This window comes from Cynocephalus volans, chromosome 6 (assembly GCF_027409185.1).
Source record: "Cynocephalus volans isolate mCynVol1 chromosome 6, mCynVol1.pri, whole genome shotgun sequence".
Classification (NCBI taxonomy): domain Eukaryota; kingdom Metazoa; phylum Chordata; class Mammalia; order Dermoptera; family Cynocephalidae; genus Cynocephalus; species Cynocephalus volans.
This window is the reverse complement of record NC_084465.1, coordinates 8,010,842-8,155,020: the sequence shown is the minus strand read 5'-3', so window position 1 is coordinate 8,155,020 and position 144,179 is coordinate 8,010,842. Positions and strand designations below refer to the sequence as shown.

General features: G+C 42.9%; 3 protein-coding genes and 1 pseudogene across 3 annotated transcripts; 1 reads left to right on the top strand and 3 right to left on the bottom strand.

Moving 5' to 3' along the window:
- Positions 1-16,089: 16,089 nt before the first annotated feature.
- Positions 16,090-20,444, bottom strand: LOC134380804 (GTPase IMAP family member 7-like). The gene is made up of 2 exons (XM_063100959.1): positions 20,376-20,444; positions 16,090-17,105 (listed from the first exon to the last, which is right to left on the bottom strand). The coding sequence occupies exon 2, from the start codon at positions 17,062-17,064 to the stop codon at positions 16,180-16,182; it is 885 nt and encodes a 294-aa protein (XP_062957029.1). The 5' UTR covers positions 17,065-17,105; positions 20,376-20,444; the 3' UTR covers positions 16,090-16,179.
- A 3,168-nt stretch (positions 20,445-23,612) lies between these two features.
- On the top strand, positions 23,613-44,191 carry LOC134380822 (GTPase IMAP family member 5-like; annotated as a pseudogene).
- Positions 44,192-46,714: 2,523 nt separating this feature from the next.
- On the bottom strand, positions 46,715-53,509 carry LOC134380532 (GTPase IMAP family member 5-like). Its single transcript, XM_063100514.1, has 3 exons — positions 53,319-53,509; positions 48,770-48,818; positions 46,715-47,751 (listed from the first exon to the last, which is right to left on the bottom strand). Exons 2-3 carry the CDS (start codon positions 48,810-48,812, stop codon positions 46,871-46,873), a joined length of 924 nt encoding a protein of 307 aa, XP_062956584.1. The 5' UTR covers positions 48,813-48,818; positions 53,319-53,509; the 3' UTR covers positions 46,715-46,870.
- A 36,867-nt stretch (positions 53,510-90,376) lies between these two features.
- Positions 90,377-91,354, bottom strand: LOC134380821 (GTPase IMAP family member 2-like). The gene has a single exon (XM_063100980.1). It carries the CDS (start codon positions 91,352-91,354, stop codon positions 90,377-90,379), a length of 978 nt encoding a protein of 325 aa, XP_062957050.1.
- Positions 91,355-144,179: the final 52,825 nt, after the last annotated feature.

Below are 144,179 nucleotides of genomic sequence, written 5' to 3'. Positions count from 1 at the left end.
TTATGAGTTGGACATTATAACAGAGTTTGTATTTTTGATTTTCATTTATTTATTGTATTGACAATGTTTTTTGCCTGACACAAGATTTTTTTTCTTTTTTCTTTTTTAATGCAGTCAAATTTATCAATTTTATTGTTTATTGCATCTGTGTTTTGGGTTAAATTTAGGAAAGTTTCACTCACCCGAATGTTTTGAAAGAATTCATCTCTGTTTTCTTCTACTAGTATATGGTTTCATTTCTTACAGTTAAATCTCAAACTCATCTGGCATATTTTGTAGTTGGGGATGAGGGATAAATTCAAACCAATTTTATTTTTTACATTAATTAATTAATTTAAGTGACAAATAAAAATTGTCTGTATATATATATCATGTACAACACGATGTTTTCAACTATGTTCACATTATGGAACAGCAAGATTAAGATAATTAACATATGCATTACCTCACATACTTATTTTTTGTGCTTAGAGCACCTAAAATCTACTCTACAGTGATTTTCAGGAATACAGCATATTGTTATTAACTATAGTCACCATGTTGTACAATAGATACCTTGAACATATTCCTCCCGTCAGCTAGTATTTTGTGTCCCTTCACGAACATCGCCCCAAGTCTCCCCGCTCCCATCCCCTGGTTACCACCACTCTACTCTCCACTTCTATGAGAGCAGCTTTTTTAGATGCTACGTATAATTAAGACCATGCAGTATCTGTCTGTCTGTGCCTGGCTTATTTAACATAACACAGGGTCCTTCAGGTTTATCTATGTCACCACGAATGACAGGATTGCCTTCTTTTTAAGACTGAACAGTATTTCACTGTTTGTATATGTACCACATTTTCCTATGGTGATTTTTTTTTATTTGCATTAACAAACACTTCAAATACCAAGAGAAAGTTAGATAAAGATACCAGGATTTTAATGAGGAAGTGTTTTCCCATTAAGTAAGTTGCTGGCTTTGGGGATGAGTAGATTAGACAGACAGAAAAATAGAAACGTTTTTAATTCCCTCATGGTCATTAGTCTCTTTTTTTTTAATGTCTTTACTGTGGTCAATATTGATAAGCTGTATTTGCCTTCAAGAAATATATGTAATTTAAAATTTAGACATTAGCTGATCTATTTTCTCACTCAGTGCAAAATTATCCTCTAAACTACTGATCCAGATGACCATCAAACTCACTTCAAACACTTTATGTAACTATACACCGTAAGGGGAAAAATATTTTTTCCAATATGCGTATCTTTAAAATAATGTCATCAAATTTATCTTCCTTTTTTTTTCTTCAGTGCAGCTTGAGAACATACAATTTACACTGCTCTGAATAGCGGATACAACTTTAAAGACAGTGTTCACATCTCCCACCAAATGATCTTTTTCCTTGCATGGTGAGCCCCGCAGTGGTCAGCTGCGTGTAATGAGATGTAGAGCTCTGCTGCCTCCTCCACCGCAGTCATAGGCTTCTGTGCGTGTCCACATTGTTGATGCCGTCTAATGAGTGCTCCTACGTAGGACAGGATGCTAATGACTTCCGCAGGGATTCCTCAGAGTTGACATCCTGTAAACGAAGTTGGATTTGCTCTAGAACAAAACATATATCACGCAAATGGAAAAATACTAAAATAAGCAGGTTCTAAAATGGTAAAGGCCACTTTCACCCCAGAAAAATAAGCAGGAAATACAATGGAAACCGAAATAATGAGTAGAAGATACCAGAGGGAGTATTTTAAGTGAGATTAAACTTCACAAGCTTAGAAAACTTGGAATGATTTATATTTTCAGGAGGGTAAGAAATAAAAAAAGGAAGTGCTGGGAATGGTTTCCAGTTTATCTAAATTGATATTTTCTCTCCCTTCGATACCCAGTTAAGGCGCCTAAATTGGAGAGGCTTGTCACGTGATCACGGCTGAGTATGAGGCCGGTGCCCTGAGGATAGTTCTGATAGGAAACTGGAAGTGGGAAAAGAGCGACAGCAAACACCACCCTTGGGAAGACAACCTTTGAGACTAGAGTTGCTCCCCACGCTGCTGCCAAGACTTGTCAAAGAGCACCCCGGCAATGGAACGGGAGAGACCTGCTCGTTGTTGACACCCCAGACATCCTTAACTGACATGAAGGCCTGGCCACCACCTATAAGGAAACCAGCTGTTGTGCCTTCTACTCCCTCCCAGGACCTCATGCCACCGTCACGGTTGTGCACCTGGGCTGCTGCACGGAGGATGGTAGGGAAACCATGGCTGTGACCGAGGCTGTCTTTGGGAGGCCAGCCATGGAGCACATGATTGTCTTGTTCACTCGCAAAGAAGAGCTGGAGGCCCAGGGCCTAGAGGACTTTATAGCCAATGTGGGTGTGAACCTACCAAACATCACCAGGGAGTGTGGGGGCCGGGCTGCACCTTCAGCGACAGAGCAGGGGAGGCTGAGAAGGAAGATCAGGTGCAGGAGCTGGTGGAGCTGGTAGACAAGATGGTGCGGAGTAATGGAGAGACCTACTTTTCCAGTGCTGTACACAGAGGCACAGAGGAAAGGCTGGAAAAAGAGACAGAGGTCTTGAGAAGAAAGGGCACTGATCAATTAGAAAATGAAATTAGAACAGTGGAAGAGGAGGATGCTCAGATGTGCAAGTAGAGTATGCAGGAAAAGGAGGAAAACATAAAATCGATGAAGACGACATGTGAGGAAAAAATAAGGAAATTAAGACAAGAGGCTGAGAAGAGTATATTTAGCCGAATTGTCAGTGAAATTAAGAAGGTGCTTTTAAGTGTGTGGCATGTGCTCTGGGAGTAACAGATGTTTGGTTATTCTTTCTTCATTTACTGTGACTGTTAAGCTTCTCTCCAGCTCACTCCCACCCTTCTCTCTGCCTGTCCCACCCCACAAACACCAGCAAACTTCAGAAATCACAAACTTGCCATGTTTGGGCCGTAATTCAATGTACGTGCTGTAAAGCCTCAAATGTGAGAAATTTCAAGCTGAAATGCATCCTCCGTTGTTGGCACTGCCTGTGGAGCCCATGGCCCCTTAGGAGCATTTTGTGACTGTCACTGACCCATGGGCTCCTCCAGCAGCTTGTCTGGGCTCACGCAGATCTGCAAGTTGACCTGGTCTCTTGCTGTTCCCCTCTACCCTTACCTGCTGCTGTTACAGTTCCCCTGCCTGTAAATCACAACAGCTTCCAGCCAGCAGTTTTCCTTCTTGCCCTGCAGATCCCGTCCACCCTCCCCTGCCTTCTCCTGCCCCATGAGGCTGACCCAAAGGGTCCACTCCAAGGGTGTTCCATGTCCCCTGTTCAGCTCCTGGACCCCTCCCTGCCTGGTCACATGGGCTACCAGCTCCTCTCTACCAAAGCCCAGCCCCAGGAGTCAGGGTTTCCCAGATCTGCAGGGTACATGGGGATGTGCTTTAGTGTATGTGAAGGACACTTTTCCTGCCAAGCCCATGGCCTGCCTGTGGCAAAACTTTTGCTTCTGTCCAGAAATCACTATTTGACCTAAGAATGGATTTTATTTTTCAAAAGCACCCCAATCTTGTGCTTAGGATAAACAGACAAGTTATGACACAGCCATAAAATAAAGAGACTGATTTTCTTTCAGGACTCCTAGCTCCAAAGGCCATGCCAGGGGAAGAGTTCCAAGTATGTTCTTAGAAGAAGACAGAGTCTTAGAATGTAGGCCTCAGCTCAAAGGGGGCAATTTGAGTGATAACTGGACAAAAAAGATTGTGTTCAAATAAAACAACTGTTTGTGGAATACAGACGCAGGGTCTCTGGGACACACTTTGGGAAACAGCAAGAAGGAATTCCTTCCCGTGGGAATAATAATGCTATTGCTTTCCTTGAGGTCTGGATTCTTGATTGTCAAAATCACAAAATGATTTTAAATGAGAAGAAAACAGGCAATTTGGGGGCATCAACATCTGAGTGTGCAGGGGTCAGGGGAGGCAAGAATGGGGGGGACATTAGTTCTTTACAAACGACACTGACATGGGCCTTACAGGACTTTTACCTAAGGTGTCCTCCCTTCAGCATTTTCTGGAAAGGCTCAGGGCTGGGGGGTGTGTAGGAAAGAGGCAAGGGGGAGGAAGAAGGGTGATTCAATCTGACCTTCCCCAGGCCACCAAAAGGCCCCACACCTCAACAGCCACACCCCAGCATTCTGCCCCACCCCCAATATGACCAACTACCTGGTTTCCTCCTACCACCTTCCCTTAGTCCTTGATTTCTGTCCCCTTCTTTGTGGGCCCTTACATGCATTACTGCCTTATTCTTTCCTTTATTTATGTCATGAGGGTGAGGTATGTCCCTCCCACTTGATGAGAGCATGTCTTGTCAACACCGTAGCACAGAGCCAAGCTCATGGAAGGTGCACCATGAGGAACTGTGCGACAGAAGGAGGTGCAGGGGGATGAAGGGAAGGGAGGAAGGGGATAGAAGGCACGAGACGCTCCCATCCCATGTGTGAGAAGTAAGGGCCCGCTTCATGCTGACTGCCATGGGGCGCAGCGGGCTCCTGCAGCCTCTGTGTGTGTGTGACGCCCTGACCTCAGTGTCCTTCTTGACCTATTGACTCACTGACTACTTGCACATCTGAGGGCCAGAATGGTAAAGTGCGGAGGACAGGTCTCCAGTGGGGCCTGTCCCCCGGGGCTGCCCACACTGCCCCTGCCTCTACCCCTTGCCCCAAGGTCTACTCAAGACCCTTCCCTTGGCCTCGGTCACCTCTGCTCTCACTGCCTCATTCCCCAGGGCTTCTCAGGGCCACTTCTCTCTTTGTCCCCGACATCCAGGTTTTCTGAGCAAAGCCTCAGATGCTCAGGTCCAGGCCACCCTCCCTTCCAGAACCCCCTCTTTCTTAGAAGAGCCTCCTTGGGTGTGCTGAGGGGACACCAGCACGTTCCTTCCCCTTTCCTGTAGGAACCAGGACACAACAAGGGAGCTCGTGAACTCTGAGCCTTCGGCGGGAGAGGGGAGGTGGGCTCTGACATCGGGAGCAACAGCGCAGAGGGGAGGATGAAAGATAAACTGGACGTTCTGGACAGTTCTCCCAAGGGCTGTTGCTGGCCACAGGCCGTAGGCGGGAGTTCTCACCACCGAGCCCTGGGTCAGAGGCGACAACGTCCAATTCACTGATAAATTCCATGCCTTCCTTTTTCTAAAAAAATATGTGTTACGTAATTTTTGTCAGATTTTCTTTGGTCCTCTGGGGACCACAAATCGTCATATTGTCATATTGGAGCAGCTGGAGAGGATGATGATAAATGCCGTCAAAGGCGTCACCACAGTCTTTGTCATCTCCCTGCTCTCCTCCTCCATGAAGCAATTTATACTTTTAAAAATATTATCTCCATTACATTAATAGTTCCTCCAACACCCCCCTGGTATAAACCAAATACACTTTAATGTTTCTGTTTATAATAGAAGGTGACAAAGAAGGGGTGTGTGAAAGTCCCACAGTTAGTTATGAAGATGACATGTTCTTAGTTCTTCAGGAAGAAACAACTATTGCTCTAAATAGTATATGCAACGAGACATCCTAAAGCCAGGAAACAAAATAACATTGATAGCCTGGGAACCAGCATCAAAACAAGTTGAAAATTGTTTTGAAAATTCTAGAATGATAATTTTTCCAAATATAAATTCTAAAAGAATAGACCAGAGGCATTCTAAGTAGGATAATTTCAGTAGAAAATGACCAGAGCTTTTAGTTGAGCTTAAATTCAAAATGACTAAAATGTCCCTGTGTTGCAAAACAAACCCCCCCCCCCCCCCCCCCCCCACACACACATCCACACACATGCACAGAGCCCCTTTAACTCAGGCTTTTTAATAGAAGTCCAGGATTCATCAGGAAATAATATTCCAAGTTTGCTTCAAGTTGCCCAGACAACACAGGGAAGCATTGAGCTGATTGCAGGGACTAGACTTCGGAAGGGATCGACAATCTGGAGTGTTCAGCAGACCATACAAAGAACACTGGGGAAGTGTGTAAACTGTGCAGAAAACAGCTGGTGAACTGAATAAGCCTCAAGCAAAAGATACTCGGCAATTATGCAGCTGTGAGGAAATTTGCTGACTGTGGATAAGCAAAGCAGGACACAGAAACACAGGTACATGTTTCAGGAGGCTGATTTCTTTGCCATAAAGGGATACGTAAAGAAGATGTCCAGAACGGATGTGGGTTCCACGAGCAATAGAAGCCTCCTGAGTGAACAGAGACCTTATGACATGTGAACATCTTCCCCATGACGCGTGACCGTCTTCACCGTGGGTAAAGAGAGGCTGTTGCTCAGGAGAACAGTGTAAATGAGAGTTACTGTGCTTTCCCATTCTGCTGCTTCAGAATTCTGGTTTCAGTCTAACAGCAGGTCGTCTACAGCATTAAAGCAACTTAGCAACTTCCGGCTGCGATTGAAAGCCATGTTTTTGAATCTGTCTCCTCCACCCACAAAAGTATCACCTTCGGGAATCTGCTCCGGTGCTTGCATTTGTAACTCTTAGGAATGACTCTTTTAGGGTTTTATTAATTGTGACTCCAAAAACCTCTGGTTCAGCACAGCTGAAGTGATTTACCAGTGTGTGGAGGCATGGCTATGGGACGGGACATGGGTCTGAGGGGACAGAAATGGGCTGAGGGGGTGAGTGTCCACGGGGAGCTGGTGTGGACCACTGTGCCAGCAGAGACACGAGAGCCGTCTCTCCTCATGTGCCTCAGGAGTCCTCGTAAAGGCCAGGCCCTCCAGCCAACCTTGACACATAGGGCTGGGGGTCAAGGACTGAGATGCTGATGGGGAAAATGTGCAGAGCAGCCCCACCTGACTACAGGACACAGGTTGTCTGCAGGCCTCTGGGAATTCAGCCTTCCTGTCTTCCAGGGTAGTTGCCCAGTTCTATTTTTTTTTTTTTTTTTTTTAAATTTTATTTTGTCGATATACATTGTAGCTGATTATTGCTCCCCATCACCAAAACCTCCCTCCCTTCTCCCTCCCCCCTCCCCCCCAACAATGTCCTTTCTGTTTGCTTGTTGTATCAACTTCAAATAATTGTGGTTGTTATATCTTCTTCCCCCCCCCCCCCGGTTTGTGTGTGTGTATGTGTGTGTGTGAATTTATATATTAATTTTTAGCTCCCTCCAATAAGTGAGAACATGTGGTATTTCTCTTTCTGTGCCTGACTTGTTTCACTTAATATAATTCTCTCAAGGTCCATCCATGTTGTTGCAAATGGCTGAGTAGTTTTTATAGCTGAGTAGTATTCCATTGTGTAGATGTACCACATTTTCCGTATCCACTCATCTGATGATGGGCATTTGGCCTGGTTCCAATTCTTGGCTATTGTAAAGAGTGCTGTGATGAACATTGGGGAACAGGTATACCTTCGACTTGATGATTTCCATTCCTCTGGGTATATTCCCAACAGTGGGATAGCTGGGTCGTATGGCAGATCTATCTGCAATTGTTTGAGGAATCTCCATACCATTTTCCATAGAGGCTGCACCATTTTGCAGTCCCACCAACAATGTATGAGAGTTCCTTTTTCTCCACAACCTCGCCAGCATTTATCGTTCAGAATCTTTTGGATTTTAGCCATCCTATGTGGGGTGAGATGGTATCTCAATATGGTTTTGATTTGCATTTCCCGGATGCTGAGTGATGTTGAGCATTTTTTTATATGTCTGTTGGCCATTTGGATATCTTCCTTAGAGAAATGCCTACTTAGCTCTTTTGCCCATTTTTTAATTGGGTTGCTTGTTTTCTTCTTGTAAAGTTGTTTGAGTTCCTTATATATTCTGGATATTAATCCTTTGTCAGATGTATATTTTGCAAATATTTTCTCCCACTCTGTTGGTTGTCTTTTAACTCTTTTAATTGTTTCTTTTGCTGTGCAGAAGCTTTTTAGTTAGATATAATCACATTTGTTTATTTTTCCTTTGGTTGCCCGTGCTTTTGAGGTCATATTCATGAAGTCTGTGTCCAGTCCTATTTCCTGAAGTGTTTCTCCTATGTTTTCTTTAGGAAGTTTTATTGTTTCAGGGTGTATATTTAAATCCTTAATCCATTTTGAGTTGATTTTAGTATACGGTGAGAGGTATGGATCTAGTTTCATTCTCCTGCATATGGATATCCAGTTATCCCAGCACCATTTGCTGAAGAGGCAGTCCCTTCCCCAGTGAATAGGCTTGGTGCCTTTGTCAAAGATCAGATGGCAGTAAGTGTGTGTGGGGTGATTTCTGGATTCTCTATTCTTTTCCATTGATCAGTGTGTCTGTTTTTATGCCAGTACCATACTGTTTTGGTTATTATAGCTTTGTAGTATAGCTTAAAGTCAGGTAGTGTTATGCCTCCAGCTTTATTATTTTGCTCAGCATTGCTTTGGCTATGCGTGGTCTTTTATTATTCCATATAAATGACTGGATAGTTTTTTCCATTTTTGAGAAAAATGTCTTTGGAATTTTGATGGGGATTGCATTGAATTTGTATATCACTTTGGGTAGTATGGACATTTTCACTATGTTGATTTTTCCAATCCAAGAGCATGGGATATCTTTCCATCTTCTTGTATCCTCTCTAATTTCTCTCAGCAGTGGTTTGTAGTTCTCATTATAGAGATTTTTCACCTCCTTGGTTAACTCAATTCCTATGTATTTTATTTTTTTGGTGGCTATTGTAAATGGGCAGGCTTTCTTGATTTCTCGTTCTGCATGTTCACTATTGGAGAAAAGAAATTGTACTGATTTTTGTGTGTTGATTTTGTATGCTGCTACTGTGCTGAAATCATTTATCCATTCCAAGAGTTTTTTTGTAGAGGTTTTAGGCTGTTCGATATATAGGATCATGTCATCTGCAAACAGGGACAGTTTGACTTCATCTTTTCCAATCTGGATGCCCTTTATTTCCTTCTCTTCTCTGATTGCTCTGGCTACTACTTCCAACACTATGTTGAATAGGAGTGGTGAGAGTAGGCATCCTTGTCTAGTTCCTGTTCTTAAAGGAAAAGCTTTCAGCTTTTCCCCATTCAGGATGATATTGGCAGTGGGTTTGGCATATATGGCTTTAATGATGTTGAGATACTTTCCCTCTATACCTAACTTATAGAGAGTCTTTGTCATGAATGAGTGCTGAACTTTATCAAATGCTTTTTCAGCATCTATAGAGATGATCATATGGTCCTTGTGTTTGAGTTTATTAATATGGTGTATCACATTTATTGATTTGCGTATGTTGAACCAACCTTGCATCCCTGGGATGAATCCTACTTAATCGTGATGAATAATTTTTCGTATGTGTTGCTGTATTCTGTTTGCTAGTATTTTAGTGAGGATTTTTGCATCTATAGTCATCAAGGATATCGGCCTGTAGTTTTCTTTTTTGGTTATATCTTTACCTGGTTTTGGTATCAGGATGATGTTTGCTTCATAGAATGAGTTTGGGAGATTTGCCTCCATTTCAATCTTTTGGAATAGTTTGTAAAGAATCAGTGTCAATTCCTCTTTGAATGTTTGGTAAAATACTTCTGTGAATCCATCTGGTCCTGGGCTTTTCTTTGTTGGGAGCCTTCTGATAACAGCTTCAATCTCCTTTATTGTTATTGGTCTGTTCAAATTTTCTACGTCTTCATGGTTCATTTTTGGGAGCTTGTGTGTGTCCAGAAATTTATCCATTTCCTCCAGATTTTCAAATTTGTTGGCGTTTAGTTGTTTATAGTAGTCTCGAATGATTCCTTGTATTTCAGATGAATTAGTTCTAATATCGCCTTTTTCATTTCTAATTTTTGTTTTTTGAGTCTTCTCACTTCTTTTTTTGTTAGCCATGCAAATGGTTTGTCAATTTTATTTATCTTTTCAAAAAGCCAACTTTTTGATTCGTTGATCTTTTGAATTGTTTTTTGGTTTTCCATTTCATTCAGTTCTGCTCTGATCTAAATGATTTCTTTCTGTCTGCTAACTTTAGGTTTGGATTGTTCTTGTTTTTCTAGTTCTTTAAGGTGAAGTGTTAGGTTGTTCACTTGCCATCTTTCCATTCTTCTGAAGTGAGCGTTTAATGCAATAAATTTCCCCCTCAATACTGCTTTTGCAGTATCCCACAGCTTTTGGTTTGATGTATCATTGTTTTCATTAGTTTCAGAAAATTTTTTGATTTCCTGCTTGATTTCTTCTTGGACCCATATGTCATTAAGTAGAATGCTGTTTAATTTCCATGTGTTTGTATAGTTTCCAGAGTTTCGTTTTAATTAATTTCTAGTTTTAATCCATTGTGGTCTGAGAAGATACATGGGATAATTCCAATTTTTTTGAATTTATTGAGACTTGATTTGTGACCTAATATGTGATCTATCCTGGAGAATGATCCATATGCTGATGAGAAGAATGAATATTCTGAGGTTGTTGGGTGGAATGTTCTGTAGATATCTGCCAATTCCAATTGGTCTAGAGTCTTGTTTAGATCTTGTGTTTCTCTACTGATTCTTTACCTAGATGATCTGTCTAATATTGTCAGTGGGGTGTTCAGGTCCCTGGCTATTACGGTATTAGTGTCTATTTCCTTCTTTAGGTCTAATAGAGTTTGTTTTATAAATCTGGCTGCTCCAACATTGGGTGCGTACATATTTATGATTGTTATGTCTTCTTGATGGATCAGTCCTTTTATCATTAGGTTGTGTCCCTCATTGTCTCTTTTGATGGGTTTTAGTTTAAAGTCTATTTTGTCAGATATAAGAATAGCTACTCCAGCTCATTTTTCTTTTCTGTTTGCATGGTAAATCTTTTTCCATCCTTTCACTCTTAGTCTGTGTGAATCTTTATGGGTGAGGTGGGTCTCTGGTAGGCAGCATAAAGTTCGGTCCTCCTTTTTGATCCAGTCAGCCAGTCTGTGTCTTTTGATTGGGGAATTTAAACCTTTTACATTAAGAGTTGTTATTGAAAGGTGTTGATTTATTCCTAGCATTTTATTGGTTATTTGGTTGTCTTAGGTGTCTTTTGTTCCTTGCTTTCTGATTTACTGTTTGTTTTCTGTGTTTGTTGGTTCCTTAGGTTGTAGATGGTATTTTTGTTTGCTTGTTTTCTCTTCATGAATGCCATTTTTATTATACTGGTGGGTGTTGTTTTTTCTTGGGTTTTTATGGCAGTGGTAGTTATTTTTCAGGAACCAAACCCAGTACTCCTTTGAGGATTTCTTGTAAGGGTGGTCGTGTGGTGGTGAACTCCCACAGTTTTTGTTTGTCTGAGAAATATACTATTTGCCCTTCATTTCGGAAGGATAGCCTTGCAGGGTAGAGTATTCTTGCCTGGCAATCTTTGTCTTTTAGTATTTTGAAAATATCATCCCATTCCTTTGTAGCTTTTAGGGTTTGTGATGAGAAGTCTGATGTTAGCCTGATTGGGGCTCCCTTATAGGTGATTTGACACTTCTCTCTTGCAGCTTTTAAGATTCTCTCTTTGTCTCTGAGTTTTGCCAATTTGACTATGACATGTCTTGGAGAAGGCCTTTTTGGGTTGAATACGTTTGGAGATCGTTGAGCTTCCTGGATCTGAAGATCTGTGACTTTTCCTATACCTGGGAAGTTTTCTGCCACTATTTTGTTGAATATGTTTTCAATGGAATCTCCATATTCCTCCCCTTCTGGAATACCCATGACTCGGATATTTGAGCGCTTAAGGTTGTCTGATATCTCTCTCAGATTTTCTTCACTGTCCTTGATTCTTTTTTCTTTCTTTTTGTCTGCTTGTGTTATTTCAAACAGCCCATCTTCAAGTTCAGAGGTTCTCTCTTCAACTTCAAGAAGCCTGCTGGTTCAACTCTCCGTGGTGTTTTTTATTTTGCTGAATAACTTCTTCAGTTCAGCAAGTTCTGCTACAGTTTTTTTCAGGACATTGATTTCCTTGTACCTTTCCTCTTTCAGATCCTTTATACTTTTCCTCATTTCATCATGATGTCTAGCTGTGTTTTCTTGTATCTCATTCAGTTTCCTTAGAATTATCACTCGAAATTCCTTGTCAGTCATTTCAAGGGCTTCTTGTTCTATAGGATCTAGAGTTTGAGATTTATTAACTTTTGGTGGTGTACTTTCTTGATTTTTTGTATTTCTGGTATCTTTTTTTATGTTTATTCATTGTGGCAGGGGGTTTCACAGTCCACCAGTTTGAGACTAATGACTAACTAGGATGTTGCTGTGGTTGCCAATTTCGTATGGCTACCTCTGTAACTGCTCAGTTGGCCTCTAGTGCCTTGTGTGTGTGGTTGCCTCAGGTCTTCGGCTTCTCCGGGGAGCCACCTTTCTGGTCAGCTTGGACTCTGCTGGGTGGGCTGGTGGATCACGTACCACAGGGTGTGTGATCTCTGTTGAGCTTTCACTTCCTGTGCAGGACTTCTCCCTGTTCCGTGTGCTCTGGCCCAGGCTGTTGGATCATTCAGTGGTGACCCCACAGGGTGTGTGGTTTCTGTTGAGTCTCCGCCTCCCTGGCTGCACATCTCCCCACTCTGTGCACACTCTGCTGGGCTGGGACATGTCTTCTGCAACCCTTGTCTATCAGCTGGGCCTTCAAGACTCTGCTCAGCACCGCCTCACCAAGGAAGTCTACCAGGTTTCTGGTAGGCACAGATGACCAGTCGCTCTGGGTGCCTTTTTAACACTGTGTAGATCTTTCTCGGGATTTGTTCACCTTTGTATCCCCCCGGCATAGACCGAATCTAGTGCCCACCTGCCTCCAGCTCTCCGGCAGGTTCAAGCGGACCTGGGAACCCTCCTACCACACTATTCCCAACCAGAAATTGGTTAGGCTTTTTTCCAAACTGAGGGCCACAGAGATGGTATCTGCCTCCCAGTAACAGGAAGCTTACCAGGGCCGGAGTCCAGGGTGTGGTGGAGTGACAGTCAGCCCGCCCATACATCCTTGCCCTCCCGATACTGGCCCAGGACACCCCACGCCACCAGCCCCACCAGAGAACCGTGGAGGGAGTGGGAGGGGAGGCCGGTCTGCAGGCTCCGGAAAGCCCTGTGCCAGGGCAATGAAGTGGGAAGGCTTAGTGACGGTCGAGCCGGGTGGAGCTGCCAGCACCTGGGAAAATGGAGGCAGCCCCAGGGCGGTGAGTGAACCGGTGATGCAGGCGGGAGCCGGGTGGGTGTCAGCCCCCCAAACAGGGCTGGGCCACGGGTCACTCACAGGGCTGTGACAGGTTGGGCGCTCACTCTCTGCCTCTGGTTTGTCGCCTTCCCCGTTCTTGGCCGCTGCCGCCTCGGGCTGTTCAGTCGGGGCGCGGCTCAGGTGCACCCAGGAATCTTCTTTAATGTTGGCCTGAAACCTCGAATCCTGACTAGGGCAGCTGGCCACCTTCAGCACGGCCCTGGCCTCTGGGATCCTGTCTGCATCTACAGCAGCCCTGGCGCCTTGTTCCCTGTTTCGAGACTCGCTTTTGCAGCTAAGAAAGAGTTCTTTTCCTGCTCCACACTTCAAAGCTGTTGCCTGTAAATGAGGCAGCTTCTCCTGCCAGGGGCAAAGTGGCGGTCAGCCCCCACGACCGGCCAGCAGCAGCGGTCCTCCCTTAAGAGCCCAATTTATAGCTCTTCTGTCAGAAGTACAGGAGGCCTGGACTTGTTATTGGTATCGGCCGTGAGGACAGTCTTGTGGGAGTGGGATCTGATGCTAAATCCAGGTAGATAGTGTGAGAATTGGATTGAATGGTCAGACACCTACCTAGTGTTGGAGAATTGTTTGGGGTAGGCTAGTCTGGAGCCTGAGGCCATGGAGCCAGCTTGGCACAGGGATGGTCCTGGAGCATGTGTCTATAAGGGAGGCCCAAGAGCCTGGAGCTGTAGAGGGAGATCTGGCGATGGGATGGGCCTGGGGCCTGGGGCCTCAGCAGTCAACTTTAACTAAACTAACCCAAGAAAAAAAGAGAGAAGATTCAAATAATATTATAAATGAAAGAGAAGTCATTACAACTGATACCAAAGGTATACAAAGAATCGTAAGAGACTGCTGTGAACAATTACAGGCCAATAAATTGGATAGCTTAAAGTATCAACTGAAGTTAAGGCTGTCAAGGCAGAAATAATTTTGTAAAGTTTACTGGGAGCCAAATGTGAGGATAGACCCAGAATACGCCATCCAACAGTGTCAGATGTTCCCCATGGAAGTCTATTACAAATAACAAAGCCTTTATAGACAGAAAAGGCTGAAGAAAGAAGAAACAAAGAACAAAAAGCAGGTTGGTCATTTCAAAGTTCTCTCCTTTGTGTAAGAATTAAAGCAGAGGAAACTTTATTATCCTATTTATTGAAGATTTAAATTGGCCTGTTTGGGAAATTGGCTCGTATCTCTTTTTCCTGATTTCTCAGAAGGTCAGACCACAATCTACCTGATGTGGAACTTAGCAGGGGTGACTCCATTTTGACTTTTGTTCTGGTCTTTGGGGGACTAGTGCAGGGAACTTAGTCCAAAACAACGGCCTCCCATCATTTTTGTTTAACAGAAGAAAATAAATTCCTATTCATATACAACCTACCAAGACTGAATCATCAAAAACTGAAAATCTGAACAGATCAATAATGAGTAAGGAATTTGAATTCACAATCAAAAACCCCCTCCTAACAAAGGGGAAAAAAAAGCCCAAGACCTGAAGCCTTCACTGGCGAATTATAACAAACATTTAAAGAATAATTAATGCCAATCCCTCTTAAACTCTCTCAAAAAATTGAAGAAGAGAGAACACTCCAAAACTCATTTTATGAAACCAGCATTACCCTGATACAAAAACCAGAGAAGAACACTTCTTTTCACTCTTTCCTATTTTTTTCTTCTTTCCAATTTTTCCCTTTTGGATGAGAATGTCTGTCTTATGCTTGTCCCATCATTGTATTTTGAATGCATATAACATATTTTACTTCACTGGTTCACTCTGTAGAGCAATTTGCCTCAGAATGAATTATACCTTGAGTCTCACCCATGTCTGATTCAGATGATATTTAGATGAGACTTTGGACTTAGATTTTAAAATTGATGCTGGAACAAGTTAAATCTTTTTGGGCTCCTGGGATGGAAGGAATGTATTTTTCAAGTGAGAAGGACACGAATTTTGGGGTGCCAGGAGCAGAACGAAATGGTCTGAATGTTTATGTTCTACCAAAATTCATATGTTGAAACGCTCATCCTCAAGGTGATGGTATTAGGAGGCAGTGGGGCCTCAGGGAGGCAATTAGGTCATGGGAGCAGAGCCCTCATAAATGAGATTAGTACCCTTGTAAAAGAGGCCTGAGAGAGACCGCTTGTTCCTTCACCATTTGGGGTTTGAGTGAGAAGACGGCTGTCTAGGAGGAAGTGGGCCCTCACCAGATACTGACTCTGTGGGTGCCTTGAACTTCCCAACCTCCAGAACTGTGAGAAATATATTTCTGTTGTTTATAAGCCAGACAGTTTATAGTATTTTGCTATAACAGCCCAACGGTAATGATATGAATATCTTAAAGAGATATCTGTGCTCCCATATTCATTGCAGCATTTTTCACAATATTCAAAATATGGAAATAATCCAATGGATTATTAATATTCCATTAATAATCATGGAATGTTATTCAGCCTTAAAAAAGAAGGAAATTCTCTCTTCTGCAAAAATATGGATGAACTAGGAGGACATTATGCTAAGTGAAAAAAGCCAGGCACAGAAACACAAACACTGCATAATCTCTCTTATATGTGGAATCTTAAAAGACTAGAAGGCAGTGGCCAAGGGCTAGAAGGTGGGGGAAATAGGGAGATATTGGTCAAAGGGTACAAAGTTGCAGTTGTGTAAAATAAATAGTTTCTAGATATCTAATGTACGGCATGGTGACTATAGCTAATAATACTGAATTGTATTTTTGAAGTTTTCTAAGAGACTAGATCTTCCTCCCCACACAAAAGTTCATGTACTGGAAAAGGGTCGATCTTACGTGTTCTCACAGTACCCCACCCCCCCAAAGTAACTGTGGAGTAATGGATATGTTAATTCCCTTGATTTAACCATTTCACAATATATACATATATGAAAACATCACACCTTACACTTTAAATATACACAATATTTATTTGTCAATTACACTTTAAAATCAGGGGTAGGAGAGGATAATGCCGTAGCCATCTTTGGAAAATATACACCACTACATTAACAAAATCACAGTAGATTAAGAAGAAAGAATAAAATTTATATTACTTGAAAAAGAAATCCCATATTTTTGAAAGCATGTTCCTAATCCTGCATAAAATATATTTAAATGTAATGCTCTCAGCTCCTTCCCCTATACTTCTTATTTTTTCATCATATTTCATCTTTATCAATTTTATTCTTGCCTCCTTTTCTTCCTCTGATTTATGAGCATATTCCTTTTCTACTAGTTTAATTTCCTCATTTAACTGGTCAGTGTAGGTTTTCTTCAAGATCTCTTTCTCTTGTTTCAGCCTTTCCTTTACGTCCCTGTAAATGGCATCAGAAAAGTATGTCCCTCCGTTGATCCGCACCATCTTGTCTATCAGCTCCACCAGCTCCTGCACCTGATCTTCCTTCTCAGCCTCCCCTGCTCTGTTGTTGAAGGCACAGCAGCGGCCCCCACACTCCCTGATGATGCTTTTCAGGTTCACACTGGCATTGGCTATAAAGTCCTCTAGGCTCTGGTCCTCCAGCTCTTCTTTGCGAGTGAACAAGATGATCAGGTACTGCATGGCTGGTTTCCCAAAGAGAGACTTGATCAATGCAATGGTCTTCTGCTCCTCGTCCGTGTAGGGACCCAGCTGGAGAACCACGACAATGGCGTGAGGTCCTGGGCAGGAGAAGAGGATGCACCGGCTGATTTCTTCGCAGGTGGCTGTCAGGCTATCCCTGGTGTCAAAGAACCCTGGGGTGTCAACAACGAGCAGGTCTCTCCCCTTCCATTCCCGGGATGCTGTTTGACAGGCCTTCGTAACAGCGTGGGCAGCAACTCTAGAATCAAAGGCTTCCTTCCCAAGGATGGTGTTTGCTGTTGCACTTTTTCCACTTCCAGTTTTCCCTACCAGAACGATCCTCAGAGAGTGGTCCTCAGAGGAAGAGTCAGCCATGATCACGTTCACAGGCTCTGCAGCTGAGGCACGTACACCGCCTTATGGAAGGGAGGGACAGAGAAAAAGGACAATGCAGGTGAGTGAGAGCCATCCCCAACACTATTTTCTTCTTTCTTTTTCTCCCTGTAAATTTGTGATATTCTCTTATCCATGCTGATCCCAGTAGAGACAGAAAGACGGAACAGTCCAAATACTATGGAACAAATAATAGAGAAAGTCATCAAGGAGTTTCCCCACAATAGAGTACCAGGTCCAGATAGTTTTGCAAGGAAATTCTATTAAACCTTTAACGAGCTGATAATCTCAATGCTACTTAAACTGTTCCTTACCATACAAAGAGAAGAAAAACTTTAAATTCTTCCTATGAAACGTCTATAATATTGATCCCAAAGCTAAGAAAGATTTCACCAATAAAGAAAGCTGCAACTGTCTTATTTGTGAATATTGACACAAAAATCCCAAATAAATTATCAGGCACTAATAAATAATACAGCACGATTGTGATTTATTTCAGAAATACTAGGATGAGTCAATATGAGAAAATTGATTGTTACAACACATCCCATTAGTAGATTAAGAAGAAAGTTACCTAGATGTAGAAAAGATATTTGACCAAATTTAACACTGGTTCATGTTTAAAGCATTTCATAAAGTATAAATTAATAGACATGCCTTTAACATGATTGTGTATACATATAAATTTTAAAATTTTTGTCATTTTTTTCCCTGGAGCTAAAAAAGTTGATTATAATGCTTATCTGGATGGGAAAAAAAAAAAAAAGCAAATTAACCTGCACGGTCTACAAAAAGAACAAGAGAAGACAACCAGAGAGTAAAACATTACAGTCTTTGTAATTAAAGCAGTATGATGTTGGTGGGTGAATAGAGAGACAGAACTATGAAAGAGAAAGAGAAAACTCAGAAATAAACCGTTGCTCATATTATACTTATTTGTACTCAATTCAATTATATTATGTTACATTTACATTCCATAAACCAGCATCTCATGTCAATAATAAAAAAAGGGCTGGCCTGTGGCTAGCTTGGGAGAGCCTGGTGCTGACAACACCAAGTCAAGGGTTGAGATCCCCTTACCAGTCATCTTTGGAAAAAAAATAGTAAAAAAAAATGGACAATTTTATAAGCGACATGAGGATAACCATATAACCATACAGAAAAAGATAAAATTGCATCTATTTTCTCAAACCATACAAATTCCAAATAGATTAGAAATTTAAATGTAAAAAATTAACCCATATAAATAATAAAAGAAACATGAATAAATTCTTTGTAACCTGGGAGTGGGGAAAATGTTTCTAAGACTTAAAGTAGTACAAAGAAAAGGCTGATAAATGTAATTATATAACAATCCAAAAAATGATGAAAAGCAAAAAATACTACAGACAAATTAAAACATAAATATCAAACTAGGGAAAATATTTTCTAAGTTATATCAAAGAGAATTCATTTTCCCATTATATGAAAAATATCCAAAAGGAGAGAAACAAAAGGCCAACAACGTGAGAAAAACTTGAATTGCTTCTCGGCCTTTTGGCTGAGATCAAGTGAAAGAAAATTGATCAAGAGATATGAAGAGACAGTTCAAAGAAGACAAGAAATGCAAATGCTCTTTGGATATATGAAAAAGATGTTCAAATTAACTCATTATGAAAAGTAAATTAAATACATACATAAAATAAAACAAAATAAAATTACACGGAGATACTATTTCTCAGCTATAGGTGTAGCAAACATCCATAAGTTTGCCAGCATTTGTGTTGGTAAAGGTATGGGGGAAACAGGTCGTCTCCTACGTGACTAGTGAGAATGGAAAAACAGCCGAACACCTAAGAGAGGTTAAAAATATCTTGCAAAATTATACATGCATTTGATCTTTGATTATCAATCTCAATTTTAGGATTTATCCCAAAGCTACACTGATAAAAATAGAGAAGGAGATATGCACGAGGCTATGTAATCAGCAATGTTCGTAATAGCAAAAGATCAAAAACACATCAAGTGCCCAACATTAAGGGACAGTTGAATAAACTAAGATATATTCACACAGTGAAGTGTTATCCAACTGTAGAAAGGAATGAGAAATATCTCTGTTTACCAGTATGGAGAGATCTCTGGGATATATCATTAAGAGAAAAAAGCAGAGTGGAGAAAATAATATATCGTTTACTACGATGATATAATAAAGAAGAATATGAGTTATATATAAATAATTTTTCATGTTATGTGAAAAAGCAATGGCAGGATAACCTGAAAATGAAATAAACAAAAAAGTTACTTAAATGGGATGGGAGGAACAAGGTAAAGGGAACAGAGATCGAAACTGGAAACTAAATTTCTCTGAATGTACTTTGTTTTTGTAGATTCGACTTGAAACTGTTTAAATAGTTCAAATAATTATAGAACAAAAATTATATTTAAGAACAACTGCAAAAATCAAAATGAAACAAATGAACCTAATTGTATTTTATGTGGTTGATGAACCACACAAAGAATTGGTCCAGGGGCTTGAAAAATGCAGTGATTTCACTGTCCATGCCTAGTGGGACATACCGAAAGGACAAAAAAAAAAAAAAAAAAGAAAAGAAAAGAAAAAACTGCCAAAAATCTCAGTCTTTTTCGGGAATCATATCATTAGTTTTGTGGGTGTGTGTACAGTTCTGAAGTCCATCTAAAAGGCATAAACAATGGTCAGCCCAGTAGCAATGAGTGCTCATGACGCCCAGATTGTGATCTTCAAATACCATTTCCCACCAAAGAAATTAAGGCTTTAGAAACAGAACATCTTTTAATAGCAGAAGGCAGGGGTGCTTTCAAAAATTATTAGGGTCCTATCAAAAGGACTTGGAAGCCACCTTGAAGAGGCTCCAACTGGACAAAGATGTGATGATTTGAGCATCAGTAAGAAAAACAATTCCAATGGATTGAAATATATCAAATATATTGAAATCCAGTTGTTCATAGCAACATCATCTTCTTAAAAGAAGTTAATTGCTCCTTTTGGAGTGTGCTAGGATTTGTCTTATCTTTCCTATATGTCATCTTTTAACTGTATCTCATGAAAATGAAAGAGTCGCTGAAAGGAAGTTTCTTTCTATAGGATTATTGCATCTAATAAATGAATAAAAATGGTAGAATTAGAACATCATCATTTAACACCCCTGAATGAAACAATGAATGCATTCTAGGTGATCATTACTGTCTACCAACACCACAAAAACAGAGAAAACTAAACATGGGCCTTCGGATGGAAGTTTACAAAATGAGGTATTCCCACCAAAAAGGCTCACCTTCTTTTGGAAGAGTGAATGAGTTCTTGAGTTTTCTCCGAGAAAGCTGTTTGAGCTGGTGCTTTTGCTTCCACTGTGAGGCAAAAGTATTTGCACCTCCAAGACCTCTGAATCAGGAAGCTGAGATTGGGTGGAGCCAGTGAAGAGACTGTTTGCCTTTAAAGAGACAGAAATATTGTCAACAATTTGGTGCGTGCGTCAGTTTTGCCAAGTTGAAACCTTTTTGTTTACATAAAATCTACTGAAAAACGTGTCCTGGCCTTGGTTTCCTACAATTGTGATAGAATAACAAATAGTAGAGCTTTTAAAAGTCCAGTTCACAATTCATTTTGAAAATTTCCAAACCGAAGTTAATTCTTTTGCATTGGGAGTTACTTAATGTTGTTAGGCTCTCGAATCACTGAGCACACTCAGGGAGGCCTATCAAGTTAATCAAAACTCTTGCTGCATCTTTGTAAATAATCAGACCATACATAATAATCAGTGTTCTAGGGATCAAGAATAATTGTTGCTGATTATGTATGATCACAAGGTGGCGAATGCTATTAAAATGATCTAAAATTAAGAAATAGGCAGAAGAGATTACTAGGTATTCTTTCTGTGTGGTGTTAAGCTTGGCTATCTGAGATATTTTACATTTATGTAAGGGCACGGAGGTAACTTGCAGATTTTTGTGTTATAGACGTGCAAATAATTTTCTGTCTGCCGGAACTTGTACCCCAAAATTACATTTTATCACTGTCTTAGGCCCTAACGAGTTTTGTGTCCAATCCCCAAAATCTTATCCCCTTTCAAATTACCCAATATTCTTGGGTATTATTGGTCTTTGAACCAATGATAATATCTTACTGTTTCCCTCATTAATCAATGAGGTGAGTAAAGTTTTGATACATATTTATTTTATATTTTCATAAGAGTCATGATTTTGCTTTTTTGAAAATTATACTCTAACAGGAAAGAGAGGCAGAAATAGCATGAGCAAAGCCTCGGTGGTGGAAATATGGGACATGGCCAGAAAACAGTCAACAATTTGGAATGGAGGAATCTGCTATGATCTGAACGTTTGTGCAGGTTCCCCACAACCCCCAAATTTATATGTTGAAACCTAATCCCCAATGTGATATTGACAGGAGGGGCCTTTGGGAAGTAATTTGGTTTTGAGGTTGGAATTCTCATGAATAGGATTAGTGCCCTTATAAAAGGGGCATAAAAGAGACCCTTCACCTCTTGCACTGTGTGAGGACACTGAGAAGGCACCATCTATGAACCAGAAAACAGGCCCTCACCAGACATCAAATCTGCCAGCACTTTGATCTTGGACTTTCCAGCCTCTGTAATGGTGAGAAATACATTTCTGTTGTGTATAAGGTACTCAACTTGTGGTATTTTGTTATAGCAGTCCAAACAGACTAACACAGGGTCATTACCAGCATTTACTGAGGGCCTACATTCCAGACATGGCCTTTATATTATTATTTTCATCATTACTTACAACAGTGTAAAATGGGTGTTAACAGAAACTATGACCAGAATTTGAGGTGGGAACATAAGGAACATGTTATTGGGCACTAAAGTAAAGGTGATCCTCATTCTAAACTGGCAGGGAAGTTGGCTGAATTATGTTCTACTATGTGGAGGAAAGTAGAACTGGTGAGTGATGAACTTGAATATTTAGCTGAGGTTGTTTCCAAGCAAATTGTGGAAGGTACAAACTAGTTTCTCCTTGCTGCTTATAGTAAAATGTGAGAGAAAAGAAACTGTGTTGATGCATATACAAGCCAAGGAATGCCTAGTATTACGAGAAAGTACTAGGTTCCAGGAAGAGGTAAGAAAGAATCCTTCCCTAGATCGATCCTTCAGAGAGAGCATGTCCTGCTGACACCTTGATTTTGGACTTCTAGCACTGTGAGACAATAAATTTCTGTGGTTTAAGCTACCCAGTTTGTGGTAATTTCTTATGGCAGCCCCAGGAATCTTATATGCTACCTTTTCTTTTTCAGCTCCACCTTTTCTCTTGTCTGCTCCTTGTTCCACCCTCTTTAACAATCTAATGATTTCCACTTCTGCATTATGCAATCTGAGCAGTGCAAATTTACTAGAATACATTTTTTCTCATTCCCTACCCACACATCTGGCCCAGAAGCACCACAAAATCCTTAGTGATGAGAGAAGAATTTGTGACTTTCTGAGAAGGTCATTTTAGCCACTGGCTGAGACCATTCCTCAGAAATATTTATTTCTTAGGTTTCTCTGACTTCATAGCTGCCTCCACCCCACTCCCCTTTGCTTTATCCTTTACTCAATCCCTTTACAGGAGCATTTGGCTTTTTTCATTAATTTATACAACACATACAAAAATCTTTCCTTTAAAGGGAGACAGAAAATTAAGAAGTCCTCACTGTAAATGAAGGCCTCCTGAACTTTTCAGTGGAGCAAGCAGACTTTTGGGACACTATGAACTACATAGATTATAAGACCACCTCTGCCTCAAAGCATGCCTCAATCTTACCAGAAAGACCCAGTCTCATACTTTTACAGAATATCCAATTTATATCAAAATAATTGTTTTATTATTTGTATTTTATTTTTTATTTTTATTTTTTTTCATCTCCCCTCCCCCAGGGAGAGCATTAATCCATTTGTGAGGGATCTGCCCCCATGACTCAATCAGTTTCCGACACTGTCACATTGGAGATCAAATTTCCACATGAGTTTTGGAGGGGACAACACATCTAAACTCCATCATTCCACCCCTAGCCCCCCAAAACTGATGTCACTCTCACATACAAAATACTATCCCAAAACTCTATCCCAACACTCCCAAAAGTCTTAGCTTGTTCTAGCACCAACTTATAAGTCCAAATTCCAAAGTCTCCTCTGAGACCAAAAGCAAAAGTCCTTCCAACTGTGAACCTGTAAAAGTGAAAACCAAATTTATCTACTGCTAAGATACAACGGTGGAACAGACATTGGGTACATGTTCTCATTCCAAAGGAAGGAATAGGCCAGAAGAAAGGAAAACCAGGTCCCAAACAAGTCTGAAACCCAGCAGGGCAGACATTATATCTTAAACTTCCAAAATAATATTCTTTGACTCCAAGTCCTGCATCCTGGGCACAATTGGGCATCTGGGCCCCCAAAGCATCAGGCAGCCTTGTTTTCACAGCTCTGCCAGGCACAGAACAGTGGGCCCCTCTGCTGCTTGTGGCTTTTCCAGGCCTACGATACACATTACCAATGGTCCGGAAGTTCTGGGGTCGTGGCAGCAGCCCCCCTGCCTTGGCTCTACTAGACATTTCTCTGTTGCGGGCTCTCTGTGGGGGCTCCGACCCCACTTTTCTACTCAGCAATGCTCTAGTAGATGACCTCTGTGGTGGATCTACCCCTGTGGTAGGTCTCTGCCTGGGCTTCCAGGCTTTTCCATACATCCTCTGGAATCTGGGTGGAGGCTGCCACACCTCCACTGCTCTCACATCCTGCCGGCCTGCAGATTTAACACAACATGGACACCACTGAGGTTTGGGGCCTTTACTCTCCAGGGCTGCTGCACAAACCACACTTGGGGCTGCTCCAGCCAGAGCAGCTGGGATGCAGGGAGCAGGAACCTGAGGGCAGCTGTGCCTCAGGTCTGTCCTCCAGGACAACTCAGTCCTTCTAGGCCTCAGGGCCTATGATGGGTGGGGCACCCTTCCAGGCTTCTCAAATGCCTTTGCCACCATAACTCAGAGTAGACTGTTGGAAGTAGCCTGCAGTGTCCTTAATGCTTTGCTGCTTGGAAATTTCTTCAGCCAGGTGCTCTGGTTCACAACTCTTAAGTCCCACCTTCCACAAAGTCCAAGGGCACGGACACAATGTGGCCAGATAGTCCCAGGCGGTCCTGCGCCCACCCCCGTTTCTTATGTGGGACGGTATCTGGTATCGGGAGAGTGTTGAAGAGTTCATTGAAGTCACCAAATATGAAACGGTTCCGCATGTGTGTGGGTGACCAGAGATAATGTCAGACAAGTAATGGCCTGAAATTATGAAGGAGCATTTTCTGAAATGCGCGGCAGTCGCTGGTGCATCTACAGGTGCTACAGGTGCATGTAAAAGATCCAACTACAGAAGGAAAAGACGGAGATGCCCCGCCCTGGAAGCTCAAATCTCTGTCCTTCCCTTTTTTTTTTTTTTTTCTAAAGGCAAGAAGATTCTGGTTCCCAAGGGAAAGCTGGTTTAACTCATGTAAGATAATAAATAATGTGTTCGCACAGGTTCGGAAGAGGACGCCCAGTCCCTGCAGGAGCCCAGGCTGAGGCTCATCCTGGTGGGGAAAACAGGCGCAGGGAAGAGCGCCACAGGGAACAGCGTCCTGGGACAGAGACGGTTCCTCTCCAGACTCAGGGACACGTCTGTGACCAGAACCTGCACCGTGGCCAGCGGGAGGTGGGCCAAGTGGCACGTGGAACTCATTGACACCCCGGACATTTTCAGCTCCGAAACCTCCAAGACAGACCCGGGGTGCGTGGAGAGAGGCCGCTGCTACCTGCTCTCCGCCCCCGGGTCCCACGCGCTGCTCCTGGTGACCCAGCTGGGCCGCTACACCGCGCAGGACCAGCAGGCGGTGAGGAAGGTGCAGGAGCTGTTCGGGGAGGGCATCCTGGAGCGGACGGTATTTCTTTATTTCTATTTCTGAGCGTAATGAGAACGCTTCAAGGGGAGTCAGTGTCTGTAAATCAGACAACTCCTAGTTAGGAGGTGCAGGCGCCAGGCGGCAGCCACGCTGGAGAGCCCCAGTCAGGACGAGGGGGAGAAAGGGAGTCGTGCACGGGCGCCCTAGGGTGCTGGCCAGCCCCAGGGGGGAAAGGTGGGGTCTGTGCTCATGCGCACCAATGCTGTGTCCTGCAAGTGTCGCAGGCTTAGGGTGGGTGTGGGCGTGGACAGAAAGGTTGAGGGCGGTGGTGGCCACTGCAGTGAGTTAGGCTCTGTGAAGGGTGATTGGGGAAAAATCCATTCGGAATTCGCACCTTCAGCTTCCTTAGCCCTGCTGGGCCCAGGGAGGGCCCCGAGGGAGGGATGCCTTCCTTTGATGAAGCCAGAGGGGGCACCAGGGAGGGGCTGGTGTTGGGGGAGGGGGCAGTGTCCTGGGTGGCAGCATATGCCCCTGTGCAAGTGGCCTGAGGGTTGCTTACAATGGGGCTGATGTTAGCCTGCTGGTCTTTACTTTTTACATTGTCTCATGTACTGTGTGTCCGCACGTGCCCTCCAATGTTTGTCTACTTATAGTTTCTGTCTCGTCTGTAAATGCAAATGTAGTTTTTTAAATAAACAAAAGTATTATGGTTTTTAAATTCTTTTGTGGACCTTAGCATGTGGATAGCTATAGCTGGGTCAAAGGCAGGCTTGACCTCTGTGAGTAAAATGCGCTATTTTGGGTATGGCTTGGGCTGGGGGAAGGGGCACAGCGGAGCGAGCAGATGCGCGGTGTGGCCCGCGGGCTTGTGTTTGAGAACCAGTACCTGTGTGCTTGCCCTGGAACTGTCCACAAGAGGGGTTCAGGTTTTTCTTGAAATGTACACGTTAATATTAATCTTTATAGTTTTCATGTATAATGAAATAATATGGATGAACACTTTGTAGATTAAATAACTTAAGAATATGTTACAGAAACCAAACATCTGAGAGGGAACTTTTTGTAATAAATACACCATATTATTGTGTGTTTACAGAGTTGGGGACTAGCAGAAATAGAAAGCAGGATATGATTAAATGTCAGATACATTTATTAAGTGCAATCAAAGACGTATTTGTTTTCTAAAACATTGCTACGTTCTAATCTCCAGGTCTAGAAAAAGGCAAGTGAGCTCATTATAGTAATAAAGTGTGAAAGACTCCTCATTTTCTTTTATCCTTTTAAATATCATTTAATATTACACATGTAATATAAGATTGATCATAAAACAAAAGGAACAGGAAACAGAAGCTGTAGAAATAGTAGTGTAACAATTATGCTAATCATTTACTGCTTAATATCATATGATATTACAAGTTAACGAGGTTTGACTTGTGTCTCGATGAACGTATCTGCTCAGGTCTCACTTTAGCTAAGATTCTACACGAGGTCTGGAAAGATACATATTTAGACCTCAGAGATCTAATTCTATTCTGAAGAAACATCTTTGTAAAATAAGATTGTAAATCTCCAAATAATGAAAAACTGCAAGACTTAGTTTAGAAGTACTTTTGCTCTGGAGAATTTGTGTCTTTTTAGTACATTACACAATACAAAAATGACTACGACACTTTTTTGTTATTTATATTACTGAGTTTTTCAAAATTTCATGGCAATGTTTTGACATTTGGCTATTCACAGAATTTTCCTAGACAGCTGCCATAATAGGATATGACTACACAAAGAATAGCACTAAATTCTCAATTATTTATCAGTTGGCTAGGAATGAGGAGACAAGTTTGGGTGCTTGATGATTATTAGTGCAAAAATATTGTAATGATAATGGCACATGTTTATATAAAATGCAAAGGGGGGACTAAATGACATCACCAATGTGATTCTCAAAATGTGCGATTGTCTTTGAATTTGAATCATATATTATTAGAGAACTTAAATAGTTTTCCCTTACAGTCAAAAACATTTCTTTAGAGATTTTCTTTTTCAGATACTTTGATTATGACCTTTTCATCTTTATATTCCCACCACACAACATGTAAGTGCCTGGCATGTAAAGTGGGATCACGAAATGTTTGGAAAATGAATGCTGAAATTGACTTTCCTGTATTCCTTTATACTAAGTTCCTAGTTACGAGACTTTGACAATTTTCTCATTTCTCTGCCATGAGTAACAGAAAATTCTGTCATGAAAGCATGTCATTGTATTAATGGTATTCTCCTGCTCTAAGAAAATCTACTTCCCTTCAAACCCTCAAAGTTACCATATTTCCAGGCTTTTCTGTGTATTTTATCCTTTTCTCCTACTATAGAAGAGCTGTATCCATGATTACACCCAGTAAAGTCTTCCTTTAGGCTGTGGCTTGAAGGACTACCACCCCCCCCCACCATAGCTCAAGGTTAGGTCCTTACCTCACTTATGTAATTTGGGTGATTTGATACCATAAATCAATTTTATGTTTAAATAGCAGCACAAAACAGCACCACCTTCTGTAGGAAATGTTTTCTTGCTAACTTTAACCAGGCACAGGATCAAAATAATATCCAGTATCTCAAAAATTGTATATCCATGTGAATAGATATTCATTTCAACATGTCTCCTTTCACCTCTTCACCTTTTATTTCCACTTCAAGAATAAAGTATCTGGATCATGTGCTGATGACGTTTCAGTTCATATTTCCATGCTATGGTGCCTGGCTCAGCTTTCATTTCACACAAAGAGGTTTATATCTGGCTTGCTTCTGAGAGCCAGTGTTGCCCATGATGAACTTTTGGAGCAGGAGGTTTCAAGCAATATGCACCTTCTTACATGTTCTTATACAATACTCAGCACCTAGCTCACATTATAGCCATGCCAGATACCACCGCCCCTTCTAGAAATTTGCCTATGGATTAAATTCCCCAGAAGAGGAATTCCTCTACATTTTGGGGGAAGCTAGACCAGGGCTATGACTCAAAGCCCTTTCTGTTCCTGGGAGTCTTCATCTAACAATGATAATGTTGGCCTTTTGTTATACAACTAGATTTGTGCATGCTTATTCTATCAAGAATGATTTTAGTGAGATTTTTGTTAATTTTTTCCTTACCTGTTTAGTTCTTTAAGCAGTTATCTCCCTATGTGATGGATGTTTTCTTATAATTGCTAGTTTGAGTCTTAATTGTCTTTGTACTTCACTTTTGCTCACATTATTTGCCTAATTCTTCTTCTTTTTTAAATATTTTCTTTTCCTCCTTAGAGTTCTCTTCACATACCATTAAGTTTGGGCACTTTGACTCCATTTTACTTCTAAAATAGAATTAGATTGTGCATATCCTCTTGATTTACTACATCTGAAGACTCCCAGAATCTTTTCTTCTTTAGGCTAAAAAGGACCCGAAAGTACTAACTTCTCAGATGTAAGCCATCCTTCCTGCAGACATGGAGTGGCTCACAATCCTGCATTAAAAATGAAGTCTGTTGGGAGAATGACCTAACACCTTGAGCCCCCAAGTTTCCTACAAACACTTCCTGCTCAATGCAATGCGGAGCACTAAAATAAGACCACATTCCCAAGGAAACATAATACAGTGAGAGAGCCAAGAGAAACAAAAAGCAATAAAAACAAAGACTTGAGATATTCAAATTATCAGATGCAGATATAAAATAAGCATGCTTACAATATCAAAAAAAAATTTTTTTGAACAATCTTGAAAACATCTCAGTGAAGAGGAAACCACAAAAAGTGGCATGACAGATTTGCAAGCATACCAAATAAAACTGTGAGAATTGACAGACAGAATGTGGCGGTTGTCAAACATGCCATCCACATCCTGTGCTGTGGAAGTTTAATTGGTAAGTGGCCTGCTGCTGCCCCTCTGGATCCATAGCCATGTTTGTGCCAAGGATATGCCTCACTGCAGACTTCTCGCAGCCAGTGGCATAGCACACTGGCATGGTGGGGTAGAGAGGCTCCTAACAGCAAGACATGAGATTCCTCTAACCTATGACTTGGCTCAAAGATTCTCCATCAGCTTAGCTGAATCTTTCCTGGAACTGCATTGCCCAAGACTCTTCCTAACCAAACCTCCTTCCACTCCACTCTCCCTCCACAGGTGTCAAACCATGTGGTCTGAAGGCTGTCCCTGCCTCCACCTGCTTCCTCTTCCATTTCATTTCTTGTACAACTAATCCAGAGCTGGTGTTTCCTTCTTGGCAAACCTGAAATAATATATGACTGAAATTCATAACTCAGTGGGTAGATTAACAGATTAGACAGCAGTGAAGAGAAAGTCAGGATAGAAGAAAATCTAGAATGCTGCCCATAGATACCAAACAGATAGACAATATGGAGAGAGAGTAAGAAACATAGAGTACACAGTGAGAAGTTTTATACTTTGATCTTCGACCTCAAAGGAGAAGAAAACAGGAGTTAAGGCAATATCTGAAAATGCATATGCGAATTTTCCAAAATAGATGAAATATACCAATCCACTACTTCAAGCAAAGCAACAGAGCAGAAAAAAAGACATTGCCTTTAAAGGGGTGCAAATTGAACTGACAAGTGACATCTAGAAAGAGGCAGAAAACTCTGTTCTGTACATCTAAGTACTTTTACAGACACAAGGAAAAGCTTGGATGCTGTGATAGTTAATTTTATGTGTCAACTTGACTGGGCTAAGGGATACCCAGATGGCTGGTAAACAACATTACTTCTGTGTGTGTGAGAGGGGTTTCCAGAAGAGATCAGCATGTGAATCAGCAAATCAAATGAGTGAAGAAGATTCACCCCCACCACTGTGGACAGACATCATGGGACCCATGGACGGCATGAAGAGAACACAAAGGCGGAGGAAGGACAAATTGACTTTCTCTTGTTGAGCGGGGCCATCATCTGTCTTCTCCTGTCCTTGGACATTGCAGCTCCTGGTCCTTGGGCCTTTGGACTTTTGGGCTTAAATCAATGACTTCCACCCCTCCTCTGCCCACTCCTTCCCACGACCCCACAGCACCTGGTTCTCTGGCCTTTGGCCTCAAACTGGGAGTTACACCATCAGATCCCCTGGCTCTCAGGCCTTCAGACTTGGGCTGAATTACACCATTGGGCTTGCTGGTTCTCCCGCTTGCAGACAGTATGTGGTGGGACTTCTTGGCCTTCATAATCACATAAGCCAATTCCCATAATAAATCTCCTATTATGTATCTCTCTATATAGACTTATTGTTTCTGGGTTTTTTTTTTTTTTTGGTTTTTCTGTGTTTTTTTGGAGAACACTGTCTAGTACAACTGCCATTGGGAGGATTGTTGGAAACACTGAGAAAGCGCAGGTACATGGGGTGTGCCTAAGACTGTGGTTATACAAGACCCACAGAGAATGTTGCCCTGCCCCACCATATGCCTGGAAAACACCAATTAACAAACCAACCAGCCTATTACAGAGGAAGGCCAAAGCCTGGAAACTCCCTCTGTGAAGTGAAATTGTGCAGAGATGACTGTAAACTGAGGGTGGATGAAACAAGAATACTGAGTAAAGCCCTGTGGCATTTCAGTCCCCACCCTAAATACCAGTCAACTCTAGAGAAATCCAAAGCCTAAGACGCACTGAAGGTAACCATGGTAACAACCCCAACCCAGCTCAACTCCTGATTGGATTGACCCAACCCCCACATTAACGGCCTGATGGAAGTAGAGGCATGCCCATTTCCAGGCATAAATACTACTTATCTCGGTCTCTCCTGCCCTACTAAACGTGATGTTTTCAATTTAATAAAATTCTTATTCAAAAAATTAGAAAAGCAAGAGAAAATAACCCATACCAAAATACAAAACAATCCACAGAATTGGACTCAGAAATGATTCAGAAGTTGGACAGAGATGTAAAATAATTATTACTAATATGTTAAAGGGTTAAGGGGAAATGTGGATAATGTGCATAAAAAGATGTGGGATTTCACTAGAGAGATGGGAATTATAAGATTCAATGTAAGTATGAGAAATAAAAGACGCTCTGTCAGAGATAAAATATTCCTTAGGGGTGCATCGGTAGACTTGACACATCTGAGGAAGGAATCGGTGAATTTGAAAACACCTTAATAGAAATTATCCAAAATGATGATTTAATGCATGTTAACAAATGACTAAGAGAGAGGAGATCAATTGTACACATCACAAAGGTATTATTGGATTTTGCAAAGATGAACATGTTGATTGCCCTGAATAGATCATCACACATTGTATACATGTATTGAGATATAACTCTGTAACACCATAAATATATACAATCAACATGTTTCAATTAAAATTTTTTTCTTTTTCTTTTTATTGTATTAATTTTATTTTTTTAGTTTTATTTTATTTTGTGAATATACAATGTGGTTGATTATTGTGGCTCATCATGGAAACCTCCCTCCCTCCACCATCTCCCCGCTCCCTCCCAACAAACTCCTTTCTGTTCACTTGTTGTATCAACTTCAAGGAATTTTGATTATTGTGTCTTCTTCCCTCCCTAAGAATTTTTTAAAAAGGAAAACATTACCTGTAATGGAGCTTAGGAATTCTATCAACATTTGGATTGACCAGATCTTGTGATTTTAAAAAAATAATAGAGATAATATATTTTATTCAAAGTAAAAAAAAATCTGAAATGAGCAATAGGAGACAAATAAATAAGAAAAGATAAAAAAAAATTAAAAAATTTTAAAAAACAGAGAAGAAGGGCCGGCCTGTGGGTCACTCGGAAGAGTGTGGTGCTGATAACACCAAGGCCATGGGTTCGGATCCCTATATAGGGATGGTTGGTTGCTCACTTGGGAGAACGTGGTGCTGACAACACCAAGTCAAGGGCTAAGATCCCCTTACCAGTCATCTTTTAAGAAAAAAAATTAAAAATTAAAAAAGTAAAAATAACAGAGAAAAGAAGAATATCCAGGAGGTACGAAACAATATTAATCAGTTTAACAAACATATCAAAAAAGAGAGAATGAGCAGAAGATATATTTGATGGGGTCCTTGCTGAGACTTTTCTAAACATAGTGAAAGGCACCAAAACAACAGATCCAAGAAGCACAGAGAGCCCCTAACAGGATAAATACAAAGCTAAGAAAAAATCTAGGCACTTCATATTTAAGCTGTCCAAAACCAAAAATGCAAACAAAACCTTAAAGATAACTAGGGGGGAAGGCATTATATGAGAAGAGTAAATATTAGAATTGCAGTTGATTTCTTGTCAGAAACTGTAATTGAGAAAACAATCGAATGGCATCTTTATATACTAAAATACAAAACTGGTAACCCAGAGTTCTATAAGGAGCAAGAATCTTTCAAATACAATGATGAATAAAGAATATCTGACTAACAGAAGCTGAAATAATTAATTGCGAGCTTACCTTCAATCAAGAAATTTTAAAAGAAGTTCTTCAGGCAGAAGGAATACATATGATACCAGACAGCAATTCTGATGTACACAAAGAAATGAAAAGCCTCGTAAGTCGCTTTTCAGGGTTTTGTAGGTAAAAATGAAGGTTAAATATAAAAGAAATTTTTCTTACATTTTATAGCTCTAACAGATAGTTAACTATCTCCAACAAAAATACTGATAATATATTAGGGAAGTTAAAACTTATGTAAAATTATATGTCAAAAATAACATAAAAGATGGGAGGACAAATTGCAAGTATACTATTATTGTAAGTTTCTTAAACTGTATGTGAAGCAGTGAGAGATTTTCATAGATAGACTGTGATAAATGCTCTAAAAATTCCCAAATAAAATGCAGAAATTTTCAGATTGGCTAAAACAGCAAGTCCAACCATACACTATCTGCAAGAAACCCACTTTAATTATAATGACTGTATTAGTTTTCTATGCCTGCAGAACAAATTCCCACAAACTTGGCAACTTAAAAATACACATATTTATTATCTCACAGTTTCCGTGGGTCTGGGATGGCTTAGCTGGGTCCTCTGCTCAGGGTTTCACAAAGCTACAGTCAAGGTATTGGCCGTGCTGCCATTTCCACCAGGGTCCTTTTCCAAGTTCCTCCAGACTGTTGACAGAATTCAGTTCCTTGCATTCTAGGACTGAGGTCCTGGACTCCCAGAGACTTCCCCCTCTCCATAGGAAGTTTGCAACATGGATGTTTGCTTTCTTCAAAGCCAGCATGAGAATCATGGCCACCCAGAATAATCTCCCTTTTGACTAAATCAAAACCAACTGATGAGGAATCTTCATCACATTTGCAAAGTCCCTTCACTTTTGCCGTGTAAAGTAATCATATCAGTGGCTTCTATTTTATCCACAGGTCTTCCCACCCTTGAGGGTAAGGGATTATCCAGAAAATAAACACTAGTGGAGGGAATCTTGTGGCCCACCTTGAAATTTTGCCTACTTGCAGAACAGGAATATTGTCAAGGATAAAAGTAAACATTACGTAATGATATATGTGTTATTTATCAGGGAAACATAACAATTCTAAAAGTGTTCGCACCAAAAATGTTTCAAAATACATGAAGCAAAACCTGAAAAAACCAAAAAAATTAATAGACAAACCCAAAATCATACTTGGATACTTTAAACCTTCTTTCTCAGTAATGAATAAAACATGGAAACAGAAAATGCATAAGAATACAGAAAGCACAAAATCAAATACATTTCCCTTAAGTTCAGGAAAAGGCCAGGATGTCCCTCCTGGCCACTCCAATTTAACATTGTAATAGAGATCCAGCCAGTGATGGGAGGAAAGGAAAAGAAATAAAAACCATGCAGATTGGAGAGGAAGTGATAAAACTGTTTTCATTTGCAGATGACATGATTTGCTATGTAGAAAATCCCAAAGAATCAAGGGAAAAAAATCCTCGAACTAAATCAGCTTAGGAAGCTCAGAAAATGGAAGGTCAACATGAAAAATCAATTCTATATTTCTGTACAATAGTGATGAACAACTGGAAATTGAAATTAAATCATTAGTACCATTTACTGTGCCATTTATATTATGAAATACTTTGGAATAAATCTAAGATTCTTATGCTGAAAACTACAAAACATTGGTGAGAAAAATCAAACAGGACTTTAATAAATGGAGAGATTCACCATGTTCATGGATCAGAAGGTTCAATATTACGAAGATGTCAATTCTCCCAAATTAATCTATTTATTCTGACAGGATTTGGGGGTAGATATTTACAAGCTGACTTTAAAATTGATATATATATAATAAACCATTTTGAAAAAGAAAAAGTTGGAGGAATCACACTTCTGATCAAAAGATTTACTATAAAGCTACAGTCATCGTGACAGTGAGGTACTGGTGAAGGTTAGACATACAGATCAATGAAACAGAACAGAGTCCAGAAAGAGACCCATACATGTGTGGTCAATTACTTTTTGAGAAGGTACCAAAGTAATTCAGTAAAAAGGATAGTCTTTCCAAGATATGCTGATGGAAAATTATATATCTATTTGGGGAAAAAAAAGAATCTTGACTCATATCTCACACCATATATTAAAATTAACTAAAGTGATCTTCTTAAAACCACTTCTTTCCTCTAGACCTTAGTCTCCTTATCTGTAAAAGGGGGTGAAAAAGAAAAAGAACTAGTCTAGATGATCGCTGGGACCCTTCACGTTCTTGTCTTTCACTTCTGCAAGACTCATTTCTTCACTGCACTGAACTTTCCAATGGCTGATGTGCCTGTGCAAGTCTCCACAAGGCTGATGGCAGCAGAGGCAGTGGGTTTTGTAGAAAAGCCACAGGAGGCCATGGCCCATTATACGACGTCTCATGTTGTCACTAAACTATTTCTAACACCTTTTATGCAAACCAACCCCATTTGCCATCTCAGCTGAGGAATCGTTTTGCATCTACGTTTTACCTTTGCCCGGTGCTGCCTTTTCTGTTCTCCAAAGAGGCTGATAGGCAGCCATGGTGGGCCTGCCTCAGGTTCCCAGGACAGAGAAGCATCCCCAGGACAGGAACCCCCATGGCCCGATCTTGCCAGAGACCATGGGGCAACAGGGAGCTCTGTTTGGGTTCAAATCTGACAGAATCTCCCGACTGTATATAAACCCTGCTGGTTCAGGAGGGGAGGATCCAGAGCTTGGGGTGGGATAGGTTAAAAGATGGCATGCACCCTAAGAGGCATGGTCATGTCCTACAGAGGTGTCTGTTGGGAATTCCAGGGCCCCATGATGTCCAATGTTAATAGTAGTTTCATACAGAAGGAAAACAAGACCCAGAAAGTACTACTTGATGTATTAGACTTTTTTCTTCGAAAGTAGAGCTTCCCAGTTTTTTCATGTCAAGGTCCACGTGGTAGTGTTTGTCATAGCACAGCGTGTAAACAGATGAGGTCGCCCTCAGCCAGGGGCTACTGACATGGAGAACTGAGGTGGCCAGGAACAGATAAAGACCTACTTTCAGCCGTGACTGATCATGCTTCTACTATTCAAAGAGCCCTGGTAGAGAAGGAAATGGAACACAGGAGGCTGGCAGGTGGGAGGGGAATTATTAGTCACTCTCTCTGTGCAGGCCGAAAGGGGGGTAACCTTAGTGTCAAACGGAAAGATAGTGCCATTTCCTAGGTGTCCCAAGTTTCCTTGGAACTTCATGGATTGTTGTAAATCTGAACTGAAGAATATAGAGAGGTCTAGTCTAGTCTAGAACATTCTGTACTTTCTTATCTGGATATGGGCAAGTTTCTGCAATTCTGCATTCTGAAACTAGCCTACTAACTAAGATTGATCTTCTAGCGCTAACTATAACTACAAAGGCGGTAATGATGGAATAATTAGAGCACTTAAGTAGTGTATTTATTAATTTATTCAATAAATCTTTTTGAGCACTTTCTAGTGCTTCTTTCTAGCGAGAACCTGATTTAAAGATAGCCACAGACCTCAAAAAAGCCATCATGAAACCTCATTTTCATCAGGGACCAGTTGACACATTTCATTATTGACTCTCTTGAGCCACAGGAAGACCCCAGGAACTGATTAGGACTCTTAGAGAACAGGAGAGCTCAAAGCAAAAAAAGAAAAAGAAAAAAAGAATTCATCCTTAGCTGGGGTGTCAGGAGCACATAAATAGAATGTTTGCAAATCACATCAAACTAAGGGTGAAGAAGGGAAGGAATTTCAGAAAGTTGCTGCCAGTCCATACAGGCCTGGACAAGCTATGTGTGACAATGGTGCTGTCAAGTGCTCTTACTTGAGTACTAGTTATGGTTTATGCAGTGGGTTGCATCTCCCTGGCTCACCATAACAAGGTGAGGTCTCTATGTTTGTAATTTCTTAGCTGGTCACCTGTGATGTGAACCACATTCTGGTTTAATGTTTATTTAATAATAATACTGTTTCCTTTCTCTTCTACCTTTGTGGAGAGGTTTTCTAGGTTGGTGGGAGATTGTTTGACATTGTTTTCCCCATCAAGTTGTAGACTATTGTTCTGATGGGACACTAAGTCTGGCTTCAAACACCAACAGAAAGGAATGTGGGGGCCTCTGGGGCATGGCCGGCCTCTGCCTGAGTCTCTGTTGTTTTCTTGATCTCATCTTGTGACATAATTGTTTTATGGTCTCTGCTCTAGCCTTAAATGTGCAGTCAGTTGAAAAACAGAGGTGCTGTCACCCTGGTCCCAATCTCAGCCCCAATAAACTGACACATAAACTCCACAACATCCCTCTGGGGCTAGATCTGTCACATGGCAGAGAAGGGGCAACCAGCACAAGTGGTGTCTTGAGCCCAGAGTCACGTACTGAGAGGGGCTTGTCCAGGCCTCTATGGACCGGCAGTGCCTTTCTGTCCCTGGTTAGCAGGAACATTGTAGAAGCTGAGCCAGTGAGAAGGGGCCCAGGGGTGTCAGAGGAGCAGGTGCTCCTGCCACGGGATCTGAGGAGCAGCTAGTGCCCCCCAAACTTTCCAGTCATGAGGGGTCATTTCTGAACTCAGGTAGTGGGAGAGGTCTGTCCTTCCCTTCATGGCCTCTGCCTGCAAACACTGCTTACTCTAAACAGCTGTGGGAAGGAAATAGGAGGGTGCATAAGCCCAGGACAGGCTCTGACAGGAAGCAGCCCAGTAAGGACGCAGCACAGCCCGTGCCCTTGTCTGGTTTTCAGGGTCCTCTTTACAATGAGTTTCCAGCTGACCAGGAGGGTGGAGGTGGTCCCAGTCTGCAGGGGACGGGGAGCACTGTCCACAATTTTCTTCTCCTGCTGCTGAGCCCTGGAACACTCGGCCTGAACAAGTGGCCCCTCCTTAACTGCATCTTCTCAGCCTCCCCCGCCTGCCCAGTGAGCTGCCTCCCCCAGCACAGACCAGGCAGGGTCCCCTCACTGTGCCACTTAGCCTTCCTGAGAGAGGACCAGCCCACCAGAGCCAGCTGACGAGGAGGAAAGAGCCCAAAAGCTGCTCCTGGTAAGGAGAATCGGGTTTATGATCAGTGACTTTGGGGGTTGGAAGGACCACAGTGTAGTCATAGCTGCTCATTTCTCATGTGACCGTACACAAGTTACCCTAGTGCTGGGCTTCTGGTCAGCAAAACAGAGCAGTAACTGAGTGTCACTGGCAACAGCAAGTGCATTCTAGTGGAGCACAGCCTTAAAAATCCTGCACCCATGCCCTTTCCCTGGGCGGTGGGCTTCTCTATCTCGCTGCCAGGTACTTAACCCATCTGAGCTTCATGAAACACTCAAGGAACAAAGCTGGACAAATCCTGTTATCCTGTTGGACAGGTAAGTAAACAGTGGGTGATAGACCTCCTCAAGCCTCCCTAGTGAGGTAGGGACATGCTTCTGAATTTTACCATCCTAACTTCTCCAGCCCACCCCAGCTCTATTTCCACTGGAGCTGGGATGCACTCTCCTGTCCTGTCCATGGATATCAGAACTCGAAAGTCTCCAGCTTTTAGATTCCAAGACTTCCATCAGCAGCACTCTGGGGCCTTTGGCTTCAGACTGAAAACAACAGAGGGGTCTGGGAGTGGAGGATGGGTTCTTGGGGCTCCAATGGGCAAAGGGGGACCACTATTTTCCCACTAACCTGAATCTCATGTTCCAAACAAGACTCCTCAGTGCACGTTGTCTTATGACTTTGATCTTCTGAAAACCACCCTATTTTCCCCCAAATACTTCACACGCAGACTCACGTTCAGGGCACATGGGAACAATGCCTTTGTCAGTGAAGCCCCATCTGAGATGTGTCATGGAATCCCAATGACCAAACTGCAAAACATGTGACTCTGATACCTAGAGATAGGGACTAGGCAACATGGGCTAAGAAGATCCTTATGAACAAGAAAGCCTAGAACACTCTTATCTTTCCAAAAGAGTATGAAAGAGCCTGTTTCTCACAATTTGATAAGTAAAGTATCACCAAGACAAAACCAGGTTCATACAATTTCCAGACTAGGATGTACATTATGTTAATTGCTTCAACCTCCTGCCTAAGCGAGACCCTCCTAGAGTCCCTGTCAGAAGCTGGCTCTATCTTGCCTACACACTGCCTGCCAGTCCCTCATGACCCCTGGTCCCATTCTGGAGAAGATTTGTAGAATTTTTCCTTTGGAGAAGAAATCTACCTCCATTCTCAATTCCCCCACTTTCGCCTGCCCTGCAGATCAACACGTATCACATTTCTTCGGGTATTCAATGTGTCCCCCGGTGTTTTCCTAGGCTTTATTCAGTCCCTTTGATTTCTTGACTGAGACTCATTTTAGCATCTCCATTTTTATCCTTTCTGACTCACCTCTGGACACTTTGTCATCTGCCAAAAAATCCATTCCTCAATGGGACATAAGTCTCTCCTTGCGGCCTGATCCGCTCAGAATTTGGTTCAGGGGAACTGTTTCTGCTGTACTTGAGGTAACGTAACTGAGTTTGACTGGCTTCTGTGACAGCCACACTGCTCCATTTGGGTCCCACTGAGAATCAAGTTGGGTAAAAACACCAGATTGTTGTAAACTGAAATACTTCAATTCAGAGCAACTTCTGTCCCCTGTAATTTTACCTTTGTATCATCTTTTTCAGTTTTGTGCTTTTTGCTTGTTTTTTTGAGAATGTTCACTGAAGATTTTGTAACACAATTCTCTGTGTTGGTTTTAAGGCAGGCTTTCAGTCTGTTGACTTCAATTTGTGTCCTGACCATGGGACGGCAGCATTATATGTGATGTTCCAAAAGGCTTCTGGATTTATTTGGGATAATCTCCCCCTCCACAGTGAAATCAAGGAGAATGCACAGGAAAAATGAGCCATTTGTGGGTTTTATATACATGGCAGATGTGTGACCTTGGGTATTTGAGGTTATTTGAGGTTTAGTTTTCTAATATTTTAATAGAAATTTTAATATCAGTCTTGATCACATCACAGGGAATTTAGGAGGATGATTCAAATAATAGAAATAAACAAAATAAGTCACACAGAAAGATAAATACTGTGCATTCTCACTCTTGCACACGCTAAAACAGTTGATCTCATGGAAGTAGGCAGTAGAATTGTGGCTCCTAGAAGCTGGGAGGGGGCGGAGGGATAGGGAGAGGTTAGTTAAAAATGGTTAAACGGGTGCACAATTACAATTAGATAGAAGGAATAAGTCCCAGTGTTCTATAGCACTGTATGCTGACTATAGTCAACAACAATTTATTGTATGATTTCAAAAAGCTAGAAGATTTTGAATATTCTCAACATAAAGAAATAACAAATGTTTGAGGTGAAGATACGGTAATGACCTTGATTTGATCATTACACATTGTGTGCACATACCCAGATATCACACCATACTCCATATACATGTACAGCTATTATGTGTCAACTGATCATAATAAATTATGATTTTTTTAAAGTGGACATGAAAGAACTTTGAAAACTATAAACAGCTGTACAGAGGATTATGGTGAAGTTCACCCTCATCACCACACGGTCATTGACCTCTTTCCTACATCAATACATTGACTCCAAGCCTCAGAAGATGTCATCTAAAGTAGAAAAGATGTTAGATTATTTGGGCACTTTTAGCAAAGGCCAGGGTGCAATTTTCCAGAGACCAGAACGGTGTGTGGGAGGTGGTGATGCGGAGAATGATGCTCATCTCTGGGCGTAAGGAAAAGAAAGCAGGGAGGGACGGAGCGGGGTGGAGAGGGGAAGGCAGGGGGCAGGAGAGGAGAGGCAGGAAGCTGTCTTAATACATTCCCATAATGTGGATGGGAATGGATGCTTTCCCCTCAGAAGGCCCAGAAAACTTACTGAATGAATAGAAAATATACAAAAGAGAGAAATGACAGAAGCAACCTGAATAGCAAATACACATGAAAACTGTTCTGAATTTGATGGTAATCAGTCAAACTTAAGTTGAAACCAACTACAACATCCTCACTTTTGCCCATAATGGGAACAAAAAATGAGAAGTGGAATATCACCACCTGCCTGTGAAGGTTTTGGGAATTGTCATATATGTGGCTAGTGTGAAGATGACTTAGCACAGCCCCCTTGGGGTCTTATTTGGCAAATATCTAGTCAGGTGCGAATTGTGTATCCTGGATAAATTGCTGCACTTGTGCACAAAGAGATATGTATGAGGATGACTTTGCAGCGTTGTTCATGGTAGCAAGCAGATATTTTGGAACAGCTCAAATGTTTGGTAGTAAAGAATTGGAAACAATACTACATAAATAATTCCACTTATGTAAAAGTTTAAAATATAAAAACAGTACTACATATTATCTATAGGCACATACGTACGTAAAAGTGTAAATACACAAATAGAAATGATACATTTAAACCTCAGAATATTGGTTGCCTCTAAAGGGCAGAAGGAGAGGAAGACTGACTGGGAAAAAAAAGATGTGAACTACATCCGTAGTGTTTAAATATTTTCAATCAAACAGAATAGCGACAGTAAAAAGGCCAAAGCACTCGCATTTGTTAATTGCAAATGATGAGGTTTTTTTTATTATTCTGGGTATTTCTTCACTTAAAAAGTTCATGTCATTCCTACAGCATCTTCCAAACTGAATAAATACAATGCAGTGTGGGAGTGTGTCTTCATTCTGCAGAAGTTGCATATCACATGCTTGCCTTTGCGAACACCAACAAGAATGACACAACTTCATGCCTCATTTAAATGAAACATTTATGCCAGTCCAAGTGCCAATTTCTGGTTAAATATGCTGGGATACAAAAATGGTACCTACTGGGAGACCGAGACCTCACAGCCAACCAGGAAAGACATACAGTTAAAAACTGAGCAGGAAATGGTTTTATTCTGACTTTGTCCTGCAGGTTGGTTCTTTCAGTCACCACACCACCTGCTCTCCAGCGCCCGCGCCCAGGTGTTTAGGTGCCCGTGTCCGTCATCTGCCACTGCTTCCTCTCACCTCAGGCCTTGAAGGAGTCCTGGATCCCAATTCCATCCTCCCATTGGAAAGCACGTTGTACTTTCTCTTTGCCATTGGAACGTCCATCTGACACAAAGAGTTTCTGGGAAATTCCCAGTACTTCACACAAAACAATGTTATCTACAGCAGAGCAAAATCTGTTGTCTGTTCTGGCAAGTTCGTTTACTTTGGTTCCCATAAAAAAAATTAATGACGTCCCACTCCTCGTTCTGTAGAAGAATGATTTCTTCATTTCACACCTTTCATGTTGAGGGGAGACAGTCAGCTGATTTTTTTCAAAACGTTTCCTGCTTCACTGTATGCTGAGGGGAAAAAAGCAGCAATGTATCCTGTTAGCATGACTCAGCATCTCCTGGTTTGCTTAAAGGTATTTACAGGCATTTGAAAGTGAAGTATGAGTTAGAAAATTAGCAATGGAAATGGATCATCTAAGGACAATTATTCTTAGTTATCCGAATTGAGGTGTTCTCGGGACCAACCAGCTTTGGTCATATGGCCACTTGCTCTTTACTCCTTTCCTGTTTTTATTCCAGAAGAGAATGGAAGGGTTCCAGAAGCGCGGATATGGAACTATGGCTGAAGGTAAGAAAGCCTCAAAGTTCTCAAGAGCTCTGGACACTTGGGAGAGAGTGACCAGTTTCCCCTTACCTGTCCCCCAGCTCAAAGGCAGTGACAGAAACCCAGATATTTTAAACTGAAGAAGAAAAAGGCAACTATCATTTGTTCTTTACCTTCCCAGCCCTCTTGTGCCTGGCCACACTTCTGTCATCACCTGCTTGTGCGCACACACACGCACGAGCACACACATGTGCAACACACGCGCACGCACACACTCACGACAGTACAATGTACTTCCCCACACAGGGTGTGTGGAGAATGTGGAAAGAAAACTTCAAGTCAGAGGCTGGAGGGTCTGGAACCAAATTGTGAATGTTTTTTCTCTTTCCTTGTCTGCTGTCAGGTGAAAAAAAGGAAAAGTTTCCCATAGAGATTTAGTAATTGTGTTCACTATGAAACACCCCAGAATACTTAAGAAAAGGATGGACCAACACATGGTAAAAAGAACAAAATGATAGATTGTTAGAAGCCTAAAATGCACTTGAAATTCATTCAGTTCATAAGAACTCTGGAAATGGCCAGATTCTCACTCCCTTCATGCTTTGAAGATTTCAGGCCTTGCTCAGTGTCACCCTCTCCAACACCACTTTTGTTCCAATTTCCTGTGCTTCAATCAGCCCAATAGATGCTCTTTCCAATACACGTGCTTCTAATGGTCTTATCTCCCATCCATCTTCAGTCTTCACCCTAGGGTTATCTCCCACACTCTGTCCTAACATTAACTTTGACCTTTCATCCTCTCGACTTCAAGCATCCCACTCCCCACGCAAAGAATGCAGACCCGAGGACATTCAGCTGGCCCTTGGTGAGGGGTCACCTTAGCTCTGCCATAGGAGGCCTCCTTTCCCCTCAAGGTTCGGATGAACGTGCTGAGCAGGTCTATGCAAGAGTGCCTGGGGATGTGTGAGTGAACGAGAAGTGGGCATATTTTCTCATTTGTGACTCCTCATCCCCTGCCTCCTTCTAATCTCACAGCATTTATTCAGCAGCCAGTTCTCCAGGGGACAGGCCTAAGCGCCATCCAGGGAAAAGCACAGGGAGCACTTTTCGTTCAGAAAACCTGTATTTGCCCTGATCCAGATGAAATGCTGGGTGCATCTCCTTAGTGTAGCAGCTCTGACCCCTGGCTGTGGGCCCAAGCATGGGCTTCCAATGCGGGTGTCCTACAATCAAGAACTGCTTAAAGTTGTGTGCCAAACTGTGTATGCATTTAAATACACCTGTTTTCCAGGGATTGAAGGTTTATAGCATTCATGAAATACCCGTGAACTGGAGGAAATATCCATGACCTAGAAGTCTTAAGAATCATTAATTTAGTAAGACACAATAACTTCTACTTTTTATAGGTGGAGTGAAAGTTAACCATTCTGCAGCATCGCCCTCATTGAGGATCCTCCTGGTGGGCAAAACAGGCAGTGGGAAAAGTGCCACCGGGAACAGCATCCTTGGCCAGCCAGTGTTTGAGTCCTAGACAAAGTCCCAGGCCGTGACCAGGAGATGCCAGGGGGAGATAGGCATGTGGGCTGGGAGGAACATTCTGGTGGTCGACACGCCCGCCCTCTTTGAGTCAAAGGCCCACACCCAAGAGATGTACAAGGACATAGGGGACTGCTACCTGCTCTCCGCCCCAGGGCCCCACGTGGTGCTCCTGGTGACCCAGCTGGGGTGTTTCACGGCCCAGGACGTGGTGGTGGTGAGGAGGGTGAAGGAGGTCTTTGGGGTAGGGGTCATGAGACACATGGTCATCCTCTTCACACACAAGGAAGACCTAGTGGGTGAGTCCTTGAATGAGTATGTGGCGAACACGGACAACCAGAGCCTGAAGGGCCTGGTGCAGGAGTGCAGGAGGAGGTGCTGCGCCTTCAGCAACCGGGCGGATGGGGAGCAGCGTCGGGAACAGTTGGTGACGCTCATGGCCGTGGTCGAGAGGCTGGACAGGGAGCACGAGGGCGGCTTCTACAGCAACGACCTCTTCCTGGAGGCCCAGCTGCTACAGTGACGCGGGGCCTGTGAGGAGGACTCCAGGCTGTACCTGGCCAAGGTGAGCGGATAGCTGCACAAGCAGGAGCGGGAGCTCGAGGAGGCGGACAGGCCCTGGGCGGTCGCGGCGCTCCTCAGACTCCGAGACTGCGTGGTCTTGCACTATCAGATTTGTGGTGTTGTCTTCTGGTGCAGCTGACGTTTCCTTTTCATTTTTCTGTCCATCTTTTATCATTTTTAATTCCTTGTATTTAAGAGCATTTTCTTAAGTATCAGCTCATGGTTTCCTTGTTGTAAGTATCAGCAATTCACGAATGGATTCTCATGGTGTGCAGGGGTCACTTCTTGCTGTCTGTGAAGTCCCCATTTCCCCTTTCTCCTGTGGCGTCTGGTTTGATTCAGGCCTCCCACAGGGAGCTGTGTGCCTGCCTCAGCTCCGGGGATACCCTTCTGTTCCCTTTGCCAGTGACTGGTTCATAGGGGGCCTGAGAGCCAGTGCTTACCAATGAGAAGTGAGCAGAGGTCTGCGGAGGTGGAGCCGGAGGGTTTCTCCTGTCCTAGGAGAGAGCCACAGAAAGACCCAGTCTCTCTTCTTCCTCTGGGCATTGCTGGGTCTGGGTGTGGAGTCTGGAACTTCAGCAGCCACCTCCTACTAACCTAAGGCTGACGGCAACACAGAGAGATGAAACAAACCCGAGCTCCCGAACCACCCAACGCTGAGGCCTACCCTGTCTCTGCCTTTCCAACTGGGTCAGCTGATGCATTTCCTAATTGTTTAAGCCATTTGAGGTTTGGGTCTCTTTTACCTGTATTTGCAAGCACTTGAACTAATGAAGATTCTCCATATTCCTTTTTAAATCTGTCAGAACTTCCCTGTCCTCGTGCTTTCTTTTGAGCAACTGACATCCAGCATAAGTGAATAGGTTTGTCTTCTGTTATGTCTAGCATTTGGAAGAACCTCCCTCTCCTACATTGTGGGCGTTCACTGAACTCTGAATAAAGCAAAACACATTTAGTTGGGTTATTTTGAGGAATGGGATTGGAGAGAGCAGAGGAAATGGGATCGCCTCTTGGAGGGCTTTCCCTGCACCTGCTTCACCGACCTTCAGGTGGCCCAGGAGAAACAGAGTCCACACTGGAAAGCTCTCCAAAGAATCGCTCTGGTGAACACTCGTGCGTGAGAAAGGTTTGCAAAACTCTTCTTCCTTTTTTACTGTAAAATGTCCTTGGGTTGACTCTCTAGCTCTATTGCCCTGGAAGTCGACAAGGGGGGATGTCACCTGGGTACCAGGCAACACTTTTCGTGGTGAAAGTGACCTCTCGTGGGTGGACTGAGTGTGGACAGGGAGGCCTGGAAACGAGCCATCCACACGTCGGGAGGGAGACCACTGTCCTGCAGCACTGCTCCCCAATACTTTCTTGGCACTAAGTTTATACCTGATCAGAATTCCTTCCCTGGAGGAAGGAGGAGGCCACCCATTGTTGATTGGACCGATGCCCCGGAGGGCTTCGAGGTTGGCACATCCAGATCCAAAGTCTTTGCCTTCCTCTGTTTAACCCACTCTCCCTCTGAAAGGCCTCAGTGGTGGAGACAGTGCATTTCAGAGGGTCGCCCAAGACAGAGCCTGTCCCCGCCACGATGCCGCTGTCACTGACCATTGGGTGGGCCCACCTGCTCAGTGGCTCCCGAATCTGTCCTCTCCTTTCCATCCCCATTGCTATGGTTACAGCTGGGCTCCTGAGTGCTGGCATGGAATTCATTTCCTCTAAATGTTTCCTGTCTCCAGGCCTATACTTGTATAATCCGTCTACACATTGCTGCCACATGATCTTCCCAAGATATACCGACCTGCTCAAAAGCCTCCAGTGGCCTCCTGCTAGGTAACAGGCAACCTTGAAGCCTCCAGGACAGGCCCAAGGCCCCCGCCTCTGCCCCACCCCCTCCCTCCCTGCATTCCTGCTCAACCATGAACACCTCAAGTGACTTCCCCCAGAGGCCAGCGTGTTCCTCATCATCTCCAGCGTCGCCCTATCCAGGAAGCCTGTGCACAGCCTGCTGTGGCCTCCTTTTTGTTGACTTCACTTCCAAAAGGAAGCTTCTCTTACACCCCCATTTTTATAGGTCTTCATCCTCCCACCCCACAGTAACCCTGGGGGTGCAGGAGGCTGGTGCTATTCCTCTTACATTCCTGGAGCTGAGCGCAGCCCCGACACATACTACCCAGGTAAGCAGTGTCTGTGGAGCTGAACTGCATTAAGTCGAGGAAGGGACAGACCCACATAGGTTGGAGCACTTTGGGAACACTGCGTGAAGGAGGTGGTCCTTGGTCTGAAAGTGCAGAGGTCCTCAGCATTCCAGGGTTGGGGGAGCTGATACATAACACTCCCTGCCCAGAACCCCCAGGTGATTCAACAGACTGTCCTTATCTCCTCTTAGGGGTGGGATGGGGCATCATCTTTTACAGCCCATGATGATATCAGGGTACATTTATGAATAAAATGAGGAATTCTGCTACCAGCTTTTCGAATAGCACGTTTCTCTTCTTGACACCACAATTGTAGAAAGTAGGGCCCGGGCCGAGACCCTCTCATAGTGTCCAAGTCACCCACATTGCTTCGCCCAAGTCTCAGATATTTCCGGACAGGTCCCAGCTAGATTATTACTTACCCTCACAATATATAACAAAACAAAAAAGACAAATATTTTATCTCTTTGGGTTTTATTCACATAAAAGTGCTTGCAGGAAAACGGATGACATATCTGATGCAAGGAAGAAAATCAGAGTGAAATTACGTGACATGCACAGTGCCCTGCACACTACACAGAGACGGTGGCTCTGGATAATCAAAGCTGGCCGTAGAAATCACCTGAAAATGCTTATTGCCCATAAGTCATACACGAGTTAATTAAAACAGCAAGAAGAATCGAAGCACAGATAATAAGAGAGGAAGACATTATGATGTGAGAGGCCATGTAGTCTCGGAGTCTGAGGAGCGCCCTGACCACCCAGGGCCTGTCCGTCTCCTTCAGCACTCGCTCCTGCTTGTGCAGCTGTCCCCTCACCTTGGCCAGGTACAGCCTGGAGTCCTCCTCACAGGCCCCGCGTCGCTGCAGCTGCTGGGCCTCCAGGAAGAGGTCGTTGCTGTAGAAGCCGCCCTCGTGCTCCATGTCCAGCCTCTCGACCACGGCCATGAGCGTCGCCAACTGTTCCCGCCGCTGCTCCTCACCTGCCCGGTTGTTGAAGGCGCAGCACCTCCTCCCGCACTCCTGCACCAGGCCCTTCAGGCTCTGGTTGTCCGTGTTCGCCACATACTCACCCAAGGACTCGCCCACTAGGTCTTCCTTGTGGGTGAAGAGGATGACCATGTGTCTCATGACCCCTACCCCAAAGACCTCCTTCACCCTCCTCACCACTGCCACATCCTGGGCCGTGAAACGCCCCAGCTGGGTCACCAGGAGCACCACGTGGGGCCCTGGGGCGGAGAGCAGGTAGCAGTCCCCGATGTCCTTGTACATCTCTTGGGTGTGGGCCTTTGACTCAAACATGGGGGGCGTGTCGACCACCAGGATGTTCCTCTCACCCCACATGCCTGTCTCCCCCTGGCATCTCCTGGTCACGGCCTGGGCCTTTGTCTTGGACTCAAACACTGGCTGGCCAAGGATGCTGTTCCCGGTGGCACTTTTCCCACTGCCTGTTTTGCCCACCAGGAGGATCCTCAATGAGGGCGATGCTGCAGAATGGTTAACTTTCACTCCACCTATAAAAAATAGAAGTTATTGTGTCTTACTAAATTAATGATTCTTAAGACTTCTAGGTCATGGATATTTCCTCCAGTTCACGGGTATTTCATGAATGCTATAAAACTTCAATCCCTGGAAAACAGGCGTATTTAAATGCATACACAGTTTGGCACACAACTTTAAGCAGTTCTTGATTGTAGGACACCCCCATTGGAAGCCCATGCTTGGACCCACAGGCAGGCGTCAGAGCTGCTACACTAAGGAGATGCACCCGGCATTTCATCTGGATCAGGGCAAATACAGGTTTTCTGAACGAAAAGTGCTCCCTGTGCTTTTCCCTGGATGGCGCTTAGGCCTGTCCCCTGGAGAACTGGCTGCTGAATTAATGCTGTGAGATTAGAAGGAGGCAGGGGATGAGGAGTCACAAATGAGAAAATATGCCCACTTCTCGTTCACTCACACATCCCCAGGCACTCTTGCATAGACCTGCTCAGCACGTTCATCCGAACCTTGAGGGGAAAGGAGGCCTCCTATGGCAGAGCTAAGGTGACCCCTCACCAAGGGCCAGCTGAATGTCCTCGGGTCTGCATTCTTTGCGTGGGGAGTGGGATGCTTGAAGTCGAGAGAATGAAAGGTCAAAGTTAATGTTAGGACAGAGTGTGGGAGATGACTCTAGGGTGAAGACTGAAGATGGATGGGAGATAAGACCATTAGAAGCACGTGTATTGGAAAGGGCATCTATTGGGCTGATTGAAGCACAGGAAATTGGAACAAAAGTGGTGTTGGAGAGGGTGACACTGAGCAAGGCCTGAAATCTTCAAAGCATGAAGGGAGTGAGAATCTGGCCATTTCCAGGGTTCTTATGAACTGAATGAATTTCAAGTGCATTTTAGGCTTCTAACAATCTATCATTTTGTTCTTTTTACCATGTGTTGGTCCATCCTTTTCTTAAGTATTCTGGGGTGTTTCATAGCGAACACAATTACTAAATCTCTACTGGGAACTTTTCCTTTTTTCAGGTAACAGCTTTCTTACCTTCAGCCATAGATCCATATCCGCTCTTCTGGAACCCTTCCATTCTCTTCTGGAATAAAAACAGGAAAGTCGTAAAGAGCAAGTGTCCATATGACCAGAGCTGATAGGTCCCAAGAACACCTCATTTCGGATAACTAAGAATAATTGTCCTTAGATGAGCCATTTCCATTCCTAATTTTCTAACTCATACTTCACTTTCAAATGCCTGTAAATACCTTTAAGCCAACCAGGAGACGCTAGGTCATGCTAACAGAATACATTGCTGCTTTATTCCCCTCAGCATACAGTGAAGCAGGAAACATTTTAAAAAAAATCAGTTGACTGTCTCCCCCCAACATGAAAGGTGTGAAATGAAGAAATCATTCTTCTACAGAACGAGGAGTGGGACGTCATTAATTTTTTTTATGGGAACCAAAGTAAACGAACTTGCCAGAACAGACAACAGATTTTGCTCTGCTGTAGATAACATTGTTTTGTGTGAAGTACTGGGAATTTCCCAGAAACTCTTTGTGTCAGATGGACGTTCCAATGGCAAAGAGAAAGTACAACGTGCTTTCCAATGGGAGGGTGGAATTGGGATCCAGGACTCCTTCAAGGCCTGAGGTGAGAGGAAGCATTGGCAGAGGACGGACACGGGCACCTTCCCATCTGGGCGGATGCTGGAGAGCAGGTGGTGTAGTGACTGAAAGAATCAACCTGCAGGACAAGGTCAGAATAAAACCATTTCCTGCTCAGTTTTTAACCGTTTGTCTTTCCTGGTTGGCTGTGAGGTCTCGGTCTCCCAGTAGGTACCATTTTTGTATCCCAGCATATTTAACCAGAAATTGGCACTTGGACTGGCATAAATGTTTCATTTAAATGAGGCATGAAGTTGTGTCATTCTTTTTGGTGTTCGCAAAGGCAAGCATGTGATATGCAACTTCTGCAGAATGAAGACACACTCCCACACTGCATTGTATTTATTCAGTTTGGAAGATGCTGTAGGAATGACATGAACTTTCAAGTGAAGAAATACCCAGAATAATAAAACAAAAACTCATCATTTGCAATTAACAAATGCAAGTGTTTTGGCATTTTTACTGTCGCTAATCTGTTTGATTGAAAATATTTAAACACTACGGATGTAGTTCACATCTTTTTTTTCCCAGTCAGTCTTCCTCTCCTTCTGCCCTTTAGAGGCAACCAATATTCTGAGGTTTTAATGTATCATTTCTATTTGTGTATTTACACTTTTACGTACGTATGTGCCTATAGATAATATGTAGTACTGTTTTTATATTTTGAACTTTTACATAAGTGGCATTATTTATGTAATATTGTTTCCAATTCTTTACTACCAAACATTTAAGCTGTTCCAAAATATCTGCTTGCTACCACGAACAACGCTGCAAAGTCATCCTCATACATACCGCTTTGTGCACAAGTGCAGCAATTTATCCAGGATACACATTTCTCACCTGACTAGATATTTGCCAAATAAGACCCCAAGGGGGCTATGCTAAGTCATCTTCACACTAGCCACATATATGACAATTCTCAAAACCTTCACAGGCAGGTGGTGATATTCCTTTTCTCATTTTTTGTTCCCATTATGGGCAAAAGTGAGGATGTCGTAGTTGGTTTCAACTTAAGTTTGACTGATTACCAACAAATCCAAAACAGTTTTCATGTGTATTTGCTATTCAGGTTGCTTCTGTCATTTCTCTCTTTTGTCTATTTTCTATTCATTCAGTAAGTTTTCTGGGCCTTCTGAGGGGAAAGCATCCATTTCCACATTATGGGAATGTATTAAGACAGCTTCCTGCCTCTCCTCTCCTGCCCCCTGCCTTCCCCTCTCCACCCCGCTTCGTCCCTCCCTGCTTTCTTTTCCTTATGCCCAGAGATGAGCATCATTCTCCGCATCACCACCTCCCACACACCGTTCTGGTCTCTGGAAAATTGCACCCTGGCCTTTGCTAAAAGTGCCCAAATAATCTAACATCTTTTCTACTTTAGATGACATCTTCTGAGGCTTGGAGTCAACGTATTGATGTAGGAAAGAGGTCAATGACCGTGTGATGATGTTGGTGAACTTCACCATAATCCTCTGTACAGCTGTTTATAGTTTTCAAAGTTCTTTCATGGGCACTTTAAATAAATCATAATTTATTATGATCAGTTGACACATAATAGCTGTACATGTATATGGAGTATGGTGTGATATCTGGGTATATGCACACAATGTGTAATGATCAAATCAAGGTCATTACCATATCTTCACCTCAAACATTTGTCATTTCTTTATGTTGAGAATATTCAAAATCTTCTAGCTTTTTGAAATCATACGATAAATTGTTGTTGACTATAGTCAGCATACAGTGCTATAGAACACTGGGACTTATTCCTTCTACCTAACTGTAATTTTGCACCCATTTAACCATTTTTAACCAACCTCTCCCTATGCCCCCTCCCACCCCCTTCCCAGCTTCTAGGAACCACAGTTCTACTGCCTACTTCCATGAGATCAACTGTTTTAGCTTCTGCATGAGTGAGAACACGCAGTATCTATCTTTCTGTGTGACTTATTTTGTTTACATCCATTATTTGAAACGTTCTCTTAAATTCCCTGTGATGTGATTAAGACTGATATTAAAATTTCTATTAAAATATTAGAAAACTAAACCTCAAATAACCTACCCAAGGCCACACATCTGCCATGAGGCTAAAACCCACAAATGGCTCATTTTTCCTGTGCATTCTCCTTGATTTCACTGTGGAGGGGGAGATTATCCCAAATAAATCCAGAAGCCTTTTGGAACATCACATATAATGCTGCCGTCTCATGGTCAGGACACAAATTGAAGTCAACAGACTGAAAGCCTGCCTTAAAACCAACACAGAGAATTGTATTGCAAAATCTTCAGTGAACATTCTCAAAAAACAAGCAAAAAGCACAAAACTGAAAAAGATGATTAAAAGATAAAATTACAGGGGACAGAAGTTGCTCTGAATTGAAGTATTTCAGTTTACAACAATCTGGTGTTTTTACCCAACTTGATTCTCAGTGGGACCCAAATGGAGCAGTGTGGCTGTCACAGAAGCCAGTCAAACTCAGTTATGTTACCTCAAGTACAGCAGAAACAGTTCCCCTGAACCAAATTCTGAGCGGATCAGGCCGCAAGGAGAGACTTATGTCCCATTGAGGAATGGATTTTTTGGCAGATGACAAAGTGTCCAGAGGTGAGTCAGAAAGGATAAAAATAGAGATGCTAAAATGTGTCTCAGACAAGAAATCAAAGGGATTGAATAAAGCCTAGGAAAACACCGGGGGACACATTGAATACCCGAAGGAATGTGATACGTGTTGATCTGCAGGGCAGGCGACAGTGGGGGAATTGCGAATGGAGGCAGATTTCTACTGCAAAGGAAAAATTCTACAAATCTTCTCCAGAATGGGACCGGGGGTCATGAGGGACTGGCAGGCAGTGTGTAGGCAAGATAGAGCCAGCTTCTGACAGGGACAGTAGGAGGGTCTCGCTTAGGCAGGAGGTTGAAGCAATTAACATAATGTACATCCTAGTCTGGAAATTGTATGAACCTGGTTTTGTCTTGGTGATACTTTACTTATCAAATTGTGAGAAACAGGCTCTTTCATACTCTTTTGGAAAGATAAGAGTGTTCTAGGCTCTCTTGTTCATGAGGATCTTCTTAGCTCATCTTGCCCTAGTCCCTATATCCAGGTGTCAGAGTCATATGTTTTGCAGTTTGGTCATTGGGATTCCATGACACATCTCAGATGGGGCTTCACTGACAAAGGCATTGTTCCCATGTGCCCTGAACGTGAGTCTGCGTGTGAAGTATTTGGGGGAAAATAGGGTGGTTTTCAGAAGATCAAAGTCATAAGACAACGTGCACTGAGGAGTCTTGTTTGGAACATGAGATTCAGGTTAGTGGGAAAATAGTGGTCCCCCTTTGCCCATTGGAGCCCCAAGAACCCATCCTCCACCCCCAGACCCCTCTGTTGTTTTCAGTCTGAAGCCAAAGGCCCCAGAGTGCTGCTGATGGAAGTCTTGGAATCTAAAAGCTGGAGACTTTCGAGTTCTGATATCCATGGACAGGACAGGAGAGTGCATCCCAGCTCCAGTGGAAATAGAGCTGGGGTGGGCTCGAGAATTTAGGATGGTAAAATTCAGAAGCATGAACCTACCTCGCTTGGGAGGCTTGAGGAGGTCTGTCACCCTCTGTTTATTTACCTGTCCGACAGGATAACAGGATTAGTCCAGCTTTGTTCCTTGAGTGTTTTATGAAGATCAGATGGGTTAAGTAACTGGCAGCGAGAAAGAGAAGCCCACCGCCCTGGGAAAGGGCATGGGTGCAGGATTTTTAAGGCTGTGTTCCATTAGAATGCACTTGCTGTTGCCAGTGACACTCAGCTACTGCTCTGTTTTGCTGACCAGAAGCCCAGCACTAGGGTAACTTGTGTATGGTCACATGAGAAATGAGCAGCTATGACTACACTGTGGTCCTTCCAACCCCCAAAGTCACTGATCATACACCCGATTCTCCTTACCAGGAGTGGCTGTTGGGCTCTGTCCTCCTCGTCAGCTGGCTCTGGTGGGCTGGTCCTCTCTCAGGAAGGCGAAGTGGCACAGCGAGGGGACCCTGCCTGGTCTGTGCTGTGGAGGCGGCTCGCTGAGCAGGTGGGGGAGGCTGAGAAGATGCAGTTAAGGAGGGGCCACTTGTTCAGGCCGAGTATTCCAGGGCTCAGCAGCAGGAGAAGAAGATTGTGGGCAGCGCTCCCTCTCCCCTGCAGACTGGGACCGCCTCCACCCTCCTGGTCAGCTGGAAACTCATTGTAAAGAGGACCCTGAAAACCAGACGAGGGCAGGGGCTGTGCTGCGTCCTTAATGGGCTGCTTCCTGTCAGAGCCTACACCGGGCTTATGCACCCTCCTATTTCCTTCCCACAACTGTTTAGAGTAAGCAGTGTTTGCAGGCAGAGGCCATGAAGGGAAGGACAGACCTCTCCCACTACCTGAGTTCAGAAATGTCCCCTTGTGACTGGAAAGTTCAAGGGGCCCTAGCTGCTCCTCAGATACCGTGTGGCAGGAGCACCTGCTCCTCTGACACCCCTGGGCCCCTTCTCACTGGCTCAGCTTCTAGAATGTTCCTGCTAACCAGGGACAGAAAGGCACTGCTTGTCCATAGAGGCCTCGACGAGCCCCTCTCAGTACGTGACTCTGGGCTCAAGACACCACATGTGGTGGCTGCCCCTTCTCTGCCATGTGACAGATCCAGCCCCAGAGGGATGTTGTGGAGTTTATATGTCAATTTATTGGGGCTGAGATTGGGACCAGGATGACAGCACCTCTGTTTTTCAACTGACTGCACATTTAAGGCTAGAGCAGAGACCATAAAACAATTATGTCATAAGATGAGATCAAGAAAACAACAGAGACTCAGGCAGAGGCCGGCCATGTCTCAGAGACCCCCACATTCCTTTCTGTTGGCATTTGAAGCCAGATTTAGGGTCCCATCACAATTGTCTACTACTTGATGTGGAAAACAATGTCAAACAATCTCCCACCAACCTAGAAAACCTCTCCACAAAAGTAGAAGAGAAAGAAAACAGATTTATTATTAAATAAACATTAAACCAGAATGTGGTTCACATCATAGGTAACCCGCTAAGAGATTGCACAGAGAGAGACCTCACCTTGTTATGGTGAGCCAGGGAGATGCTCCCAATGCATAAACCATAACTAATCCTCAAGTTAGAGGACTTGACAGCACTGTTGTCACACATAGTTCATCCTAACTACCTGGTACCATCTGTGTTAGCTAATTGCCTTTATCCAGAGGATAAATAAACTTCTCATATCATTATGAGAAGGTTTGGAACTTGGAGGAGGTGCATGAGGAAGTTAGGCTCCCACCTAATCTACGTTAGGCTCCTACTTTCCCCGGCAGACAGTAGGGCATTATCTTCCTTGAAGTTTACATTTCAAAGAGATGGCTACCTTGAGAAAACATTCCTAGGGAGTGGAACTGGCAAAAAGCCTGGAGAAGGATTTACATCTCAAAAGCACAGAGAAAGAATTCACATTTACAAGCTCTCAAAAGACAAAAAAAAAAAAAAAAAAAAAAAAAAAAAAGCTCTCAGAGGGACAGGTATAACTCTTTCCAAAAAAAAAAATTTTTTTTCCACCAGGAAGAATTAATGTTTTGTTTTGTTTTGTTTTCTTATTTTTGATTTTCATTCACCCTTACACTTCTGAATTTTCCAAGGACTTTCAACCTAGCAGAAATCATAATTTGTATGAGTTGCGCAGGGCAGGGCAGCAGAGTGGGTGGGGAAACTAAAGGCTGTGATCAGATCAGGATTTCAGTCATTAGGTAGGAACCAGGTACTCTCCCAGCAACAGCTAGAATCTCTCAACAACTCAACTGGCTGACATCAAAATCTTATTATAAACAGGTGTTTTAGTCCGTTTTGTGTTGCTATAACAGAAATACCTGAGACTGCGTAATTTGTAAAGGAAAGAGGTTTATTTGGCTCACGATTCTGAGACAGCTACATCTGGCACGGGCCTCAGGCTGTTCCTACTCATGGTGGAAAGTGGCAGCAGCCGGTGGGTACAAGCAGATCACATGGGGGGAGGAAGCAAGCGAGAGAGAGGAGATGCCAGGACCTATAAGCAACTGAGCTCTCGAGCTCTCGCGGGAACTAAAGAGGGAGAACTCACTCATTCATCACCCCTCCTCCAGGGAGAGCATTAATCCATTCATGAGGGATCCGCCCCCACGACTCAATCAGTTTCCAACACTGCCACATTGGGGACCAAATTTCCACATGAGTTTTGGCGGGGACAACACATCCAAACTCCATCAACAGGTGAGGGTCCACTGTTGCTAACCACTTAAAAAAATCAATTTAACAAACATAAATTCACTTCATTCTAGTGAAATCCTGATGTGGTTCACATCACAGGTGACCCACTAAGAGATTGCAAACACAGAGAGAGACCTCACCTTGTTATATAGCCAAGCAGATGCAACCCGCTGCATAAACCATACTAGTCCTCAAGTAAGAGCACTTGACAGCACCGTTGTCATATACAGCTTGTCCAGTTCTCTATGGATCGGCAGCGCCTTTTTGAAATTCCTTCCCTTCTTCCCCCTTAGTTTGATGTGATTTGCAAACATTCTATTTATGTGCTCCTGTCACCCCAGCTAAGGATGAATTCTTTTTTTCTTTTTCTTTCTTTTTTTTTTTTGCTTTGAGCTCTCCTGTTCTCTAAGAGTCCTAATCAGTTCCTGGGGTCTTCCTGTGGCTCAAGAGAGTCAATAATGAAATGTGTTAACTGGTCCCTGATAAAAATGAGGTTTCATGATGGCTTTTTTGAGGTCCGTGGCTATCTTTAAATCAGGTTCTTGCTAGAAAGTAGCACTAGAAAGTGCTCAGAAAGACTTATTGAATAAATTAATAAAACACACTACTTAAGTGCTCTAATTATTCCATCATTACCCCCTTTGTAGTTATAGTTAGCGCTAGAAGATCAATCTTAGTTAGTAGGCTAGTTTCAGAATGCAGAATTGCAGAAACTTGCCCATATCCAGATAAGAAAGTACAATATGTTCTAGACTAGACTAGACTGCCCTCTTTTCCACACCCTCTCTACATTCTTCAGTTCAGATTTGCAACAAACCATGAGGATCCAAGGAAACCTAGGACACCTAGGAAATGGCCCTATCTTTCTGTTTGACACTAAGGTTGCCCCCCTTTCAGCCTGCACAGAGAGAGTGACTAATAATTCCCCTCCCACCTGCCAGCCTCCTGTGTTCCATTTCCTTCTCTACCAGGGCTCTTTGAATAGTAGAAGCATGATTGGTCACGGCTGAATGTAGGTCTTTATCTGTTCCTGGCCACCTCAGTTCTCCATGTCTGTAGCCCCTGGCTGAGGGCGACCTCATCTGTTTACACGCTGTGCTGTGACAAACACTACCACGTGGACCTTGACATGAAAAAATTGGGAAGCTCTACTTTTGAAAAAAATGTCTAATCCATCAAGTAGTACTTTCTGGGTCTTGTTTTCCTTCTGTATAAAAATACTATTAACATTGGACATCATGGGGCCCTGGAATTCGCAACACACACCTCTGTAGGACATGACCACGCCTCTTGGGGTGCATGCCATCTTTTAACCTATCCCACCCCAAGCTCTGGATCCTCCCCTCCTGAACCAGCAGGTTTTACATACAGTCGGGAGATTCTGTCAGATTTGACCCAAAACAGAGCTCCCTGTTGCCCCATAGTCTCTGGCAAGATCGGGCCACGGGGGTTCCTGTCCTGGGGATGCTTCTCTGTCCTGGGAACCTGAGGCAGGCCCACCATGGCTGCCTATCAGCCTCTTCAGAGAACAGAAAGCGCAGCACTGGGCAAAGATAAAATGTAGTTGCAAAACCATTCTTCAGCTGAGACGGCAAATGGGGTTGGTTGGCATAAAAGGTGTTAGAAATAGTTTAGTGACAACATGAGATGTTGTACACTGGGCCATGACTTCCTGTGGCTTTTCAACAAAACCCTCAGCCTCTGCTGCCATCAGCCTTGTGGAGACTTGCACAGGCACATCAGCCATTGGAAAGTTCAGTGCAGTGAAGAAATGAATCTTGCGGAAGTGAGAGACAAGAACGTGAAGGGTGTCAGGGATCATCTAGACTAGTTCTTTTTCTTTTGCACCCCCTTTTACAGATAAGGAGACTAAGGTCTAGAGGAAAGAAGTGGTTTTAAGAAGATTACTTTACTTAATTTTAGTATATGATGTGAGATATGAGTCAAGATTCTTTTTTTTTTTTCCAAATAGATGTATAATTTTCCATCAGCATATCTTGGAAAGACTATCGTTTTTACTGAATTACTTTGGTACCTTCTCAAAAAGTAATTGATCACACATGTATGGGTCTCTTTCTGGACTCTATTCTGTTTCATTGATCTGTATGTCTAACCTTCACCAGTACCTCACTGTTATGATGACTGTAGCTTTATAGTAAATCTTGTGATCGGAATTGTGATTCCTCCAACTTTTTCTTTTTCAAAATGCTTTATTATATATATATCAATTTTAAAGTCAGCTTGTAAATATCTACCCCCAAATCCTGTCAGAATAAATAGATTAATTTGGGGAGAATTGACATCTTCGTAATATTGAAACTTCTGATCCATGAACATGGTGAATCTCTCCATTTATTAAAGTCCTGTTTGATTTTTCTCACCAATGTTTTGTAGTTTTCAGCATAAAAATCTTAGATTTATTCCAAAGTATTTCATGATATAAATGGCACAGTAAATGGTACTAATGATTTAATTTCAATTCCCAGCTGTTCATCACTATTATACAGAAATATAGAATTGATTTTTCATGTTGACCTTATATTTTCTGAGCTTCCTTAACTAATTTAATTCTAGGATTTTTTTTTCTTGATTCTTCGGGATTTTTTACATAGAAAATCATGTCATCTGCAAATGAAAACAGTTTTATCACTTCCTCTCCAATCTGCATGCTTTTTATTTCTTTTCCTTTCCTCCTGTCACTGGCTGGATCTCTATCACAATGTTAAATTGGAGTGGCCAGGAGGGACATCCAGGCCTTTTCCTGAACTTAAAGGAAACGTATTTGATTTTGTGCTTTCTGTTTTCTTATGGATTTTCTGTTTACATGTTTTATTCACTACTGAGAAAGAAGGTTTAAAGTATCCAAGTATGATTTTGGATTAGTCTATTAATTTCTTTTGTTTGTTCAGGTTTTTCTTCATGAATTTTGAAGCTTTTTTTGGTGCAAACATTTTTAGAATTGCTATTCTTCAGTGATAAATTAACACATTTATCATTATGTAATGTTTACTTTTACCCTTGACAATATTCCTGTTCTGTAGACTACAGATCTACAGTACATTAATGTAGCCTCTACAGCTTTCTTTTCTTTTCTTTTCTTTTTTTAAAGATGACCGGATATGGGGATCATAACACTTGATTTGGTGTTGTCAGCACCACACTCTCCTGAGTGAGCCACGGGCTGGCCCTACAGCTTTCTTTTGATTAGTGTTTTCATGATAATTCTCTCCTCATTCTTTTACTTTTAACCTATCTATATAGTACTGGTCAGCAAAATTTCAAGGTGGGCCACAAGATTCCCTCCACTAGTGTTTATTTTCTCAATAATCCCTTACCCTCAAGGGTGGGAAGACCTGTGGATAAGATAGAAGCCACTGATATGACTACTTTACATGGCAAAAGTGAAGGGACTTTGCAAATGTGATGAAGATTCCTCATCAGTTGGTTTTGAGTTGGTCAAAAGGAAGATTATTCTGGGTGGCCATGATTCTCATGCTGGCATTGAAGAAAGCAAACATCCATGTTGCAAACTGTCTATGGAGAGGGGGAAGTCTCTGGGAGTCTAGGACCTCAGTCCTAGAATGCAAGGAACTGAATTCTGTCAACAGTCTGGAGGAACTTGGAAAAGGACCCTGGTGGAAATGGCAGCATGGCCAATACCTTGACTGTAGCTTTGTGAAACCCTGAGCAGAGGATCCAGCTAAGCCATCCCTGACCCACAGAAACTGTGAGATAATAAATATGTGTATTTTTAAGTTGCCAAGTTTGTGGGAATTTGTTCTGCAGGCATAGAAAACTAATATAGTCATTATAATTAAAGCGGGTTTCTTGCAGATAGTGTATGGTTGGACTTGCTGTTTTAGCCAATCTGAAAATTTCTGCATTTTATTTGGGAATTTTTAGAGCATTTATCACAGTCTATCTATGAAAATCTCTCACTGCTTCACATACAGTTTAAGAAACTTACAATAATAGTATACTTGCAATTTGTCCTTCCATCTTTTGTGTTAGTTTTGGTATAGACTTTTACAAAAGTTATAACTTCCCTAATATATTATCAGTGTTTTTGTTGTAGATAGTTAACTATCTGTTAGAGCTATAAAATGTAGGAAAAATTTCTTTTATATTTAACCTTCATTTTTGCCACTTACGGGGCTTTTCATTTCTTTGTGTACATAGAATTTCTGTCTGGTATCATATGTATTCCTTCTGCCTGAAGAACTTCTTTTAAAATTTCTTGTAGTGAAGGTAAGCTCGCAATTAATTATTTCAGCTTCTGTTAGTCAGATATTCTTTATTCATCATTGTATTTGAAAGATTCTTGCTCCTTATAGAACTCTGGGTTACCAGTTTTGTATTTTAGTATATAAAGATGCCATTCGATTGTTTTCTGGATTATAGTTTCTGACAAGAAATCAGCAGCAATTCTAATATTTATTCTTCTCCTATAATGCCTTCCCCCCTATTTATCTTTAAGGTTCTTGTTTTTATTTTTGGTTTTGGACAGCTTAAATATGAAGTGCCTAGATTTTTTCTTAGTTTTGTATTTATCCTGTTAGGGGCTCTCTGTTCTGCTTGGATCTGTTGATTTGGTGTCTTTTACTATCTTTAGAAAAGTCTCAGCAGTGACCCCTTCAAATATATCCTCTGCTCATTCTCTCTTTTATGATATGTATTGAAAGGACGAGTCAACACCAGTTGACGATCCACCGGAGAGAGCTCGTTTATTAGGCGGCACACACACATATATATAGGGCTTTTAGGGAAGGCTGATCTTAAAATACAATCCCTACTTAGCATACCGCATGGGGCTTGGGGTGAGCTGATTGGTGTGCAATTTGCTCCGGAGGGAAGGAGAATACTGAAGAGAAGGACAACTAGTGCCATGATGGGGTGTGGCCGAGAAGGACTTATGTGATCAGTGTGTGATCCCTTGGGGCATTTGGGTTCTTACATTCCTCAGTGTGATCCACTGGGGCATTTGGGTCCCTACATTCCTCCCTTTTTCTTGTTTTAGGAAAGGGGACGTTGAAGTCATCTAGCTACTTCCTGCTGAACTGGGGCGTTGTGAGGGCGGCAAAGGGAGGAAGGTACATAAATACCCATTATGAAACCCCAAAGGAGGGTGGAGAAACAAGTAATTTCAAAAGGGGAAAAGTCCATAAACGTTCTTTAAAGCCACAAGTCGAATATGCACGGTTCCATTGTTCGTAGTTGGAGACTGGAGGGAGCAGCCAGGCGTTGGTGGGAAGGAAGTATAGGAATGCGTTCCCTCTGTAAGGTGGTGTCTCTTCAGCATCGGCTGAGGCGCTCACGAGATGAGGCGGGAGGTTCTTGGGTACCTAGAAGCTGGTAGTTTCTAAGCAAAAGCTGGTTAAAGGCCTGATTAGAGATTTTTCCCACTTGGGTTTGAAGAAACCTAATGATGCAGGGCAAGAAAAGGCAGGTTATGAAGATAATGATTAGAGGTCCCCAAATTGGCCAAATCCAAGTTAGGATAGGGTTTAAGATAAAAGAAGAAGAGGGGTTAGAACTGGATGTGGTTCATAGGATGGAAGCTAAGTCGGTGAGTTTGATGATGTTTGTTTCTACTAGACCGGATTCATTGACATAATAACAGCATTCTTCCCCAAGGAAGATGCAAGTACCTCCTTTTTCTGCAGTGAGGAGGTCTAGTGCTTACGGTTTTGGAGGGTGACCTGAGCTAAAGAGGTAATTTGTATCTGCAGTGAGGAAAGAGATTCGGCAGTGGAGGTCAGAGCCCCTTCAAGTTTAGCATTGATGTCTTCGACCGCCCATAAACTGTGTCCTAAGGCTCCTCCTGACAGGCCGGCTATGACCGCTGATGCTGTTAGGGAAATACCAACCATGATCTACAGGAAGGCGGCCCTTTTGTGCCTTGAGGGCGGATGAAGAAGATGGAACAGTTCTGAACTTGTGTACAGAGTGAGTTGAGGGACGATGGTGACAAGAAGGCATGGGGCAGTAAGATTAGGCAGTATGGAGGTAGAGAGGGTTCCATTGCATCAGAAGAAAGAGCCTGGTGGGGCAACGGTGTGGTTTTAAATGGTTGAGGAAGGGAAGCATTTAAGGGGACGGCTGCCAGGAGCGGTCACATGAGAGAAAACAATTTCTGGGAGAGAGCGAGAAAGATGAGTGTTTCAGAAATGATCTGTTGCCAGGTGTAACTGGGTGACCCTGGGGAGCTAGCAGAGGGGCCTGAAAGCTCTGTAGGTGAAATGAAAAGAACAGGAGAAGGCCAAGGAGAAGGTTCATGTCTCCGGAATTGGGGGTAAGGTTGAGGTCGGGATAGGCAGAGTTTGAAAGGGTCAGTAGGATGAGGGATACACTTAAAAGAATGGTGTGTTAAGTTCTTTTGCAGCTTGTTATTGGAGTTTTCGGTGGCCGAGGGCGGATCCTGAGTCCATGGAGTAACATGATTACCTGGCAGGGCAAGTTTAGCAGCAGTTGGAGTGCAAAGGATGACAGGACATGGGCCTTCCCATTTAGGGGTTAGGGGGGTTTTGGGTTCCGGGGAAGTGTAGAATCCGAGTGAAAGGTTATTTTTGGAAAGTGACGGATCTGGAAGTAGCCAGTCCTGGTACTTCCATAATTTTGTGCCAAGGTGGGAGAGCAAGGGTAAGGCCATGGCGGGTGGTATGGGTCCTTCAGTTGTGGTGATCCCCGGGGGTAGGAGGAGCCTACCATACATGACTTCAAAAGGGGAAAGATTGGAGGGCTTTTTTGGGAGAGCTCTGGTCTTGAGTAGAGCGAGAGGTAGAAGACGGACCCAATCAAGCTGTAATTCCAGAGACAATTTAGTTAGTATGGTTCTCTCTACCTTTCCAGATGCCCGAGGTTGGTAAGGGCAATGTAGGTGCCAGGGGAGAGAGAGTGACTGGGAGAGTTTTTGTATTATCTGGGTGGTAAATTCAGGTCCATTGTCAGATTGAATGGAAGTGGGCATCCCAAATCATGGGATGATTTGGGAAAGGAGAGTCTGGGCTATGGTGGAGGCCTTTTTATTGGATGTTGGGAATGCCTCTACCCATCCTGAAAAGGTATCAACAAACACCAAGAGGTATTTGAGGCACCAGACAGAAGGCATGTGTGTAAAATCGACTTGCCAGTTGGCCGGAGGATTGAAACCTCTGGGCTGGTGGGAAGGGTATGGCCCAGGTTTGAGAGGGTTGTTTGGATTGGTACGCTGGCAGATTGTGCATGAGGAGGAAATTTTTGCAAGAGGGCTTTGTCAGATCGGGTGATTGAGAAGAAGGCTTGTAAAAACTGGGATAAAGCTTGGGGGCTAGAGTGAAACAGATCATGGTGTTACCCTTGGTGTTAAGCAGACCACGTTCTTTCCATATGGCGGCATGAGAAAGAAGTATATGATTTGGAGTCAGTGTATAAGTGAAGAGTTCTTCCTTCAGCTAGAACGCAGGCTCGCGTGGTGGCGATAAGTTCGGCCTGCTGGTTGGTAGTACCCTTGGGTAAAGGTTGGGCCTCTATAACCGAATCAAGGGAGACTATGGCATACCCTGCGTAATGAGTGTTTCCTTCCTTGAATGAGGACCCATCCGTGAACCATGTGAGATCAGCGTGAGATAGGGGCCCCTCAGTGATGGAAGAGCGGTAAGGTATAAAATTTTGAAGGCTTTCTATGCAGCTGTGCAAAAAGGTGTTGGGGGAATCTGGTATAGGCAGTAGGGTGGCCGGATTTAGGGGTGGGCAGATAGTGAAGGATAGGGCAGGATTTTCCAGAAACGAGGATAGGAGGGTTAGGATTCTGGAAGGTGGGAGGGACTGGAGAGCCTTATAGGTAAGGAGGTCTTTTAGGAACGGTGAGAGGTGCCCCAAATGTTAATTTGGATGCCTCTGTATGCAGTAACTGCCCCGCTGCCAGCGCTCTTAAACAGGGTGCCCAGCCTTGTACAGTGGGGTCCAATTGTTTTGATAGGTATGCTACGGGGGCAAAGGAGGGGCCATAATTCTGTCCTAGAACGCCCAGAGCTTGTCCCGTATTTTCATGAACATAGAGGAAAAAGGGTTTAGTTAGATCAGGGAGATGAAGTGCAGGGGCTGTTAGAAGGGCCTGTAGTGACGGGAATGGGGGTCAGTCCATGTGAAGGCAAAAATGTCTTGAGTATCGGTTTACAGCGAGTATGGGAGTATTGAAAGGGGAGCGAGTGGGACGGAGATACCCCTTTTTTAATAGGTCCTGAATGATGGGGCTTAACCTGAGGAGGGCTGCTGTGGTTAATGGATACTGAGCCTGACAAATATATTTGGAGGGGTCTTTTAGTTTTATGTGTACAGGGGAACACTGGGCCAAAGCGGGGCTGGCAGTGTCCCAAACTGTGGGGTTAACAGGGTGCATTAGGATGGGTAAGGACTTCTTTAGGGGTGGAATTAGTAGGATCTTGGGCTTGAACTAGCGCTAGGAGGAAAGAAATGGGGGAAGAGGAAGAGGACAGGGGCAAAGTAATGGAGCATGACTAGAAAGGAATGGGAGAAAATGGATTGAGTGCCTTGAAGGCAGCAGTTTAAAAGAAGGGTTTTTTGGGGAAAGATTTGCTTACCTCCTACCCCGACTATAGGAGAGCTGCTGGACGTGGTGGGGCCTTTATATTCCCTTAAGACCGAAAAGGTGGCTCCAGTGTCCAGGAGGAAAGATATTGGGTGGCCGTCCACAACCATGGATACCCTGGGCTCTTGCTTTGTTATAGAGATGGTTGGGAAGGGCCCAAGGCTCCTTCAGTCCTCCTCAGTGAGGCCCACCATAGGTGGTGTCCATGGTTCGGGGGACTGTGGGGCAGTTGGTCCCTCACCCCTTCGGGCAAGGGGGCAATCAGAACCCCAATGTCCCTTCTTTTTGCATTTTGGACAAGGAGTGGTGGGTGGCCTGGGGGTGGGGCAAGCCTTTGCCCAATGCCCTTCCTTTCCACATTTAAAGCAGGCTCCAGGTAGAGGCTTAGAGGTGGAGGCTGTGGGAGGGCACCCAAGGGGTTTGATAAGCTGGGCCAACATCTGGAAGTTGGCATGGTCGGCCTTTTGTTTTTGACATTCTTTTTCCTCGTCCTGCTTATGAAAAACCTTGAAGGGCACTGACAGGATTTCATTCTGAGGCGTTGCAGGACCCTGCTCTAATTTTTTAAGTTTAGTTTTAATGTCGGGGTAGGATTGTGCCAGGAAATAGGTCATAAGGACATGCCGGCCGTCTAAGTTAGTGTATTGTTGAAAGGTCTGAGTTAATCTATTGAGGAACTCGGAGGGAGTTTCCTCCTTTTTTTGGACAATTTCTTGAATTTTTTGGAAATTGACGACCTTGTGAGCCGATTTTTTGAGGCCAATTATTAAGCAAGAGGCAAAACGGTCTTGAGCCTGGATTCCCTGGGCTGTGTTATAATCCCAATTAGGTTCCTGTTCTGGGACTGCTTGGGTGCCTGGTGGGTGATTCGGATTGGTACGATGGGTGTCAGTGGCATGGGTTTGGGTTGTATCCCAGACCCTGTGGTGTTCCTCGGGGAGGAGGATATTGGCTAGAAGCATGAATATGTCATGATGTGTGAGGCTGTAGGCCTGCAGGATCCATTGGAATTCTTTAATGAAGGTGGTAGGGTCGGTAGAGAAAGAGCCTAGTCTTTTTTCTAATTCTGTAAGGCCAGCTAGGGAAAAGGGAACATGGACCCCAACTACTCCTTCAGCCCCAGCTACCTCACGTAGTGGGGCGATTGTGAAAGGGGCAGGGGGTGGTCCATGGGAACGGGTGAAAGTGGGGCTTAGTGGGTCAGGAGTAGGTGAGGGTAAAGACGGGGGAGTGGGTGGCGCAAGAGGTGCAGAAGGTGACGCGGATGATGGGGGAGGAGGAGCGGACGCTGGAGGCACTGGGGGAGGAGGAAGTCGGTAGGGTGGGGGTTCATCAGCAGGGTCGAAGGTGGAAGAATCGAGGGGTGACTGTGAAGAGGGTTTACAGGCTAAAAGGCCTTGAGAGGGAGCACAGGAGGAGCAGAGGGCGGGGTTCTGACCCAAGAGGTGAATAGCCTCGATGGAGGGGATCTCCTTCCATTTTTTTAGGCGCTGGCAGTAGTTAAAGAGGTCTTGTAGAATGTTAGGATCTAGTGTGCCCTCAGGGGGCCATGTGTTTTGATTATCTAAAGGATAATAAGGCCAATCTTGTGTACAGAATTTGGTGAGGAGTTTGGTCTCAATATCCGGCCTGAGGGAAAGGTTGGTGAGGTTTTTCAGAAAGCAATGAAGTGGAGAGTCCCCTAGGGAGGAGGAGGAAGCGCCCATTCTGGTCACTTAATGGGAATTTAGACAGAAATCGGACAGGGATTTAGGACAGATCCTTCGGCCGGTTGGGAAAGGCGGGATCCTAAAGGGTGTCCCCAGTAGGTCACGTCAGTCCCGGCAGGTTCAGGTATGAACCAGGAGGAGAGAAGGGAGGTGTGGGCCGTCACTCATACCTCCACTTCTCTAGGGCAAAATCCCGGTGCCTGAAGGAACCTAGCACCAGGATTTTCTGGTTGGATCCCGGACCTGGGAAGTGGAGAGAAGACAGTGGTGGACAGGAGGGTGAAAGAGAGAAGGAGAGAACAGAATGGGGCTTTTAACCTCCAAAAATAAAAGTAAAAGTTTACCGGGGCTTTGGAACCTGTTATAGTTTGGGAATTTATGGTGGTTGTGAAGACCGTGGTGGGGTGGGGTATGGGCGTTAGGAGCCACCGGACGATCTAGACTCCCTGTGGTAGCCTGAAAAAGGGCTGGTGCCCTTTAGGAAAGGGGGCTTACCTAATGATGAGCCGGTGGTGAGTGGAAGGAGTCAGCGCCGAAAAGAATGGACGAGGGTGGACCGTCAATGGTGAGCGGTGGAAGGGAGGCCGGTCCTGGTGGGATGGAGTTCCCGAGGGGCGACTTGGAAAGTGCTGCCACTGCGATTCAAAAGTGTTACAGCTCAAGAGAAGCTCTGTCCCGGGTTTTGGCACCAAATGAAAGGACGAGTCAACACCAGTTGACGATCCACCGGAGAGAGCTCGTTTATTAGGCAGCACACACACATATATGTAGGGCTTTTAGGGAAAGCTGATCTTAAAATACAATCCCTACTTAGCATACCGCATGGGGCTTGGGGTGAGCTGATTGGTGTGCGATTCGCGCCGGAGGGAAGGAGAGTTACAGAAGAGAAGGGCAACCAGTGCCATGATGGGGTGTGGCCGAGAAGGACTTATGTGATCAGGGTGTGATCCCTTGGGGCATTTGGGTTCTTACATTCCTTGGTGTGATCCCTTGTGGCTTTTGGGTTCTTACATGTATGTTAAACTGCTTAATATTGTTTCATAGCTCCTGGATATTTTTCTCTTCTCTGTTATTTTTATATTTAAATTTTTAAATTTTTATCTTAAAAGATGACCAGTAAGGGGATCTTAACCCTTGACTTGGTGTCATCAGCACCACACTCTCCCATGGGAGCCATGGGCCATCCCTTCTTCTCCATTATTTTTTAATCTTTTCTTATTTATTTCTCTCCTATTGTTCATTTCAGATTTTCTTTTTTTACTTTGAATAAAAAATATCATCTCTATTATTTTTTTTTAAATCACATGATCTGGTCAATCCAAATGTTGATAAGACTCATAAGCTCCATTACAGGTGATTTTTTCATTTTTTAAATTTTTTGAATTGAAACATGTTGATTGTATATATTTATGGTGTTACAGAGTTATATCTCAATACATGTATACAATGCGTGATGATCTGTTCAGGGTAATCAACATGTTCATCTTTGCAAATTCTAATAATTTCTTTCTGATGTGCACAATTGATCTCCTCTCTCTTAGTCATTTGTTTACATGCATTAAATCATCATTTTGGATAATTTCTATTAAGGTGTTTTCATATTCACCAATTCCTTCCTCAGATGTGTCAAGTCTACCGAGGCACCCCTAAGGAATATTTTATCTCTGACAGAGCGTCTTTTATTTCTCATACTTACATTGACTCTTATAATTTCCATCTCTCTAGTGAAATCCCACATCTTTTTATGCACATTATCCACATTTCCCCTCAACCCTTTAACATATTAGTAATAATTATTTTACATCTCTGTCCAACTTCTGCATCATTTCTGAGTCTAATTCTGTGGATTGTTTTCTGTTTTGGTATGGGTTATTTTTTCTTGCTTTTCTAATTTTTTGAATTAGAATTTTATTAAATTGTAAACATCACGTGTAGTAAGAGACTGGGACAAGTAATATTTATGCCTGCAAATGGGCATGCCTCTACTTCCATCAGGCCGTTAATGTGGGGTTTGGGTCAACCTAGTCAGGAGTTGAGCTGGGTTGGGGTTGTTACCATGGTTACCCTCAGTGCATCTTAGGCTTTGGATTTCTCTAGAGTTGACTGGTATTTAGGGTGGGGACTGAAATGCCACAGGGCTTTACTCAGTATTCTTATTTCGTCCACCCTCAGTTTGCAGTCATCTCTGCACAATTTCACTTCACAGAGGGTCTTTCCAGGCTTTGGCCTTCCTCTGTAATAGGCTGGTTGGTTTGTTAATTGGTGTTTTCCAGGCATATGGTGGGGCAGGGCAACGTTCTCTGTTGTCTTGTATTATCTCAGTCTTAGGCACTCCCGTGTACCTGGGCTTTCTCAGTGTTTCCAAGAGTCCTCCCAATGGCAGTTGTACTAGACAGTGTTCTCCAAAAAAAACACAGAAAATCCAAAAAAACCCCAGAAACAATAGTATATATAGAGAAATATGTAAGAGGAGATTTATTATGGGAATTGACTTACATGATTATGAAGGTGAAGAAGTCCCACTACATACTGTCTGCAAGCTGGAGAACCAGAAAGCCCAAAGGTGTAATTCAGCCCAAGTCTGAAGGCCTGAGAACCAGGGGAACTGATGATGTAACTCCCAGAGTGAGGCCAAAGGCCAGAGAACCAGGTGCTGCGGGGCCGTGGGAAGGAGTGGGCAGAGCAGGGGTGGAAGTCATTGATTTAAGCCCCAAAATCCAAAGGCCCAAGGACAAGGAGCTCCAATGTCCAAGGCCAGGAGAAGACAGATGATGGCCCCGCTCAACAAGAGAAAGTCAATTTGTCCTTCTTCTGCTTTTGTGTTCTCTTCATGCCGTCCATGGGTCCCACGATGTCTGTCCACAGTGGTGAGGGTGAATCTTCTTCACTCATTTGATTTGCTGATTTACATGCTGATCTCTTCTGGAAAAACCCTCTCACACACACAGAAATAATGTTGTTTACCAGCCATCTGGGTATCCCTTAGCCCAGTCAAGCTGACACATAAAATTAATGATCACAGCATCCAAGCTTTTCCTTGTGTCTGTAGAAGTTCTTAGGTGTACAGAACAGAGTTATCTGCCTCTTTCTAGATGTCACTTGTCAGTTCAATTTGCACCCCTTTAAAGGTAATGTCTTTTTTTCTGCTCTGTTGCTTTGCTTGAAGTAGTGGATTGGTATATTTCATCTATTTTGGAAAATTCTCATATGCATTTTCAGATATTGCCTTAACTCCTGTTTTCTTCTCCTTTGAGGTCGAAGATCAAAGTATAAAACTTCTTACTGTGTACTCTATGTTTCTTTCTCTCTCTCCATATTGTCTATCTTTTTGGTATCTATGGGCAGCATTCTGGATTTTCATCTATCCTGACTTTCTCTTCACTGCTGTCTAATCTGTTAAATCTATCCACTGAGTTATGAATTTCAGTCATATATTATTTCAGGTTTGCCAAGAAGGAAACACCAGCTCTGGATTAGTTGTACAAGAAATGAAATGGAAGAGGAAGCAGGTGGAGGCAGGGACAGCCTTCAGACCACATGGTTTGACACCTGTGGAGGGAGAGTGGAGTGGAAGGAGGTTTGGTTAGGAAGAGTCTTGGGCAATGCAGTTCCAGGAAAGATTCAGCTAAGCTAAGGGAGAATCTTTGAGCCAAGTCATGGGTTAGAGGAATCTCATGTCTTGCTGGGAGGAGCCTCTCTACCCCACCATGCCAGTGTGCTATGCCACTGGCTGGGAGAAGTCTGCAGGAGGCATATCCTTGGCACAAACATGGCGATGGATCCAGAGGCGCAGCAGCAGGCCACTTACCAATTACGCTTCCACAGCCCAGGATGTGGATGGCATCCTTGACAACTGCCACATTCTGTCTGTCAATTCTAACAATTTTATTTGGTGTGCTTGCAAATCTGTCATGCCAGTTTTTGTGGTTTCCTCATCCCTGAGATGTTTTCAAGATTGTTCAAAAATTCTTTTCTTGATATTGTAAGCATGCTTATTTTATATCTACATCTGATAATTCGAATATCTCAAGTCTTTGTTTCTATTGCTTTTTGTTTCTCTTGGCTCTCTCATTGTATTATGTTTCCTTGGGAATGTGGACTTATTTTAGTGCTCGACATTGCATTGAGCAGGAAGTGTTTGTAGGAAACTTGGAGGCTCAAGGTGTTAGGTCATTTTCCCAACAGACTTCATTTTTAATGCAGGATTGTGAGCCACTCTTAGAGAAAGACCACTTTAATCAAGTCTAAGGACACTCACTCAAACTCCATGTCTGCAGGAAGCATGGCTTACATCTGAAAAGTTAGTACTTTCGGGTCCTTTTTAGCATATAGAAGAAAAGATATTCTGGGAGTCTTCAGATGTAGTAAATCAAGAGGATATGCACAATCTAACTCTATTTTAGAAGTAAAATGGAGTCAAAGTGCCCAAACTTAATGGTATGTGAAGAGTACTATAAGGAGGAAAAGAAAATATATGAAAAAAAAAAAGAAAAAGAAAAAGAATTAGGCCAATAACGTGCGCAAAAGTGAAGTACAAAGACAATTAAGACTCAAACTATCAATTATAAGAAAACATCCATCATATACGGAGATAACTGCTTAAAGAACGAAAAAGGTAAGGAAAAAATTAACAAAAATCTCACTAAAATCATTCTTAATAGCATAAGCAAGCAGAAATCTAGTTGTATAACCAAAGGCCAACATTATCATTGTTAGATGAAGACTCCCAGGAAAAAAAAGAGTTTTGAATCATAGCTTAGGTCTAGCTTCCCCCTAAATGTACCGGAATTCCTTTTCTGGGGAATTTAATCCATAGGCAAATTTCTACAAGGGGCAGTGGTATCTGGCAGGGCTATAATGTGAGCTCAGTGCTGAGTACTGTATAAGAACATGCAAGAAGGTGCACATGGCTTAAAACCTCCTGCTCCAAAAGTTCATCATGGGCAACACTGGCTCTCAGAAGCCAGCCAAATATAAACCTCTGTGTAAAATGAAAGCTGAGCCAGGCAGCATGGCATGGAAATATGAACTGAAACGTCATCAGCACATGATCCAGATATTTTATTCTTGAAGTGGGAATAAAAGGTGAAGAGGTGAAAGGAGACATGTTGAAATGAATATCTATTCACATGGATATACAATTTTTGAGATACTGGATATTATTTTGATCCTGTGCCTGGTTAAAGTTAGCAAGAAAACATTTCCTACAGAAGGTGGTGCTGTTTTGTGCTGCTATTTAAACATAAAATTGATTTATGGTATCAAATCACCCAAATTACATAAGTGAGGTCAGGACCTAACCTTGAGATATGGTGGGGGGTGGGGGGTGGTAGTCCTTCAAGCCACAGCCTAAAGGAAGACTTTACTGGGTGTAATCATGGATACAGCTCTTCTATAGTAGGAGAAAAGGATAAAATACACAGAAAAGGCTGGAAATATGGTAACTTTGAGGGTTTGAAGGGAAGTAGATTTTCTTAGAGCAGGAGAATACCATTAATACAATGACATGCTTTCATGACAGAATTTTCTGTTACTCATGGCAGAGAAATGAGAAAATTGTCAAAGTCTCGTAACTAGGAACTTAGTATAAAGGAGTACAGGAAAGTCAATTTCAGCATTCATTTTCCAAACATTTCGTGATCCCATTTTACATGCCAGGCACTTACATGTTGTGTGATGGGAATATAAAGATGAAAAGGTCATAATCAAAGTATCTGAAAAAGAAAATCTCTAAAGAAATGTTTTTGAGTGTAAGGGAAAACTCTTTAAGTTCTCTAATAATAAATGATTCAAATTCAAAGACAATTCGCACATTTTGAGAATCACATTGATGATGTCATTTAGTCCCCCCTTTGCATTTTATATAAACATCTGCCTGTTTCATTACAATATTTTTGCAGTAATAATCATCAAGCACCCAAACTTGTCTCCTCATTCCAAGCCAACTGGTAAATAATTGAGAATTTAGTGCCATTCTTTGTGTAGTCATATCCTATTATTGCCGCTGTCTAAGAAAATTCTGTGAATAGCCAAATATCAAAACATTGCCATGAAATTTTGAAAAACTCAGTAATATAAATAACAAAAAAGGATCATAGTCATTTTTGTATTATGAAATGTAGTCAAAAGACATGAATTCTCCAGAGCAAAAGTACTTTTAAACTCAGTCTTGCAGTTTTTCATTATTTGGAGATTTACGATCTTATTTTACAAAGATGTTTCTTCAGAATAGAATTCGATCTCTGAGATCTAAATATGTATCTTTCCAGACCTCGTGTAGAATCTTAGCCAAAGAGAGACCTGCGCAGGTACGTTCTCAAGACAGAAGTCAAACCTCATTAACTTGTAATATCATATGATATTAAGCAGTAAATGATTAGCATAATTTTTCCACTATTATTTCTGCAGCTTATGTTTCCTGTTCCTTTTGTTTTATGATCAATCTTATAGTACATGTGTAATATTAAATTTTATTTAAAAAGATAAACTATAATGAGGAGTCTTTCACACTTTATTATTATAATGAGCTCACTTGCCTTTTTCTAGACCTGGAGATTAGAACGTAGCAATGTTTTAGAAAACAAATACGTCTTTGATTGCACTTAATAAATGTATCCGACATTTAATCATATCCTTCTTTCTATTTCTGCTAGTCCCCAACTCTGTAAACACACAATAAAATGGGGTATTTATTACAAAATGTTCCCTCTCAGATGTTTGGTTTCTGTATCATATTCTTAAGTTATTTAATCTACAAAGTGTTCATCCATATTATTTCATTATACATGAAAACTATAAAGATTAATATTAACGTGTACATTTCAAGACAAACCTGAACCCCTCTTGTGGACAGTTCCAGGGCAAGCACACAGGTACTGGTTCTCAAACACAAGCCCGCGGGCCACACCGCGCATCTGCTCGCTCCGCTGTGCCCCTTCCCCCAGCCCAAGCCATACCCAAAATAGCGCATTTTACTCACAGAGGTCAAGCCTGCCTTTGACCCAGCTATAGCTATCCACATGCTAAGGTCCACAAAAGAATTTAAAAACCATAATACTTTTGTTTATTTCAAAAACTACATTTGCATTTACAGACGAGACAGAAACCATAAGTAGACAAACATTGGAGGGCACGTGCGCACACACAGTACATGAGACAATGTAAAAAGTAAAGACCAGCAGGCTAACATCAGCCCCATTGTAAGCAACCCTCAGGCCACTTGCACAGGGGCATGTGCTGCCACCCAGGACACTGCCCCCTCCCCGAACACCAGCCCCTCCCCGGTGCCCCCTCTGGCTTCATCAAAGGAAGGCATCCCTCCCTCGGGGCCCTCCCTGGGCCCAGCAGGGCTAAGGAAGCTGAAGGTGCGAATTCCGAATGGATTTTTCCCCAATCACCCTTCACAGAGCCTAACTCACTGCAGTGGCCACCACCGCCCTCAACCTTTCTGTCCACGCCCACACCCACCCTAAGCCTGCGACACTTGCAGGACACAGCATTGGTGCGCATGAGCACAGACCCCACCTTTCCCCCCTGGGGCTGGCCAGCACCCTAGGGCGCCCGTGCACGACTCCCTTTCTCCCCCTCGTCCTGACTGGGGCTCTCCAGCGTGGCTGCCGCCTGGCGCCTGCACCTCCTAACTAGGAGTTGTCTGATTTACAGACACTGACTCCCCTTGAAGCGTTCTCATTACGCTCAGAAATAGAAATAAAGAAATACCGTCCGCTCCAGGATGCCCTCCCCGAACAGCTCCTGCACCTTCCTCACCGCCTGCTGGTCCTGCGCGGTGTAGCGGCCCAGCTGGGTCACCAGGAGCAGCGCGTGGGGCCCGGGGGCGGAGAGCGGGTAGCAGCGGCCTCTCTCAACGCACCCCGGGTCTGTCTTGGAGGTTTCGGAGCTGAAAATGTCCGGGGTGTCAATGAGTTCCACGTGCCACTTGGCCCACCTCCCGCTGGCCACGGTGCAGGTTCTGGTCACAGACGTGTCCCTGAGTCTGGAGAGGAACCGTCTCTGTCCCAGGACGCTGTTCCCTGTGGCGCTCTTCCCTGCGCCTGTTTTCCCCACCAGGATGAGCCTCAGCCTGGGCTCCTGCAGGGACTGGGCGTCCTCTTCCGAACCTGTGCGAAGACATTATTTATTATCTTACATGAGTTAAACCAGCTTTCCCTTGGGAACCGGAATCTTCTTGCCTTTAGAAAAAAAAAAAAAAAAGGGAAGGACAGAGATTTGAGCTTCCAGGGCGGGGCATCTTCGTCTTTTCCTTCTGTAGTTGGATCTTTTACATGCACCTGTAGCACCTGTAGATGCACCAGCGACTGCCGCGCGTTTCAGAAAATGCTCCTTCATAATTTCAGGCCATTACTTGTCTGACATTATCTCTGGTCACCCACACACATGCGGAACCGTTTCATATTTGGTGACTTCAATGAACTCTTCAACACTCTCCCGATACCAGAAACCGTCCCACAGAAGAAAGGGGGGTGGGCGCAGGACCGCCTGGGACTATCTGCAGCCCCAGGCACCCTGGCTTGAATCACAACCTCACCCTGTACTAATTGTGTAACCTTGGGAAGTTGCTTCATCTCTCTAATTGTTAAGCGTCTTCTGCAAAAACAAAACTGATAATGCAGGGTGACTTCTCGAGGGGGTGTTGAGAGGTTATTTAAGACCTTTCCACCTTCCCTCACTCCCTCTTTCCCCCCGTTTCCCTCTCCTCCCCCTCTCTTAATCCTGCTGCCTAGACGGAATACCCATTTAAATCCCCACTCTTCTTCTCTAACACATTCTACCTGGCAAATCCTGTCTGCTTGCGTACATGATTTGACACCCTCTGCATCCTCTTCTGTGGAGATCAGAGGAGGTTTGTTATCATCATCTTATATTGCGGGAACCAAAGGGCAGGCAAGTCAAAGAACTTAACAGCTCACAGCAGGGCAAGGGCAGAGATCCAGCGGAAGTGCAGATCTCAGGGTTCTTGCTGTTTCATCCCAGGGTCAAGACACCTCTGGGACTTACCTCTGTTCAGTGTGAGTAAGCCCCACTCTCCTCATTACCCTCAGCTCAAACCAGGGGGGCAAATGTGCATTGCAGAGAAATGTCCTTACCACAGGCAGCTTCTTCATCTCTTGCCATCTTCCGTCCTCCCATGTTCACCTGAAAGAGTCCCAAACACAATTTGTCCATTCGTTTATTCATCCCTCAAAGAAGCATAACCACCTACAACGTGTCTGGCAAAGTGCAAAGAGCTGGTGACACCACAGTGAAAAGCCATGGCTCCTACCTGCAAGGATCTTAAAATCGAGGTGTGTGTTTTGGGGGAGGGGCAGGTGCTTATAGAAAAAGACAGGTAAATTCTGTCAATTACAATAAATTGTGCTAATTCTTTTGAGATAACATCAGAATTTTAGAGAATAACATTGGAAAGGCCAGCGGCCTGACCTTGAGTTGTAACAATACTATGTTCCAATATTTGGTGAGCTTAAATTTGACTCGTCAGGGACTCCATATACAAAAAGCAGAGGGGATGTTATAATCTTTACTGTGTGCCAGTGAGTAAGCTTTAGATATTAAATTTCCCAGGTACTTCTGTGTCAGTGACATTAGCGATAGATACAAAGTTCACTCCATGGGCTTTATGTGATTGATTATTTTGTGCACAGAAATCAGCAAACTCCCATAACTGACACCAGAGAAAAAAAGAAACGTCACAAGACTCAGAGCAAAGCACAAGAATTGAGCTGAAGCAAGAAGTACTTGACAAACATAATAATGAGAAAATGTGCTCCAGGGAATTCACAGAACGCTTCGGTAGGTCATTGGAACTTTCCATATAGTTTGGAATGGGAATTGAAATGATTTTAAATACTTCTCAGGAGGGAAGTAAGCCCCAGTTGAACTCTGGGTTACAAATGGTTCTTAATTATTGAAGAATGTTTAACATATAGACTGCTATATTGTTAATACTTTAAGAAATCTCAAAGGTCACCTAGTTTCTTGCCTTCCAAACTCAATGTTTTTCAGAATTACTTGAATGTTCTTTAAAAATTTATATTTTTTTCACCCTTCCTTAGAGATTCTGATTCGTGAACCAGATGTTTCTGATGTAGTCAGTCCACAACTCAGAGTTTGGAAACCAGTTATTTTTTCAAACACCTTCATTATACAGATGAGAAAATCGAGGTGTCCTGGCAACTAGGGTGGGAGAAGGTTGAATTAAGGAGCAGATGTTTACGGGGCCATGCAGGGAAAGGGATTGAAAACCAAGTTCCTAACCTCAGATGTCTCCTGAGGGCTCCCTACTGCCAACAGTGAAGAGGAGAGGATACAGGTCAGATGTATCCCCTTGTCACGTTGTAACTCGCTCCAAGGTTAGATTGCTTACAGAGCCACAGAAATATCTTTTGCCTTTGCTGAACATGCAGCTTGGGGGACAAACCTTTTCGAGGGTGTGTCTGGCTATGAGAGTGTGTTTGGCTAGTACCTGGGGCAGCCTAAACTTTTCATAGCTAATGTCCCCAGGAGCAGAACTCAATCAATGTCAGCTAGGAGTTCGTGGATAAACACTCCAGTTTCAATGCCTTTTAAACTGTATTTTGCTGTGAAGTGGTTCCAGCACACACTTCTCCTCTTGTACTAAGAGACTGTGGAAGGAGACAGGTTTTACTCCCAACGGGAATGTGGGGGTTCCCATGCCAAAGAAGTTGCTGCTAAATCTTCCTCTGAACTTGTGCTGTTTGAGACTCGGAACATCCTTAAAATCCTGGAAGGATGATCCTGATTTTTCCAGATCTTGCTCACCTAAAAGGTGCCTTGTAGAATGCAGGTGCTCTGGCAGTAAGCACTCTCTAAGAACTACATTTTTTTCTGGTGCTCACACTACCCCTCCCTCCCCCCAGCCCGCTCTCAGGCTCAGGCTCACCTTTCCTGGCCACAGACTCTGAAGATGGCTCCGAGAAGCCCCTGACCTCTGCTTTCCCTCTGGTTGTGAGTATAGCAGGCTCTTTCCTCCCAGAACACGGAAGAAATCAGTGAGGCGCTCAGACCTCAGAGCTCAGGACACTACCCCTCCCTCCCCCCAGCCCGCTCTCAGGCTCAGGCTCACCTTTCCTGGCCACAGACTCTGAAGATGGCTCCGAGAAGCCCCTGACCTCTGCTTTCCCTCTGGTTGTGAGTATAGCAGGCTCTTTCCTCCCAGAACACGGAAGAAATCAGTGAGGCGCTCAGACCTCAGAGCTCAGGAAGCTCAGGACGGGTTCTATGGTGATGACTTAAAGAGACAGAAACATTGCCTGTGAAGTTATGGGTTTGCCAGCTTTCTCCTACAGAATCTACCCGCTGCTGTGACGAAGGTGGGTGTGTCTCCAGGAGGGTTCTGAGATATCAAGCATCTTGCCATACCCTAAGAAGGGAAGGGTGTTGTAAGCCCCTGAGCCCTGACTTTACCTCCAGAATTGGTCACTGGGCTAATCTTCAGTTGCTTTTTGCTCTTTAGGGTCTACCATCCTCCCCGCCCGTCACCCCTGTAAAATAGGTGCAGAGAGTCTCTTGCTTCAGAACAAAGAACACGATAGCTATTCTCAACAGCCGTGCATTGATTGCACATCCGTGTGATCGGTGCCAGCCCTTGGTTCAGTGTGCTGGAAAAATCCAGGAGTGAGGTCTTCTCATTCTCCGAGAAAGAAAGGCTTTGCAAGCCATGGAAGGACTTGAGGGCGAGCTGGTATGTTGAGGATGAACTCCTTTTCACTATTCTTAAACTAGCCTTATTAGGAGGCTCAGTCTAGTCATCCATGTTGGTATCGCCAATGATGGTTTTTCTCTTTTCTCCTAGGAGCATCATCAGATCAGCCAAAGGGCCAACCGCTGTGTGGTGAGAAGGCTATAAAGGGACTGGCCTGAGACCAGGGTAGGGCATTAACCAGCTATGGGACTCGACTAGCTGTCTTGAACTTTCTGGACTTGGCTGTCCCTGTACGTGGGGAGGGGAACAACCAAGCCTTAGCCCACGGGCTGGCATCTGCTTTTCACCTCTTTCATGCCAGCCCATTTTTGGGGTAGGGAAGAAACCCAACTTTCACTGTTTCAACCTATTCTTGGGGACAGAGTGTCTTTGATGACTGACACTCCCCTGTTTCCACTCTGCATTGCTGGAACAGGGAGTCTCTCCTCCCAGTAGATCAGCAGGACCAGGGCCATCTGAGGCAGGTGAGGTGTCTGGGGCACACAGTTTAAGGAGGCACTCACTCTCAGGGTCATTCAAGTGCTGACCCTGCAGGTGAATGACCCTGTGGGTGAGTGCTTCCTTAAGAGTGGGGTTCCTAGGGCTCCTCACTAGCCTCACCCTAGTCCAAGCCGTGCAGATCAGCTTTGAATAATTCTTCAATATCTATGTGTACCTTTTATAAAGGTGCTTTCAGTGCCTGTCCAGTAACTCTTTGCCATTTACTGTTTCCATGCACGTATATGGTGTCTTACTTTAACAACTTGTAATTCTGTTTATGAGTGTTTAACTGTCTATGAGAGTATGTTTGGCTAGAGCATGGAGCAGCCTGAAGTTGTCATAGCTAATGTTCCCAGGAGCAGAACTCAGTCAATGTCAGTTAGGAGTTTGTGGATAAACACTCCAATTTCAAATTGTCACTGTCTACCAAGTGTGACAACTCTGTGGTATGTTCTAAACAAGTTGCTGAGGTGCCCAGCAGATTGGAGACCCAGTTGTCTCCAGTGGGACCCTACTTATCACTGTATAACATACACATTAATGCAACCTGTGTTGGCTACTTTCCCTTACCTGTCTCACATTCCCACTTCTCTACTGTGCTTTCTGGAATCACCTTCCTAGCCAAAAATAACTGTTTCTGTCTCCATCCTCAACAATCTTGTTAGCTACCAAAGGCTTTCTCACTGTCTCTGGACTTTGTTCCCTGTTATTCACTGATACCGTCAATTGTGGAAACCCACAGGAGGCCAAAGACCTTCACTCCTGGGTCTCAGAACGCTGTCTAAAACTCCTGCTTCCTCTGCTCCTCTATTTTAACACTTTCTTCCTCCCTTTTCAGTATTTATATGTTCATTGTTTTTTTCTCTAGCCTTATAAACCTAATAAAGATGATATGGAAAGAAGTAAATTCATGAATATTAAGGAAAACATCCTGCTTGAATAAACCTTCAATAAAAAGAAGTTCAAACCTGCTGGGATCATTATTCAGCCCTGGTGTCTTCCCTGTCTTTTCTTGATATGCCCAGAGCTCAACTATAAGCTTCCTCAGGGCCACAAAGGAACAAGAAGCCTCTCACATGGTCCAAATAGCATCTCAGGAGAGGAGACTGTAGATAAATAACTGCTTTGATCAAATATTGATTATGTGAAAGATACTAGCCCCACTGTGCCCGAGCATTTAGAAGCACTATTTTAATGTTCATGTAGATCCTGCTTTCTTTTCTGGGGAGGAGAGATTGTGGCAATCCAGGTTTTCTTGTTAGGAATACCAGCCAAGTAGGTGACCTCCAGGAGTCAGGTTCATGGGAGAAGAGCCATGGTGAGCTTCCCAGTTCGACAGCATAACATAAAAGGAGGAGAAAGTTTGTAAGCCAAATCAGGAGTTAGATGTTGTGTGTTTCATCTTTGAATACATATACAATGGGACACTGAAGTCAAAGGAATAAAAATTTAGAGATAAAGAGACACAAGCATATTAATAAACCAAGACTTGTGAAAAATCTAGGATGAGAATCAGTGACTAAAGGACCAGGAGGGAGGACTCAGATGGAGGTATATTTGAAGAACATCAGCATGCCATGAAAAACACAAATGAATAAGAAAAATTACTCAAAGAAAAGGTGTACAATTTAAAGAAAAAAGAACTGAGAACAGAACCCCAAAGATTCTGATTATTCTGGAGCTACCAAGGGGAGAATAATACAAATGTCAGAGAAGTAAGATGATAGCTGAAGGGTATGTTGTTCTTAAAGACAAAGCTGAAGAAAGTTTGAAAACACAAGTGAAAAATAGTTGAAATGGGGAATTGTTTTTGCTTCTTTTTAAGTTGGAGAAAGATGCGAAAGCCTTTAGCTTCCACACTGACAGTAACAACTGGAAAGAATGAAAACATACTTCTCTAAGCACAGCAAAGAGTAGTGGATGGAAGGAGGCACGGTCGAGCTGAATTATAGACAGAAAAGAGTCCATTATAAGTGACCAGAGGGCTGGGGTGTCTTCTAACCTGGGGTAGGTGCCGCCTAGTCTTGGTATAAACAAATGGAGTCATTGGCCTGCTACACACAGGTGGACTTTGGAGAGTGTAGAAATTAGATGAACATTTGACAATGTGGATTATTAAAACAGATTGGAATCTATATGATTTCAAGGGCAAAACCACATTGCTTCTCTTGATAACTCCTTCCCTCCCCCTCACAAGTTTTTTCCTAAGAGAGCAGCAGTGAAGGAAGGTCAAGAAAACAGAGAGAAATGTATTCAGTTCCATATTTTATCAAGAGGTCTTGCTAGTGAAGTAAAGCCATTTTAAATTGGAGCCTTACACCCTCCTAGTTCAAAAGTTGACTAGATAAAACAGCTGGTGGTGGTTGCATGGGAAGTTGTTTGTGGGTTGCATGAATCAGAAGCAAATTCAATCTATTCAAAGAGGTGGCTCATTCTTATTTCAAATGGAATTTAGGAGCAGATGGTGTGAATACTCCAACCACCAGACAGATAAATGAACTTGCATTCTCCAGAAAATAAGCTGAAGCAGAGTACACATATACTTCAGACTTCAGTTTCATTGTCTGGAATGAATACAATAAAAATTTACATGGCATATAAGAATCAGGAAAATATGACTTGTAATCAAAAGACTAGACAGTAGAAGGAGAACTACAGATGATTCATTCATTGTAATTACCACATGCGGAGTTTAAAATTATAATAAATGGTATAAAATTTATAGAGAAATAAATAAAATGAAGCATTTCAGGACAGAAATCTAAACTCTAAAAAGAACTAATTCTGGTACTAGAAAACAAAATATTTGAGATAAACAAACCTAATTGGATGGATCTAACAGAGTACTGGACATTAAAGAAACGATCCATAAATTTAAAGATAGGCCAAGAAAAATTATTGAGACTGAAGCCCATAAAGGAAAAATATTGAAAAAATAAATTAACATGGCACTAGTGATCAGTGGGATAAAATTAAGGAGTATAATGTAATCGGAATTTAAGAAGGAGAAGAAAAGAATGAGCTTGGTAGAAAAAATATTTGTGAATATAATGAACAAAAACATTTTAATTTGGTGAAAAACCTCATAAATCAAAAATCCAGAAATCTTAATGAACCTTAAGAAGAAAATACAAAGAAAAATAAGCTCAGGCACTTTACAGTCAAACTGCTGAAAACCAAAGTAAAAGAGAAAAATTTAAAATCAAGCAAACAAGGAAAAGCAGACACACTGGGGAACAACATAAGGATGATTGCCGCTTTTTTTTTTTAAATAGGAAACAATGAAAACCAGAGTTTCTCACAATAAATGCTTAGTTTCGAAGTATAGAAATACGGCAAGTAAACACTCTAACTCTTAACCACAAAGAACTGCAAAAACAAGAACAATCCAACCCCAAGCTTAGAAGACAGAAAGAAATAATTAAGATCAGAGCAGAACTAAATGAAATAGAACTAAGTGAACTAGAACTAAATGAAATAAAAACAATACAAAAGATCAATGAAACAAAAAGTTGGTTTTTCAAGAAGATAAACAAAATAAACAAGCTATTAGCTAGGTTAACTAGAAAAAGAAGAGAGAAGACAAAATAAGAAAAATTAGAATTGAAAAAGGAGATATTACAACTGATAACTCAGAAATAAAAAGAATCATTAGAAACTATTATAAAAAACTATATGCTAACAAATTTGAAAATCTGGAGGAAATGGATACATTTCTGGAGACACACAAACTACCAAGACTGAACAAGAAGACACAGAAAACCTGAACAGACCAATAACAAGCAATGAGATTGAAGCAGTAATCAGGAGTCTCTCAACAGAGAAAAGTCCTGGGTTGAATGGCTTTACTGCTGAATTCCATCAAACATTTAAAGAGGAATTAATACCAATTCTCTTTAAACTATGCCCTCTTTAAACTGGCCCTCCTTGAAACAGAAGCCATTCTTCCAAACTCATTCTACGAGGCCAGCATCACCCTGATACCAAAATCAGACAAAGGTTCAACAAGAAAAGAAAACTACAGATGCAAAAATCTTCAACAAAATATCAGTGATCAGAATACAGCAACACATCCAAAAAATTATACACCGTGAGCAAGTAAGTTTCATCCCAGGGATGCAAGGATCGTTCAACATACACAAGTCAATAAATGTATCACACCACATCAACAAAATCAAAGACAAAATGCATATGATTATTTGATAGATGCAGAAAAACATTTGACAAAATTCAACATTGCTTCATGATAAAGGCTCTCAGCAAATTAGGTATAGAAGGAAAGTATCTCAACACAATTAAAGTCATATATGACAAACCAATTGCCAAGAATAGGAACAAGACAAGGATGTCCACTCTCACCACTCCTATTCAACACACTATTGGAAGTACTAGCCAGAGCGATCAGGGAAAAGAAAGAAATAAATGGCATCCAGATTGGAAAAGATGAAGTCAAATTGTCCCTGTTTGCAGATGACATGTGCCTATATAGAGAACAGCCTAAAGACACTACAAAAAAGTCTTAGAGTTGATAAATGATTTCAGCAATTTTGAAGGTATGAAATCAACAGAGAGAAATCAATAGCATTTCTATATTCTAACAATGAACTGGTGGAAAAAGAAATCAAGAAATCAAGCCCATTTACAATAGTCACCAAAAAATAAAATACCCAGGAATCAATTTATTCAAGGAAGTCAAAGATCTCTACAATGAGAACTACAAAACACTACTGAAAGAAATTAAAGAGGACACAAAAAGATGGAAAGACATTCCATGCTCTTGGATTGGAAGAATTAACATTGTGAAAATGTCCATACTACCCAAAGCAATCTACTATTCAATGCAATCCCCATCAAAATACCAATGACATTCTTCACAGAAATAGAAAAAAACAATCCTAACATTCATCTAGAACAACAAAAGATGCTGAAGAGCCAAAGTAATCATGAGCAAAAAAAGAAAAAAGAAAAAAAGAAAGAAAGAAAGCTGGAGGCATAACACTACATTACTTCAAATTGTACTACAAAGCTATAGTAACCAAAACAGCATGTGCTGGCATGAAAGCAGACACATGGACTGATGGAACAGAATAGAGAACCCAGAAATCAACCCATGTACTTACAGTCAACTGATCTTTGACAGGGTACCAAGAAAATACATTGGGGAAAAGACTGGCTCTTCAACAAACGGTGCTGGGAAAACTGGACATTGATATGCAGAAGAATGAAACTAGACCTGTACCTCTCTCCATAAACCAAAATCAAAATGGATTAAACTAAAAATGTATTAAAGACTTTAGTGTAAGACCCTAAACCATGAAACTACTAAAAGAAGCATAGGGGAAACATTTCAGGAAATAGAATTGGACAAATACTTTATGACGAAGACCCCAAAAGCAGAAGCAACAAACGGAAAAATGAACAAATGGGATTATATCAAACCGAAATCTTCTGTGCATCAAAAGAAATAATTAACAGAGCGGAAAGACAACCTATGGAGTGAGAGAAAATATTTGCAATCTATACCTCTGACAAGGAATTAATAGCCTGAATATACAAGTAACTCAAACAACTTCATAATAATAGAACAAATAACCCAATTAAAAAATGGGCAAAGGAGCTGAGAAGACATTTCTCAAAGGAAGGCATATGAATAGGCAACAGACAGATGAAAAAATGCCCAACATCACTCAGCATCCAGGAAATGCAAATCAAAACCACACTGGGATATCGTCTCTCCATAGTTAGACTGGCCATTATTAAAAAGACAGAATAACAAATGCTGATGAGTATGTGGAGAAAGGGGAATTCCTCTACACTGTTAGTGGGACTGTAAAATAGTACAGTCACTATGGAAGAGAGTATGGAGGTTTCTCAAACAACGACAGATACAGCTACTATATGATCCAGCAATCCCACTTCTGGGTATACACCCGAAGGAATGGAAATCATCATGTCGAAGGGATAGCTGAACCCCCATGTTTATTGTAGCTCTATTTATAATAGGCAAGATATGGAACCAACCGAAATATCCATTGATGGATGACTGAATAAGAAAAATGTGGTATATATACACAATGGAATACCACTCAGCCATAAAAAAGAATGAAATTCTGCCATTTGTAGTGGATGAGCTTGGAGAAAAGTATATTAAGTGAAATAAGCCAGACACAGAAAGAGAAACACTGCATGTTCACATTCATAAGTGGGTGGTGAAATGAAAGAAAGAAAGAGAGAGAGAGAGAGAAGAAAGAGAGAAAGAAAAGAAAGAAAGAGAAAGAAAAGAATAAGAGAGAAAAAAGAAAGAAAGAAAGAAAGAAAGAAAGAAAGAAAGAAAGAAAGAAAGAAAGAAAGAAAGAAAGAAAGAAAGAAAGAAAGAAAGAAAGAAAGAAAGAAAAAGGAAAGAAAAAACCTCAGTAATACGTTGTTGAAGGAGAGAAGAAATCTATGGTTACTAGAGGTGTGAAAGGGGGAGGGAGAGGGGTTAGGGAGAAACTGGGTAAGGGGCACAAAGAACAATTACGATTTGTAATAATAAATATGTTAAAAATAAACAAATAAACAATGAAAGAAGCTGGAGGAAAAATGGGAAAGATACGAGATAGAAACTGAGGTCAACAGGAAACAGTAAAAGTTGCTGGAAATTTTAAACTTGTGGGAAATATGAAAAGACTACTATCTTGATTATTGCTTAATTTCTTTAAAATGAAATTGACTAAACCAAAACAATAATAACATACTCTGAGGGTTTTTTTAACATAAGAAGTAAAAAATGACAACACTATCATACTTGAAGAGGTACACTATTATTCAAGATAGAGAGTATCAAACTAAGGATGAATAGTCCCTAGAGCAACCACACACACACACAGACACACACACACACACACACACACACACACACACAGACACACACACACACACACACACACACAAGGAAAAACAGGAGATAAAATGGAATAATTTTTCAAAAATTAATGCCAAAGAATGAAAAAAGAGGAACAAAGAAAAAATTGGGTAAATAGAAAGCAGGAACAAGATGTTAGACTTAAATCCAACTATAGCTATTGTTGCATTAGATGTAACTGATTTTTGACAAAGGAGCAAAGGTATTTCAATGGAGAAAGGACAGTCTTTTCAACAAATGATTCTGGAGCAACTCTACATCCGTTAGTTCAAAACGGATCCTAGACATAAACGTAAAATGCAAAACTAAAAAACTCCTAGAAAATAACTTTTGCGAAAATCTAGATGACCTTGGGTTTAGTGGTGACTTTTTAGATATAACACCAAAAGCTCAATCCATGACAGAAAAAATTGATAAGTTGGATTTCATTAAAATAAAAAAAAACTTCTGCTCTGGTTTGCGAAAGATACTGTTAAAAACACACAATAAAATGAACACAGAAAACATGATAGAGAAAATCAAAGTTAGATTTTTGTAAAGTTTAATAAAATTGATAAATTTGTAGTTAAGCTGATCAAGCCAAAAAGAAATAAACACAAATTATCAATATCAGAATTCAAAGAGGAAAATTAGTTCCCATATGTATTAAAGGGATAATGAAAAGATTTTATGAGTTTGTGCAACTTTAACATAACAGACAAATTCCTTTAACAGAACAACTTACCAAAGTGAGAACAAGAAGAAATAAAAAATCAGAATAGCCTTATATATCCAGTTTAAAAATCGAATTTGTAATTAAAGAGCTTTCCACAAAGAAAACTCTAGATCCAGATGGCTTTTCTGGTGAATTCCATCAAATACTTCAGAAAGAAATTATACCAGTTTTACACAATTCTTCCATAAAATAGAGGGGGAGGGGAATTTTCCAAGTCATTAGAGGCAGCATGACCTTGATAGGCTTAGTACAAGGCTTAATAACTTGCATTAGCCCTGATAGCAAAAACCTCATGAGGATATTACAAAAAAGGAAAACTACAGACCAAATGTATCCTGACCCCAGCTGTTTGGGGTTGTGGGATGAGGGTGGATTCTCCTCTGTGCTCATTTTATTTCCAATTTCTTCTGGAGGAAGACAGCTGATGTTCAATCAACTGATAGGGTGAGAACTAAAGTTTAAACCAACCACAAAAGGAAGATACCATGTGAGGGTTTCTGTTCAGAAAGTTTGAAAATGTTTCAGGGGCCATCAGATAGGGAAGCCACCCTGGGTCATAAGTCATGTGGCCTCTTCAGGAAACCCAAAGCTTCAGCTGCCTCAGCCTCACCTCTGACCTCTTCAAAGTCTTAACGTCTGAGAATAGAAAGGATGCTGTGGTGTTGGAGGCAATGAGAAAACAGAATGGGAGAATAGGAAACTACTTTGGAAAAAACATCTATTCAATTATGCACAAACTTTAATTTTTTTTTTTTTTAAAAAACTCATGCCTTGCTTTGATATACAAAGTTTTACGTTCCCAGGAGATTCTACTTTGCTTTTGAAGTGAGACTCTATCTTCTGTGAATTTCCATCAGGGCATTAAAATAATTTTAATTATTAATTTTAATATTAATAACTTAATAATTTTAATTTTGAGGAGCACAGGGACCTCAGGAGCTGAGAGCAGGCTCTGCTGATGCCAGCAGGATTCAAATCCTCAGGAGCCAAGGGCAGCCCCCACAGACAGATGTTAGGAGAGTGTGGTGCTGTAGCATTGGCGGTCTGCTGCCAGCACAGACACCACTGCTGCACTGGTGGTCCACTGCCACAGCAGCAGCCACAGCAGCCACAGCACCCCCTGCCACCATGCATGCAGCCTGCCAACCACTCAACTGCACTGACACAAGGAGGGTCACCCGTGGAGCCTAAGGGAAAAGGTGAGTGAGTGCAGGCCTGTGCCCCAGTGGCCCAACCCACAGGGGGAATTAAACTTCCCCCCACCCCAGTAGTGCACTTGGGGATGGGAGGTATTTGCACAGCCCACATGACTGTCTGGATCCTGGGAGAGACACATGTGGAACCCCCAGAAAGTGCATAAACCATGGATAGCCAAACATACTAAGGAAGACATTTCCCCCCCCCCCACCACCACCTGGGGGAAGAAAGGACCCAGGAGTCACCTGTCCTGTAGGAAGAGGAAAGAGAAACCCCACCAACGGTCATTCTTTCAAACCGAGGAGCTCCAGTGCACCTCAGTCCACCCATAAGGGTCATGGAATTCTAGCCAGGGTGCCAACAAGCCCAGCCGGGGTCATCAACTCCCACCAAAGAGCCACAGGGCAACCAGGTGCTTTCCCCAAGAACTCTAGAGCTCACCCACATCCTCAATGAACCAACAAAGTCAGTAACCTCAGCAAGGAGTCATTAAGTGCCACAGTGCCTAGACCATGGAGGCACTCACACAACCCCAACAATGAATATGGCTGAAGTACCCACATGGAGACTACACAACTGCGAATACACAGAACCAATACTAAAACACCCTACACAATGGTCAACATAAAATACATCTGCAGGAGGAAGTGTGTCTCCTCAAAGCCCACTCCAGAGTAGTAGAAGAAGCAACTGCTATACCAGATGACCAAAAATCAATGCAGAGATTCTAGAAATACAAAAGAGAAAAACAAAAACAAAAAACAAGAAAATATGGCAGGCGGGGGCACCAAGGGCCTCAGCCATGCCCTCAGACATCTGCAACCAGCCCAGCAAAGACCACTGAGCCACCACTGGAAGTGCCCTGGCTCCCAAGCCAGAGTGGTGGGAGGATGAGGGCCTCAGCCATGCCCCCTCCAATGTCAGCAGCCCAGCGGTGACCACTGAGTGGCAGCAGGAAGTGCCCTGGGCTCCCAAGTCGCGGCAGTGGGGGGCCAAGACCTCAGCCACGTAATGCCAACATCCGCTACCAGCCCAGCTATGACTACTGAGAAACTGCCGGAAGTGCCCTGGGCTCCCGAGCTGGGGCAGTTAGGGGCTGAAGTCCTCAGCCATGCCCCCTGATGTCCACACCAAGCCCAGCAATGACCACTGAGGTGCCACTGGAAATGCCCCAGGCTCCTGAGCTGGGGCGGTGGAGGGCTGAGAGCCTTAGCCATGCCCCCCTGACATCTGCCTCCAGCCCAGCAATGACTGAGCTGCAGCTGGACGTCCCCTGGTTTCCCTGCCAGAACGAGGGGGGTGCCATGGGCCTTGATCATGCCCCCCTTCCTCCTCCTCCCACCCTGTCTTCCCCCCCCTTCTCTCTCCCCCTCCCCTCCAGCTGCTCTGCAACAACATCTTAGAATGAGGCATGGAGCCAGGGGAGGCCGGACCAAGTCACCACCAGGGAAGCTACTGCCACCACCCAGGGCCCTGTGGGGTCCTGAGGCATGGAGCTGGGAGAAGCTGAACCCAGCCAGCTGCCACCACTTCCGGGCCCGACCTGCGTCCTGAGGCAAGGAAGTCTTTTAGCTTCTATTTTTAAATTCAGTTTTTCTGTTTATTGCCAGGATAAAGAAGTGCCATAGCTTTCAAAAATGTTGATTTTTACATTGAGACTCATTGCTGTTCTTCTATTACTTCTAATAATCTATCTGAAAATTATTATTTTTCTTTCTTATCAATAGTCATACATTTTATTTTTCTTTCTTTCTTTTTTTTTTTTTTGTTTCTTAAATCTTACTAGATAGGACCTCTGGTACAATGCTGGAAGCAGTGATAGTGTACATCCGTCCTTGTTCCTAATTTTGATAAAAATGCATGTAGTTTTTTGAGAGAAATTTTACCTACCTACTTTTAGTTGCTTTCCAGTATCATTCTATAAATTTTTAATTTTTTTCAAGTTTTTATAATTGCTATCCATAGGAAAGCTTGTATAATCAGTTCACCTCTCCACCATTAATAGGAGTAATATTAATTAATCTAAAATTTTTTCATCAATTATAGTTTGATTTATAAAAATGTCAAGATTTTTTTCAATATACCTCATCATTTCTGGTAGTTTATTGTTTCTATTTTATTTGGGTGTGTGCGTATCATCTTTGTAAAAATGTCTATCATATCTATTTAACATACTGTAAGAAATATTACGATATCTGAACTCTTTTGTGCCTAAATCCGTGGGGGGTTTTTGTCTTCTTGCTCTTGTTCATAGGAACGTGATTTGGGCTCACTTTATTGAATTTATTTCATCTGAATGCTTAAGTAAGTGGAGATATTTCCTTTAGAGAGGATTTGTGTTTGTTTCTACTGGAAATCAAGAAGTCAACTGATCTAGGGAAACTTTAGCCTCCTGGGAAGATCCTAACTTAATACAGAAGCCCCAGAATCAGCTTGTGGAATTTACTGGCAACGCAAGGCTGTTTCTCGATGTCAGGACTGATACCCACATTGGTTTACTAGTCACCTCTGCCTTGCCTGTTCACTTATCGCTCATGGGTCTCAACTTCAATTTCAGGTCCTTTATATATATATATATATATATATATATATATATATATATATATATATATATATATATATATATATATATATATATATATATATATATATATATATATATATATATGAAATAAAGAAAATTCCAAGGGTGAAGCAAACAATATATATTTTTTCTGGTGAGCTCATCAATCATAAAAATTCTGTTTCTTTTAATAAATTAGCCTCTCTATTTGCATTTCGCAGGATGATGCTTCAGAATATCCAATCTACCATCATTTCTGATGTATAAGCATCCATGCATGTTTTGACACTAAATCTGAAGGGGCCAGGGCTAAAATATGGCTAAGCCTCTTTAAATGTTAAGCACATTTGATGTACATAACACAGACTATGGATGTGTGTGTGTCTGTGTGTTTTTGTTGTTGGGCACGAATCGGTTCTGGTATAGAGTAAATGTGCCCTGTGTCCACCTACCATTTCAGAGGAAAAAAACCATAGAAGAGAATTAAAAACATATGATCCCAGGAACTTCACAGTTTACTTATTATTATTTTATTTATAATTTTCTTATAATCAGTAGAAATATTATCATTATAAAGAAGAAAAAGTTTTCAGGAATGTAAAACTGGCTTTAGGGATTTACAAATGAAAGGAATTTTATGTTTACAGATTTCAAAAGATTTTAGTATAATATTTCAATGCAAAGAGTAACTTTTAAAATAATTTGGTTCATTAATACATGGAGAGATATGTTAAGACTTAAACACGTTGCAGAATCTCAAACATGATGTTAGGCACTACATTTTACAGGGGAGGCTCTGTGATTCACCCACTAGATGATAGTAAGTAATTACTGACCTGTAACTATGACCTAGGAATCCTGCCTTCTAGTCCAGTGATCTTTCTCAATATTATCATGAACGTTTTGGGTATAATACACAGTAAGCTACAGAATAAATTGCACACACTAAAGAGCAAGCAGTAAAATGAACTGCACATGCTGTGTGATACACAAAATAACAGAATTAGCAATTTGACACATAACTGCATACACAATGAAATACACAGTTGCATTTTGATTAGGACCCTTTCTAGGCAATTTGCTTTGGCCATGGAGGTGCAATGCCCCTGAATTTCCATGTACTTCATAAGACTCCCTTTGAAATCCTTTAATCTTCCCTCTGATCCCACAGGCCCACATTTCAACCCCTGTACTAGGCTGTACAGACCGTTGGTGTAGTGGTCACCCTTTTTCTCCATCATCAGGCCTCCAATCAAGTTCATTAGGTCCTTCACCTGCTCATCCCATTTGTTCCCTTCAGCACGGTTATTAAAGGCACAGACTCGTCCCCCACATGCTGCCACCAGCTTGCTTAGGGCTTTGTTGACTGTGTCACAGGTGTAATCCATCAAGGAACCACCATTGAGGTCTTCCTTGTGAGTAAAGAGGACAATTGTGTGTCCAATGACATCTTCTCCAAAGATCTCCTTTATGCTCTGTGCAGACTCCTGGTCCTTGGTGGTGTATTGGCCCAGCTGGGTCACAAGGAGCAGCACGTGGTGTCCTGGAGCAGAGAGTAAGTAGCACCTCCGCACCTCTTTGTACAGGGCTTCAGAGTGGCCTTTCCCAGAAAATATATCTGGTGTGTCAATAATGATCATTTCCCTCTTTCCCCAGCTTTCCTGACTTTCACTGCAAGTCTTGGTCAAGGTCTGGGTGCTCAGCCTCAACTCAAATGCTGGCTTCCTGAGGATGCTGTTCCCTGTAGCACTTTTGCTGGTTCCTGTTTTACCCACCACAGTGATTCTCAGCTCTGATTCTCTGGCATCTTGGCTCTTCATAGATGGTCTTGTTAGGACCAAGTTTACTATGTTATTACTATACTGATCATGGCAATGGACTATCTTTGATGATAAAGAGATATTCTAAATGATGGGACAAGACACTCTCACAATATACTGTGTTTATGAAATAAAATCTAACTGCATTATCAAATAAGATGTCTTAACTATGGTTTCTAAACCATCTGCATTTCTCTAGGACTGCAGAGTACTGCTATGTTGGATCCCAGAAAAACATACTTGAAGGACAAGATGGATTTAGAAACATAATTCATCGTGTAAGCCTGGCCTTCTCAAACCAATTTTCTGGAGATCAGAGATGTGAAGCTAAGACTGTGGGTTCCATCTCAAGGTGGGCATAGTAGCCTGACTGCCCCTCTGACCTTGGCTGGGCAGAGTGTGGTCACGAGCAGCAGGGAAATGGCTCAACTGGGGACATAGTAGAAGGAGCAGTGTAAAAACGATTCTCACTAAAGAAGAAACAGCTGAGAGCTTATCTTTTCTTTAGAAAGGATAGCATAATTTTTATATAAAATAGGCACAGAATAGGATATACTCCCTTCTCTCCTTCCCTGTATCCCTTCAACATTTGTAACATTCTGGGGAGAGGAATGAATGAGACAGAAGCATGAAGGAGCTTAAGGATTCTAGAAAAAATTGTGATCCAGATGCATGAAAGGGGAGGGCCTAGGAGCCACCATGCCATTTCTGCTGGTCCATGTGGCTGTAACAGGTATACACTGAGCAGGGAGCATTAGTGACAGAATCAGGATGCTGCTTTGTGGTGAGAGAGGAGCAATTTAACTTGCAAGGCAGGGGCGAATCTGGCTCCTTTGGGTTAACCCCTTCTTTCCTCTACTATAAGGGAGAAACATTTGATCTATATGAATGAATGGAATACTACGATAAGAGAAGAAACTTTCTGGCAGCAGGTCTTGGAGGGGAATTTCCAAGACAACCAGGACTCTTCTGCTAAGCCCATTGCCTTTTGGGCTTTAGCCATTCTTCACTCTCATGTTGCAGAGAGAAAGTCAGATGAAGGAAATCTACACAGAATGTAGAGTATCAGAGCTGAAAAGGAGCTTAGATTGTATGAAGGAAATGAGCCTACTGAGAGGTGATATGCCCTCATTAAGAATAAAGAATTTGGAGCTGGATTGCCAGTTGGCCTTTTAATCGCTAGACACACAATCTCTCCAGGTCCTACCACATTGCATGTTTGGACCTGCCATACGGAGTACACAGATGGCTTGTCAGGATCAGCCCCTCCTCCTGCCTGACTGGGAAGGACGGAGTAAAGGACGGAGGAGGCAGAGCTGGAAGGAGAGGAAGACTTCTAGCAGGAACCAGAGCTGAGGGCTGAGGCTGCGCAGAGGAAGGGGAAACTTGAATTGAATGTAGGTTCGATGCTAGACTGGACTGAACATCCCAACAGCTGATACAAGTGTCATAGTTACTTAAATAAGACCGTTCTTATAGTCCATGTCAGTCAGAAAGGAATCTGCCTAAGATGGCTTCGAGAAGTCAAAACCGCATAATTTAAGGCAGTGTTGGGAGGGAAAATAGTTGTTTCTCATTTAGATCTCATAGAGCTCAGCTTATTCAATAAATGAGTTCCAGACACAGTGAAGCCAGAGACGCCCTGTTCTCACAGGTGGGTTGAGTGTAAAGTGAACTTGGCAGGGTAGGGGGGAGATCTGGGCTGCTGGTGATGTAAGGGACTGAAGACAGGGTGGCTAGGGGCAGAGCCACGAGGAAGGGGAGGGAGTGGGGAAGGGCAGTCAAGGCACACAGTGAGAAAGCTAGGCAGACAGAGAGCAGGAATAGGTGTGGGAGGGGAGAGAGAGAACAAGAGAGAGGAGACAGACGGACGGACAACGTACAGAAAGGAAGGGGAGCAAAGAGAAGAGCGAATGTGAGAAGGAATATTCCAGATAGATCTGAAAGATCGGTGTGTAAGGGAGACGTGTGGATGCATATTTTGGTTCCTGGTAGAATACGTTAGCCATGAGTCCAGTGGCTGTGGGAGTTAGCACGAGATCCCTCGCCCTTTTTGTATTTTCCCAGACATCATCAGAAAGAGCCAACCACATACACACAGGAGGCCACGTTCTTACCAGATCAACTGTGTTTATTTTCATACATTGGTGTTTCTGAGGGACAGAGAGACAGGAAAGCACTATTTTTCAGTTCTGAATCATAAAGCACCCTTATATTTCTAGACGACTGTGTTTCACTTGTCTGCTCTAACTGACGAGGTGGGTGGGAAGAGAATTACTGTTCCTACTTTACGGAGAAATGGAGTGAGTTCTCCCAAGTCACGCAGGATCTGGGCAGCAGGTTTCGTCTGTAAACCCCATGCCCAGCTCCTCCGGTTTCCTTCCTGCCTTCCCCTCACAAGTCCTCCCAGGCCCTTCTTTGCCTTTCCTTGGCCACACACCCTCACTTCTCTCGACTGTTGCCCCCTCTTTCCTTCTCTGGATCTCTTTCCCTCCTCGCCTCCTTCTCTCCGCTTCTCTACTCTCTCCAAACCCACCTCCCTGCATGTGGAGTCTTTGCTGAGAGACTCATGAATTAAGAGCATGACTCTGAGAAAGTGTATAATCTTTAAGCCAGAAATATACTTCATTCGACCCATTAATTACTTTTTTTCTCCTTCCCCAACAGCCGCCAGTAATGAAACCCTGTGATCTAGTAACTTTTCCTATGCAGGGAGAGTATCCATTCATTTTCATCAGATATTTTCTCTTTCTTAAATTTGGCAAACATAGACCAAGGCTACAAACACAGAAAAGTTACAGCCACAGGTTAATGCCCAAATTCTTCCCGCTTAGTGCTTTTTATTAGCTTTATGCTAAAGAAACGCCTTGCCAGTAATGCATAAAATAAATTATATACAGTTATCCTGTAAACTGGTTTTACCTTAGCTGAAGACAGTCACTCTAAGTTGTTTCCTTCAGCACAGGGCAAATTTGTTCTTAAAAAGAAAAAAAGGAAAAATTTCGTGCATGGCCTTGGACCTAGAAATCAACAAGGCAGAGGTTTTTGTAAATGTGGACTTAGCTGTTTACTGCCCAAAGAAACAGATGGCTCCCTGTTCAAACCTGTGACCTTCCTTCCAGCACAGCTCTAAGAGATAAAGAAAATAAAACAGAAACTCCAGTCTGTCTTTAATCTCCGTGGAGCTTCCCAGCTGCAGAAGAGCCCCAGCACCTGGCTGTGTGAGATGCTCATTTATGTTCTATATACAAAACAAACAGTTCAAATGAGAATTTAATCTGTAGTTATTTGCTACTATGCGGACCAATAGTGTCTTCTCAAAAGTGAAAAAAGAGTGTTCGAATGATTTGAACTGGACAGGAAAGAAAGGCAGTGACGGTGGGGTAGTTGTAGATTTGATTCCTTCGCTCCTGGGCTGTGACCCAACAGTTAGATGTCTGCCTAAATGCACTTGACCCTCTGAGAAGGGCTTAAACCTCATTCACATGGGTAGCAGGGATTGTTCCAAAGGCAGGTGCAGTTGGAGGAGGGGAGAGAGTGCGTAGGACGGGGGGACACGTCTTCTAGGCGCTGTACAGAGGGAGAAGGGCACAAAAAGGGCAGTCCCAGAAGAGCCAGTGTCGTCAGAGTCTGACTGTGAGTAATAGTCATTAACCATCATGCATTTTAAAATAACTCACTCATGGCTTCTCTGCCTTTCTTCCCTGTCCAGCTCTGTAATTTCAGAGAACACACCCCTGGGGAGTAATTATCTAGGTGGTGTCTACCATAATAATCCAGAGTGCCTACATTCAGGAAGAATAACCCAAAGAGTTTAAAGTTGAAATCATACAAGTACTTTTTTCTTATATATAGGACAATCACCACAGCAGGGGAACATGGAATATTATATTCCATAATAGAATATGGAATTTATATTACCTTTAAATATCCCAGGTTAGTAGTGGCATGCGTTGCTTTCTTTCCCAACCCATCGATAAGGAATAATAACATGACTGTGAGCTCAGTATAAGGGAGGCTGGAAAACGCAGAAGATCCCATGTAACCTGGTGAACACCACCAACTTCCTAACACACTGTTATTGCTTTGTCTTGTATTCTTCCAGATCCTTCACCGTGCAATCTCTTAAGTGTGCTTAAAGAATAATACAACACGGGCAACTCCTGCTTAGTATCAGCAATCTATCCCTAAAAATGAAACATTCCCTGTAAAAACACTAACTGGAACCTATTTTTTATTGTTTTATATCTAAAACAAATATGATGCAATATACATCAAATCCAAAGCCCATCAATTTTCCAAATCATATACAAAATTCAGCAAAGTACCTAAATATAATAAAAACGGTCACCTTAGAGTACACAACACTTAAAACACTGCTTTTCTGAGTACCAGAAAGTACTTTTGGTGTACAGAAGAAACCTATTCAATAACGTAAGTGAGAGTCCAGGGCAGCCTCCACGGTTGATTAATTCAGTAAATCAACAATTTCATTTATTGACCCATGTTCATTTCATCTCTCTACTTGTCCATTTTCACTGCTGGCTTTATCTTCACTTTGGTAGAAAGATGGGCTTGTAGTTGCATAAATTATACATAATGTCTAAAGGAAGAATTCTCTAGAAGACACAAAATGATAACTATGTATATGTCTAATAACAGAGCTTCAAAATACATAAAGCAAAAATTGTCAGAACTAGAGGGAGAAAAAACCAAATCGACAGATGCAGTTGGAGATTCTACTACCCCACTTTCAGTAACTGATAGAATAACTTGACAAATAATTTATAATAATATAGAAGATCAGAAAAGCACATTTAACCATCTTGATACAATTGATACTTCTAGAACATTATGCCTTATCACTGCATATTCTTTTTCAGGTGTCCATCTACATTCATGAAAACATAATATGCTTGAAAATAAAAGTCTCAATAAACTTGAAATTATTGAAACCATATGACAATTAGATTGCATGAGAAATGAATAACAATATGATGTCTAGAAAATGCACAGACATTTTAATATTTAAAAGCTGGCTGATGATGAAAATACAACTTGTCATAATTTGTTGGGTGCAGTTAAATCAGTGTTTATAAGGAAATATATAGCTCTGAATGCTTATGCAAGAAAGAGAGTGAAAGAAAGGAAGGCAGGAACGCTTGCCACAGACGAAGTCAAAGTTCACAAGCACATATTTGGAAAAGGACAGCTACTCATGATAAAGAACCCCTACAACTCAATAAAGAAGGACAGTTAACTAACAGAAATGGATGAAAAAGAAGACACATGAATGACCCGAAGCGCATGTGAGTAAGTGTTACATCTTTACTCATCAGGAAAATGCCAATTTAAAGCAGAATGAGGTGACACTACGCCTCACTCAGAATGCTTAAAATAAAAAAACAGACACAGCAAGTGAGGATTTGGAACAATCAGGACTCTTGTGCCTTGTTGGCGGGAGTGGGAAATGTCGCAACACTTTAGGAAAATGTCTGACGGTTTCTTTGTCCTTCCGTAGAATATTAAGTCTTCACTGAAAACACATACGTTTCTTTTTTTTTTTTTTTTTTTAATTTTATTTTGTTGATATACATTGTAGCTGATTAATGCTCCCCATCACCAAAACCTCCCTCCCTTCTCCCTCCCCCCTCCCCCCCAACAATGTCCTTTCTGTTTGCTTGTTGTATCAACTTCAAATAATTGTGGTTGTTATATCTTCTTCCCTCCCCCCCCCGACTTGTGTGTGTGTGTGTGTATGTGTGTGTGTGTGAATTTATATATTAATGTTTAGCTCCCTCCAATAAGTGAGAACATGTGGTATTTCTCTTTCTGTGCCTGACTTGTTTCACTTAATATAATTCTCTCAAGGTCCATCCATGTTGTTGCAAATGGCAGTATTTCATTCGTTTTTATAGCTGAGTAGTATTCCATTGTGTAGATGTACCACATTTTCCGTATCCACTCATCTGATGATGGGCATTTGGGCTGGTTCCAACTCTTGGCTATTGTAAAGAGTGCTGCGATGAACATTGGGGAACAGGTATACCTTCGACTTGATGATTTCCATTCCTCTGGGTATATTCCCAACAGTGGGATGGCTGGGTCGTATGGTAGATCTATTTGCAATTGTTTAAGGAACCTCCATACCATTTTCCATAGAGGCTGCACCATTTTGCAGTCCCACCAACAATGTATGAGAGTTCCTTTTTCTCCGCAGCCTCGCCAGCATTTATCGTTCATAGTCTTTTGGATTTTAGCCATCCTAACTGGGGTTAGATGGTATCTCAATGTGGTTTTGATTTGCATTTCCCGGATGCTGAGTGATGTTGAGCATTTTTTCATATGTCTGTTGGCCATTTGGATATCTTCCTTAGAGAAATGCCTACTTAGCTCTTTTGCCCATTTTTTAATTGGGTTGCTTGTTTTCTTCTTGTAAAGTTGTTTGAGTTCCTTATATATTCTGGATATTAATCCTTTGTCAGATGTATATTTTGCAAATATTTTCTCCCACTCTGTTGGTTGTCTTTTAACTCCTTTAATTGTTTCTTTTGCTGTGCAGAAGCTTTTTAGTTTGATATAATCCCATTTGTTTATTTTTCCTTTGGTTGCCCGTGCTTTTGGGGTCGTATTCATGAAGTCTGTGCCCAGTCCTATTTCCTGAAGTGTTTCTCCTCTGTTTTCTTTAAGAAGTTTTATTGTTTCAGGGTGTATATTTAAATCCTTAATCCATTTTGAGTTGATTTTAGTATACGGTGAGAGGTATGGATCTAGTTTCATTCTCCTGCATATCGATATCCAGTTATCCCAACACCACTTGCTGAAGAGGCAGTCCCTTCCCCAGTGAATAGGCTTGGTGCCTTTGTCAAAGATCAGATGGCAGTAAGTGTGTGGGTTGATTTCTGGATTCTCTATTCTATTCCATTGGTCAGTGTGTCTGTTTTTATGCCAGTACCATACTGTTTTGGTTATTATAGCTTTGTAGTATAGCTTAAAGTCAGGTAGTGTTATGCCTCCAGCTTTATTTTTTTTGCTCAGCATTGCTTTGGCTATTCGTGGTCTTTTATTGTTCCATATAAATGTCTGAATAGTTTTTTCCATTTCTGAGAAAAATGTCTTTGGAATTTTGATGGGGATTGCATTGAATTTGTATATCACTTTGGGTAGTATGGACATTTTCACTATGTTGATTCTTCCAATCCAAGAGCATGGAATATCTTTCCATCTTCTTGTATCCTCTCTAATTTCTCTCAGCAGTGGTTTGTAGTTCTCATTATAGAGATTTTTCACCTCCTTGGTTAACTCAATTCCTAAGTATTTTATTTTTTTGGTGGCTATTGTAAATGGGCAGGCTTTCTTGATTTCTCCTTCTGCATGTTCACTATTGGAGAAAAGAAATGCTACTGATTTTTGTGTGTTGACTTTGTATCCTGCTACTGTGCTGAAATCATTTATCAATTCCAACAGTTTTTTTGTAGAGGTTTTAGGCTGTTCGATATATAGGATCATGTCATCTGCAAACAGGGACAGTTTGACTTCATCTTTTCCAATCTGGATGCCCTTTATTTCCTTCTCTTCTCTGATTGCTCTGGCTAGTACTTCCAACACTATGTTGAATAGGAGTGGTGAGAGTGGGCATCCTTGTCTAGTGCCTGTTCTTAAAGGAAAAGCTTTCAGCTTTTCCCCATTCAGGATGATATTGGCAGTGGGTTTGGCATATATGGCTTTAATGATGTTGAGATACTTTCCCTCTATACCTAACTTATAGAGGGTCTTTGTCATGAATGAGTGCTGAACTTTATCAAATGCTTTTTCAGCATCTATAGAGATGATCATATGGTCCTTGTGTTTGAGTTTATTAATATGGTGTATCACATTTATTGATTTGCGTATGTTGAACCAACCTTGCATCCCTGGGATGAATCCCACTTGATCGTGATGAATAATTTTTCGTATGTGTTGCTGTATTCTGTTTGCTAGTATTTTAGTGAGGATTTTTGCATCTATATTCATCAAGGATATCGGCCTGTAGTTTTCTTTTTTGGTTATATCTTTACCTGGTTTTGGTATCAGGATGATGTTTGCTTCATAGAATGAGTTTGGGAGATTTGCGTCCGTTTCAATCTTTTGGAATAGTTTGTAAAGAATCGGTGTCAATTCCTCTTTGAATGTTTGGTAAAATTCTGCTGTGAATCCATCTGGTCCTGGGCTTTTCTTTGTTGGGAGCCTTCTGATAACAGCTTCAATCTCCTTTATTGTTATTGGTCTGTTCAAATTTTCTACGTCTTCACGGTTCAGTTTTGGGAGCTTGTGTGTGTCCAGAAATTTATCCATTTCCTCCAGATTTTCAAATTTGTTGGCGTATAGTTGTTTATAGTAGTCTCGAATGATTCCTTGTATTTCAGATGAATCAGTTGTAATATCGCCTTTTTCATTTCTAATTTTTGTTATTTGAGTCTTCTCTCTTCTTTTTTTTGTTAGCCATGCTAATGGTTTGTCAATTTTATTTATCTTTTCAAAAAACCAACTTTTTGATTCGTTGATCTTTTGAATTGTTTTTTGGTTTTCAATTTCATTCAGTTCTGCTCTGATCTTAATGATTTCTTTCCGTCTGCTAACTTTAGGATTGGATTGTTCTTGTTTTTCTAGTTCTTTAAGGTGAAGTGTTAGGTTGTTCATTTGCCATCTTTCCATTCTTCTGAAGTGAGCATTTAATGCAATAAATTTTCCCCTCAATACTGCTTTTGCAGTATCCCACAGGTTTTGGTATGATGTATCATTGTTTTCATTAGTTTCAATAAACTTTTTGATTTCCTGCTTGATTTCTTCTTGGACCCATATGTCATTAAGTAGAATGTTGTTTAATTTCCATGTGTTTGTATAGTTTCCAGAGTTTTGTTTGTTATTAATTTCTAGTTTTAATCCATTGTGGTCTGAGAAGATACATGGGATAATTCCAATTTTTTTGAATTTATTGAGACTTGATTTGTGACCTAATATGTGATCTATCCTGGAGAATGATCCATGTGCTGATGAGAAGAATGAATATTCTGAGGTTGTTGGGTGGAATGTTCTGTAGATATCTGCCAATTCCAATTGGTCTAGAGTCTTGTTTAGATCTTGTGTTTCTCTACTGATTCTTTGCCTAGATGATCTGTCTAATATTGACAGTGGAGTGTTCAGGTCCCCTGCTATTATGGTATTAGTGTCTATTTCCTTCTTTAGGTCTAATAAAGTTTGTTTTATAAATCTGGCTGCTCCAACATTGGGTGCGTACATATTTATGATTGTTATGTCTTCTTGATGGATCAGTCCTTTTATCATTAAGTAGTGTCCCTCATTGTCTCTTTTTATGGTTTTTAGTTTAAAGTCTATTTTGTCAGATATAAGAATAGCCACTCCAGCTCGTTTTTCTTTTCTGTTTTCATGGTAAATCTTTTTCCATCCTTTCACTCTTAGTCTGTGTGAATCTTTATGGGTGAGGTGGGTCTCTTTTAGGCAGCATATAGTTGGGTCCTGCTTTTTGATCCAGTCAGCCAGTCTGTGTCTTTTAATTGGGGAATTTAAGCCTTTAACATTAAGAGTTGTTATTGAAAGGTGTTGATTTATTCCTAGCATTTTATTGGTTGTTTGGTTGTCTTAGGTGTCTTTTGTTCCTTGCTTTCTGATTTACTGTTTGGTTTCTTTGTTTGTTGGTTCCTTAGGTTGTAGATAGTGTTTTTGTTAGCTTGTTTTCTCTTCATGAATGCCATTTTTATTGTACTAGCGGGTTTAGATTTTTCTTAGGTTTTTATGGCAGTGGTAGTTATTTTTCAGGAACCAAACCCAGTACTCCCTTGAGGATTTCTTGTAAGGGTGGTCTTGTGGTAGTGAACTCCCGCAGTTTTTGTTTGTCTGAGAAATATACTATTTGCCCCTCATTTCGGAAGGATAGCCTTGCAGGGTAGAGTATTCTTGGCTGGCAATCTTTCTCTTTTAGTATTTTGAAAATATCATCCCATTCCTTTCTAGCTTTTAGGGTTTGTGATGAGAAGTCTGATGTTAACCTGATTGGGGCTCCCTTATAGGTGATTTGACGCTTCTCTCTTGCAGCTTTTAAGATTCTCTCTTTGTCTCTGAGTTTTGCCAATTTGACTATGACATGTCTTGGAGAAGGCCTTTTTGGGTTGAATACGTTTGGAGATCGTTGAGCTTCCTGGATCTGAAGATTTGTGATTTTTCCTATACCTGGGAAGTTTTCTGCCACTATTTTGTTGAATATGTTTTCAATGGAATCTCCATTTTCCTCCCCTTCTGGAATACCCATGACTCGGATATTTGAGTGCTTGAGGTTGTCTGATATCTCTCTCAGATTTTCTTCCATGTCCTTGATTCTTTTTTCTTTCTTTTTGTCTGCTTGTGTTATTTCAAACAGCCCATCTTCAAGTTCAGAGGTTCTCTCTTCAACTTCGACAAGCCTGCTGGTTAAACTCTCCGTTGTGTATTTTATTTCGCTGAATAACTTCTTCAGTTCAGCAAGTTCTGCTACATTTTTTTTCAGGACATTGATTTCCTTGTATATTTCCTCTTTCAGATCCTGTATACTTTTCCTCATTTCATCATGATGTCTAGCTGAGTTTTCTTGTATCTCATTCAGTTTCCTTAGAATTATCACTCGAAATTCCTTGTCAGTTATTTCAAGGGCTTCTTGTTCTATAGGATCTAGAGTATGAGATTTATTAACTTTTGGTGGTGTACTTTCTTGATTTTTTGTATTTCTGGTGTCTTTTTTTTGGTGTTTATTCATTGTGGCAGGGGGTTTCACAGTCCACCGGTTTGAGACTAATGACTAACTAGGATGTTGCTGTGGTTGCCAATTTGGTATGGCTCCCGCCGTGACTGCTCAGTTGGCCTCTAGTGTCTTGTGTGTGTGGTTGCCTCGGGTCTTGGGCTTCTCCGGGGATCCACCTTTCTGGTCAGCTTGTACTCTGCTGGGCTGGTGGATCACGTACCACAGGGTGTGTGATCTCTGTTGAGCTTTCACTTCCTGTACAGGACTTCTCCCCGTACCGTGTGCTCTGGCCCAGGCTGTTAGATCGTGCAGTGGCGACCCCACCGGGTGTGTGGTTTCTGTCGAGTCTCCGCCTCCCTGGCCGCACGTCTCCCCCCTCTGTGCACACTGTGCTGGGCTGGGGTGTGTCTTCTGCACCCCTCGTCTATCAGCTGGGCCTTCAAGACCCTGCTCAGCACCGCCTCGCCCAGGAAGTCTACCAGGTTTCTGCTAGGCACAGACGACCGGTCTCTCTGGGTGCCTTTGTCGCACTGTGTAGATCTTTCTCGGGTCTTGTTCACCTTTGTATCCCCCCGGTATAAACCGAGTCTAGTGCCTGCCTGCAGCCTGCTCTCCGGCAGGTTCAAGCGGACCTGGGAACTCTCCTACCACACTATTCCCAACCAGAAATTCGTTAGGCTTTTTTCCAAACTGGTGGTCGCAGAGATGGTATCTGCCTCCCAGTAACAGGAAGTTTACCGGGGCCGGAGTCCAGGGTGTGGTGGAGTGACAGTCGGCCCGCCTGTACTTTCTAGCCCTCCCAACACTGGTCGGGACGCCCCACACCCCCAGCCCCGCCAGAGAACCGCGGAGGGAGTGGGAGAGGAGGCCGGCCCGCAGGGTCCGGAAAGCCCCGCGCCAGGCCAAGCAAATGGGCTCAGTGATGGCCGAGCAGGGCGGAGCTGCCCGCACCTGGGAAAATGGAGGCAGCACCGGGGCAGTGAGTGGCCTGGTGGTGCAGGCAGGAGCCGCATGGGCATCCACCCCCCGAACAGAGCTGTGCCAGGGATCACTCACAGTGCTGTGCCAGGTCGGGCGCTCGCTCTGTCTCTGGTTTGTTGCCTTCCGTGTTCTCGGCGCTGCCGCCTCGGGCTGTTCAGTCGCGGCGCCGCTCGGGCGCTCCCAGGAATCTTCTTTAATGCCGGCCTGAAACCTCGAATCCTGAATAGGGCAGCTGGCCGCCTTCAGTGCGGCCCCAGCCTCCGGGCTCCTGGCTGCATCCACAGCAGCCCTGGCGCCGTGTTCCCTGTTTCGAGACTCGCTTTTGCAGCTAAGAATCAGTTCTTTTCCTGCTCCACACTTCAAAGCTGTTGCCTGTAAATGAGGCAGCCTCTCCTGCCGGGGGCAAAGTGGCGTTGAGCCCCCACGACCGGCCAGCAGCAGCAGTCCTCCCTTAAGAGATGGCCAGAGGAAGGTCCACAAGTTTCCCAGCTGCCTGAGGCCCAGTGGCCACGTTTTCCACCTCAGCTACTCCGCGCCAGCCGCCGCAGCCGCCGCCATCTTGAAACTCCCAAAACACATACGTTTCTTATCATGTTTGTTCCCGAGAATTTAACTTTTACTGTTGCTCTTCTAAATCAGAGGTTATCCTTTTGCCCTATTTTCTAAAGGGCTTTTATTTTGTATGTAGAAATACAATAAATTTCAATAAATTGATTTTATAACCAGCTAATTTACTTATTTCAGTATTCTTTAAAAAATGTTTCTTTTTAATTATCTTGGGGTTTCTAGGTTTATCATAACTCAGTTTCAAATAATAAAAATTTCACCTCCCTATTTTTCCCGTTGCCTTTTTTTAATAATTGCGTCGGTTGTTACCTTTTAGAAAGTGAGCTAATATATTTTTTTTATTTTAATCATAGGGCAACTAATACCTTATTTAAACTGATGTCGGTTATTGGCAATTGATTAATTAATTTATTTAAAAATCAGTATAGATTCACTTCTTTTTGTCCTTTTTCGTTAAAGGCTGCTATCTGAGGAATAAATTTAGAAAAATGTCTTTTAATGTTGATTGAGATAATTCCATGATTTTTTTCTTTAGACCTATTATTATTGTAAACCACATTCATAAGTTTCCTAATATAGGTGCTGTGTGTGTGTATATAAGACGTTGGCTTCCAAAGAATGCAGACTGTTGAGATGGAGATAGAACAGAAATGAAGGAAGTTTGTCAGGGATTCCTTCAGGGTTAACAGTCAAGGGTGGGGAAAGGACACAGGATTAGGCCGAGAGAAGTTAGACTGAGATGTAGTCTCAGCAAATGTCGACTCCACAGGGAGCTCTACAGTCTGGAAGGTGAGTGCACTGGGCTTTATAATCCCCACCAGCCAGTTATTGGATGTAAACTTCCTCTGGGAGACATGTGAACTTACATAAGACATCTCTCTTCAGCAGAAGCCAACATCTAGACAGGGCTGGCAGCTGGAGAGCTGGGGGCCTGGCAGCATTCCAGCAGCTGGAGGAATAGGACCTTCTGTTTTTATACTGTTTTTAGAGGTTTGGAGACTCAAATATTACTTCTGCTTAGTCCTTTGGGCCATCTGTAGGGAAGTCCCAGCATAGTTTTAAAGATCACCTTGATGAAATTTCTGCTTGGCCAACCCTCCCATTCCTGTCCCTTCTGAACACTGGCCCATGAACATACAAGGACATTTTCCTTGCATCCTATGCCTTCTAGTGAGTGATGTGACTTCAGCCTTAAGTGACAGTAAAGCAGAAGTGGGGAGGAGGTGGGTAAGGAAGGGACTGTGGCTGAGTGAAGGAGCGCGTTTTACTCCAAACCATGGAATTTACTGCAAATCATTTTATTCTCTGGTTCGAGGCAATTCTTAGAAAAGGGTCAAGTGAAAACAGTAAACCACAGACTTCTTGCAGTCATATTGAGATGTATTTGACAATTGTTCTGTTTTTTGTAAAGGGTTTATTTACAAAGTGGTACTGTTCGATAGAACATTCTGTGATGATGGAAGTGTCCAATATGGTAGCCACTAGGCACATGTGGCCATCGAGCACTTGCAATGTGATGCGTGTGATGGGGAAACTAAATTTTACATTTTATTTCATATAAGTAAGTGGCCACATGTGACTGGTGACTACCATTTTGGGCAGTGCAGTTATAGAGTATATCATGTTTAACAAGGGGATGAACAGCATTGTGCTATTGCAGGAAAGGGGTGCACAGGTGAAGATACCGTGAGAAACTGCAAAGCAAAAAGAGCAAGTGGATTTAACAACAACAACACAAATTCTGAAACCTGGGGTTGAATTGTTATTGATGAGTTTAAAAATTATAGTGGCCTCTTTTAGGCTTGTTTAGCTTCCTGCCCTCCTAGGTAATTTTCAGCTACTGATTACATTTTGAAATAACTAAGAATTAATAAGAGGATGTTTAACCTCAAGGTATCACTCACTATTTGAACTCCCACAATTTGAATATGTGCTATAAACAACTTGCAAAAAAATTTTACCCCAAATTTATATTTTTTAATCTCAATAGATGCTTAATATATTAAGGTTTGACTGGAAATGCATTTTAATTAACAATGTCAATGATAATGGTCAATTTTGTTTGTACATCCTTTTTTTTTGGGTTTCTATCTTTAAGTGTCTTTTTTAAAAAGTTTATTTATTTATTAATATTACTTTTTTACATTTTAAGATGTTGCAGATCAGTTAGGGGGAGGGGGAGAGGAGAAGAGGAAAGAAATAAGGAGAAGGAGGAAGGAGAGGGGTGTGGTTGAAGCCAGTGGCACCCCTCATTCCCGCACTGGAGACAAAGGGGCTTCCAGCAGTGGCTCAGTCATTGTTGGGCTGGATGCAGATGTCGGGTGGGTGGCTAAAGCCCTCGGCCCCCACCGCCCCAGCTCCAGAGCCCAGGGCACTTCCTGCGGTGGCCTGGTGGATGTGGCTGGGCTGGCTGCAGGTGTCGGGAGGGATGGCTGAGGCCCTCGGCCCGCCACCACCCCAGCTTGGGGGCCAGACGTGCTCCTTGTGGCAGTTCAGTGGTTGTCGCTGGGCTTGTTGCAAATGTTGGGGGAGCATGGCTGAGGCCCTCCACCCTCCAAAATGAATTACTTGAATCAACACTCCACTGACACAAATCTGGCTGTGCACACTAGTGTAAACATGGACATCGCCATTGTGTCACATGGACATCGCCAGTCACTCTAGGGAAGAGGGTGAAGAGTGACCAGCGGTCATATCTCAGCTGTTCCCCAACAGGATTGTGTCACCTGCCCCTATTCTCTAAATTTGGTTTTAATTGTTGGAATCACCTTCTCTACATCAAGTGAAAATTTCTTTTATGAAAGGATAGGGACAATTAATTGTTGATTTTCAAAGTTTCATGGAAGTGATTGGTGCAAAGCAAAACAACAACAACAGGAACACAAACCAAAAACCGCAACAAACAAACAGCCCAACCTGGATCTTTTTTATCATGGCTGGATTCAGTAATGTCTACACTGACAAATGCAAAGCACTGTTAGCCTTACAGAGCAAAGAATTTACTGCCAAAGAACTCCTTCAAATTGATGCTCATAGATGTAACCCGTCAATCTCAGAACAATCTTAAAGATTAATTGACTACATTTTTAAATTTTAAAAAGTTTTAAAAAACTGTAAGTCATGCAAAAGATATCAACTGAAGCATTCCAGTAAAAGGGGCAATTACAGGCACAGTGCTACATTATCAAGAGGTGCATGCTTGCAGGCAAAGGGAGCACAGAGACGTTCGTTTTGAGTGTTTCCCATGACATTGCTTTGTCTGTGATTTCAGATGATGGAGGGTCAAGTGCCACAATGTAAGCACAGTTCCTAGTTCCTCAGAACTGGACATGGACGAAACTCAGGTATGAATAGTTCCACCCCTTCCTTTCCCAGTTGGTCCCACACACTTGCACGCCCACTGAACAGCCACGGTGTCTACTCTTTGATGTCCCGCCTCTCTCCTCCAAACCTCTTTTAGGCAACTCTAATCAGTAAATAAACATGGTGGGGTAATTTTTGTTTCTTTTTTTTTAAATTTGTGAGTGTAATTTGAATTCATTATTTACATCAACCTATTTTAATATTTAACCTATTTTTCTGACTGTTTGTGGAAGAGTAGTAGAAAAGATTATTTGTATTCATATCGTTGCTTACTGTAGACAAACTCAAGTTTAGTATTAAATGAATGAATAAAACTAATGGATAAAATGTTAAATAATTAGCTGATTGGTATTTAATCGCCATACATTTTGTAGAAATCCTTGCTGGATTATATTATGGTTGTTTAAGATTGTTTTAGTGATATTTGGAGGAAATTATTGGGGTTTTGAATTGTCTAGGAACACACTGCTACTTTTCCCCTTTAAGTTATGAAATATAGATTCCCTCAATCTGAAATTTTGCTATGTGACTTTTTTGGAGTCTGCATTACATTCAAATCAAGGGATTCCTCAACTATGAGATATGAGGGTACTTCAAAGAGTTTGTAGAAAAATAGAATTAAAAGATAATATGAATCTTTCCCTGAACTTTTTGCAGCAGCCTTGTAGTAGTAGTGGGGGAATGTAAATGGTTCATAGGCCGTGAAGGAAAGGAGCTGTAGGTGAGTCAGGGCTCTAGAGAGATCTCTGACTGTAGTGCATATAGTGACTTGTTTAAAGGCACATGTAAAAAGATGTTTTTTAGAGTGCTACTTCTACAACACCTTCAGAACAGTGTTTCAAAGAATGGATGTGGTGACCACACCGTAATGCATTCAAGTATTAAAACACATACGTATAAAGGAAAAGAAAAAAAAAAATCTCTGAGCATCTGAGAGCCTGCTTCCTTGGCTACTTTGAGTCAAACAGTGAATAAAGCTGACCATAGTACCATTAAATTCCTCTGACTTTACAAGACTGTGATGAATTTAGGGATGTGGCATCAGCAGGAGAGGAGTGCTGTCACCTTGGGGAAGGAACAAAGAAGCCCTTTGGGACATTTTAGCCTCAGCAGATGCGACATGGAGGAACCAAGGAACGCAGCTGGCAACCAGAGGCTCAGACGTGTGGTTCCGATCCAGCTGTCCCTGCACCTGCAGCCAACCACTTGAGCCACTCCAACTGAGCCCAGGTCTGCACGGAGCAGAGGAAAGCTGTACCATCTGCGCTCTGCCCAAATCCCTTGTGCACAAAATCATGAGCATAATAAAATTGCTGTTGCTTTTTGCCACTGAGTTTTGGAGTGCTTTTTCATGCAGCAATAGATAATTGGATCACCTGAATAGATTCCTAGAAGAAGAATTACTAAACAATTGGTATGTGGATTTGTAATTTGGATAAATATTACTGAATTGCCCACAATAAAAATTTTAACCAAATTAGTTTCACCAACCTTTTATTAGTTTCTCCATATCCTTGACCATAACTTTATCTTTGCCAATCTAATAGGTGAAAAATTACATGTTAGTGTGATTTTCACATGTGTTACTCAATATGAATGTGGTTGAATCATTTTGTACATATTAAAGAACTATGTCCATTTCTTTATTGATAACTGTCATGTATTTATTGCCTGTGTTTCAATCAGATGTTAATCACTTTGATATTGCTTTGTAGAAGTTCTTTATGGGGCGGAAAATGATAATTACTTCTTCTTGAATTTTTTTTAAACTTCTAATTTCCTTCATTGTTAGTTTACTGTAGCTAGTATCTAAAGGAATGTTACATAATCGCAATGATAGTAGCTCCATATTGTGTTCCTAACTTTGGTGGCAATACTTCAATGTTTCCTGTTAAACTAGATGCAGGTTTTGCGGTTGAGATGGGAAATTTTATTATGGAAAACAAATAAACAACTATTAGATATTGAATTTTTACCAAATTACCTTTTAATAGCTAAGGAGATGATCAGATTATGATGCTCCGTAGCTTTATAACACATTAAATTATATGAAAATATCTTCTAATATTAAACTTCCTTTGCATTCTTAAAACAAATCTTAATCATTTAAGGTATTGCTGGATTCTATTTGATAACAGCTAATTTAGGATTTTTGCATTGACATTGGTAAGTGATCTTACCCATTTCTAAAACAGATCAATTTCTTCTCTTTTTGTTTGCCCTGGTTCTAGCTGCATCTGTTATCAGGGTCTCATCTTCCTTTTGTTAAGGTAAAATAAAATAGATATGAAGCCTGAAGAACCCCTGAGCAGACAAAGCCAGTTAGGCCTCATAAGTAACCTCAACCTTGCTTGATTTGCAAACATAGGCGAAACTTAGCTTGAGCTATTTCTTGTAATTGCCTATATTAAAGGAAGATAGAATTTAAGCTCAACCTATCAGTTGCGACCAGCAAACTTATAGTTATATAACTAGGGACTTTCTAACGGGCTAGACTAAATTAGGAAACTGTATAAGTATAATCAATTAAATCTTTTCTTTGCTTTCTTTCTGTGTCCTTTGTCTAAAAGCCTTACCATTGTGTTCTCTCAGTGGAGCTTCTGAACTGCATCTGGTTTGCAGCTGCCCAGTTCATGAACTGTTGTTTGCTCAAATAAATCATAAAATTTTATTGTGTATCAGTTTACTTCTTTAACACCTCCAAAAATATCAGCCATGGAGTTTTTCTGAACAGATTCTTCCACCCTAGAGGAATTCTGGTTTCATCTGTTAGGAAGATAAGTTTTTTACCATCACCCATCACTACCTCTTTTCTCAGGCAAGTGTGACATTGAACAAAGACTTGATCATGGCAAGAGTTATTAAGGAGAATGCTGGAGGGGTTTGGGAACATGTAAGGGGTCTGCTAAACTAATGGTGGGGGTAGTCCAGAAAGACTTCTTAGAAGTTACATTGTTGGAGCTGAAATTGAGGAGTGAGTAGAAGTCAGGGAAGGGGATTACAAGTGTTTCCAGGAAGAAGAAATGGCATATTCCAGGGAAAGTGACAGCATACGGATCTTAGGTAACCAAAGGAAGCCAAAGAAGCCTAGATCCTAGAGGCAGGAAGTCAGACCCTATAGAAGTGAGGCTGGACATGCAGGTAGACAATTTCTACAAGGACTCATCATTAACTTTGGATCTTGAATACTTTCTTACAGAAAATGGAAAAGGACTCCTGGGGTGAATTGGGGTGTGTCACAGTCAGGTGGGTGTAACTGTGGTCTCTGTGAATTACGGATTCAAGACCCTCTCCCTCATCGGACTTTGTATGACCTGAATTTTGGTGGCTTTATCGGGATCCTTCTCCAAATCCTTTGCCTTGCCTGCACCTCACCCCTCAGTGCCTGGAAACAGCTGGTGAGGAGCCCTGCTGGAACCTTCACGGTGAGCCCCCTGGGGACCCACCCCACTCTGGTTCCTCTGCTCATAAACCCGTCAGCCCCCATCTCCTCTGGACCACTCCCCTTCCAGTTTTACTTTTTCCTCCCTGAGTTAGACATCCTGGAGTCTTGAGAAGAACTTGGTTTCCGGGCGTTTTTGCCCAGTGTGAAAATAGCTGTTTCTGGTTCCATGTGTGAAAAGAAACCACAAGACCCAGGGCTGCTACAAAGGCAAAGAACCCAGGGCTGCTACGAAGACAAAGTTTTCCATCCTTCAGAAAGGACAGAAGAATGTTTTATCTTGTGAAATCGAAGAGACTGAAATTCCCCCCTGCCAAAACATGCACCTGCTGCCCACTGGCCTTGAGCTGTCATTCCTCTGCTATGAGTAAAGGTTTTCCACCAGGTCTGTGGTTAGAAAAGGAGAAAGCAACACACAGGGAGAGACTGAGAAGGTCAATGGAGCTGAACAATCAAAGTAGCTCGAGTGAAGAGTTAAAGATTCAAGTCCTTAAATGTTGGGTGTCCACTGCAAGGCTCTTTTGGTGAAATTTGTGGCCCATTGCTCTTGGACGGACAGCTCTTGTAGAAGACATGAGCTCTGTAGGCCTAACATGGTACACATCCTGAACTCGAATAACACCCATTAAAGTAGTAGAGACTGCTCAATTTGCCTATTTCTGACTTTTCCTCTTCCTCCTGCCCCGAAGTCCTCCTGCATAAGTTTTTACCTGCTCAGAGTGCATCAGTGACCACATATGGGCAAAATACATCCTCTATGTTCTCAATAGGGTTTGGGAATCTGATAGAACTGAGTTCTAGTTCCTAGAGTGCAACTGACCAGCTAAGTGACCTTATGCAAATGAATTTGTGCAAACTTGAGCCTAATTTCCCTCATCTTAAAATGGGAACAATTTAAACTACTCAGTAGTGTTGTCAGAATTAAGGGAGAAAGCACATGTAAAGCATGAATTCCCAGTGGCTAGCAGAGGGGTTTTCAAGCCTTAGCCTGCATCAGAGTCACCTGAAGAGCTTGTTAAAAGTACAGATGACCAGGCAACATTCCTGGAGTTCCTGAATCAGTAGATTTTGGATGGAGCCTGAAAATTGTATTCCTAACATTTCCTGTGAGGATGCTGGTCGGAGGACCTCACTTTGAGAACGACTGCCCTAGGGAACTGTTGCCATTTGCATTGTTGAAGGTGGGTCACCACCGTGACTGGTGGAATTGGGACTTGTGCCCAATTAGAAGTTGGAAGTTTATTTCTGAGGCATCTCAACTCTCTGGCTTTACTCCCTATGTGGAACATTCAAGCTGTTTCCTGATTGCCCAAAGCACCTCTAGCTTTTGTTTCATCTATGTCCATCTTAGATGAGAGAGCCCTATGCTAATTTCTCCCACCTAAAACTTTTAAATTTTAGATATGATTTTTCTGTCCTTCTTAGGATCTTCATTTCAGCTGGGTTAATCACAGATGAAAGTCCTTCTGCAGGCAAGACCTTAGCCCAGTGGTTCTCAGACTTTCAAATGCATCAGACTCACTCGGAGGGTTTATTAAAACACAGATTGCTGCACTTCACCCCTAGAGTTTCTGATCCAGGAAGTTCGGGATGAAGCCCAAGCTTTCTAACAAGTTCCCAGTTCATGCTGATGCTGCTGGTCCACGGCCCACACTTTGAGAACCACTGGTCTGGTACACAGCAAGTCTGCAAAGTAGCTAGTGCTACTAGTTTGCATGCCTCTGGGGACCTTCAGAGTGAGAGGGCCATTTACCTGAACTCCAAGTTCTCTGATGTGCCTGTCACGTGGCAGAGGATGCTGTTAAGGGGGAAGAAGAGGAAGAAACCAGCCTGGCTTCATCTCTTCAGATGTCTTCACGTATTGCCGAGAAGACAAAACCAACACACGTGGAGAAATGGAGTCTGACTGACAGGCAGGAGAGGATCAATCAGTAAACTCAAGTTTTTGTGGAGGTGTTCATGGAGGAGCTTCTCACTAAAGGATGGAAGGATTCGGGGACAGACAAATGGACAGGTGGAAGGAAATAGCATGAATGATGGCTTGAAGGTAGAAATAATCATCACATAGTAGGAAAAAGGAAGCAAGTAACTGTTGTGGAGCAGACACGTCTACCACTTATTTAATTGTTCCTGGCTAAGCTCTGCATTCTGTATCTTCTACTCATTTAATACTTAACAGCAACCCTGGGAAATAAGGATTATTATCTCCATGTTTAAAATAGTAGGAAATAAGTGACTCAGAAAAATGAGTGACTTGACCAGCATTTCTAAGAGAATGAGTGTGGGGTCAGAGCCTGGAATCTAACTTTCTAGACCCCAAGCCCGTTGCTGAGTCTATCGCTCATAAGGTAGCAGAATAGAAGGAGATGGGGCTGGGAAGACAGTTTGCAGCCTGGTGTAAAAGCTGTCAGTTCCAGGAGAAGAAGAGTGAACTGTAACTGACAGTGGTGAAGGCCTCCTGAGCAACGGGCACATGATGAGTCTGAGCTGCATAATCTTGGTCTGGCAAATGCAGATTAAATTAAGGAGTGAAACGGGACAAGAGAGAAGTTCTTTCTGTCTGCAGGAGCTCTTCCTGTTCCTTCCCCTTCCCGCCTCTCCGTCACTCACCGGACCCGTATTTTGCATTCCCACTATTAGTCTGTGCCTCTCTCTTCTGCTTCATGTCCTTTCTCTCTCTCCTCTCTCTTTCTTGCACAACGTCCTGTTAACAATCATTAGGAAATCTGAATATCCAACCTCACTGGAACACCCTGCCCTCAGTCCTGCCCCTGAACCTGGAACTGATGGGTCCTGAAGGTAACAAAGTACAGCAGAGACACTGGCATTCCAGGAAAGGCCACTCCAGGCCCCGCCCAGGCTGCTGCTCCGAGACCACACCACCCTCCCCCCAGCAACCTCACACGCACGCATGCACACACGCGCACACACACACATGAGCATGCACACAAGCATGTACACACTCACACATGAGCACGCACACGCACACGCACGCATGCACACACGTGGGGCACCATTCCCCAGCCAGATTCTCCTGCTTTCAGGTCTTATCCTTCCTGAGTTTACACCTCTCCAGAGGAATTTGCTGAAGAAGTGCTCAAAGGGGAGTGCATCATCCTACTGCATTAAAGTGTGTAGGGATTTTGCCCACCAGACTTCCCCTAAGATATTGTCTGCCCGTCTGCGTTAATCCATCAGTCCCCTTTCTCTGAGTGGTGCGGCACTACTGAGCACGACTGTTCAGGATCATCAGGGCTCTCCGAGGGCACGGCAGCTCTGCCTTCCCACTGCGAGTCCTTCGTCAGCACCTCAGCACTTGTGCTTCCCATCAGCACAGGGCAGAGTGGGGACAGCACCAGGCCGGGGTCAGTGGGGAAGGTGTGGGTGAGGTGCTGCCACCACATTTTATGCCCTTGGGCAGGACTTGTGAAGCCTCCGAGCCTGACTTGCTGCATGGTTAAGGGGAGGATTGCGGTAGATGAGCTGAGGTCTCCTCCTACTTCCACATCTCAGGTTCTCCACCATTTCTGGCCTCACCCAGTGAGCAGGAAACCCCTGCTCGCCCATTAGCACAGCCCAGTCCCCTAAGCCAGCAACACTGACTCCGTTCCACAGTGGGGTGGAACACAGTGGGGCTCTGCAGGGCTGGTTCAGAGGACCTGTGATCCCTAATGGAGACCTCAGGTAGTGGCCAGACCAGGGGAGTGATGGTGACAAGTCAGAGAGGGTTGGAGTCCAGAGCCCTGTCAGGGTAACAGCCGTCCAGCCTGGTGCGTGGATCCCTGGGTGCATCAAAGACGCATTGAGTTGGGGACACTGAGGGTCATTAAGTTAGCTTTGCCCCCTCTTGGCACCAAAACCAAGGAGGCAGGTGGCACTGTGAGACACGGGCACTGAGCCTTCTTCCCCGTATTCCAAGACCCTTTCTCACCTCCCCAGGAGCCAGACTTTGCACTTTATAAGCCCCAAAGTCTTTTCCACTCTTCATATCCTGGTAGGAGCAGAGTCCACCCAGCAGAGCCTGGACAGCAGAACAGGCATCAGCAACGCCCCCTCCCACCACCAGGGCTTTGGCGTTGGGTTGGGTCAACATCTTCTACCAGCGCCAGTTCTTCCTTTCCTTTGGTGATTTACATCTTCTCTTTACGTGCGTTACCCATCCCTCACAAAAGCTAGTACCACCATCTTAGATATTTTGTGGGTTTTTGTTTACGTGCATCACAGCATGTCCCCGGGAAGTCTGTGGTCTACAAGAGCAGAAACATCTCAGATGATGCAAACAAGGTAGTTTGCTGTGAATTTACCTGCATGTGCACCTACCCGACCTTCTGTCTCTGCCACACCACTTCCTTCTTGTCTCTCCTCCTCCACCTTTGTCCTACCCATCACTTAATGTTGTGGTGACTGCACAGGACAGGTTAGAATTGGGGCCCATGTCCCCTACCCCATACGTGGGATGGTGCTCTGGATGGGCTGTGGCAGGGAGAGGTCTCACTGTGGAGACCGCTCTGACTGTGCTCAGGCTCCTCTGCAGCCCCTCCGCAGGCTGGTGCCACCTGAGCATGAGGCAGGTGGCTTTTCTCTGAGTCTACATGGCCAGGCCAGCACCTCATTCAGAACAGTCACAACAGCGAGCACTTTCGACTCCCTCGGGGCAAGCACAGGACCACTGGTTGGAACCGAGTGCTTCTGCCCTTACACTGCCCTCCAGGAATCTGAACCAGACTCCTAAAAGCTTGAACTGCCAACAGTTCTATTTTTTAGGTTTACTGCATATTTTGAAGCACTGACAACTTGAAATTCATGAAAAAAGAAATTGCTATTTTAAAATTGCCATGTCCACAATGATTCTGTATAAATATAAGCATACAAAAGTGTGTCTCCTGTCCTTTTCAGGTATCATTTCACTCCAGTTACCAGAGATCGGGGATTTCAGGGCCATGATTGCAAATTGGATGTAAGAATTAGCTCCTCTCCTTCCACAGACACTACTAAGTTCACAGTAATGAGTTAAAAAGGTTATAAAACCACAATGACCATGAGAACCGCACATCACCGTCTACAGAGTTCACCACCCTTCCAGAAGGCAGAGAGAGGCGAGGGTGTGCTGGGCAGAACATCCACATTCAACATGACCAGAGAAGATAGAGCCAAGGTGGCTACATATGGTGACAGGAGTGTCCCAGGGAGGTTGAGGCTCAGTAATGTCGGCCAAGATGGGGCGTGGGGCTGAAAGTGGGCCCCAGAATCCCCTCCCTGCACCTAATTCACAACCCCACACGGACCCCAGAATCCCCTCCCTGCACCTAATTCACAACCCCACACTTGAAGGTGTTCCTCCCAGGTAGGCAATTAGAGAGTTCTCCTCTAAGGATTAGGTTGTCTCCACGAAAACTCTCTGCATTCTGGCATTCAGGATTTATGCCAGGCAGAGATGGTCCCCCAAAATGTTCATATCCTGATTCCAGACCCTGTGGTTATGTGTCCTTACAAGGCAAGGGGGAGCTCAGGTGACTCATGAGCTGAGCCTGAGCTGGGAGATTATGCTGGACTGTGGGGCTGGGCCCAATGTAATCACAAGGTCTAGAGCAGGAGGGTGAAGAGAGAAGCAAGACAGACGGTGACATCCTCAGTGGGAACTCTGCAGTGGCCAACGGCACTGTCACAGATTAAACATGTGTCCAAAAGTGGGCTTTGAGTTGGAAGTGTGAAGGGCAGACCTGTGTACTGGAACTCCGTTTATTTTGGGAAGATGATGTGGGAAGTGTGGATGGAGGGCTAGTCCTCCATGTTTCTATTGGGGATTCAATTTTCCCTGAAGTCAAGATGTAAGCAGTTATTTAGAATATTTGTTACTAAGCTGCTAATATTTGGACTAATATCTCTGTGCCCTGATGTTAAGTTTATAACCCTTACAGTTACAAAGCAGGAAGTTATAAGAGAAACCTGTCAGTCTGGAAATAACATTTTCTGAGAGAATGTAAACCACGTTAAGGATGCACACAAACTCATGCGACAGAGATTCCGTGAAACGACAACATCACACCAGGCTTCTGTGATGCAGCTGACAGTCCCGAGGACGTGTGTTTGGAATTATTTCAACGCCTGTCCCCGGTGAATCTCTCCAGGGATTCGTGGCCATCAGGGGGACCCAGCAGCTGACTAGGAAGGACCTAGAAACCAGAGTCAGTGTAAGAGCCGAAGAACGAGAAATCAGTCCTTAGCTGGAGGTCAGGGAACACCGTAATACTCCTGATTGTACAAATAAAGTCAAGCTAAGGAGAGGAGGAAGTGGGCTTCAGGTGTGGGCTACAAGGACTGAACGAAGTTTGGGCAATTGTGCTGCACAGGCGGGCATAGCTTATAAATGTGTCCCACCATCTGTTCGTGCTACAAGTCTGGGGTGGAATCTGCCAGGCAAGCTTTGAGACATTACTGGGTGCTGAGTATTTGGGGAATAACTGTTTCCTTGACGTGTTTTTTTGTGTGTATGTGCTTGTATTTTTTCTCTATTTTGATTAGCTCTTTAAAAATTTTTTGGTTGGACTTTTCCTATCCCATATGATACTCATGAAATGACACAGAGGAAAATGGGCAAATACTGAAAATATGGTCAGAACTGGGCAACTACCCTGGAAGACAGGAAGGCTGAATTCCCAGAGGCCCGCAGACAACCTGTGTCCTGTAGTCAGGTGGGGCTGCTCTGCACATTTTCCCCATCAGCATCTCAGTCCTTGACCCCCAGCCCTATGTGTCAAGGTTGGCTGGAGGGCCTGGCCTTTACGAGGACTCCTGAGGCACATGAGGAGAGACGGCTCTCGTGTCTCTGCTGGCACAGTGGTCCACACCAGCTCCCCGTGGACACTCACCCCTCAGCCCATTTCTGTCCCCTCAGACCCATGTCCCGTCCCATAGCCATGCCTCCACACCCTGGTAAATCACTTCAGCTCTGCTGAACCAGAGGTTTTTGGAGTCACAATTAATAAAACCCTAAAAGAGTCATTCCTAAGAGTTACAAATGCAAGCACCGGAGCAGATTCCCGAAGGTGATACTTTTTTGGGTGGAGGAGACAGATTAAAAAACATGGCGTCAAATCGCAGACGGGAAGTTGCTAAGTTGATTTAATGCTGTAGATGACCTGCTGTTAGACTGAAACCAGAATTCTGAAGCAGCAGAATGGGAAAGCACAGTAACTCTCATTTACACTGTTCTCCTGAGCAACAGCCTCTCTTTACCCACGGTGAAGACGGTCACGCATCATGGGGAAGATGTTCACATGTCATAAGGTCTCTGTTCACTCAGGACGCTTCTATTGCTTGTGGAACCCACATCCGTTCTGGACATCTTCTTTATGTATCCCTTTATGGCAAAGAAATCAGCCTCCTGAAACATGTACCTGTGTCTCTGTGTCCTGCTTTGCTTATCCATAGTCAGCAAATTTCCTCACAGCCGCATAATTGCCGAGTATCTTTTGCTTGAGGCTTATTCAGTTCACCAGCTGTTTTCTGCACAGTTTACACACTTCCCCAGTGTTCTTTGTATGGTCTGCTGAACACTCCAGATTGTCGATCCCTTCCGAAGTCTAGTCCCTGCAATCAGCTCAACGCTTCCATGTGTTGTCTGGGCAACTCGAAGCAAACTTGGAATATTATTTCCTGATGAATCCTGGACTTCTATTAAAAAGCCTGAGTTAAAGGGGCTCTGTGCATGTGTGTGGATTGTGTGTGTGTGTGTGTGTGTGTGTGTGTGTGTGTGTGTGTGTGTGTGTGTGTGTGTGTGTGTGTGTGTGTGAGGTTTTTTTTTGTTTTGCAACACAGGGACATTTTGGTCATTTTGAATTTAAGCTCAACTAAAAGCTCTGGTCATTTTCTACTGAAATTATCCTACTTAGAATGCCTCTGGTCTATTCTTTTAGAATTTATATTTGGAAAAATTATCATTCTTGAATTTTCAAAACAATTTTCAACTTGTTTTGATGCTGGTTCCCAGGCTGTCAATGTTATTTTGTTCCCTGGCTTTAGGATGTCTCGTTGCATATACTATTTAGAGCAATAGTTGTTTCTTCCTGAAGAACTAAGAATATGTCATCTTCATAACTAACTGTGGGACTTTCACACACCCCTTCTTTGTCACCTTCTATTATAAACAGAAACATTAAAGTGTATATGGAATATACCAAGGGGGTGTTGGAGGAACTATTAATGTAATGGAGATAATATTTTTAAAAGCATAAATTGCTTCACGGAGGAGGAGAGCAGGGAGATGACAAAGACTGTGGTGACGCCTTTGATGGCATTTATCATCGTCCTCTCCAGCTGCCCCAATATGACAATATGACGATTTGTGGTCCCCAGAGGACCAATGAAAATCTGACAAAAATTACGTAACACATTTTTTTTTAGAAAAAGGAAGGCACACAATTTATCAGTGAATTGGACGTTGTCGCCTCTGACCCAGGGCTCGGTGGTGAGAACTCCCGCATACGGCCTGTGGCCAGCAACAGCCCTTGGAAGAACTGTCCAGAACGTCCAGTTTATCTTTCGTCCTCCCCTTTGCGCTGTTGCTCCCAATGTCAGAGCCCATCTCCCCTCTCCCGCCAAAGGCTCAGAGATCACGAGCTCCCTTGTTTTGTCCTGGTTCCTACAGGAAAGGGGAAGGAATGTGCTGGTGTCCCCTCAGCACACCCAAGGAGGCCCTTCTAAGAAAGAGGGGTTCTGGAAGCGAGGGTGGCCTGGACCTGAGCATCTGAGGCTTTGCTCAGAAAACCTGGATGTCGGGGACAAAGAGAAAAGTGGCCCTGAGAAGCCCTGGGGAATGAGGCAGTGAGAGCAGAGGTGACCGAGGCCAAGGGAAGGGTCTTGAGTAGACTTTGGGGCAAGGGGTTGAGGCAGGGGCAGTGTGGGCAGCTCCAGGGGGATGAGCCCCACTGGAGACCTGTCCTCCGCACTTTACCATTCTGGCCCTTTCTCAGTGAGTCAATAGGTCAAGAAGGACACTGAGGTCATGGCGTCACACACACACAGAGGCCGCAGGAGCCCGCTGCACCCCGCGGCAGTCAGCATGAAGCGGGCCCTTACTTCTCACACATGGGATGGGAGCGTCTCGTGCCTTCCACCCCCTTCCTCCCTTCCCTTCCTCCCCCTGCACCTCCTTCTGTCGCACAGTTCCTCATGGTGCACCTTCCATGGGCTTGGCTCTGGGCTACGGTGTTGACAAGATATGCTCTCATCAAGCGGGAGGGACATACCTCACCCTCATGACATAAATAAAGGACAGAATAAGGCAGTAATGCATGTAAGGGCCCACAAAGAAGGGGACAGAAATCAAGGACTAAGGGAAGGTGGTAGGAGGAAACCAGGTAGTTGGTCATATTGGGGGTGGGGTGGAATGCTGGGGGTTGGCTGTTGAGGTGTGGGGCCTTTTGGTGGCCTGGGGAAGGTCAGATTGAATCACCCTCCTTCCTCCCCCTTGCCTCTTCCCTACATACCCCCCAGCCCTGAGCCTTTCCAGAAAATGCTGAAGGGAGGACACCTTAGGTAAAAGTCCTGTGAGGCCCATATCAGTGTCGTTTGTAAAGAACTAATGTCCCCCCCATTCTTGCCCCCCTGACCCCTGCACACCCAGATGTTGATGGCCCCAAATTACCTGTTTTCTTCTCATTTAAAATCATTTTGTGATTTTGACAATCAAGAATCCAGACCTCAAGGAAAGCAATAGCATTATTATCCCACGGGAAGGAATTCCTTCTTGCTGTTTCCCAAAGTGTGTCCCAGAGACCCTGCGTCCATATTCCACAAACAGTTGTTTTATTTGAACACGATCTTTTTTGTCCAGTTATCACTCAAATTTGCCCCCTTTGAGCTGAGGACTACATTCTAAGAGTGTGTCTTCTTCTAAGAACATACTTGGAACTCTTCCCCTGGCATGGCCTTTGGAGCTAGGAGTCCTGAAAGAAAATCAGTCTCTTTATTTTACGGCTGTGTCATAACTTGTCTGTTTACCCTAAGCACAAGATTGGGGTGCTTTTGAAAAATAAAATCCATTCTTAGGTCAAATAGTGATTTCTGGACAGAAGCAAAAGTTTTGCCACAGGCAGGCCATGGGCTTGGCAGGAAAAGTGTCCTTCACATACACTAAAGCACATCCCCATGTACCCTGCAGATCTGGGAAACCCTGACTCCTGGGGCTGGGCTTTGGTAGAGAGGAGCTGGTAGCCCATGTGACCAGGCAGGGAGGGGTCCAGGAGCTGAACAGGGGACATGGAACACCCTGGAGTGGACCCTTTGGGTCAGCCTCACGGGGCAGGAGAAGGCAGGGGAGGGTGGACGGGATCTGCAGGGCAAGAAGGAAAACTGCTGGCTGGAAGCTGTTGTGATTTACAGGCAGGGGAACTGTAACAGCACCAGGTAGGGGTAGAGGAGAACAGCAAGAGACCAGGTCAACTTGCAGATCTGCATCAGCCCAGAGAAGCTGCTGGTGGAGCCCATGGGTCAGTGACAGTCACAAAATGCTCCTAAGGGGCCAAGGGCTCCACAGGCAGTGCCAACAACGGAGGATGCATTTCAGCTTGAAATTTCTCACATTTGAGGCTTTACAGCACGTACATTGAATTATGGCCCAAACATGGCAAGTTTGTGATTTCTGAAGTTTGTTGGTGTTTGTGGGGCGGGGCAGGCAGAGAGAAGGGTGGGAGTGAGCTGGAGAGAAGCTTAACAGTCACAGTAAATGGAGAAAGAATAACCAAACATCCGTTACTTCCAGAGCACATGCCACACATTTAAAAGCACCTTCCTAATTTCACTGACAATTCGGCTAAATATACTCTTCTCAGCCTCTTGTCTTACTTTCCTTATTTTTTCCTCACATGTCATCTTCATCGATTTTATGTTTTCCTCCTTTTCCTGCATACTCTACTTGCACATCTGAGCATCCTCCTCTTCCACTGTTCTAATTTCATTTTCTAATTGATCAGTGCCCTTTCTTCTCAAGACCTCTGCCTCTTTTTCCAGCCTTTCCTCTGTGCCTCTGTGTACAGCACTGGAAAAGTAGGTCTCTCCATTACTCCGCACCATCTTGTCTACCAGCTCCACCAGCTCCTGCACCTGATCTTCCTTCTCAGCCTCCCCTGCTCTGTCGCTGAAGGCGCAGCACGGCCCCCACACTCCCTGGTGATGTTTGGTAGGTTCACACCCACATTGGCTATAAAGTCCTCTAGGCCCTGGGCCTCCAGCTCTTTTTTGCGAGTGAACAAGACAATCGTATGCTCCATGGCTGGCCTCCCAAAGACAGCCTCGGTCACAGCCATGCTTTCCCTACCATCCTCCGTGCAGCAGCCCAGGTGCACAACCGTGACGGTGGCATGAGGTCCTGGGCGGGAGTAGAAGGCACAACAGCTGGTTTCCTTATAGGTGGTGGCCAGGCCTTCACGTCAGTTAAGGTTGTCTGGGGTGTCAACAACGAGCAGGTCTCTCCCGTTCCATTGCCGGGGTGCTCTTTGACAAGTCTTGGCAGCAGCGTGGGGAGCAACTCTAGTCTCAAAGGGTGTCTTCCCGAGGGTGGTGTTTGCTGTCGCTCTTTTCCCACTTCCAGTTTCCTATCAGAACTATCCTCAGGGCACCGGCCTCACACTCAGCCGTGATCACGTGACAAGGCTCTCCAATTTAGGCACCTTAACTGGGTATCGAAAGGAGAGAAAATATCGATTTAGATAAACTGGAAACCATTCCCAGCACTTCCTTTTTTTATTTCTTACCCTCCTGAAAATATAAATCATTCCAAGTTTTCTAAGCTTGTGAAGTTGTATCTTACTTAAAATACTGCCTCTGGTATCTTCTACTCGTTATTTCGGTTTCCATTGTATTTCCTGCTTATTTTTCTGGGGTGAAAGTGGCCTTTACCATTTTAGAACCTGCTTATTTTAGTATTTTTCCATTTGCGTGATATATGTTTTGTTCTAGAGCAAATCCAACTTCGTTTACAGGATGTCAACTCTGAGGAATCCCTGCGGAAGTCATTAGCATTCTGTCCTACGTAGGAGCACTCATTAGACGGCATCAACAATGTGGACACGCACAGAAGCCTATGACTGCGGTGGAGGAGGCAGCAGAGCTCTACATCTCATTACACGCAGCTGACCACTGCGGGGCTCAACATGCAAGGAAAAAGATCATTTGGTGGGAGATGTGAACACTGTCTTTAAAGTTGTATCCGCTATTCAGAGCAGTGTAAATTGTACGTTCTCAAGCTGCGCCGAAGAACAAATAAAGGAAGATAAATTTGATGACATTATTTTAAAGATACGCATATTGGAAAAATTATTTTTCCCCTTATGGTGTATAGTTAAATAAAGTGTTTGAAGTGAGTTTGATGGTCATCTGGATCAGTAGTTTAGAGGATAATTTTGCACTGAGTGAGAAAATAGATCAGCTAATGTCTAAATTTTAAATTACATATAGTTCTTGAAGGTAAATACAGCTTATCAATATTGACCACAGTAAAGACATAAAAAAAAGAGACTAATGACCATGAGGGAATTAAAAACGTTTCTATTTTTCTGTCTGTCTAATGTACTCATCCCCAAAGCCAGCAACTTACTTAATGGGAAAACACTTCCTCACTAAAATCCTGGTATCTTTATCTAACTTTCTCTTGGTATTTGAAGTGTTTGTTAATGCAAATAAAAAAAAATCACCATAGGAAAATGTGGTACATATACAAACAGTGAAATACTGTTCAGTCTTAAAAAGAAGGCAATCCTGTCATTCGTGGTGACATAGATAAACCTGAAGGACCCTGTGTTATGTTAAATAAGCCAGGCACAGACCGACAGATACTGCATGGTCTTAATTATACGTAGCATCTAAAAAAGCTGCTCTCATAGAAGTGGAGAGTAGAGTGGTGGTAACCAGGGGATGGGAGCGGGGAGACTTGGGGCGATGTTCGTGAAGGGACACAAAATACTAGCTGACGGGAGGAATATGTTCAAGGTATCTATTGTACAACATGGTGACTATAGTTAATAACAATATGCTGTATTCCTGAAAATCACTGTAGAGTAGATTTTAGGTGCTCTAACCACAAAAAATAAGTATGTGAGGTAATGCATATGTTAATTAACTTAATCTTGCTGTTCCATAATGTGAACATAGTTGAAAACATCATGTTGTACATGATATATATATATACAGACAATTTTTATTTGTCACTTAAATTAATTAATTAATGTAAAAAATAAAATTGGTTTGAATTTATCCCTCATCCCCAACTACAAAATATGCCAGATGAGTTTGAGATTTAACTGCAAGAAATGAAACCATATACTAGTAGAAGAAAACAGAGATGAATTCTTTCAAAACGTTCGGGTGAGTGAAACTTTCCTAAATTTAACCCAAAACACAGATGCAATAAACAATAAAATTGATAAATTTGACTGCATTAAAAAAGAAAAAAGAAAAAAATCTTGTGTCAGGCAAAAAACATTGTCAATACAATAAATAAATTAAAATCAAAAATACAAACTCTGTTATAATGTCCAACTCATAACACAATGTGTTAACGTTCTTAATGGAAAGAGTCAAAAATAGAGATAAATAAGACCAACCATTCTTAGGAAAATAAGCAAGGGGCACTACTACAATTCACAGAAAAAGAAATTGAAATGGACCTTAAATATGTAAAAAGATGCGCCACTTTGCTCATAGTAAGACCAAAGAAATATGAATCTGCACTGAGAGTGTTGGGGAAGGGGTTGAGTAGAGGCACGAGGGAAAGCTGGGGGACAGGACTGCTCTGTGAGGACCTGTGGCAGTGGACACATGAAGTGGACACACTCACTCTGTGAGTGACCTGTGCAACTTTGGAAAACAATGCTTTGACTGGAGAGTGTAAAGCTACAGAAAAGAAACTTACACAAATATCGTGTGCTCCATCTGCAAATTTGTTACTCACAGGTACATGGGTTAGCAATATGTATAATAGGATGAAACAAATAAAAAATATATTGCAAATAATGTTGGAGAAACAAGTCACAGATAAGGAAACGTGAAAGGCAGAATAAATCCTGAGGGAGTGCTAGACCTCACGGAGATATCAACGAGACTTACTGGTTCTGTAAAAATGTGTATAGACAGAGAAAGAGAGAGAAGGATGCAGAAATAAATACAGAGGTGTGTGTGTGTTTGCATGGGTGAATATGAACACATATTTCCTAGCTGTGTCTGCTAAGGGGAGGCTTAGAAAACATGATGCCTCTTAGCAATGAGCATATCAAGTGCCCAGAAACCCTGGTGTCTAAGTACCACTACCCAGTAAAGGGAAGGACAGGTCCCTGGAAAAGTGATAGATTCCAGATAACATTTCTCATTTATATATTTGACAAAAATCCAAAAGTGTGGCAACATATTCTGTTGGCAAAAGACGTAGGAAAACAGAAAGTCTCAAACATTGCTAATGGGAAAACAAAGTGGTCCAGGCCTATGGAGGTAAATACGTAAGTTGTTAGCCTTTGACACAGGATCAAATCTAAGGATGTACCCAAAGGCACACCTAGCTGAGTGAATCCGAAGGTCAAAAAGAACTAAGAACATCTTTCAACTCTTTCCATAGTCATAATGCTGGTAATAATATTGGTGGTGTTACCCTAAAATTACTACAGTGTGTATGTGTGTGTCTGTGTGTTGTATACACAGATATACTTACACACAGAGATGTACATCTTGGAAATGCCTAGAAACAGAGACACCCCAGCAGCAATGAACACCTTTAATGCTCAGGTGTTGTCTTCACTACCACTTTCCACCAAAAGAAATCAGGGATTCCTCCAGAATTAATTGATTTAGAGTTGGGGACAAAAAATGCATGAAATGGCCTGGGATCAAGTTTTTGTAAATTATTTGCATCCTGAATCAAAGGAAAGAAATTGTAAACATAGTATGAAAAACCCATAAAATCTGAAAACTGATGACAGAATATTTGATAAAAATACAGATTTGTAGTATCTTTGATATTGTGGCTGTGATTAATTTTGAAGATGGTCTTTTCAAAATAACCCTGGCAGACAAAAAAAAAAAAAAAAGGAATTTTTTAAATGAAGAAAATCTAAGACAGCTAGCAGACAACTGTATGTGCACAAACATTTGAATCATGGGTGTGCCAGAAGAGAAAGAGAAAGGAAAGGTGTGGGAAAACCTATTAAATGAAATAATAACAGAAAACTTCCCAGGTATAAAAAGAGACATGGACCTTCAGATCCGGGAGTCTCAAAGATCCCTAAACAGATTCAACCCAAAAAGATCCTCTCCAAGACATGTTACAGTCAAACTGGCAAAGCTCAAAGACAAAGAGAGAATCTTAAAAGAAGCAAGAGAGAAGTGTCAAGTAACCTCTAAGGAGCCCCTATCAGACTAATAGCAGTCTTCTCAACAGAAACGGTACAGGTCAGAAGAAAATGGGATGATATACTCAAAATCCTGAAAGAAAAAAAACCTGCCAGCCAACAATACGATAGCCAGCAAGGCTATTCTTCAGAAATGAAGGAAAAATAGTGTATTTTCCAGACAAACAAAAACTGCAGGAGTACACCAACACACAACTAGCCTTACAAAACATCCTCAAGGAAGTTCTGCAACTGGAATTCAAAAAACAATAATCACTACCACAAATACACAAGAAAGAACAAAACCCACTGGTAGAACAAAAATGCACATGAGAAAGAGAAAGAAACTAAATCTTACCACCACAAAAAGCCATAGTGACAATGTAATAATGCCCCTGCTTTATTTCTGATTTTAGTAATTTCAGTATTCTCTTTTTTCTTGGTCAGTCTAGATAAGGGTTTGCAGATTTTGTTGGTCTTTTTAAAGAGTCAACTTATGCTTTTGTTGATTTTCCCTATTGTTTTTTAATCTCCTATTTCATATATTTCTGTTGTAATCTTTGTTATGTCCTACTTATATTCGCTTTTGGTTTAGTTTGCTCTACTTTTCCTATTTTCTTAAGGTAGAAGTTTACATTATGGATTTGAGATTTTTCTTATCTTTAATACGAGTCTTTACAAGTATAAATCTTCCTCTAAGCACTGCATGAGCCCAGCATCCTATACATTTTGATATGTTGAGCTTTGGTCTTTATCTCAAAGTCGTCTCTAATTTCCCTGTGATTTTTCTTTTTACCCATTGTTTACTTAGGAGAGTGTTGTTTAATTTCCACACCTTTGTGAGTTTTCTAAATTTCTTTCTGTTATTGATCATACTTTCTATGATCTTAGCGTTTGGGGTTTTTTTTAAAAGGAAAAATTCAAACAAAACAAAAAAGGGTCATGGAAAGATTTCCGTTATCTTTCAATTCTATTTTTCCATGGACTTTTTGAAATTCCCTTGCATTCATATTCTGTTTCATTGATTTTTTATGCAATTTATCTTGCCAAACTTAGATATTTAATTTCTGTTCTTAATTTCTTTTTATTAAGTGAACTTGTTGATATGCTTAAAAATTAATTTTCCTTTGAAAAGTTTACTTCTCTTCCTCTGTTGACATTAATTTGATAATTGTGTTCTTTGGGAAGACTTTAGAGAGCAATTTCAAATAACCATAGAGAGTATAAAATATGTGTAAATCTTAAGGTTTTACATCTCCAGTATTTGTGAAAGATTGAAGCCCTACTTTCAACAGAGTATTTTGTTATTCATCTCTTATTCAGTTCATGTGTTTGTTATTTGAATAAATAAGTGTGTATATCCTTTAAAAATGAAGTTGAGACAGATAGATCCATCTTATATTCTCAAGGGATTTTAAAACAATCAGATAGTGGTTGAATTTTATCAATTGCCTTTTCAGCATCTAAGCAGATGATCAAGTTTTTGCTATATTACTATCATGAATTTTATTTGTAAATGTCCTGTTTTTAACTATCTTGCATTCTAACATAGTAATGGTGGGTTGTTTTTTAAAGAACTGTTTGCTGATATTTACCATTTTCATAAATACTCATAAGTGAACCCATGCATTGCTGATTAAGAACAACTCTTATAATTATTTGGTTTTCCTAGCTTCTGCTGACCCATGTTCTCAGGGCCCCAACTTCACATAAAATGTCCATAAGATCATTTTATTAGTAGATACACTTCCTGAGAAACATTTGGGTTCCAGCTCTTCAGAGTAGTTACAAACACAGGACATGGGATGAAACATTCAAGTAACTGAAATAAGTCCAGCAAGGCCAGAGCACAGAGGAAAAGAAAGAGATTATAGGAAAATGAGGAGAAAGAGCTGGGCAGGGACCAGACTAAGCCTGGATCACTCAAGGGGGTGGAAAGCTACAAAGCACCAGAAAAAAAGTTATGAAGATCACAGCCCAGGGATGCAGACCCATGAAAAGAGTGAGATAGATCTAATCCTGAAACTACAGAGCACTTCCTCTCTCTCACTCCTTACCAACATGTGATCATGGCTCCAGTATAAAAAAGTGGATTGCTGCTAAAAGAACCGCAGGACACATACAGTACTCTAAGGAGTTCTCAGGGACACCCAAAGACAGCAGGGGAGATGAAACAAGGACACTGGAGGAAATCGAAACCTGTGGCACCTACAGCTATAGCAACGATTGAACACAGTGCAGCATGTAACGAGATGAACATAAAATCTCCTAGTGAAGTCCTATTTATGTCATTTCCTATGGCACAATGGGTCATGTCTGGCTGTCAACAAAACATCACAACTTGTGTTAAAGGGGAAGATAGCTACAGTCTGAAGAGACAAAGCCAGCATCAGAACCAGACTCAGATATGACACAAGTTTTGGAATTGTCAGACAGAGAATTTAAAATAATGTGATTAATGTTTTGAAGTCTCTAATGGAAAAGGTACACAGCATTGAAGTAAAGATGGGCAATGTAAGTAGAGAGATAAAAACTCAGAATCAAAAGAAAATGTTAGCTATCAAAGACACTGTAACAGAAGTGAGAATGTCTTTGATAAGCTCATCAATAGATTGGACCCAGCCATGGAAAGATTCAGTGAACCTGAGGATATGTCAATAGAAACGTATCAAACTGAAATACAAAGAGAAAAAAGGGATGGAAGAAAATCCAGAACAGATCATCTAAGAACTATATGACCATTTTGAAATGTATAACATATGCATAATTGGAGTATGAGAAGGCAGAGGAGAGAGGAGAACAGAAAAGTATTTGAAGTAATAACAGTGGAGAACTTTTCAAAATTAATGACAAACATGAAACCACAGATTCATAAAGCTCAGACAACATCAATCAGGTTAAATATAAAAAGATCTACACCTGGGCCTATAATATTCAAACTGCACAAATCCAAAGGCAAAAAGAAAGTTTTCAAAGAAGCCAGATAAAATAAAATACTTTACCTATGGAGGAAGAAGCATAAAAATCACAGCAGATTGCTCATCAGTAACCATGTCAGCAAGAAGAGAGTGGAGTGAAATATTTAAAGTGTTGAAAGAAACCACCACCAGCCTAGAGTGTTACATCCAGTGAAATTACTCTTCAGGAGTTTGGGAGAATAAAGACTTTCTCTGACAAATAAAACTGAGGAAATACATCCCGAGCAAAGTGGCCTTGCAAAAAATGTAAAAGAAGTTCAAGAAGAAAACTGACATACGTCAGAGTCTTAGACCTACATTAAGAAAGAAAAATGTTAGTGTAAGAACCGAAATGCCCCAAGGGATCACACCGAGGAATGTAAGAACCCAAATGCCCCAAGGGATCACACCCTGATCACATAAGTCCTTCTCGACCACACCCCATAATGGCGCTGGTTGCCCTTCTCTTCTGTACTCTCCTTCCCGCCGGCACGAATCACACACCAATCAGCTCACCCCAAGCCCCATGCAGTATGCTAAGTAGGGATTGTATTTTAAGCCAATCAGCCTTCCCTAAAAGCCCTATATATATGTATGTGTGCTGCCTAATAAACGAGCCCTCTCCGATGGATCATCAACTGGTGTCGACTAGTCCTTACATTTGGTGCTGAAACCCGGGACGGAGCTTCTCTCGAGCTGTAACACTTTTCGAATTGCAGCAGCAGCACTTTCCAAGTCGCCCCTCAGGAACTCAGTCCCACCAGGACCAGCCTCCCTTCCACCGCTCACCATTGACAGTCCACCCTCATCCATTCTTTTCGGGACTGGCTCCTTCCACTCACCACTGGCTCATCATTAGGTAAGCCCCCTTTCCTAAAGGGCACCAGCCCTTTTTCAGGCTACCACAGGGAGTCTAGATCGTCTGGCAGCCCCTAACACCCATACCCCACCCGACCACGGTCTTCACGACCACCATAAATTCCCAAACTATAACAGGTTCCAAAGCCCCGGTAAACTTTTACTTTCATTTTTGGAGGTTAAAAGCTCCATTCTGTTCTCTCCTTCACCCTCCTGTCCACCACTCTCTTCTCTCCACTTCCCGGGTCCGGGACCCGACCAGAAATTCCTAGTGCTAGGTTCCTTCAGGCACCGGGCTTTTGCCCTAGAGAAGTGGAGGTCTGAGTGACGACCCACACATCCCTTCTCTCCTCCTGGTTCATACCTGAACCTGCCGGGACTGACGTGACCTACTGGGGATGCCCTCTAGGATCCCACCTTTCCCAACCGGCCAAAGGATCTGTCCTATCACTAAATCTCTGTCCGATTTCTGTCTAAATTCCCTTTAAGAGACCAGAATGGGCACTTCCTCCTCCTCCCTAGGGGAATCTCCACTTCAATGCCTTCTGAAAAACCTCACCAACCTTTCATATTGAGCCCAAACTCCTCACCAAATTCTGCACACAAGATTGGCCTTATTATCCTTTAGATAATCAAAACACATGGCCCTCTGAGGGCACACTAGAGACTAACATTCTACGATACCTCTTTAACTACTGCCAGTGCCTAAAAAATGGAAGGAGATCCCCTACATCGAGGCTTTTTGCCTCTTGGCTCAGAACCCCGCCCTCTGCTCCTCCTGTGCTCCCTCTCAAGTCCTTTTAGCCTGTAAACCCTCTTCACAGTCACCCCTCGATTCTTCCACCTTTGACCCTGCTGATGAACCCCCACCCTACCAACCTCCTCCTCCCCCAGGGCCTCCGGTGTCCACTCCTCCTCCCCCATCATCCGCATCACCTTCTGCACCTCCTGTGCCATCCACTCCCCCGTCTTTACCCTCCCCTACTCCTGACCCACTAAGCCCCCCTTTCACCCATTCCCGAGGACCTCCCCCCACCCCTTTAACAATTGCCCCACTATGTGAGGTAGCTGGGGCTGAAGGAGTAGTTAGGGTCCATGTTCCCTTTTCCCTAGCTGACCTTACAGAATTAGAAAAAAGACTAGGCAGGCTCTTTCTCTACAGACCCTACCAGCTACATTAAAGAATTCTAATGGATCCTGCAGGCCTACAGCCTCACACATCATGACATCTTCATGCTCCTAGCCAATACCCTCCTCCCCAAGGAATGCCGCCGGGTCTGGGATACAGCCCAAACCCATGCCATTGACACCCATCGTACCAAACCGAATCACCCACCAGGCCCCCAAGCAGTCCCAGAACAGGAACCTAATTGGGATTATAACACAGCCCAGGGAATCCAGGCTCGAGACCGTTTTGCCTCTTGCTTAATAACTGGCCTCAAAAAATCAGTTCGCAAGGTCGTCAATTTCCAAAAAATTCAAGAAATTGTCCAAAAAAAGGAGAAACTCCCTCTGAGTTCCTCAATAGATTAACTCAGGCCTTACAACAATACACTAACTTAGACGGCCGGCATGTCCTTATGACCTATTTCCTGGCCCAATCCTACCCCTACATTAAAACTAAACTTAAAAAATTAGAGCAGGGTCCTGCAACCCCTCAGACCGAAATCCTGTCAGGGGCCTTCAAGGTTTTTCATAATCGGGAGGAGGAAAAGGAATGTCGAAAACAAAAGGCCGACCACGCCAACTTCCAGATGTTGGCCTGGCTTATCAAACCCCCTGGGCGCCCTCCCACAGCCTCCACCTCTAAGCCTCCACCTGGAGCCTGCTTTAAATGTGGAAAGGAAGGGCATTGGGCAAAGGCTTGCCCCACTCCCAGGCCTCCCACCACTCCTTGTCCAACATGCAAAAAGAAGGGACATTGGGGATCTAATTGCCCCCTCGCCCGAAGGGGTGAGGGACCAACTGCTCCACAGTCCTCCAAACCGTGGACACCACCTATGGTGGGCCTCACTGAGGAGGACTGAAGGAGCCTTGGGCCCTTCCCGACCATCTCTATAACAAAGCAAGAGCCCAGGGTATCCATGGTTGTGGACGGCCACCCAAAATCTTTCCTCCTGGACACTGGAGCCACCTTTTCGGTCTTAAGGGAATATAAAGGCCCCACCACCTCCAGCAGCTCTCCTATAGTCGGGGTAGGAGGTAAACAAATCTTTCCCCCAAAAATCCCTCTTTTAACCTGCTGCCTTCAAGGCACTCAATCCGTTTTCTCCCATTCCTTTCTAGTCATGCCACAATGCCCCGTCCCCTTGTTGGGTCGGGACATTCTATCACGGCTTCAAGTCTCCATTACTTTGCCCCTGTCCTCTTCCTCTTCCCCCGTTTCCTTCCTCCTAGTGCTAGTTCAAGCCCAAGATCCTACTAATTCCACCCCTCCAAAGAAGTCCTTACCCATGCTAACGCACCCTGTTACCCCCACAGTTTGGGACACTGCCAGCCCTGCTCTGGCCCAGTGTTCCCCTGTACACAAAAATCAAAAGACCCCTCCAAGTATATTTGACGGGCTCAGTATCCATTAACCACAACAGCCCTCCACAGGTTAAGCCCCATCATTCAGGACCTATTAAAACAGGGGTATCTCTGTCCCACTCGCTCTCCTTTCAATACTCCCATCCACGTTGTAAAAAAACCTAATGGCGCCTTTCGTCTCGTACAAGATCTTCGCCTTGTTAACACCGCTGTCACTCCCATTCACCCCCTTGTACCTATCAAAACACTTGGACCCCACTGTACGAGGCTGGGCACCCTGTCTAAGAGCCCTAGCAGCAGGGAAGTTAATGCATAAGGAGGCATCCAAATTAACATTTGGGGCACCTCTCGCCATTCTCTCACCACATCACCTCAAAGACCTCCTTACATATAAGGCTCTCCAATCCCTTCCACCTTCCAGAATCCTAACCCTCCTATCCTCGTTTCTGGAAAATCCTGCCCTGTCCTTCACTACCTGCCCACACCTAAATCCAGCCACCCTACTGCCTATACCAGATTCCCCCAACACCCCTTTGCACAGCTGTGTAGAAAGCTTTCAAAATTTTATACCTTACCGCTCTTCCATCACGGAGGGACCCCTATCTCACGCTGATCTCACATGGTTCATGGATGGGTCCTCATTCAAGGAAGGAAACACTCATTACGCAGGGTATGCCATAGTCCCATAGTCTCCCTTGATTCGGGTATAGAGGCCCAAACTTTACCCAGGGGTACTACCAACCAGCTGGCCGAACTTATCGCCACCACGCAAGCCTGCATTCTAGCTGAAGGAAGAACTCTTAACTTATACACTGATTCCAAATATGTCTTTCATATACTTCAATGTCATGCTGCCATATAAAGAACACGGTCTGCTTAACACCAAGGGTAAACAATCACCAACTCAGCTTTAATCTCCACATTAATTGAGGCATCCCATTTACCTTGTGAATTAGCAGTCATTCATTGCAGAGCCCACCAGAGGGATGATTTCCCAATCACTCGCGGAAATTGTAAGGCTAACCTCGCCGCACGCACTGTGGCACGGCACCCACAGACACAAAACCAATTTCCCATTCTTCCATACGGCTCCCAAGGTTCACAGACACCCTCTTAGCCTCAACTGCCTAATGATGATAAGTCCTCTCTCTTTCGCTTGCTCCATGACCTGTTTCACTCTAGCCCCCAAGCTTTATCCCAGTTTTTACAAGCCTTCTTCTCAATCACCCCATCTGACAAAGCCCTCTTGCAAAAAATTTCCTCCTCATGCACAATCTGCCAGTGTACCAATCCTAACACCCCTCTCAAACCTGGGTCATACCCCTCCCACCAGGCCAGAGGTCTCACACCCGTGGCCGACTGGCAAGTCGATTTTACGCACATGCCTTCTGTCCGGTGCCTCAAATACCTCTTGGTGTTTGTTGATACCTTTTCAGGATGGGTAGAGGCATTCCCAACATCCAATAAAAAGGCCTCCACCGTAGCCCAGACTCTCCTTTCCCAAATCATTCCACGATTTGGGATGCCCACTTCCATTCAATCTGACAATGGACCTGAATTTACCACCCAGATAATACAAAAACTCTCCCAGTCACTCTCTCTCCCCTGGCACCTACATTGCCCTTACTGACCTCAGGCATCTGGAAAGGTAGAGAGAACCATACTAACTAAATTGTCTCTGGAATTACACCTTGATTGGGTCCGTCTTCTACCTCTCACTCTACTCAAGACCAGAGCTCTCCCAAAAAAGCCCTGCAATCTTTCCCCTTTTGAAGTCATATATGGTAGGCCCCTCCTACCCCCGGGGATCACAGCAACTGAAGGACGCATACCACCCACCATGGCCTTACCCTTGCTCTCCCACCTTCGCACCGAATTATGCAAGTACCAGGAATGGCTACTTCCAGATCCATCACTTTCCAAAAATAACCTTTCACTCAGATTCTACACTTCCCCGGAACCCAAAACCCCCCTAACCCGTAAGTGGGAAGGCCCATGTCCTGTCATTCTTTGCACTCCAACTGCTGCTAAACTTGCCCTGCCAGGTAATCATGTTACTCCATGGATTCATATTTCCAGGCTGAAGCCTTACACTCAGGATCCGCCCTCGGCCACTGAAAACTCCAATAACAAGCTGCAAAAGAACTTAACACACCATTCTTTTAAGTGTATCCCTCATCCTACCGACCCTTTCAAATTCTGCCTATCCCGGACCTCAGCCTTACCCCCAATTCCAGAGACATGAACCTTCTCCTTGGCCTTCTCCTGTTCTTTTCATTTCACCCAGGGAGCTTTCAGGCCCCTCTGCTAGCTCCCCAGGGTCACCCATTTACACCTGGCAACAGATCATTTCTGAAACACTCATCTTTCTCTCTCTCTCCCGGAAATTGTTTTTTCTCATGCGACCGCTCCTGGCGGCCATCCCCTTAAACGCTTCCCTTCCTCAACCATTGATAACCACACCGTCACCCCACCAGGCTCTTTCTTCTGGTGCAATAGAACCCTCTCTACCTCCATCCTTCCTAATCTTACGGCCCCATGCCTTCTTGTCACCATCGTCCCTCAACTCACTCTGTACACAAGTTCAGAACTGTTCCATCTTCCTCATCCCCCCTCAATGCAAAAAAGGGCCACCTTCCTCCTGATCATGGTTGGTATTTCCCTAACAACATCAGCGGTCATAGCCGGCCTGTCGGGAGGAGCCTTAGGACACAGTTTATGGGCGGTCGAAGACATAAATGCTAAACTTGAAGGGGCTCTGACCTCCACTGCCGAATCTCTTTCCTTTCTACAGAGACAAATTACCTCTTTAGCTCAGGTCACCCTCCAAAACCATAGAGGACTAGACCTCCTCACCGCAGAAAAAGGAGGTACTTGCATTTTCCTTGGGAAAGAATGCTGTTATTATATCAATGAATCCGGTCTAGTAGAAACAAACATCATCAAACTCACTGACTTAGCTTCCAGCCTACGAACCACATCCAGTACTAACCCCTTTTCTTCTTTTATCTTAAACCCTATCCTAACTTGGATTTGGCCCATTTTGGGACCTCTAATCATTATCTTCATAACCTGCCTTTTCTTGCCCTGCATCATTAGGTTTCTTCAAACCCAATTGGGAAATATCTCAAATCAGGCCTTTAACCAGCTTTTGCTTAGAAACTACCAGCTTCTAGGTACCGATGAACCCGCCGCCTCATCTCGTGAGTGCCTCAGCAGATGCTGAAGAGACACCACCTTACAGAGGAAATGCATTCCTACACGCCCTTGCCACCGATGCCTGGCTGCTCCCTCCAGTCTCCAACTACGAACAATCGAACCGGTGCATATTCGACTTGTGGCTTCAAGGAACGTTTATGGACTTTTCCCCTTTTGAAATTACTTGTTTCTCCACCCTCCTTTGGGGTTTCATAATGGGTATTTATGTACATTCCTCCTTTTGCCCCCCCCCACAACGCCCCAGTTCAGCAGGAAGTAGCTCAATGACTTCAAGGTCTGCTTTCCTAAAACAAGAAAAAGGGAGGAATGTAAGAACCCAAATGCCCTAAGGGATCACACCGAGGAATGTAAGAACCCAAATGCCCCAAGGGATCACACCCTGATCCTTCTCAGCCACACCCACCCCAAGCCCCATGCAGTATGCTAAGTAGGGATTGTATTTTAAGCCAATCAGCCTTCCCTAAAAGCCCTATATATATATGTGTGCTGCCTAATAAACGAGCTCTCTCCAGTGGATCGGCAACTGGTGTCAACTCGTCCTTTCAGTTAGAGTAGGAAAAAACGTAAAATCATATCTCTTTCTTTTTCATAATTGGTCTAATAGATAATGGTTTATTCAAAGTAATTACAGGAACAGTGTATTGTAATTTCAGCATATGTAAAATGAATGGCAGAAATGCAGTAACAGATGGAAGGGAAGAATCAGGAATTATACACAGTAAGGCACCTACACCAACAATGAAGTGGTATAATGTTATTTGAAAGTTGCCTTAGGTTATTTAGAAATGTTTACTGCAAAGTTGGGCGGCATCTACCTTCCTGGCACAGATGGTTGCTACACCTAATGGCGACCGCTTGTTCCCTTCTTTGTTTTTCACACATGTTCAGGATGGCACCTGGAGGATGTAAGGGTGGAGTGACTATGGGGTCGGGTAAAACCTCATCCCATTTACGGGGCTTAACATCATTGGTGCAGAGAACCTTCTGGGCTCGTGGACACTTCATGATCTTTACTATAAGCATAGGCAGGAGCCATGCATGCATGCATGACCTATAGGGTGACTGGCTTGTTAGGTGAAGACCCCCACCAGAATCCCCTGCCCATTTAGCCCATTTATGCATAAATATGTAGGCTTTGAGTTGAATAAATGGAACTGCTTGACAGAACCCCCACCGCGTCTGAGTGTTCCTTTGTGAGCTAGATAGGGGCCGGTGGCTGCACTTACCTATCTCCTGGTCCCTCCCTACCCGCTCCCTCTCTCAGGGGGAGAAGGAGGCAGGGAGTAATATTCGGCTTTGTTCCCTTGAGCCTAGCACAGTTTAGCTAGTTGTCGGGGGGCCGGCGCTGGGCCGACTTCCCCCCTCCCTGACACTGCAAACTTTAGGACAACCACTAAAAAATTTTTAAATAGAAGTATAATTGATATGCTAAAGAACATTATAGAACCTTGGCTACATGAGAAGGAAGCAGCAAGTACATTGTATGCCTTGGTAAGACACATGCACTGCATGTGGTAGGAGAAAAATCCCGTGCATATTCAAGAGTCTGTACCACCAGTAAAACTTTTAGTTTCCCAGTGGTCACATAACCTTTCTGGCCCCCTTTCCCAATGTGTGAACATAATACCTCCTCTACTCCCTCTAGAAAAGGGTCCAGAGGATGTCTGTCACATCCCTGAGGGGCAGGGAAGATGTACACATCGAGCCAAGTCATGCCAGAAGAAAGGCTGGCCCAGCAGCACCCCATCGTGAGACAGAAGTACATCCAGGATTGAGCATAAGTGGGAGCAGAGGGCACAAGCCAGAGCACGAGGAGGTCATCAACCCTGCCGTGTCATGCATGCTGTTGTATGAACCCTTCTGACTCTGCTCACATCTGAGGCCACGTGGAAAAGCTCTTATGACTCCCAGAGAAAGGAGAGAAAAATCTCGAGGTTGGTACATGTATTGTTTAGCTGAGTATGTGGGTGTAACTTAAAGCTGGACAGTGGCTGCACCATAACCCCACTCGAAGGTGCCTGAAGTGGTTAGGAGAAGCCCTAGCAAATGCCAGAGGTTTGAGTGGTTTACATTTCATGTGGAAAGAGACGTGTGCTGGTGTGAGAATAGACACTGAACTGTGGCTGGCCAGGGGCCTGGATAGAGAAAGAATGGAGGTTTGAGGACAACAAGGAGTGGTGAAGAGGCATGTGGGAGGACATGTGGCTGTGCACACGAAGTGTGAAGATCTTCAAATCTTGTGTTGACTCCCACCAGAGAGTGTCCGCCATAGAAGAGGCACTAAAATAACCACAAGAACAAAATGTATCAACCAGCTGACAAGAGCAGACATGGGCCATGCCGTGCTGGCACAATGCGTGTATAGTCGTGGTGGCAGGAATGAAGGTTCTCCATGGGCTCAAACGCATGTGCTTCACCTACCAGGCTTCATCCAGCTACTGCCACTGTCTGCCCCAAATGCAAGTCCTGAGAGCAGAGGCCTGAGGGTCAGGGTCAATTTAGGGAGTTTAGAATATACACTTTTACGAAGACCTTGCTGGCACAGGAGACCAGAAAGAGAAAAGACCACGAGAAGGAGGAAACTGAAACCCGTTGGTGCCCGGGATTGCACACAGGCACTCCATCTTCTGCAGAGACCTCCTCACTGGCAATCTCTGTCTTTACTTCCACCAATGCAAATAGTCATAGCACCCATTATGAGGTCCCTCACACAGCCTTTCCTGGCCTCTTTCCTGGTATATGAACATAATACTTCCTATACTCCCTCTAAAAAAAAGGGCCCAGGGGATATCTGATGATCCCTGAGGAGCATGGAAGGTGTGCACATGGAGCCAAGTTCAGGACAGTTCTCCAGATGGCCTTGGACCAGCCCAGTTCTCCCCCTTTCTCACTTGTAGATCTCAAGAAGAACTGCAGAATGTGCTGGGAATGCAACATTCTAAGATCAGGGGATGATGGCTTTAACAGTCTGGGTTCTGTTCCAGACACCCCCATCCCTGAACCAGGATGTGCTTTAATGTTTTAGCCCAGTGAGTCAGGCCACCCCATGGTATAAAACCCAGGATGGGCTGCTTTTGGGGGTCTCTCAGGTGCCATGCAAGTGGGGTACACACATTTGAGACTCCATTCACCCCAGGCAGCTTTCCTGAACCTTGGGAGAACAGCTCACAACGACTCCTAGGCTTCTGTTGTCCCTTGCTGCCTGTATGTAAGTAATACATCTGCTTCGTGAAACTTGGTGTATGTGGGTGTTCTGTCTCATTGGATTGAGCAAGTCGATAATCAGTGTACAATGAACCTGCTTCATACCAAGGTGAGCCTTTGTGGGAAGCAGAGATATGATATGAGCCTAGGAGTGTCCCTAGGAGAATGTTCAAGGCTGTGTAGGGCTCTCAGCATGACTTACAGAGCGTGGTGGGACCCACAGACTTCTTGAAAAACCTTGCCAGAAACAACTGAGTGAGCTTAGAGTATATATCTGGAGAGTGGACTGGGCCGCTGCTATTGGACCATGAGCTGTGAAAGGAAGAATCAGCAATAAAGACATTAGTTTGAATACACTTTACTAGGACCACTATAAAATGATAGTTTGTATACTTCACAAAGACAGTACATTTAAGTAGAGTCCATTTATAACATGGATGTTTATTATCTTGTATGAGTGTGATTGGGCGGACATGAATAACTCAGGCCTTCTGATGAATTTCAAAGCTACTGCAAGAGACTACTTGCATAAAAACCCACCTTGTCAAACATGACTTCTGCTATTGCTGTGAGTAATAAAGTGTCTTTTGTCTCTGACCCAGAAGCTTCATGTCTTCTGCCAGTATCTGTGAAACTGCCAGTAGGCTAACCTGTTAGCTTACACATAGTGTAGAATCTCAGACACTTCACAGTTCTTGGCAGTTCCTTGGTCTGTTGTAGTGTTACATGAAATTCCCTTGCCAGCAGATCAAAGACTCTGTAAGCCTTCAAGATAGTAGTATTGGCTGAGACTCTACAGGTAGGAAAGGCATGTGAGAGATTAAAACCTATAGTTTGCTGACTCATTCCATGCTTGAGTCTGTGTATGATTGATAGAACATAACTGTAGGCTTGAACGTAAAGATATCACCCCAAGTGTGTGCATGCTAGCTCTAATTTAAAGACATAGCTCCTTGTCTTCTGTAGGCCGTGTAGCTTTGATACATAAACCAGACAAATATTGAACAAAAAAGAAAGTGCAGCTGATCTCACTTATAAGTATCAATGAAAAAAATTATCAAGCATAAGAAATAAAATTCAACAGTATGTTATAAAGTAAAACATTGCAGGGACCCTCTCCTTTGTTGGTTTTAAATAAATAAACTGTTATGAAATAAGTGGTCATATTGGAGAAGCACATGGGTAAAGAACTGTGAGTGACTTTTTAGGAGCAGAGGGTGGCCTCTAGTAAGAAACTAAAGCCCTCAGTCCTACAGCTGCAAGGAAGTGAATTCTGCCAACATGAGGGAGCCAGGAAGTGGATCTCTCCCCAGTTGAGCCTCAGATTCCTGCCTGACACCTGGATTACAGCTTGGTGAGGCCTAGAAGCAGAGAATTCAGCCAAGCTGTGCCCAGCCTTCTGACCTACAGAAACTGTGAGGTGAAGTGACCAGCCCAAGGTCAGATCCATATTTGGAGCTTAGAATCTGACACCACGTGAGTGGTTTATTCCCTGAGCCAAACCAATCTTCCACTACAGTAAAGGAATTGGACAAGAGCTCAGCTTTCCCTCTTCAAGGAAACTGCTGTCTGAGACAATGTCATGCTCCCTGTTAAAACATTTTAAAAACTTTTGTTCATCCTTGTTATTGCTTCATGACATTCTAACAATGCAGAATGGTGGCCTCTTTGTGAGGGAGGTCTACTGAAGTCAGTCTGCTGTATAGAGCCATGGGTGTGGGTTTCAGTGGATCACTCTGTATTAATCATGTAGTTATATGGAGACTGAGAGTCATAGATGGTAATGCACGTGTGAAAAGAAAATATGAGTTCTGTGATCTGGCGGAATGGGAAAGTGCTCTGTCTAGCAGCACAATATTTTCTCTGATGCCACCTGTATTAGTCCGTTTCTGATGCTTATAACACAATACCTGGAACTGGGTGATTTATAAAGAAAATAAAATTTATTGCTTATATTTTCAGAAACTGGAAGTCTGGTCCAAGGAACACATGTAGTGAAGGCCTTGGTGGTGGTGACAGTGACACAGGGGTCTCACGTGGTAGAAAATGAAAGAGCAGAGAGGTAGCTCCTTACGCATTCTCCTTTCAAGACCCTCAGAACCACACTCCTGACCACTGTTATTAATTCATTCACTACAGCACCATCCTGCAATCTAATCATCTCTCCAAGGCCTCACCTTTCAATTACCATAATAGGATTACCCACCCTCACCAGTTACAGTGGAAATTAAGTTTGGAGAGACATACAACCCAAGATACCACCTGAATCTTACACTCTAAATCACCACAAAGCTCAGGACTAATTTCTGTAATGGTGTACCATCTGATACTGTTCCCTTAATATTTGGGTGTTAGTCTTGTCTCCCTCAGTAGATATCAAATTGTTTGTATGTGGGGGAGCAAGTCATACAGTTAGTCTCCCTCAACACGTCTGCTATGGTCTGAATGCTTGTGTGTATCCCCCCCATTCATATGTTGAAATCCTATCCCCCAAAATGATGGTATTATGAGGTGGGGACATTTGGGAGGTGATTAGGTCATGATGGTGGAGCCCTCATAAGTGAGATTAGTGCCATTATAAAAAGAGTCCCAGGGAACTCGTTCATCCCTTCCCCCAAGTGAGGACACAATGGCAAGTTGCTGCCTATGAACCGGAAACTGCCCTCACCAGACACTGAATCTGCCAGTGCATTGATCTTGGACTTCTCAGTTTCCAACCTGTGAGAAATAAATTTCTGTTGTTTATAAGTCAAAAAGAAAAAAGAGGAAAGTAATACATCATGACCAAGAAAGTTCATTCTGGTAATGAAAATATGGATTTGTATTAGGAGACCTAACGATATGATACATCATATTAATGAACGTAGGGAGCAAAATCCTTCATCATCTTCATAGATGCTGATAGATATCTAATAGAGTTCAAATGCTCATTCATTTAAAAACAATTAAAAAGGGGTTGATGGAATATTCATTGTCTTTTGCCACAGTAATGCTACACCACAAACTACCCCCAAACCCAGTGGCTCACTCGGTGTTCTTCAGTCACGTGCTTGTGGTTCAGCTGTGTTTCAGCAGAGTTAGGCTGGGTTCTGTAAGCAGCTCTAGTCCTCACTGCTGTTTGTTCCTTGGTATATTAGTCAGGGTTGCCCAGAGGCACAGAGCCAATAGAATCTATCTATCTAATCTATCTATCTATCTGTCTATCATCTATCTATCTATTGAGATGGAGAAAGAGAAAGACAGAGAGATTTTAAGAATTTGGCTCCCACAGTTGTAGGAGCTGGCAAATTCAAAATTCACAGGATGGGCTTGCAAGCTGGAAATTTAGATAAGACTTGATGTTGCAGTCTTGAGTCTGAAATCCACTGATCAAGCCACACAGGCTAAAATTTCAGGAAGAGAGCCTATGATGCAGTCTTGAGGCTGAATTTCTTCTTCTTTGAGGAACTTCAGTTTTTGTTCTTAAGGCCTTCAATAGACTGAACAAGGCCCAATCACATTACAGAGGGAAATCAGCTCTACTCAATGTCTACTGATTTAAATGTTAATCTTAGCTAAAAAGTACCTTCACAGCAACCTCTAGACTGATGTTTGACAAATAACTGGGTAGCATAGACAAGTTGACATGTAAAATTAACCATCATATCGCTTGTGGCTTGGCTCTGGCAACTCTGTTCCATGTCAACCCTCCTCCTCCTGGAACCAGCAGACTAGTCAGAGCTTGTTCCCATGTGAGTAATGAATATGCAGAAAGGAAATAATGAATTTCATGCAATAAGTGCTAGCCCATGCGAGATGAAATATGTATGAGTTAAGGATTTTTACAGCATCTTAAATTAAAAACCATACCTAATCTTATTTATTTTTTACAATTGTTTTGGGTAAAGAGTATGTGGGGGTGGCGGAGGGACTCCATCTGTGATAGCAGGTACTTTGGAGTATAGCAGTATTCTTTTAGGGCTTCAGAGCATGGGAACTAGACTGCCTGGGTCCAAATCCTAACTTGGCCACTCCAAGATCTGTACCTTGGGCAAATAGCTTAACCTCCCTGTGCTCCAGTTTTCTCATCTGTTAATACTGAGGCTATGAGAGTTTCCTCTTCATAGGATTGCTGTGAGAATTAAATGAGTTAATGTACATAAAGAACTTAAAACAGTGCCTATGCAGAAGTGCTATTTAAGTGTTTGTTATTAGTTTTACAATGATTCTTTTTATAAACCATGGTTTTTTTTAGCTAATTATTTGTAGCTGTGACTAATTTTTTCTTCCCAGACATCAGAGTTGAATGTTGTGTCCAATACTACTGGTGTTCACCAAACATCCACATGCTACGCTCATAAACCAGCCTCCCTTGCAGTTAGTTTGGGGCCAGGTGATGGGTTCTGCTCAAGAGATGTGGTTTAACAAACATGACAATGAAAGAGACTGTGAATTACATTTCCTGTAGTGTGCTGTGTTTAAGAGATTGGCACAGAGAGCCCTCCCTCAACAAAACAACAGACTACATTATTTGACCTACAGGAAGTGAGAGATAACACCATGGGGGTGGGAGAGTAACAAAAAAAATGCAACAAAACTTAAACTGAAATGGGGCTGTGAGCTGTACACTCAAAGGAAAGGTGGTTGCCCCAAGGGCAAATGAAGATATCAGCCATACTCTCTGGAGCCTAAATTTTGACTCAGTTGCAAAGTGAGTTGTAGATTGAGGGATTTCTTTCTTTCTTTCTTTCTTTTTTTTTAGCAGCAGGAAACTGCTGTTTATTTTTATCTAGTAATCTAAATGAATATTTTCATGCATCAATTATAAGTTATGGATTATAGTTTGCTTTCTTCTGCCCTGGCTAAAAATCAAGATAAACAAAGCCCCAGACACTATCTGACATTCTGAAAAGAGCAGAGAATGTCTTCCCAGTAAATATTTCTTAAGGAAATCCCCGTCTAACACTATCTCTCACCCTTTAGACCCAAAGACAGAGAATTCATCAAAAAGTTAGAATACAAAGAAATCCCTTAGAAATAGAATATCTCTGAGGGATTTCTTAATTAAACCAGAGATCCCAGAAGGCAGCTAAAGTGGTCTCAGTTGTGAGAAATGCCCTTGTCTGTCCAAGGCCAAAGGATGGACATGGAGACACGAGGTACAGCAAAGCGAGACTTTAATTATGGCCTTTCAAGTTTCGGGTGTCTGACAGGCAGGCACATGGAAAGGGGCTGTAGCAAGCAGTTTATTTCCTAGTGTGCAAGTCCCTGGCCCCACCTCCTCATTGGCTAAGAGTACTATAGTGTGCACAATCTCCCCAGATGACATCTAAGAGTACCCCAATTTACTACCCTTTGTAGGAAATTTCTTTGTCTGAGGACTCAGGACAAGCCCACAAAAAAGGCCCACCCAAAAACCCTGTGAAAGGAGAAACATTAGGAAACAAAGAGAACAATAAAGGACTATAAACTCATTACCATATGAAGTGAACAATTAAGGCTGGTAACTCATTAGCATCTCAAGCACAACTTTTATCTATTCAGCAACCACCCCAGGAATGGGCTGGACCAGACAGATAAC

Bases quoted from the DNA above. Each gene is read 5' to 3' on its own strand.
- LOC134380804 (XM_063100959.1), bottom strand. From the start codon at position 17,064: ATGGCTGACTCTTCCTCTGAGGACCACTCTCTGAGGATCGTTCTGGTA.
- LOC134380532 (XM_063100514.1), bottom strand. From the start codon at position 48,812: ATGGAAGGGTTCCAGAAGAGCGGATATGGATCTATGGCTGAAG. The intron at 47,752-48,769 runs GTAAGAAAGCTG...TATTTTTTATAG, and splicing joins ATATGGATCTATGGCTGAAG to GTGGAGTGAAAGTTAACCAT.
- LOC134380821 (XM_063100980.1), bottom strand. From the start codon at position 91,354: ATGAAGAGCCAAGATGCCAGAGAATCAGAGCTGAGAATCACTGTGGTG.